This window comes from Notolepis coatsorum (genome assembly GCF_963971535.1).
Source record: "Notolepis coatsorum genome assembly, chromosome: 6".
Taxonomy (NCBI): Eukaryota; Metazoa; Chordata; class Actinopteri; order Aulopiformes; family Paralepididae; genus Notolepis; species Notolepis coatsorum.
In genome coordinates this window covers 39617121-39761299 of record NC_140170.1, presented here as the reverse complement: position 1 = coordinate 39761299, position 144179 = coordinate 39617121, and the positions used below count along the sequence as shown (strand labels likewise).

At 43.5% G+C, this 144179-nt stretch overlaps 1 protein-coding gene and 2 long non-coding RNA genes across 6 annotated transcripts; 1 reads left to right on the top strand and 2 right to left on the bottom strand.

The window, feature by feature from the left end:
• The first annotated feature begins 30198 nt into the window (after positions 1-30198).
• Positions 30199-30880, top strand: LOC311230924. The gene is made up of 3 exons (XR_014619838.1): positions 30199-30318; positions 30448-30596; positions 30742-30880. It is a non-coding gene; the product is annotated as an uncharacterized lncRNA (long non-coding RNA).
• LOC311230925 lies at positions 30593-31426 on the bottom strand. The gene is made up of 2 exons (XR_014619839.1): positions 31289-31426; positions 30593-31063 (listed from the first exon to the last, which is right to left on the bottom strand). It is a non-coding gene; the product is annotated as an uncharacterized lncRNA (long non-coding RNA).
• Positions 31427-46297: 14871 nt separating this feature from the next.
• sin3aa (SIN3 transcription regulator family member Aa) lies at positions 46298-135563 on the bottom strand. Of its 4 annotated transcripts, none has more exons than XM_084315453.1 (21): positions 135365-135563; positions 132938-133148; positions 129705-129908; positions 124037-124143; positions 121198-121498; positions 119919-120170; positions 117517-117669; positions 113247-113405; positions 112627-112716; positions 112373-112491; positions 111615-111828; positions 88396-88512; positions 84267-84505; positions 82570-82753; positions 79745-80336; positions 75358-75527; positions 71751-71924; positions 52273-52365; positions 51655-51749; positions 50598-50790; positions 46298-46591 (listed from the first exon to the last, which is right to left on the bottom strand). In XM_084315453.1, exons 2-21 carry the CDS (start codon positions 133115-133117, stop codon positions 46361-46363), a joined length of 3867 nt encoding a protein of 1288 aa, XP_084171579.1. In that variant the 5' UTR covers positions 133118-133148; positions 135365-135563; the 3' UTR covers positions 46298-46360. The 4 variants fall into 4 exon arrangements, with proteins under 4 accessions (XP_084171579.1, XP_084171580.1, XP_084171581.1 ...); XM_084315454.1 differs by having other exon boundaries at positions 121207-121498; XM_084315455.1 differs by having other exon boundaries at positions 129705-129890.
• Between the last annotated feature and the right edge of the window lie 8616 nt (positions 135564-144179).

Genomic DNA, 144179 nt, shown 5'->3' with positions numbered 1-144179 from the left:
TAATTTATCATCCATAATCACACCAAGAAAACAAAATTCATTAACTCTCTCTATGTCAACTCCATCTATTGTCAGTACTATATTTTCATCTAGTTTTCGATTGCCAAAAATCATAAATTTAGTTTTTTTCAGATTCAGTGATAGCTTATTTACATCAAACCATTTCTTTAGCTTTGTCATTTCATACACAATATATTCTGCTAGTTCCTTTAAATTATTTCCAGAGCAAAAAAAATTGGTATCATCAGCAAACAAGACAAACTGTAATAGTTTTGAAACATCACAAATATCATTAATATATAAAAGAAAGAGTTTGGGCCCCAAAACCGAACCTTGCGGTACCCCACATTCAATTTTCATGAGCTCAGATTTGACATCTGCCAACTGCACATATTGTTGCCTATTGTGGAGATAACTACTCAACCATTCTAGAACCACTCCTCTCACACCATATGTGCGTAATTTAGAAATTAGAATATTATGATCTAAGGTATCAAATGCCTTTTTTAAATCAATAAACACCCCTATTGTTAATTTCCTTTTATCTGTTGCTGTTGTTATTTCTTCAATAATATTCATTAAGGCAGTTGCTGTTGATCTGTTTTGCCTAAAGCCATACTGTATTCGAATAGTGGTCCTTGAGGCTGTAACACGCTGTGTCGTCAATGCAATGCTCGGCTCGTTTCTCCGGTGGTCTGGGACAATGCAACTTTGGAAAAACTCTTTTGCATCTCACTACAGTAACACGACACGTTCTAATAGCAGCACGTATATACACATAAAAATAAAACAGATACTACACGTGGATTTTATATACCCTCGGCCTCGGGCATATTAAACTTTACGTTCGCCCATGGATAGTGTCATATCAAAATCATAACTTCATGGCGCACATCGTATGACGTCATCGCTCCAAGCGGCATTCATGCGTTCCCATTCACCTCGGAAATAACGCTTTGCAATCCATGCAGTACTTTTCCGCGGGCTCTCAATAGCCTGGAATTCACCTAAAACCAGCGTTTTGTAACCGAATGAACGAGCCTGTGCATATGTGAAACGTAAACAAACAGAAACGATAAAACTACAATTCCCAACCGGAAGTCACTTTCCTAGCATGTTGCGAGAGTTGCACCCCAATGTTATTCCCTGTATAACGTTAACTAGTTTCCCAATGCTCGGCGCGATATCAGCCGGTTCTTAACTCAATAAAGCACCGCGGCGGGTTCTAATACTGTGCACATACAAACGAGACTTAAACAGACAAACAAACAATAATACATACAAGATAACGTGTTTGTATACCTGATCTGTATCGGATCGCTGTTCGTTTAATCGACCAGCACCTGCTGCGATAAGGCTTGATTACTCTCGGTTTAACTATACATCGTTATTAAGGCATAACGACCGACCCTGAACTTCGAAAATTAACAGCGCTATATTAGATTTGAATATACCGTTTAATCACACTCACGGCCCCTTCAACCCGCGACTAATGTCCCGTTTAATGTACATTCACAATCATACATCCCGTTGTCAGCTTCCCGCTATCTGTAGTGATCAATTGGTTCACCTAATCCGAATACATCGTTTTCAGGAATGGAAGAGGTTGTGGGCTTAGTTTGAGAACTATGAATATTATGACGTTACTCTGGTAAATCTAATTATGATTATATCAGCTCTCGGTCCTGCTTCCCCCCTTTTTGCAGAAGAATCACAGAACGTTTCTAACAGAGTAGCGTTTTCCAAGGATATCACGTCTAATAAGCCCACGTATCTTACTTTGTTGCCTATATTTCAGTCTGCATCAGCTAGACTAGGGATAGCAATCCAACAACCTTATGGTGTGCCCTAACTTTCGGTTGGCAACAGCTCAATCCGGGAATAGCACTACAACAACCCATCCTCTCAGAACCGCCTGAAAAGGACCCGGGTACACGCGTTTCCCCGGTAACGATTCACAATACAGATCAGATATATTAATACACGCTATTCTTACTCAGCCATGATCTCAATATTTGACAACATTCCGTAACATTCACCTGGCACAGAGAAAAGCGGGAAGGTTTTAATTCCTTGCCATACATTTTGGTCGACCATTCTATTATACTCACTTTTTTCTGTATAGATGAAACAATACAGCACGCCGGGAGGACGCAAAGAGTCCGTCACAAGTTCGTAGACGCCAATTGTGGGATATTGTGGATATCCTGAAGAATGTACTCAGTCAACCGAGATCAAGATAATAAGGTTTATTATCCAGACAGATAGAAATATACACATAGTATTTAGAGAGAGAGAATGGCTGAGGCTCTCGCCCCAGGTGATCAGCTGAAATGACCCAGGTAAAGAGACCAGGGCCCTCATTTATCAACGTGACTTGCGCACAGATATGTGCTTAACCTGTGCGTACGACCATTTCTAAGCAAAGTGTGGGATTCATCAATTTCAACTTGAACTTGACTTCGTGCTTATATTTACGCACAGCTCGGAGCATGCTTAGCTGACGCCCAGTGGTAGAATATCGTTACTACGGCATATGCGCTGCTCAGTTCATGCATTAGTTTCAACGCGGAAATAAACTTCTGTGCATTAGTTTCAACACTGGCGTGTTCTGTATGACCCGTAATTCATTATAGTTCATTGTAAAATAGCGACAGTAGTGTAATTATAACGGGCTCACACGCGAACAAGAGGTTGGCCTGCTTGTTTGGCACGGGGGGGCAGACGCAGAACACCAACCTCCAAACGCGATTAAATATTGTTTCAAATAAAAAGCGAATTATTTTGTGTGTCATGTTTCCAAATAAGATTGGTCACGAAATGCTTTCTACTTCAATTTGTTGGTTAGAATAGATGACCTCCGTTGAAACTTCACTGAGACTAACAGTCTATTTGTGAGCTCCCGCACAGCTGTGATAATAATAATAATAATAATAATAATAATAATAATAATAATAATAATAATAATAATAATAATAATAATAATAATAATAATGATAATAGCTTCATTTTATATAGCGCCTTTCAAGAGACCCAAGGTCGCTTTACATAGATAGGGGGGGGGGGAATAACAAAGTAACAAACATAGTGGACAGACACAACATATAAATATGATGATGGAATTCATTCAAGTCCTCTCCACCCTCGGGTCTTTGCCACCGGCACGGTCCATCGTGATATTGGAGATGGATCGAGCAATAGACTGTTACTGTAGCTGTCAAAGCTCCATCACAAATGCAGTTATGTGAATAGAAAGGGATTCCACTCAGTCAATGTTGCGATGCGCATTTGCCTGATACATGTTGTTGCTGCATGCCGGGAGGAAAGGCATGCTGCATGTTTTCAATTAATTAAATAAAACGGATACTTTTTGCAAGGGTTTACTGACTGTCATACAAATAATCAACCAACTACATACTGTAACTTTTCAGTGCACGTTCTTATTTACATTGTGACAACAGCCTTGTGAGTTCCCGCAGTGACCCGCACACAGACATGATGGAATTCAAGTTCAAGTTTGTATTGATGATCACATATAGGCAGGCTACACATGGCGTATCTGCTACATCATACATGGCAGTGAGATTCATTGTTCTTGTATATGCTCTCGTATTATTGTTTATATAGGCTACCCAATACTGACATCAAAACAGAAGATTGACGGAAAATCCGTCGCGATTTGGAATAGAATTGAGGAGAACTTTAATCCCTGGGTATTAATCAAACAAAACGGAAAAAGGCAGTCATATTCCAGCACGGTCTTTATTAGTGTTTGCGCTGCCCAGGCAGCAATGGTTAATAGATATCATATCCGACATCACCGTACGTGTACACGTCTGTCAGCCTGTCTCATAACACGCTTCCCTCGGTTTAGTCCATTCTTCCACATTTCATGGGGGTGTCCATTACCGTATATGGTTAATCGGGGCGGTTTTGGTATGCAAATACGTGAAAGTGTGCACGAGCCTCGGCGCAGGGCCAAGGTGATATTTATCATGACAGGTGTGCGTAGAACCTGCGTACACACGTGTGGTAAATCCCGTTTATTTTGTGCGTGCACTCATTCTAAATTCTGTGCTTACGTGTGGAAATAGAACATTTTCTACGTCACGTTGATGAATGAGGGCCCTGGAATGTTGTTGGGAGGAGCATTATATAGTTAAAAGGGGGGGAGGTGGTCCCATTTGATAGGTCAAATAGGGGGGGGATACAGGATTGGGGAGAGGGGGGGGACACAGGATTGGGGAGAAAGGGGAGGGGAATGTCTTTACATGAGGGAGTTGGGGAATCATTATATTATTCCACAGTTACTCACTTTTCTCTTCATAATGTGGGTGAGATTACTGTATAATATCAGGGGAGGGGGATGTCTTTACATGAGAGAGTTGGGGAATCATTATATTATTCCACAGTACCGGGGGCTGGTAGTACTCCAACTGTATTCACAGTGGGCCGTCTTTGGTACGCTGGTTGGCCAAGAGATGGATAGGTGAACACATACCCTGGTCGTCTCTCTCGGGTGGACTGTCTTAGGGGAATCGGGTGTTGAAGATGAGGGTCTGAAACTTCCTCCACTTGATGAACTATTAGCTCTTGGTCGTCGATGGGCTGAGACCAATCCACGTCCTGTTCACTCGTGCTGTGTAGTTCCAGTTCCTCCTCTATGATCGGTTCTCTGTCTGGTTCAAATTCAACATGGCTTCTTACTCACGGATGAATTTCTCTCCGTTCAGGCTCGTCATGTACCTTCCAGGCAACACTTCGGGGTGGTGGGATCCTCGTCGGTCTTTGGCGTTCTACAGGCCTTCGTAGCCAGTACTGATAGTTATTTCCCTCCTCTTCGGAGTCACTTGTCTCTGTGTACTGTTCTGTGATCTTTAGGGGTGAGGGGGGTCTCTTAGTTCTCTTTTGGGACTGGGGTACGTTCATGATCTGACTCGGGGCAGCCTCTACGGGTAAGTCGTTCACTTCTAAAAGTAGATTTTGGTGCAGGGTTCAGATGGGACGACCTCCTGCCTCTGGGCTTACTTTGTAGACAGGGTTGGTTCCAACCTGCTCTCTCACGATGTTCCCATATTATGGTCTCAGCTTACCTGGACCTCCTCTTTCATTGAGATTACGTACGAGGACTCTGTCCCCAGTCTGGAGAGTTACTCCTTTACTCTTCTTGTCATACTGTCCTTTTCCTTTCGTACTTGACTGTTGACTGTTTGTGCTTGTCAAGTCAAGTCAAGAGTTTTATTTGTCACGGCATACAAGCATACAGTGAAATGCGGGGCGTCTTGCCCGCAACGATTGTGCAATAATACAATAATAAGAATAGGATGAGAAAAAGTCATTTGTGCAATAATACAAGTAATAAGAATAAGACATAACAGGTATATGTACATAAAGTTTACAAAAAGCATGGTAAGACATGCTAAGGTCCTGCGATAGTGCAATACACTGTTAGCTACGGATGAGGCACTGAGTCTTATGTACACTACTATACAATGCTATACTATACCACCAGCTTGGCTGGCCGTCTGCACCAATACAATTGGCTGTATTGGAGGGTGGGAGAAGCTGGCGGGGTGGGTCCGGGTCGTTGTAAACAGCGACTCCTACAGTTCGGTCGGGGCGCCTGCTAAGCGCGGATAGGACTTGAGGGGGATAGTGTGGTCCTCCCACACGCTACGCCCTCTCGATGAGAATCCGCGCTGCCAGGTGAAAAGAAGCGGTGATTGGCTGGACGTGTGTCGGAGGAAGCACGTGGTAGCCTCCACTCTCCCAGATGATCTGACTGTGGGGGGTAAGTGCGCAGCGACCAGGAAGGGACTGGGAATTGGCATACGACTAACATTGGGATGGGAGAAAATCGGAGGAAAAATGGAGGGGGAAAAAGACCAACAAATAAAAAAATAAAAAACAATGCTATACTATACAATCTACAGTTATACTATGTGTCCTTATGCTAGCTTGCTATATCCATCTGTTTACTATACAAGAAGCACTCCCGTTCTTGTTTTTAAAGTGACCTTTCATTGTGTAAAGTGACCGTTGAGTGAGCATGTGCAGCATGTGTGTGTGTGTTCATGCTAAAGTGACTGCTAGTGTGTGAGCGTATACAGTGTGTGTGTTGTGTGTGCTCATGTGTGCTTGTGTGTGGAGAGTTCAGTGTTGAAGACTCTGATGGCCTGGGGGAAGAAGCTGAGCCGAAGTCTCTCTGTCCTAGTTGCTGGTGTGCGCAGGCGTTTGCCTGACCGCACCGCAGCAGCTTGAACAGGCTGTTGTTGGGTGGTGAGGGTCTTTCATTATTCTGCAGGCACTGGATTTGCACCTCTTGTTATATAAGACCTGCAGGGGTGGTAGTGCAATACCCGTAGTATGCTCAGCTGAGCGCACCACTCTCTGTAGGGCCTTCTTGTCCTGTGCCGTGCTGTTTCCATACCAGGCAGTGATGTTTCAAGTCAAGATGCTCTCTACAGCTCCGGAGTAGAAGGACTGGAGTATCTTCCCCGCTTGCTATTCGATCATATCCTCTTGGGGTTTCTTCTTCTTCATCTGTTATGAGACCAAAGAGGAGATCGACAGGGAGGGGTTTCTTCTGTTTAATGCACGGGCATCTTCTGGTTACGTACTCTTCTATCTCTCTTTTCATGAATGGCCAGTAGAATCGCTCCCTAGCTAGATTCAGGACCTTCTCTACGCTGGCATGTTGTCATGTAGATGAGTAAGAGCCCTTCATTTGTAGGTGGCAGGCAGAACCAGTTGTCTTCGATCGATGGTTCTCCTATAGAGTAGGCCATTTTCTATGTGTAACTTGTTCCACTCTCTCAAGAGCCTCCTTGTGTGTGTCAACTTTCTTCCTGATGTCATCTGTGGGGGGTGTGTCGTGTTCCTTTAAATCAATAACTCTTCCAATTGCAGGGTATGTTCTTTGTTCCTTCACCAGTTCATCATGGCTAATGGTCTGCAGGGGCTCCATTTGTGGTTCACCTGGTGAGGCTATGTTGAGGGTGGCTACCCAGGCAACGTCTTCCTGAAACTTAGGTCGCTTTAAACAATGTACTGCTCGGTGTCCTACTTCCCCACAGGCAAAGCAGTGGTTACATTCTTGCAGGTTCTGTTCTGTACATTTTGGGCAGATCGCTGTTCTTCGGTTTACTTGGAGGGGTGGTTGATCTAACGTGGGTTGAGGGAATTGGTTGGGAGGTGGCTGAGGGGGAGGACGGGACAGGAGGGGGGGTACTCGGGCTGGCGGTGGCTGTGGGTGTGACATCTGGGCGATCGCTACTTGCTGCTCGATGAAAGTGGCCATCATGTGTATCAGGGTCTCCACCTGGATACTGAGTTGCTGTATGGTCTGGAAGTTTCGGTGGTCGGCGGCGGTGCTCCTTTGCTGGTTGTCACTTTGACATTCTCTGGTGTCCACCTTAGCGTTGTGTGCTTGGGTTGTCTTTGGGCGGGGGAGTTGACCAAGTCTGCACTGGTGTTCGTTCTCGTCGCTTATTATCTTCATTACTTGGCTGAGAATTTCCTCATCAGTGACGTGGTTGTTTACGGTGAGGGGTCTCAATCTCTGTCGGAGATCAGCATGTTTCACTCCAAGGCCCTGATAGATAGTGTGGAGGAAGACCTCTTGGATGGTTCTGGGATCATAAGAAATGTCTGTGTTGGTCTGTCTTGACTGATAAAGGAGTTTCTGTTTCAATCCAATCATGCGATACAGAAACTGTTGGGGTGGTTCTTGTTCAAGCTGTCTGGCGCACATTAACTTTTTATTTTAATTATTTTGAACAAATGTTTTTTATTTTCCATTTTTTAACATGAAACTAGACAAACAATACAGTAACAGTAATAATCAATGATAAATCACAGGACAATGACAGAAATAATAATAATGACAATCCAGTAATTAAATCAAAATAAATGTAGATTAAAAGACATAAAAATAATAAATACAATAGATGTGCTCTTGCTCGCTCTTCCTCGCTCTTTCCTTCCCCTTCCACCCCCCCCCACCCCCCCCCCCCCTCAGGACCCCCACTTGGACTATACATCCACTATTTCATTTAACATCAGATAATTACAAGTTTATATGCTTCCCTTTATCTTCTCCACCACAGCTACCCAGACTGCTATGCTGGCTTCATTAAAAAAAAAAATTTTTTTTACATTTCTAGAACCTTTATTTACCCAGGCAACAAGTAAGAACCAATTCTGATTTTATTTATTTTCAAAAGTATGCATAATGTTGTGTTAATTCCACAACAAGAGATATGTAATGTTAATACATTTTTTGGGGGGGGGGGAACCCTGCATATATCGGTTGATATCGGTTGATATCGGTATCGGAAATTAAGAGTTGGACAATATCGGTATATCGGTATCGGTAAAAAAGCCAATATCGAGCATCCCTAGTAAGAACCCATACCTTCCGGCACATTTTATCCGGTTGAATCCAGCGTGACGCTATAAACTTTTTGGCAGCCGTAAGACCGGCCAAAATTAGTCTCTTTACATGTACAGAGGTCGATAACTGAGAAACATCATTCAACAACAATACAGAAGGCAGTGTAGGTATGGTCAGAGATAAAAATTCTGATAATTGAGTGGTTACTTTTTCCCAGAAAATCTTAACAGGAGGGCATTCCCAATACATATGCATATATGTACCAAGAGCACCGTTTGAACACAAGAAGCATCGAGAGTCTTGTCTGAGACCCATTAGGTGCAAACGTCTAGGAGTCAGGTAAGTCCTATGAACAAAATTGAGATTAATCTGTTGGTGATCTGGATTGCGTGATGATAGCCGAACGTTTGCCCAGACTGCATCCCAATCAAAATCTACTTCCAAGTTTGGGATATCCTTCCTCCAAACCGAGTCTAGGGGAAGGACCTCATATGAGGACGTAAGTAAGTGGCGATAAAAGTCAGAGACGAAGCCTCTTGATGTCTCCTTGTCATAAAAGAATTTGTGAAATCTGTGGTGCTCAAGTGTAATATTTAATGGGACTCCGTGAGCTCTCAAAGCTGCTCTTAATTGCAGATAGAAAAAATGTGTGGAACTGGTGAGGTTAAATTTGTTAAATACAGTATATCTTGATAACTGCAGAAACCATGGTCATCGAAGATATCCCCCAATGTGTGTATGCCTTTCTTTTCCCATCTAGGAAATCTGATAGGTTGTTGTGCAATAAGGAGTAAATTGTTATTAAATAGGGGAGAATAAATGACCATGCCATTTATGGTGGTTAGTACACTTTTTCTGTGTGTCATGCCATATCTGGATGTGTAATAAGAGGGCCATATCTCAAGTTGCATTGCTTAATTGATAAGTTGGTGTACACTATATCCTGCCGTCTATGTGGTGCCACTATGTTCTCCTCTAATGGTCCAATGCTTGAGAATCAAACCAGGTGATCAGTGGTCTTAAAGAGAACGCTTTAAAGTAATAGTTGAAGTCTGGAAAGGCTAAACCCCCGTCGGCTTTATTTCTCTGTGCAGTGGAGCTTTTTATTCGTGGATGTTTGTTGTTCCAAATAAATGTATATGCAGCAGAGTGTAATTTTTGCCAGTAACCAACAGGGGGGGGGGGGGGGGGGGGGGGTAACGGCAACATCGAGCTGAAGAAGTTAACTCTGGGTAAAACATTCATCTTAACTATTGATGCTCGGGCCTGTAATGAGTTTTTTTATTTTGACCACCTGCCGAAGTCATTTGTGATCCTATCTAGCAATCCGGAATCATTATACTTCACCGTTTGGCTTATAGTGGGGAATATTTCAACTCCAAGACATCTAAAGTGTTCTACCATGGGTATATTTGCTGGGAGGGTGGTAGCCTTCGCAGTCACATTAAGTGGAAGGAAGGCCGATTTTGGCCAGTTTATCTTAAATCCAGATAGATTGCCAAAATCATCTATTACTTTGAGAAGATGAGGTAGGGAGGTGGTAGGGTTTTGCATGAACAATATTACATCGTCTGCATATAAGCTAATGTGATGCTGTGTGCCCTTAATTGAGATCGGCGCTATGGACTGGGATTGTCTTATATACTGTGCTAAAGGTTCTAGGGATAGAGCAAATAGTCCGGGACTAAGAGGACAACCCTGTCTGGACGAGCGCGACACAGGGAAGTGTGGGGAGCAGAATTTACCTGTTAAAATCATGGCCAATGGATCTGTATATAGTACTTTGATCATATGAATGAACCCATCTCCTAACCCCATCCTTCTAAGTACTGCCCATAAATAAGACCATTCCAACCAAGGCCAGTCAAAGGCCTTCATCGCATCTAAGGATAATACAGCTGTAGGAGGCGCGGCATCCTTGCTGGAATCTATCACATGCAGTAACCGTCTGATATTATCCGTGATCAGGCGGCCTCTTATGAAGCCTGTCTGATCAGGGTGAACTAAAGATGTCATATGCTTTTGAAGTCAGATGGCTAGTACCTTAGCGTACAGCTTGAGATCGGTTCCGAGGAGGCTTAAGGGTCTATAACTACCGCATTCGGTGGGGTCTTTATCTTTCTTAAGTAGGACAGATATGAGTGCCATATTGACATCCCTGGAGAAGTTCCCCTCTTTGACTGAGTGTAGAATCATATCAAGTAATAGGGGTCCAATTATATCCCAACATGAGAGGTACAGTTCGGGTGGAATGCCGTCCCAGCCAGGGGCTTTACCACTTTGCAATTCAGATATAGCCTCCCTAAGTTCCTCTAGTGTAATAGGTGCATCTAACCGTTTATCGTCTTCATTTGAAAGTTGAGGTAAGTTAATTTGATCAAGGAATTTATCCAGTTTATTATGATCGAAGATCACTTCTGACTTGTACAGGTTTGAGTAAAACGTACGAAAAGTCTTGTTGATTTTTTTGGGGTCTGTAATAACAATTCCCTGTTGGTCCTTAATGGCGGGGATATCAGCTAATTGTTCACTGGATCGTATCTTCATAGCTAGTAGGTGACTAGGTTTAGAGCCATGAAAGTAATAATGTTGTCTTGTTCTGCGTATTTGAAATTCAGATTGTTGTCTTAAGATGGAGTTAATCTCCTTTTTCAACACTTTAATTTGAGTCTCCAGTAGTACACGAGTAGTTGCGTTGTAAAGAGGAGAACAACGAAGAGTGAAGCACTTCCAGTTCTACCAATTTGGATAGACGTTTCTTGCGGAGGTTGGAGGCAAAAATAGTAGTGTTATTCTTGATAAAACCCTTAACCAATATCCATAAAGTTCTGGGGTCTTGTACCGAACCCGCATTAAACTGCAGGAATTCACTGAGTTTATTTTTGAATTGCAGGTTGAATTAATTGTTTTTCAACAGTGTCGAGTTAAAGCGCCATCTTGGGGCTCTGGATGTCATTCTACTGAATGAGCCCTTTAGGAGTAAATAATTGTGGTCTGACAGTGCAATGCGTTACGAACCCCCAACCCGTCCCAGGGGTGAGTTTAATCAACAGACAGCACCGAGGAGCAGTACCTGGGGGCCCGGCCTCTGGTTCCCACCCAGCACGAACCCACGACCCCACGTACGGGGAGACTCGCCAAGGAGGCCTCTCCCCCTACGCACATCAGTGTCACAGCCATCCATGGCATCTTACATTGGGACACCCACATTCCCAGACTTTACGCGTGAAGACAGAGCGCAGTATACCGAACTGCGCATGTGTTTAGAGACCATTATGTCCGGAGTACAGGACGAGTCCTACAAATATGCCATCCTCCTTAAGCACCTCAAAGTACCCAGAGCGCACAACATAGCGCTGGCATACTCTAACTCAAAGACTCCCTACTCTGATGCCCTGGTGGCCCTCGACGCGCGTTACGGACGTACATGGGACTATGTCATTCAGGAAATACGGGAGATTGAACGTCTCCCCCAGCTAAAGACAATCGAGCCCTGGATGACCTATCCATTAAAGTACAATCCCTGGTAGGGATGCTCGGGTCACAAAGAGAGAAGGGGATGTACGAGTTGTACGCCAACTCCAACGTGGAGCAGATATTAGAGAAGCTCCCCCCATCGCGCCAAGAACGTTTTCGGCGGAAAAGAGATCACCGTGACCCCCACGGCCCAGAACAATCACTCCTAGACCTTGCTGACTTCCTAGCCAGAGAGGTCAGCAGCCTACGGATCGACACCTTCGCGTGGGGCGGCTCTAACACTAAAGATGGACCGAGAAGGTTTAAAGACAACAGCAGGCCTGTCACCGTGATGCACCAGGCCGAGTCGGTGCCGAGACAAAAGAGCCATAACCCCCCCCCCCCCCCCCCCGCTAATGGAAAATGGAAGATCGCATGCCAATATTGCGACAACGAACACTGGCTGTCACAATGCGACGCATTTAAGAAATTGACCGCCGAAGAAGTGAGTCAGTGGATTAAAGTGAACCGCCGCTGCGCGCGCAGCCACATGGCAGCTGAGTGCCGCCTCAAGAAAAGGTGCGGCAAGTGTGACGGCGCCCACCTAGAAGTCCTACACGAGAGCAACAAACGGAGACCCGCCCCACAAAGCAGCTCGAGAGCAGAAGTACTCTACATAGACCCTGCGAAGAGCGGGAGCTCCCGAGTGCTCCTCAAGGTGGTGCGAGTGCTCCTCAGCTACGGGGACAAGGTACTCGACACCTACGCCGTCCTCGACTCTCCTCCTCGCTTCCGCCGTGACCCAGTTGGGCCTGCGGGGTCCAGAGGAAACAATGACAATCCGTACCATTCGTCGAGACTTAAAGACAATAAAGGGTGAAAGCGTCTCGTTCACCATAGCAGCGATCGAGCAGCCCGAGAAGCGGTACAGCATCAACAAGGCGTTCACAAGCCAGGACATAGGTCTGTCACGCTATGACTACCCCATCCCCCAGCTGATGGAGAAGTACGCACACCTACGCCGACTGCCCATACCGCTCATCGACGGCGCCACACCGACCCTGCTCATAGGCTCCGACCACGCAGACCTCATCGTCCCAACGGACGCGGTCCACATCGGACCCAGAGGCTGCCCAGCCGCGGTTAAGACCCGACTGGGCTGGACGCTCCAAGGCCCTCTCTCCGGGCCTTCCAACCGACCAACGTCCACACGCTGCCTTTACACCAAGGTGAGCGACCAAGAAACTACCCTCTTGCAGCACGTTGAGAGACTATGGACATTAGACTCGCTGCCATTCAAGAACGAACGTAAACTGGTTAGCTCCAAGGAGGACAAGTACGCCATAGCTCTTCTCGAGCAGAAGACTAAGAGGGTCGAGGTCGACGGAGTGCTAAGATACGCAACTCCACTCTTGAGGCGGGAAGGGATGCCCACCCTGCACGCATCAAAGGAAGTGACACAACGCTATCTACAGAACACCGAGCGGCGTCTCGCCAAAGGCCCCCCTCAAGCAACGATATATCGCGCCGAGATCGAAAAGCTGATCACAAGGTCCACCACAACGGAAAGAACTGCATCGTATTCAACTGCAGTTATCAGATTGGACTACAGAACCTGAATAACTTGCTCCTGCCCGGCCCGACACTCGGCCCCTCCCTCCTCGGCGTACTGCTACGTTTCCGCCAGGACAAAGTGGCCATCAGCGGTGACATCAAGGGAATGTTCCTACAAGTGCGACTGATGGAGGAAGACAAGCCCCTGCTGCGGTTCCTGTGGAGAGAGAGGCTCGACGATGAACAACCCTCGATCTACCAATGGGAGGTACTCCCATTCGGCACCACCTGCAGCCCGTGCTGCGCCACGTTCGCGCTACAGAAGCACATGGCCGAAGACCCCGGAGCCGACGAGGAGGTCAGACACAGCGTGGAAAAGAGTTTCTACGTGGACAACTGCCTACAGAGTGTATCTACGCCAGAAGAAGCCGAGAGCATCCTACTGAAGCTACGAGCCTCACTGGCCAAAGGTGGATTCGACCTCAGGCAATGGGCCAGCAGTGACCCTCAAGTCCTCCGCAGCCTCCCCCCCGAGACAAAGGCAGCAAGCAGCGAGACCTGGATGGCGACCACCCCAGGTGAAGCGCAAGAAATGACATTGGGCCTCGTCTGGCGTTTCAAAACAGACTCGCTCCATTATAAACACACACCCCCGACCACGGATCAGGGAAGGTCCAAGACTCTACCGACCACTCGGCGGAGTGTGTACCGAACACTCGCCAGCCAATACGACCCAATGGGGTGTATCCTACCTTACACCACTCGGGCGAAGATGCTGGTAAGAGAGCTGTGGGACAAGGAGCAGGGCTGGGACGACCCCATACCCGAGCACCTGGCTTCTACCTGGAGAGAATGGGAAGGAGAACTCGACTCACTCCAAGAGGTGACTATCCAACAGAGTTACTTCCCCCCTACAGTGCGGCTGGAGACGTGTCAGATAGACCTGCACGTCTTCAGTGACGCCTCCGAAGTGGCGTACGGATCGGTGGCTTACCTGAGAGCCCGAGAAGAGGGAGGAGAAGTACACGTAGCCTTCGTCCTGGCCCGCTCCCCGCAAGCAGCAGTCGATCCCGCGACTAGAGCTCTGCGCAGCTCTGGTAGGCGCGCAACTCGCCACGATGATACAAAGTGAACTCACCATAACGGTGCGTGAGACCATCCTGTGGTCAGACTCTATGACTGTGCTCACCTGGATCCAGTCCGACTCCTGTCGGTACAAGGTTTTCGTCGGAGTCCGAGTCACCGAGATCCAAGACCTGGTAGGAGCAGCATGTTGGAGATACGTTGACACCAAGCAGAACCCAGCGGATGTCATCACACGGGGGATGTCCTTAGACGACCTCACACGTCCTAACCCTTACAGTGACGGTCCTGAGTTCCTCAAGCTCCCGGAGGAGAAGTGGCCTACCCCCACACCACGGGAGGCGAGTCAAGATGAGTCAGAGATCAAGAAGTCTATGTTCTGCGGGCTGACGCACGCCCCGGCTCCAACGGACCCGAACCTAGACGACTGCTTAACTCTTGAGAGTGCTCAGAAAAGGACATTCTTATGGCACCACCCTGAGACTCCCCCCACCACAGACCTCGACGCATCGAACTGCAAAGAAGCCGAACTTCTTCTGCTACGGAGAGCCCAAAGAGACTCATTCCCAGAAGAACTAGACTGCCTGACAGGGGGAAAGCCAGTCCCCTCAGACAGTCGACTCCTCACCTTGGCCCCAGAGCTCGACGCCCAGCACCTCATCAGGGTGGGTGGTCGATTGAGACGGGCCCCGGACGTGACTGACGATGCTAAGCATCCCATCGTCCTCAACAGCCGGCACAAGATAACCGAGCTGATCATCCAGAAGTACGACGAGGTGGTGCACCACGCGGGGGCCGAGAGAGTCTTCGCTGAGATCCGACGACGCTTCTGGATACTCCAAGGGAGAGAAGCTGTACGTCGCTTCCAACGGACTTGCTTAACCTGTCGCAAGTGGAGGGCACAGCCTAGTATCCCGATGATGTCCGACCTGCCTCCCTGCTGCCTCCGACTCGGCGAGCGGGCCTTCCACTCCACGGGCGTGGACTGCTTCGGCCCATTCAACGTCAAGAAAGGAAGAGGGACAGAGAAGAGGTGGGGCATTGTGTACAAGTGCATGACCACCCGAGCTGTTCATATTGAAATTCTCCAGACCATGAGTACGGACTCATTCCTCATGTCCTTCCGGAGATTCCAAGCCCGGAGAGGAACCCCATCAGTGTTGTTGTCCGACCAAGGGACAAACTTCAGAGGAGGAGACACAGAACTGAGAGAGAGCTTCCTGGCTATGGGTGAAGAACTCAAGACCCGCCTCGCTCCCGCTCAGATCACATTCCAGTTCAACCCCCCGAACGCCCCTCATTTCGGGGGAACCTGGGAGAGAGAGGTCCGTTCCATAAAGACTGCTATGTACACCGTACTTGGGGCCCAGACCGTGGTTGAGGAAGTCCTGATGACAGTCCTCACGGAGATCGAGGGCGTCTTGAACTCTAAGCCCCTCGGTTACGTCTCAAGTGACGTAGCAGACGTCGACCCTGTCACCCCAAACTACCTCTTGATGGGGCGGTTGGACCCTGCCCTTCCGCAGGCGGTGTACAGACAAGATGAGATGAACGGCCGGAGAATGTGGAGACACAGCCAAGTACTGGCCGACCAGTTTTGGACCCGCTTCCTCCTACACTATCTACCATCCCTTCAAGCCCGTCAGAAGTGGGTAAAGGACAGGGACAACCTGAAGGTGGATACAGTCGTCATGATAATAGACCAGTCACTACCCCGAGCTACGTGGCCGGCCGGCCGTGTGAGCAGAGTGATTACTGGTGCCGATGGGAAGGTCAGAGCGGCAGAAGTCATCGTCCAAGGGCGGACTTACACCCGACCTGTAGCTAAGTTGATAGAGCTGCCGGAGATCCCTGACTCCCCTGACGACGACCATGACCCACTGACTTTGTAGATTGTTCCAACTCCTCATAACAAAGTATGGAGAAGTTGACTGGACACTAATATTAATCTGTGCCCATTTATTTACTAATTAGGTGCGGACTAATTAGGAGGCGGCTGTTCTGAAGGGCCAGATTAACACTGAGAATCTACGTTTTATTATTTTATATAACTTGTATATTATTTATATATATAAGCTATATCCCTTTAAGCCTCCGTTTGAATCATAGCATTATTCGCTTTCCTCATTGGACAACACCCTTGGCACTGGCGGCGCCAACAGTCGCGCCCCCCAGACAAGTTCAAAGACGAGTCTGGACAAGTTGAGACATGCCCTTGGCCAGCGCATTGATTCCGGACAAGAGATTCGGTTGCGCCCTAGAAATCACTCTGAGTATATAATGTAGAAGGCGCAAGCAGCAGCAGTTCGTCTAGTAGCAGAGTGAAGCGTGAACCTAGTAACTAGTGTGAACCTTAGCAAGTGTGTGTGGACTTAACGTAATTAGTATCAGAACACGAGGTGAACCTAGCAGCAGAACTATTGGACATGTGAGCAGTGGAACCTACCCGCGGTGTATCGTTACGGATAACTAGTAGCTCCTTAGATACGACCTTGATATTGTAGAACCATTGTTGGTGGATTATAGTGAGTTGTGTAAACGTAGTACCGTGGAGAAGAGCATCGTTAATACCATTGTCGTTTGGATTTAACTACCCTGAAGATCTGCATCGGGCTAGCTTCGAGGATGAAGCTAGCTAGCTATCATCACTGCCGTCGGGCATTGGATTAAGAGCTATTACCTTGCTATCGAGCACTTGGATTACAAGGACCGGATCCGTATGAGACCCCCTTTCTTCAGTGACCAGCCGGAGTATCCGCCTATTCTTCAATCCTCTGGAGCTTACCACTCCGTGGGGGAAATCACCAGTCTCCAGCTATACCTTCGTTTGCCCCCTATATCGCCATCTCACGCCATGCAGCGTTCTGGTCTAGTATTATTAGCCTAGGAATTATTCATTCCCACTGACTTTGATACTCTGACATTCTAATATCATTCGCCATAAAAGAGCGACCAAATAATTCTCAGTTGTATATTTGACATTGATAATAAAATACTGTAAACGTTATCTCTTTGTCACCGTGCCGTCTATTGAGTGTCTGCCATATTTAACTGTACTGTCTGGCAAGTAATAATAATATGTAGTAGTGGTTTAATCTATCACAATCTTTAATACAGTCAGGGTTTTGTAACCCCTCAGTTACAGTCTTGCTGAGAAAAAGGAATACTCTCGCGCCGTTGGATTGAGCGATCGCCACAAATCATTTACTCCTGGACCAGGCCTGTAGTGCCGTAGAGGACTGTTTCTGGTCATAGGATGTGGTGAGACTAGATTTATCAATCGAGGGATCCCAGATGGCATTAAAATCTGCACCAATTATAAATGAATACTCAGGGAGATCTAACATCGCTAGTGAGTGAATCGTAGAAGTTAGCGTCATAAACATTAGGGGCATAAACCGCAACCAAACCAATTTTCCTGTTACAGTAATCTATCTTAGCAATAGTTACTCGACCATCTGCATCAGACCATACGTCCAACAATTTAATATTCAACTTCCGTTTCACTACTATAGCTACACCACAGGATTTAGTGCCAAAGGAGGAGTAGTTTATGTTTTGATATACTTTATCCGCCAGCTTTACATTGTCAGCCAATAAAAGATGCGTTTCACTTAAAAGAGCCACATCAACCTGTTGTCTTTTCATCCATGTAAACACGCTTTTGCGTTTATGATGTATATTAAGACCCCCTGTATTCCAAATCAAGATATTTAAATTAGCCATAGTCTAAACAGGTTGCTGTATTCCTGTGTGTAATTCGTCTGGAGTAGCATTTCATAATAGATATATATCCAACTGTTAACACTTTGAATGCCACCCACGAGTTTCTCGTGTTATTACCCCCCGGGTTGAATGCCCACTCACGAGAATATTCGTTTTATTCGTTTTTTTATTTATTAGTGATCTGAAATCATATTGCATCAAGCAAGCCTACCGTTGGAGATCCAGTCACCCCAGGCGCTCAGATGTGAAAAAAGCGCCCCCTATCGTTTCCCAGATGGTAAATCACCCTTTTGGATTGGACTCAATGAAAGTGAATGGGAGAAAGGATTTCTGACTCCACATTTTACATCTCACTCACGCAGCCGGCATCGACCAGCATCACTCCGGAGCCTGAAGAGCAGCAGGGATTATGTGTTCTACTGTATACACGGTTGATCAATACAATGATCGATTTTTTCAAATGGTGATCAGGAATTGGAATAATCCATTTGGATACCATCTGATCTCAGGTAAGGAATCTATGTTATCAGTTTTTTTTTTTTTTTTTTTAACTAAATTTTTTTTAGCATTTTTGGATTACAAGCATACAAACAACATCATCTTTGAATATTATTATCATCTCAGTCGGTCTTCCAGGTACATAATACATAGACATAATGTACAACACCGTTAAACAGACATAAACAATAAAGAAAAGATTTGAATACCCAAAAACAGAAATAAAAAATACCGACTTAAGCAAAAGTTCCACAGACATAAATAATAAATTGAAAAAACATAAAACAATTGTCCTACCCAAATGATAGAGATACCCATACCGGCTCAGTGGCCTCGTGGGTAGAGTGTCCGCCCTGAGTTCGGGAGGCTGGGAGTTCAAGCCCCGACCGAGTCATACCAAAGACTATTTAAAAAATGGTACCCATAGCCTCCCTGCTTGACACTCAGCATCAAGGGTTGGTTTGGGGGGAAGTCCTTGCGACATACTAGCGTCATGTCCAAGGGGTGTACTTGTACATCAAGCTGCCTCACGCTACGGAAACAGGAGATAGGCTCCTGCCCCATGTGCCGTTACGGCTCGAGAACCATTGGTTCTCAAAGGAAATGATAGAGATCGAAAATACTAACTAAAGCAAAAATGTGCGACATGGGTTCAGAGACCCTCCTTGAACCTCTTTCCTCCTTTACCCTTCTCCCTCTTGTGTTGCATTTGTTTCTTCCTCTGTGATGTCGTTTTCGTTCCCCTTATAGTCCTCCCACTTTCCCCATCTTTCCCCAAATTTCTCTTCCTGTAACCTCAGCATGTGTGTTATCCTCTCCATATCCTTTATCTCTTCCACTATTCCTACCCATTGTGCTATTGTCGGTGGGTCTTCCTTGTACCACAGTCTCGTTATTGCTTTTCTGGCCGCTATCAACATTATCTTTATTAAATATTTGTCCCCCCCTTGTATTCCCTCGTGTGGCAGGTCTCCTAAGTAAAGCACCAGTCCTGTTTGTGGTAATCCGTATCCTAATATTCTGATCATTGCCTCCCCTATCTCCTCCCAATACCCCTTCAGCTTCTGACATCCCCAGAATATGTGCGTGTGATTTGCCCCCTCCTTCCCACACATCCTCCAGCAAGCTCTTTGTGTTGGTGCATATTTTCCCTTCAGTTCTGGGGTTATAAAGAATCTGTTTATGTTTTTCCATCCAAACTCTTTCCATATCCTCGATCCTGTTGTTGAATGTTGCACCTCGCATATGTTCCCCCATTCCTTCCCTGTTATTTCTATCTCTAGCTCTCTCTCCCATTTCTCCCTTATGTAATCGGTCGTGTGTCCCTTGCTGTTCATTATAGCCCGGTATATTGCTGATATTACTCTTCCTTGCCCCCCTTCGTATGCCCATACTATCATCTTTATTATTCCATTCTGTTCTTCGTCTTTGGCCCCCCTTATTTCTTTGTTGTAGTAGTCTCTAACCTGTAGATATCTGAAGTGGTCCCTGTTTTCTAGTCCAAATTTCTCCTTAAATTTTTGTAGTGTCTGCATTTCCCCCTTCTCTATCATTTTGCATATCGCTGTTGCCCCCCCCCCCCCCCCCTCTCCCACCTTCTGAATCCATGGTCTAACCTCCCTGGTTTGAATCTCTTGTCATGTGCTACCCATCTCAGGACCCCTGACTGCTTCTCCAATTTGTGTGTTTTTACTACTCTGTTCCATATGGTCAAGGTGCATTTGGTGATTGGATCTAATAGTCCCTCTTTTTCTTTAAATAGTTCCCTATCTCCCACCAGAGCTTGTACCTTGTATCCCTCCCCTTCTTTTTCAATGTCTTTCCATCTTGCCTCATATCTGTCGTTACACCAGCACGTCACTGCTCTCAGTTGTGCTGCATAGTAATAATCTTGTAGGCTGGGTACTGCCATCCCTCCCTCTTCCTTTGGTAGTTGTAGTGTTTTATATCTGACCCGTGGTCTTCTCCCCGCCCATATGAACCTCGATATCAGTCTGTCCCACTCCCTGAATTCTGTGGTATTTGTATCGGTAGTGACTGGAATAGGTACAGTAACCTTGATAGTATGTTCATTTTAATGACCTCTATTCTTGAATTGAAGTCCAAGGGCATTACTGTCCATCTCTCTAAGTCTCTCTTGATGTTCTGATTTATCTGTGTATAGTTCGCCTCAAACAGTTTCTCCACCCCTCTCGTGCTGTTCACCCCTAAGTATTTAATCTTGTCCATGTCCCATCTTATCCCGTACTGTTCTCTAATTTCCGTTGTTGGGGTATAGTTCCATGCTAAGGTCTGTGTCTTTGTCACGTTTAGTTTGTATCCTGAGTAGTGGCCATATTCCTTCAGTAGATCCATCAGTGCCGGGAAGCTCTTGCCTGGTTGCCTCATGTATACTATCACGTCGTCCGCAAATAGGCCTAGTTTATATTCCGTTCCCTTTATCCTTACTCCCTTAATGTCCTCGGTCTGTCTGATCAGTTGTGCCAGTGGTTCTATGAAAACGGCGAAGAGCGTCGGTGAGAGACAACATCCCTGTCTGGTAGCCCTCTCTAATCTGATTCTATCCGTCAAGCTGCCATTCACCTTAACCCTCGCTGTCGGTTCTTGATATAGCGCCTTGATCATCTTCATCGCCCTCCCGTTCAGTCCGAACCTCATCAATGTTTTATATAAAAATGTCCAGCTCACACTGTCGAATGCTTTTTCTGCATCTAGGCTAATCAGTACCACGCTACCCCCTTGTTTTTGTATCTCCTCTACTATGTGTAATGTCTTTCTCACGTTGTCCTGTGTCTGTCTCCCTTTAATAAATCCAGTTTGATCTTCATCTATAATGTCTGGCATAAACGTCTCAAATCTCTTTGATATTATCGATGTATACATCTTGTAATCCACGTTGAGTATGGACACAGGTCTGAAACTACTACATAATTCCCTATCCTTCCCTTCCTTCGGTATCGTGGTGATTATGGCTTCTTTCCACGAGGGGGGCATTTTCCCCTCTTCCATCGTGTGTCTGAACGCCGCCCCTAACATGGGTGCTAATTCAGTTCTAAATGTCTTGTAGAATTCCGATGGGAATCCGTCGCTCCCCGGAGACTTGTTGTTTTTAGCTCTACTAATTGCCTCTTCCAGTTCTCGTTCCGTAATTATTTAATTTAATTCTTCATTCTGTTCTTTCCCTATCGATGGTAACTCTAGCTTCTCCAGATATGCTTCTATTTCCTCTTCTCCCGCTGCTTTTGGCTGTGTGTATAGTTTCTCATAGTATTCTCTAAATGTCCTCTCTATTTCAGCTGGGTCTCTCAATATTTCATTAGTCTTTGTATCCCTTATTGTGTGTATCGTGTTCAACTTCTGTTGCGTCCTAATTCTCCTAGCCAACAGTCTGGTCGCTTTTGGTCCCCCTTCATAGTTTGTTTCATGAACCTCGCTTTCTTTTCTATTTCCGTCAATAATTCCCTATTTATCCTGGCCTTTACTTCTTTGATTTCTCCGAGCGTTTCCTGTTCTTTTGATATCTGGTGTCTCCCCTCTAGCTTCTTCAGCTTCCCTATCAGATTGTGATATGTCTCCGTTCTGGCCTTCTTCAGCATTGCTGTCTTCTCCATCAATTTCCCCCTTATCACCACCTTCAGTGTGTCCCATAGAATGTTCGGATCTACCGCCCCGTTGTCATTTTCTTCCTTATATCTCCTCCTTGATCTGACTCACCACCCCTTTGTTATTTAATATTCCTACATTTAGTCTCCAAATCGTGTTCCTCCGTCTCCCTTCTAGATCTACTGTCAGATATATGGCACTGTGATCCGATATGTCCGCTACTCCTATTCTGCTCTCCCGTACGCTGTAACTGTCCCCCGTCGTCATCAAAAAGTAGTCTATTCTCGCATATGTCACGTGCGGGTGTGAGTAATGTGTGTATTCCCTGTCCATGGCGTGCATCCCCCTCCAAACATCTGTAATTCCCATTTCCGTCATCTGAATATTCATATATCTACTGATTGGTGCCCGTCCTTTTCTAGTACTCGTGGTGTCTAGGTCGTGATTCAGTACTACATTAAAATCTCCCGCGCATATCAATATCCCTTCTAGTTCCATCACTATCATATCAAAAATGGTCTCATATAAATCCCTCTCACTCTCTGGGGGTGCATAAACATTCACTAACGTAACCATTTGGCCCTCCATTTTCCCCTTCACCAGAACAAACCTTCCCTCCTTGTCTCTTACTTCCTTGATCAATTCAAATTTGACTGTGTTTTTGATTAACGTGATTACTCCTCTCCTCAGGTTCCGTTTAAAGGAACTATAGTATGCATTTTCATATCCAAATCTCTTCAGTTTCTCATGATCCTGTGCTACCAAATGTGTCTCCTGCAGAAAAATCACTTCCATCTCACTTTTTTTACATTTCAACATCACTTTGCCCCTCTTTATCGCATTATTCATTCCATTAACGTTTAACGACATAATTTTTATACCTTTAACCATTGTCATCTTTCTTCTTCTTTCGTCTGTCAGTCCCCCCCATGTCACATTCATTCCCCCCTCCGGTTGTAGCCTCCGCTCTCTTCACCGAATACATATAATGATTAACATAAATAAAAAACATAAACTTTACATAAAGTGCTCCCAAGGCGTTCGGGGGGTCCCTGTGTCCCCCCCTGTCCCCTGCTGGTGGGTGAGGAGTAATTGCTCTCCTAGTGAGAGGCCTCCTCCTGACGGCTTTTGAAACCTTTGCCCCCAACCGCTCGTCATATTTGTCCAGCATTCTTACTGTTTTTACTGCTGTCGTGCTCCTGGTCAAAAGCGCTCTGTCCTTCATTCTGATCAAAGACCCCCATTTCCTAGGTCCCCCTCAATGCGGCTCGTATGTTCCAATGTCCCTCTTTCCTCCCAAACCCGTGTGTGGTGTCTTCTGCGTACCCCTTCTTATTTTATTTTCCTCCTCTCTATTTTCTATGTGATGTCCATTTATCCCCTTAATCCCTTCCAACTGTGTTACTCTCAGCGTGTGTCTATGTACTTGTTTCAATATGTTCTGTGTTCCGTCTATCATACCTAATTATATTTCCATTTATTTCCTCCGTCGGCCTGTGTATTATGTGTCCATGTATACGTTATGTTCGTTCCTATATCCTGTCTCTACCTGGGAATGTGTGTTTATGTATATGTTATTTCAGTTTCTATATTTTGTCTCTATTTGGATAGTTTTTCAATCTCTTGTGCGTGTACTCATCCGTTCGTCTCCTCCCGCCTCCTCTCCCCTCCTTCTCCGTCTCTGGCCTCCTCGTCCGTCTCCGCCTTCGGTCTGTCACGTCTCACCTCGGCCTTCTCCTCTCTCCTCTTTCCTCTCCCGGGCCTCGATCTCCCACTCTGGTCCATCTGCGTGCCCCCTCCAATCTCTGCTGCAGGCTCCGCGTCTGGCCCTCCTGTCTCCTTCCCTCTCCGTCCTCCGCCATCTGCATCCCCCGTCGCCTCATCTCCTCCGCCGCCTCCCGCGCTGTCGCGTATGTCACCGTCCCTTCCTTCCAGTGAATCCTTAGCGAGGTCATGGGTGACTGGAATTTCATTCCGTTTTCTTTCAGAATTCTCTTCAGTCCCGCGTAGGACCTGCGTGTTATTGCCACCGCTGTCGAGTAATCTTGATCAAACGACAGTCTTTTCCCCTCGATTTCTATCTTTTTGGTCCACGCGGTTCTGAGTATCAACTCCTTAATCTCAAACCTCAGAAAGTTAATAATCACCGCCCTCGGAGGTCTGTCCGGTTTCGGTCTCGGAGCCAACGCCCTGTGGGCCCTCTGTATCTCCATTTTTTCCAGTCCCGTCTCCTTCAGTTGTTCCTTGATAAGCTCTTCCACATATTGGATCACCGATTCCCCTTCGACTCCTTCTTTCAATCCCCATATTCTGATGTTATTTCTCCGTGACCTCCCCTCCATGTCCGATATCTTTGTCTCCATCTGTTCTTGCTTTTGAATCGCACACGTTAACACCTCGTGTATCTCTGTGCTCCATTCCTCCATCTGCGCCGTTCTAGTCTGTACCTCTGTTACGTTACTGTCCTGTTCCGCCATCTTCTCATCCACCCTTTTGATTTCTGTATTCATTTCACCTCTGAAGTCCTCCTGTTCCTTCCTCAATTCCTCCCGTAACTTCCCAATATCATTTCTTATCGTGTCCGAGTTCAGTTTCATGTTCGCCTGCATCGTGTCCGAGTTCAATTTCATGGTCGCCAATATCCCGACCTGCATGAGCACAGCCCATCCTGGCATTTCCTTGTCTGTCTCAGCCGAGACTCCCCCTTTCTCCGCCTGCTCCTTCTCGGTCTCGCCTCGGGGGTTCTGCTCCATCGAACTCTCCTCTTCCTGTGAGTTCTCCATTTCTCTTTCCTTCATATTTGTTTTCTCCTCCTTCCTTCTCGTTTGCATCTTCATTTTTAATCACTTTTCGGGTCCTTATTTCTCAGTTTTTCGCTCTTTTGACCAGGAGCCTCACCGCATGCGTGCTACTCTTCCGCTCTCATACCGGAAGCCCTCTATGTTATCAGTCTTAGGATAATCAGACTCGTTTTCACGGATATATAAGCGATTCCCCTATATGTGATATGGCTGTTTTGACTGTAAAATCCATCAGGAAATAAGAGCAATCTGGCGTTTATTTGAAAACGATTCATAAATAGGGCGACAAATGACAACGTTCTAGAATATTCCAGTAAAAGGCGATTATCATAGAATGAGTTGTTTTTTCCGCGAAAACGAGTGATTTTCAAAATGCTATCAAACGGAAATGAAGCGATAAAAAAACAATCTGCTTTAACAATGTTGACTGGAAAATGAGTCTTTGATAAACGACGGGCAGATTAGACACATAGCCATAATTTAAAGGGGCTATGCGTTATAAATGTCATTTTTCAGTCTCTAGCATTGTATTATAGTAATAGGAGTTCGTATCAATGTGTTTTTGGGCCTAAATACTATATTGACGAATTCCTCAGCTACAGCCCATCCCCTATTTGCCTCTAGTAAATCAGGTCATGTTGATTTGACGAGCTGGGCAACGTCACAGGGCGCTGTTTATAGCGCAAGGTGATGTGATTGGCTGTGTGGTTTTACCTAATGCCCGCCTCCATTCTTGGTACCTGGAGCCGATACAACCTGGAAACAGAAATTGCCGTCACTCGCCTCAATTTCACGATGAGCAGCAAACCCCGCAGATGTAATGTTCCTGGTTGTAGAGCTACCGAGAAGTCTTTGCACAGTTTCCCCGTTGATGCCGAACTTCGCCAACAATGGAACAAGTTCCTTTTTGGTGACCCTCCAAGTTCCGTTGCAACGTCTAATACTCGGGTTTGTACTGCACATTTCTCCGCCGACGACGTCACCAATCAAGGTATTTTTGATGCTGGAGTGGTCTCCATGTTGGTGCTAACCAAAAGAGCTGTGCCTTCAATACGCGACCCGACACAAGAAATAGTAAGTAGATATGTCGTGTGAGATATGTTATCATAAATACCATCTAACGTTATAGTAACTGCTGCTCTTTATAAAGTAACGTTATAGAAAACTATTGAAGCAAGCTAGTCATAACTTCTAAATAAAAGAACACAACTAGTGAGAGGTAAACAAGGTAACGTTATATTTAGTGGCTTGTATTATATTGTAATTGATTTACGATTTGGTAACTCTTAGGCCACCACAAGTTCCAGCGGCAATGTACGCCTTTCTCCTGCTTCAAGGGACTTCAGTTGCCAGACAGACAACCCAAAGATTCGTTCTGTTGGTACACAGCTTTCTATGAAAACACTTCGTTCGCATGTCAAGAGTCAAGGTAGGTTTGTAACTCAGTGTGATGTAATGTAATAATGTGTAATAATGTGACCCAGAATTGTTTAGATTGGCCCCCTTCACCCACCGCTTTCACCCAAAGCTGTAAAGGAATGTGGATTGTTTGTATAGTGTCCCCCCCCCCCCCCACCTCCAATGTAAATTACCCAGTATGGTTGTCAATATACAGTATATATACAGTATATACAGTCAAATGTATATACTCCCTTTTCTTGACTCCTTCAGTATCACAAACAGTACTGTATTTGCAAATCAAATTTAGCTCTAGTGTGGTGACCCATGTTGGCGTTACACAGGTCACAATGCTAGCTCTAGTGGTGACCATGTTGTTGTTACACAGGTCACAATGCTAGCTCTAGTGTGGTGACCATGTTGGTGTTACACAGGTCACAATGCTAGCTCTAGTGTGGTGACCATGTTGCTGTTACACCAGGTCACAATGCTAGCTCTAGTGTGGTGACCATGTTGGTGTTACACCAGGTCACAATGCTAGCTCTAGTGTGGTGACCATGTTGGTGTTACACAGGTCACAATGCTAGCTCTAGTGTGGTGACCATGTTGCTGTTACACCAGGTCACAATGCTAGCTCTAGTGTGGTGACCATGTTGGTGTTACACCAGGTCACAATGCTAGCTCTAGTGTGGTGACCATGTTGCTGTTACACCAGGTCACAATGCTAGCTCTAGTGTGGTGACCATGTTGCTGTTACACCAGGTCACAATGCTAGCTCTAGTGTGGTGACCATGTTGGTGTTACACAGGTCACAATGCTAGCTCTAGTGTGGTGACCATGTTGGTGTTACACAGGTCACAATGCTAGCTCTAGTGTGGTGACCATGTTGCTGTTACACCAGGTCACAATGCTAGCTCTAGTGTGGTGACCATGTTGGTGTTACACAGGTCACAATGCTAGCTCTAGTGTGGTGACCATGTTGCTGTTACACCAGGTCACAATGCTAGCTCTAGTGTGGTGACCATGTTGGTGTTACACAGGTCACAATGCTAGCTCTAGTGTGGTGACCATGTTGCTGTTACACCAGGTCACAATGCTAGCTCTAGTGTGGTGACCATGTTGGTGTTACACCAGGTCACAATGCTAGCTCTAGTGGTGACCATGTTGTTGTTACACAGGTCACAATGCTAGCTCTAGTGTGGTGACCATGTTGGTGTTACACAGGTCACAATGCTAGCTCTAGTGTGGTGACCATGTTGCTGTTACACCAGGTCACAATGCTAGCTCTAGTGGTGACCATGTTGTTGTTACACAGGTCACAATGCTAGCTCTAGTGTGGTGACCATGTTGGTGTTACACAGGTCACAATGCTAGCTCTAGTGTGGTGACCATGTTGCTGTTACACCAGGTCACAATGCTAGCTCTAGTGTGGTGACCATGTTGCTGTTACGCCAGAGCAGGTCACAATGTGTGAGTGTGTGAGTGAGTGAGTGAGTGAGTGAGTGAGCAAAGTTATCAATAAATCCCTTGTTTGACTAAACTATGTTTTGTAAATAGGTGTTCAGGCGAAAGTCGTGTCGCTCTCGGTGGGGACACAAAATACTGGATACTGGTCTAATCAACAGGGACCATCCACGTCAACACCTGTGAAGGGGTTTAGACCCAGTAAAAGACCACGACTGGAGTCTGATGACGATGACGATGGAGTGACCGACAGCTCGATCGATGTTCCAGAGCCGCCGCAGGATTCCACTTTCAACATTGACTCTTTGATTAGCGAGCCCTCGATTCTAGCGTAAGTTAGTTGTTACAAACATCTCCATGGCCCGTAAAAATACAAAAGCTATATAGTTGTGCCGTGTTATTTATTTGTGTTTTTCTCGAGCAGGGAACCGTCAAAACCAATCTATGAGGTCCAGAAATACATCGTTTACGAAGACAGTCTACTGGAATTATTTCAACAGTGTCCGGTGTGCAATGCTCAATGTCATATCACCAAAACTACGCGAGGGACCTTCTTGGCTGTCTCCCAAGTTTGCCCCGGTTGTAAATACAGCCGTAAATGGGCGAGTCAGCCTCTCATCGGCATCACACCAGCTGGAAATATTCAGCTTTCTGCAGCAGTATTTTTCACTGGCTCATCTTTCACCCAAATGGAGAAGGTATTTGATTTGATTGATTTGATTGACAAGTCAGATATACATTATGTTTTTGTTTGTGATTCACACGTGCATATTAACAAAGCGTTATTCATTTATTCTTTTAGGTCCTAAATGCGTTACACGTCTCCACAATAAAGTACAGAGCGTTTCGGGAACACGCCAAGAAGTTCTTGGAACCTGCTGTTCTAAGTTTGTGGACCAAGGACCAAGACGTTACCCTCGCCAGATTAAGCGAGAAAGAAAGCGTGATAATCGGCGGTGACATGCGAGCCGATAGTCCAGGTTAGAAAAAGCTCCCCAATGACAAATTCCTACTTTATGAATACATTTTTAATATTGCACTACATTGATTGAAATTGTTATTATTATTTTCAACAGGCCACAGTGCTAAGTACGGAAGTTACTCTGTGATGGAACTCGCCACCAATCATGTCATAGACGTCCAACTAATTCAGGTAATTAACAAGTCTGAAGAGACACTGCACCCTTCATTGTGCTCAAACGAACACAAAGCTCTCGGTCTTGAATCTTGAATCGCTGTAGGTGTGAAGTGGTCTGGCTGGCTGTGTGTGTGAGCGGGGTGTGAAGTGGTCTGGCTGGCTGTGTGTGTGAGCGGGGGTTAGGAAATGTTAATTGTGGAATTTTGAAAAGGCTATTCCCTTCCTTGTTCCAGAGCAATGAGGTGGGAGGCAGCTACCATATGGAACTGGAGGGCTTGAGGAGAAGCCTCGCTCTTCTGGACGCCAAATCCGTGACCTTGGACTGTATTGTCACAGACCGTCACCCGCAGATCCAAAAGTACCTGAGAGATCACGACATCAAACACTTCTACGATGTGTGGCACGTGGCCAAAGGTATGTCGAAAGGCATCCCACATTCAATTCCACCCCTCCTACCAACCCCCCCCCCCCCCCCCCCCCCCCCCACCCACCCAACCAGTACTGTAATTGCAAATCTGGTATGTCAAAAAATGTAGATGTAGCAGTACTGTCTATCTGTATGTCATGTATGTCATACGACTGTTATGTAATGTTATGTTATGTTATGTAATTCAAGGTCTGTCTAAGAAGCTTGACAAAATTGCACAGGCGAAAGACTGCAAGGTCATAAAAAAGTGGCGCCTGCACATTTCAAACCACCTCTACTGGACAGCTGCCACGTCGAAGTCTGCCGATGAGAGGGTTGCTAGGTGGAAGTCATGTCTCAATCACATGATGAATGTACATGAACACGACGAAGAACCACTCTATCCGCGTTGTCTTCATGCTGACCGTGTATCAAGAGATAGTAGCAAGTGGGTTAAACCTGGTATGTCTGTCTGTCTTTCATCATGAATATATACTCAAAATATTTATTTATGTCCTCATTCTAGATTGGTGTGATTTTCAAATGTATACTTGCTTGAATAATTCTAATCTACTGTAATATACTCTAATGAAATATCTGAATGCAATTTCTTTTTTACTTTAGACTCAAAACCGGCCCACCAGCTCGAGAAGGTTTTGCTAAACACAAGGATCATCAAAGATGTCGCCAAATTGAGTCCACACCATCAAACGTCTTCATTGGAGTCCTATCACAGTGTGATTTTACGTTTTGCCCCAAAAAACGTGGTTTTTTCGTACATAGGAATGCTTTGCAGGTATTTTATATTGTGTACAAATGACTAATTATGGACTCCTGATTTGTCAAATAACTCATTATGTTGCATTAGATAACCTCAGATCAACTACAAATATATTGCTTGTGCTTATTGAAATTTTCCTTTCAGACTATACCTAGCTGCCATGCATTTCAATGAAAACTCAAATCGCCAGCAAGCCATAAACGCTTCTGGAGAGCCGGCGTACAAGATGAGTTTTCCAAAGGCCAAAAAAGGTGGACACACAATAAAACCAAGGAAAATCCCAGCGACATTCAGTAAGTAAAAATATCAACATTTATTATTGCACACACATGACCTATATAAATAGAAAAATATTTCCACTTACAGTGGAATACAATAAATTGAATAAATAATAACCTTTTTAACATGACAAAACAAATAACAATTTCTCATTTACAGACTATGTCAACCAGCTGATGGCGCTCCTGTTTGACTCCGTCGTTCGTGACCCCCAACAATATATCCAGGTGGTAGAGGCGATTGCCATCCCAGAACCTTTGTGCGCACAGTTCGACAGGCCTTCCATGGAAGAAGCGGTAGCCGGCTATGTGTCACGATTCAATCCTGTACCGGTCTGAAGCCAGTATAGACACCATCAACATCCGGAAATTCTGTGCGGATTCGAACCACGACACAGGATGGGATTACTACCCTCACTCTGCGGCCTAAGTAGCCGAAGCACCACGCGACAAAGCATCTGTACGCGATATATCTGAAACGGCTGAAGAAAATCAAGTATTATATTTATGCACAAATAAAATAAAAAAAAAAGCTGGGAAATAACCATTTGTCATGTCATGTCATTGGACAGTAGCAAGCATTGATTATATGTGATGTGCAATAAGGATTAGATTGTGTTTGCAAGAAAGATTAGTATAGTCTGAGAGATGCAAGATGGAGAAACACCTGTAAAAAAATATATAAATCTGTAATAAATATTATTTACTTATTGATTCCGCTTTCTGGTATCCGGCCAAAATCTGCCTTGTAGATATTAGTTGCCATTTGGATGGTATAGGGGTTGAAGCACACTGGATCCAATCCCGGATGATCAACCATGCACAGTAGTCCAGTTGGTTCCTGGTTAATTCGACGTCTGACCTATATATATAGAAAATTAAATCGTTAGCCATATGCATGGTTTTCAGTGCTACCAAGATGCAAGTTTGTGTTACTACTTTACCTGTGGAACTTCCATGCAGCATACATTCTCAGTCTCTGTTGGCATCCGTTCACAATTTCCGCACGTGCACCTAGTAGATTTGAGGGTGAATGAAATTATCAATCAATGGAGGCCAGAGAAAGACTTTCGTCTTGTTTACATCAGGGTCCCCCAATTTCAATCGTCAAGTACAGTTAGTGTCAGTCAGTACAATCAGTCACACTGTTCACAGAAGCAACAGTCAATCATCTTTATCTTTCAGTCACACTGTTCACAGAAGCAACAGTCAGTCATCTTTATCTTTCAGTCACACTGTTCACAGAAGCAACAGTCAATCATCTTTATCTTTCAGTCACACTGTTCACAGAAGCAACAGTCAATCATCTTTATCTTTCAGTCACACTGTTCACAGAAGCAACAGTCAGTCATCTTTATCTTTCAGTCACACTGTTCACAGAAGCAACAGTCAATCATCTTTATCTTTCAGTCACACTGTTCACAGAAGCAACAGTCAGTCATCTTTATCTTTCAGTCACACTGTTCACAGAAGCAACAGTCAATCATCTTTATCTTTCAGTCACACTGTTCACAGAAGCAACAGTCTCCGAGCAGAGACTCTCATCGGGACAGAGTGTGTGTTTTCGACGGGCCGCGCGCGACAGAAGTACACAACTATTATATAACAGTAAGTAACTAATAGTGCAATTAATCAACTTACCAATCGGAAACGATGTAACGTAAGCCTCGATCGCTGTTGTTTGGGGGTTAGTGTCAGTACAATCTAACGTTAGTGAGTGTGTGTTTTCGACGGGCCGCGCGCGACAGAAGTACACAACTATTATATAACAGTAAGTAACTAATAGTGCAATTAATCAACTTACCAATCGGAAACGATGTAACGTAAGCCTCGATCGCTGTTGTTTGGGGGTTAGTGTCAGTACAATCTAACGTTAGTGAGTGTGTGTTTTCGACGGGCCGCGCGCGACAGAAGTACACAACTATTATATAACAGTAAGTAACTAATAGTGCAATTAATCAACTTACCAATCGGAAACGATGTAATGTAAGCCTCGCTGTAGCAAATCGCCTTCTTCTTCTTCTTCGGGATCAAACTGTGGGTCGCTCTCTGGATCCCAAACATAATGTACAGCCATGTTGTATTAGTTAGTAAAATCGGTATATGTTTTTGCGTGTCGAAATAAAAACCTGAAACCTAAGACCTCAGACCTCTACCTGGATGGAATGACGGGGAGATGGGCGGAGCTATTTGGTGGGTGGCTGTCACTCAAAGTGTGGGTGGAGCCAAGCCAAATAATAGCCTGATTTCATGAGGCTGAAAAATGCTGGTTTTGAGTACAAGATTAGAAATATAAAACAATGATTATTTTTGGAATAAAAATTACACATGTGTTACATAGACTCACAGGAAGTGTGTAAAGTTGCCCAAATAGTGCTAGGAATAGCACTGCATGACACCTTTAAAACATAAAAGAAATAGAAAGAAAAGGCATTGGAATTATTGCAAAAGAAAAGAAGGAGGGGTTAAATACGTGTATGCAGTACGTCCACCAGGCCAGGGGAGGGCGATATTCCGCTGTGAAGGCTGTTGTTTCCTCCGACGGTGACCTATGCCGTGTGTGTGGTCAACAGAACGCATGTAAAAGTTACAGAATATTCCATTTCATTTAGTAAAAGTGCACATATCGTATCAGGAGAGGGCGCTGTGCAACAGCTCGTCTGACATTCTAGCATCTTCTGTACTGGTCCATTATGTCTGGCCGAAGCCTCCAATATGTCAACAACAGCAATAGCAAATGACGAAGCCGGCGGTGGAAATCACTATATGTCGAGTGAGTGGCCGGCAGAACATGCCAGAAACGTCAATGGATCTCGAAGTCCAATACAAACATGTACACACATGGAGAAAACATCAAAATAATAGATAAAAAAAAAACTTCACGAACCTCCGGATGACTTGCATAAAAATCATAGATCATTTAAACAGAGCTAACGTTAATCTACCCAGCCTTAGTGGACGTTCAATAGATATCAAAATAAAACCGACCAAACCCCCCTTATATCAGATGTAGCGAAACATTCAAATAAAGTATCTAGACGATATCCAGCGTCACATAGTTAACCTATTTATAAAAACAAAGTTATCAAAATGTATATGACGCCGTTTGGCGTTTAAGCCATAACGAACTGCTAACTGCACGAAAACAATATACTGTAGCCTATGACGTGGTGTCCTCTTGGCTCTTCAAGTAGGTTTTAGCTTCCTCAGGCGAGGAAACATGCTTCCTCACTCCGTCTTTGGTGACGATGATCAGCTTCGCAGGGTACTGGAGGGATGGTCTGAAACCTTGATTGTAGAGTAAGGGCATGACTGTCTTGTAACAGGAACACTGCTCCACAACTTCGGGGCAGTAATCTTCATAGAAGTAGACTGTGTGCCCTCCGTATGCCAGTTTACCACTTCTCTTCCGTGCCTCTCGAACAATTCTTTCTTTTATTCCAATTTGACGTAAGCTAGCAATAACCACTCTAGGCCTGGAGTTATTTACAGCTTTAGCACCAATTCTGTAACACTGATCCACTTCGGATGTCGTAGTGAGGATCTCTGGTCCCAGAATCTCAACCAGTACTTTTGCAAACAAGATATTGGGTTGATCGCAACTCACGGATTCATCCAGTCCTACTATGCGAACATTAGGTCGGCGGAGTCGGTATTCGAAGTCAGCTATCTTAGCCATTAGCTTATCGTTGATTCCTTCTATATCCACGCATCTAGCAGTGCAAGTACTCAAGCCGGTTTCCATTTCGTCTAGACGATCGGTCTGTACACCAACCGTTTCCCATAGTTTATCGATTTTGGATTCGATATTCTTTGCTAGAGGAAACCTGGCTGGTTAGGGAGCGTAAACCTTCCGTTATGGTGCTCTCTATTATCGTTATGGTGCATTCGAGCTTAAGATGGGAATGCGTGAGCTTGATCTGGGATTGCGTTAGCTCTTCGATTAGCTTAGTAATGTACTCCGTATCGGTTGAAGCGTCATCTCTCTTTGCCTTGCTTGCTTTCTTCGGTGCCATTGTGGTTCTTTCAGTCAATATAGTTAGTTGGAAACCTAAGGTGATATATACGTACAGGTTTAACCGAATTGGGGGTATAAAAAGAGGCTTTTAAAGGCAAAATATAAAAAAACGGGAGAAGCAGCTTTACAGAGTGGGACCTACATACTCGACCCGGAACCGGAAGCCTCAACTTTTTTTTTTTTTTTTTATCTACTTTTTCCCCCTTCCCCAATTTCGTATCGTCCAATACCCTCCCCTGTCTCGAACGCTGTTAGGCCATGCCTCCCACAAGCTGGCTGCAATGTGGACGAAGCCTTGCATCACGTGTCCCCTCCGGTACTCGAGGAGGCAGCCGTCGCATCTTTTCACCTGTACAGCGCAATCTCTCAGCGGCGAGGGTCTGCGTGGGAGGGACACGCCGCCCCCGTCGCTTCCTGATTCTACTGCGCAGGCGCACCAACCAACCTGTAAGAGTCGCTGTCCACAACGTCCGATCCCCACCAGCTTCCCACCCCCTAATACTGCCAATTGTATTAGTATGAACGGCCAGCCAAGCTGGTAGCAACGCCGAGAGCTGGGCTCGAACCCAGCATCTCCTGCGTTGATGGCGAGCGCCTTGCTGCGCCACCTAGCCGCCCACGCACATTAACTCTTGAAACATCTCGGTAGTTGCTTTCTCACCAAGGTGTGATCGGAGGAAGCCCTTAAGTTCAGGGATGTTCATTTCATCTTTGTTTATGAGCATCTCTTTAAAGGTACCTGGTTTAATGATCCTCAATACGCCACTGACTACTTCGGCTTCGGCGAAACCCTCTCTGCCTCCCTCGTCGATTTGTTTACTGAGGTTGTTGTAACTCATGTCGGCGCTCTGGTCTCCAATTAGGCCGCCATGCACCTTAAACTCTCGGCGCTGGAGGTAGAGAAGATCAGCTAAAGGAACCATTCTCTCTGGCATTATCGGTGGGTGTGATAGTGACTCACCTTGGTGGTCGTTCATTGTCTCTGGTGGCGCCACGGTAACTTCATACCGTCGTAGTCCCTCCCCCAACTCATCGTACACTCTCCTCAGTTCTTCTACTGAAGGTGGCGTGGGGTTGGCGGGCGAGGTGGTCTGAAAACGTGGGTGTCTTTGGGTTGGGCCTAGGGGTACGGTGTGGTGTCAAAGTGGATGAGCTGGGCATAACTTGGGTCACGTTATCATTAGATACATCATCAAGGTGTGTTTCAACAGTTACATAGGAATGCATTAGTTTACATATTACGTCATTTAACATCAATAATTGGCTCATACATTCGTCTTCGAGGTTTAGTAAGACTTCGGACTGGATGTAAGAAAGTCCATGCAGTTCTCTTCTTCACTTGGACTCAGTTTATCTACGTCTTCCTGGTCGACGTTAAGGTCCTGTGCCACCTTGGAGAGGTCGGCGTCCGATAGTTTATACAAGTTCTTCTTAATATTCCACAACAGTTCTCCTCGTGCAGTGGACATCGTGTGTGTGTGTGTGTAATCGATAGTGGTGTAATGCGGCTTGAAGATCGTCATGGCCCTCGGCACCAACAGCGATTCTCTCTGGTGACTGGCGTGCGTTGACCCCTCGGTTCAGCAGTGTGGCTCCGACGACGTGAAGCTCCTCCTTGGCCTCACTCGATGGACACCCCTTCAACTGGCACCTGGTTGTAGCTACGTCTCGTCTCCTTGGTCTCGTGACCCTGGTACGTCGGTCTTGCGGTTCTGGTATCACTGGACCTGTTCCTCTGACGATGGTGTAGAGGACAGATCCCGGACTCGAGCCCCCAAAGTTTGTTACCGGTCCCAATGGGCTACTGGGTACTGGAACAAATCATGTTCGCAGGCGGTCTCCATTCACTCCCTGAAAGCATAGAATATGATCAAGAGGAGTGAAGACACGTGCGGCTCAGTTTACTCCAGAAACTCCTCTGGTGTGAGAGGGCGGAAACCGTCACCTATGGGGGGGCCTGGTGCATCACCTGAACTACATGGTTCCGCTCTTAACTTCCTGTCTAATCAATTCTCCATCTCACAGTCAATGTGAACTTGATTAATTATATTAACGTATTGCTGGTAATATAAAGTTTAACATAATTCTTCTAATCATGTAAATTAGATAGGTACAACACAACACAAGAAGGAAAGGGACACTTTAAGAAAATAACTTGTTGTGATTGTTGTATAGTATAGTTAGTAACAGCAAGTATAGCATAGGGACATAGAACTGCACATTGTATAGGAATGTACATAGGATCGAGTGCCTTTAAGTGATTTATTAACATCATGTCTATTTGCCATGTCTATTCTAGTCTTCTCTTTTTATTATTATTACTATTACTATTGTTTTATTGCATAATCATAGCGGGCATGCCCTGGTATGTATATGATGAATAAAACTCTTAAGAAGATGGCATCTTAAGAAGATTTGCCACTACAATGAGAATGAACTCTGCCTTCATAGGGGAGGTTGAGGACTTGTTAAGCATGTATGCATGTGTGTGTCCTGACATGTGTGTGAGTCCTGTGTACCAATACTTTGTTTGTGTCAGTATAACACTGTGTCGTGCAGTTACACAATGTTTCTATGAACCCTGAAGTAGTTTCCATTAAGCTAAGGAATACAGTGACACTTGATGTACAAAGTAATTGTGGCCAATGAAAGATCCTACTAAACTACTGAACTAATTGTATCTTAACACATTGGGTGCCAACAACGAGAAATCTCGTTGTTGGCCGCCATGCGCTGAGTGCCAATGACGAGAAATCTCGTTATTTAATCGTTATTTCTTTTATTAGCGATATCCATTCATTTTTCATCCATCCAGCCTCACGTTATTATTGGGACTGGCTCTGAGCTCGAAAAGGGCAAATACCGCCCCATATCGTCTCCCGGATGGTATTGCACCCATTGGAATGGAGTCGATGGGAATGCATCAGAAAAAAAAAACTCCGGGCTCCACATTATACTTCTGAGGCATGTAACCTGAGACTATTGCATCCACTGAGGACACTGGAAGAAGCATCGATTATGTGTTTCGAGGTATAACGCTGGATCAATAAACGCGATCGATATTTGGAATGGCGATCAGGAATTGGATTAATCTTTTTGCAGAACATCTGATCTGAGGTAAGGACTTTATTTTACCAGTATTGGGTTAATCAGAGTTTTTTTTTCACAGCGTTCACAACGTGTCTCCTGTGTGTGTACAGTGTGTGCGTAACGTTAGCGCCAGGCACGGCATAGATAATAGATTTTTCAGCCCGCTTCTCTAGCGTGCATAAGTACACATATACTATCGATAATCTAGCGTTTATTTGAAAACGATTCATAAATAGGCCAAAAAATTACAACATGTTTTGTGTATTCCAGTAAAGAGCTATTTTCGCGAATTTTTCTGGAATCACTAGAAATCTTCAAAACTATACTCGTATTCAAAACGGTATAAAACGGAAATGTACTGATGAAAAAAACAATCCATTTCGTACATGTTGACTGCAAGCAAGTCATTGATAAGCAACGGGTGTATTAGACATAATTTAAGATATAGTTTATGCGTTCGCAAATGTGCTCGTCCTCGCATTCATTAACGTGGTGGCATCCAAGCGATAAATCGTGCACCCCCTGCTGGCAACCAATGTGTTAATACAATTTTGAGTCAGTATGATGCATGCTAGTATAGCATAGAAATAAAAATGTTCATGCATGAAGACATCCATTCTGCTTGGTGATTACATAATGCACCATATATTATTACATGTTCATCGTTAAAAAAAAAAAGTACATTCTTCACATTTTGTAATAACCACCATAATATGTAATAATGTATTACAAAATGCAGAGAAATGTATTACATATTGTGTTGAGGCTATTTATTACAAAATGCAGCAGATTATTACAAAGTACCGGTGTTATTGCATAATGAAGTGAAAATGTATTACAATAAAATTAGATGGTCAAAAGAATTCTGGATTGAGGCTTTAATAAACTTTTCAAGTCAAGTCAAGTCAAGAGTTTTAATTGTCACGGCATACAAGTATACAATGAAATGCGGGTGGTCTTGCCCGCAACGATGTGCAATACAGTGGTACAACATATAATAGAATCCAATAAAAAACAACATTGTGCAATAAACAGGTAACAGGTAACATGGAGTGACATCTCGGTATCTGTACATAGTATTTACAGAGCATATAGGACATGCTAGGTAGCTTTAGTAGTGCAATACACTGTTCCTGTTGTTATACTAATTTAAAGTGGCCTTTCCTCTTGGCCATAAGTGTGCGTGTGTGCCCGCTCGTGTTAAAGTGGCTGCTAGTGTGTGAGCGTGCACAGCGTGCGTGTCGTGTGTGTGCTCGTGTGTGCTTGTGTGTGGATAGTTCAGTGTTCTGTGGCACTCAATGTTCATTGTTCAAGGCTCTGATGGCCTGGGGGAAGAAGCTGAGCCTAAGCCTCTCCGTCCTAGTAGCTGGGGTTCGCAGGCGTCTGCCTGACCTCAGCAGCTGGAACAGGCTGTTATTGGGGTGGTGGGGGTCTATCATTATTCTGCAGGCTCTGGATTTGCACCTCTTGTTGTATAGAACCTGCAGGGGAGGTAGCGCAATACCCGTGGTACGCTCGGCTGAGCGCACCACTCTCTGTAGGGCCTTCTTGTCCTGTGCCGTGCTGTTTCCATACCAGGCAGTGATGTTTCCGGTCAAGATGCTCTCTACAGCTCCTGAGTAGAAGGACTGGAGTATCTTCCCCGATACTCTGAACTTCCTTAACTGTCTCAGGTGGTAGAGGCGCTGTTTCGCCTTCTTTACTACTGTGTCTATGTGTGTTGACCATGTCAGGTCCTCTGAGATGTGGACCCTGAGGTACTTAAAGCTGCTCACCCTGTCCACGGTAGCCCCGTTAATCATCAGTGGTGTGTGTGTCTCCTGCTGTCTTCTCCTATAATCCACGATCAGCTCCTTGGTTTTACCAATGTTCAGGAGCAGGCTGTTGTCCTGGCACCAGCGTTCCAGTACCTCAACCTCCTCCCGGTAGGCCTTCTCGTCGTTGTCCGAGATCAGCCCCACCACCACCGTGTCGTCTGCGAACTTCACTATGGAGTTGGAGCTGAACTTGGCCACACAATCGTGTGTGTAGAGTGAGTACAGCAGGGGGCTTAGAACACAGCCCTGGGGGGACCCGATGCTCAGGGTGATGGTGTTGGAGGTCTGACCCCCCACCCTGACCGCCTGGGGTCTTTCACTCAGAAAGTCCAGTACCCAGGCGCTCAGGGCGGAGCTCAGACCCAGCTCGATCAGCTTGTCCACCAGTCTGGTGGGGACTATGGTGTTGAACGCTGAGCTGTAGTCAATGAACAACAGTCTCACATAGCCCCCCTTCTGACGGTCAAGGTGGGAGAGAGTGCTGTGCAGTACCTGGGAGACCGCGTCGTCAGTGGACCTGTTTCTTGGACCTGTTTCTTGGTTTCAAGGAGCAGAAAGGAAATATATGCAACTGCTTTAGAAACAAAGAAACCTGTGGGTTTGTGTTGCATAGTAAAAAATAAAATTGGGCTAATTTTAATTATCGCCCAAGGCTATGGCCACGGAATAAATTCATGTGGAATCAGAGAGAGGGGGCGGACGGTCACCAGGGAACAAAAGAAAAACAATAGTTTTATTACCTAGAAGCCTTCCAGACCAAACACATTGTTGTATCCCGGTAAGTTAGTATATCCAATACATTTCGGTGGCTTTTTTGTTTCCTGGGAATCAGCCTGTAAAGAACCACAATATTTTTTTTTTGCATTTACTGGTGGCTTACTTATACCATTTGTTATATACATTTGTTTGCCCCTGAGAATCCTTGTCTTTATTTTCCTGAGCTTGTCTTTATTTTCTTGAGCATTTTTGTCTTTATTTTACTGAGCTTCTTTGTCTTTATTTTCCTGAGCATCTTTGTCTTTATTTTACTGAGCTTCTTTGTCTTTATTTTCCTGAGCATCTTTGTCTTTAATTTACTGAGCATGTCTTTATTTTCCTGAGCATCTTTGTCTTTATTTTCCTGAGCATCTTTGTCTTTATTTTACTGAGCATCTTTGTCTTTATTTTACTGAGCTTCTTTGTCTTTATTTTCCTGAGCATCTTTGTCTTTATTTTACTGAGCTTCTTTGTCTTTATTTTCCTGAGCATCCGTATTTATTTTCCTGAGCTTCTTTCTTTATTTTCCTGAGCTTCTTTGTCTTTATTTTCCTGAGCATCCGTCTTTATTTTACTGAGCTTCTTTCTTTATTTTCCTGAGCATCCGTCTTTATTTTCCTGAGCATGTCTTTATTTTCCTGAGCATTTGTCTTTATTTTCCTGAGCTTCTTTGTCTTTATTTTCCTGAGCATCCGTCTTTATTTTACTGAGCTTCTGTCTTTATTTTCCTGAGCATGTCTTTATTTTACTGAGCTTCTGTCTTTATTTTCCTGAGCTTGTCTTTATTTTACTGAGATTATTTGTCTTTATGTTCTGTTGTTTATATTGCTTCAGTGGGAATATGGAAAACAAACCGTGAATCTTTGAACATTATAAGTTACTATTCAAAGTTGGAGGTCGGAAGTTCCCAGTTGGGAGGTCAGTAGGAGTAGGGGTGTAACCATGCATCGATTAATCGAAATGCATCGATTCTAATGTGTTCGATTCGATGCATCGATTTGAATGTAAAAAAAAAATATATATATAGTTTGTATTGACCTATAGTCCATTCATGCTGAGTGAATGAGTTCCCCCAGCCACATTTGTGTATTCAAAATGTTTGGGGGAATTAACTGATAGAAAATTTATCGAAAATTAATCAAATCGAATCGTGGTCAAATGAAGAGATTTCATGGTGCATTGAATCGTTGCCTGAAGAATCGTAATCGAATCGTTGTGAGGTCGAATCGTTACACCCCTAGAGATCAGGATTATGTTGTCCAATTACATCCAATATCATACAGAGGGAGAAATCCCAGATATGTAAGGTATGTGGGAGAAACCATAGATATGAGAGTTATGGTTACATACAATCTGTAGGAACTTCCAAACTCACACTTTGATTGGAACTATTATAACTACTATTGTAGTTCCGTAGAAAATAGTTCCCAATGAAACATCGAGGCCTGTGGATTATCTTGAGTATCCGTGTCATGATTTCTGGAAAAACATTTCTGTTGAGTTATTAAAATGTTCCCTTGGTGCACCAAAACGATCTGGATAGATAGATAGCACTCTTGCTCTCCCTCGCCGTCAACTCAAAACAAAATTGTGATTGTGCCCTTGAAGTTAGGCATACGATCTGTTGGCACCTTTAAAAAGCAGTTGAAGACTTATTTATTCAAACTGGCCTGTTTTGTAATGTTGAGTGTTTGTCAATTATGTTTGTTTTTCCACTGTTTTGTGGTCTTATTTTTAACAATGAACTAAATTGGTACTGCTCTGTGACAGGTGCTATACTAAATAAACTTTACTTAGTTACTTATACTCTGGGTAAGAGGAAACCTGTTTTTATGTAAAATTTTTTTGGGTGAACTGCCCCTTAAAAGGGTTTGTGGGGTACTTATCCCTATGGGGAACTTGGTACTTATCCCTATGGGGAACTGTGTCTGTGGTTAGGGTAATGGTTCAATGGGGTTTAAACCCTAACCTAGTTAAATCTAACTTAACCCATATTATTAAAACCATATTCAGCTGCTTTACAGGTTTATGAACACCAAGTAAACATTTGTACGACCGGCAGTGTGAACGGAACCCTTCAACACTGTGTTTTCCAGTGAAGTGTTTGATGTTACTCTACACTTGTAAGGACCTCCTTATTCATACAATCTGGAGGAACAGGGTTGAGTTTTCACTGCAACTAATGAGTGCATAAGGGACAGTGAAAGGACTCCCCCTGCTGGCAAACCAGAGCATGACTCTGAATTCTCAGACATTTATTCATGAGCAGTATATATATATATATGGCGAAAACAGTTAACAATTTGACATTTATTGTGTTTGAGTTATTTACAGTTAACGAGTGTGATTTGTCCTCGGAGAGAACTTATTTCCATGTTGTACTCTTAAATTAAAACCAGTGAAATTATGTTTCATCAACAGTTTAAGTTGTTAAATGTAATTTTAGGAATAAAGAATTAAAATTAAAAGGAAGAAGCACAACCAAATAACATATTAACTGAAGACAGTAGCAAAAATAGTCCTTAAAAAGGGAAACCCATCCAAAAGAATAATTATTAAAAATGAAATGTTATTTCCATGACCCAGGAAAGTTCGATCAATATGTCTGTACAAGATGACTGAGGCTAACTGAAATCTACAATCTACAGTACATCCTCAGTGCACATGAAGCGGATTTGAGCTTCGGTCAGTGTGACCGAGTGAGTGTGTGCTTCCTGGGGTCAGGGTGACCTAAACTAACCTTTTAAACACACATAAACACATATCAGAGTGTGTATGCTGGACACAGGCACACGTACACACTCAACACCATTGACCTTGCAGAAGTTTGTGGCAAACTAGAACTAGTTTGAGGAACAGCATGGATTGTGCCGAGAGGACTGTCCTGATTGATTGAAAACTTTATTAACAGATTGCAGAATGGGTACAGTACAGTTCAATACATACAATTGTTAAGGGGATGCAGACCAGAGAAAGACTTTCGTCTTGTTTACATCAGGGTCCCCCATTTTCAATTCATCATAACATATGACATACACAACATACAGATAAGACAGTACTGCTACATCTATACATTTATGACATACCAGATTTGCAAATACAGTACTGTTTGTGATACAAAAAGAGTCTAGAAAAGAGAGTATATACATTTGACATAGAAACTGTACATTGGAGGTTGGGTAGGTGGGGTGGGGACTGTACATTGGAGGTGGTTGGGTGGGTGGGGTAGGAGGGGTGGGTAGGGGACACTGTACAACTGTACAAGCAAAACTGTACATTGGAATAGACAAAACCATACTTGGTTATTTACTGTACATTGGAGGGGGTTGGGTTAGGAGATTTACAGGGGCCAGTTTCGAATTGCAGTCTCCCGTAGGTGTTCTTTGAGAGTGGTTTTGAAAGTGGGTACTGATTCACATTCCTTTACAGCTTTGGGTAGGGCGTGCCACATTGATGTGGCATAATTGCTAAACGTGTTTAGTCCCTTGTTTGAGCCGAATCTGGGTTTAACATGATTTGTGGAGCTCCCTCTGGTGTTGTGATTGTGGTATTCACTGACCTTTGGGAAGTATTTTGACATGTACATGGGTACCTTGGTCATGTAGTGTATCTTGTAGACCAGGCCCATTGCAAGTTTCTGTACTCTGTCGTCTACTCTAAGCCATTCTAGGTTGTCAAAGTGGGCAGGGGTGAGGTGGGTTCTAGGAGTAAGGTCAAGCAGTAGCCTGACCAGTTTGTTTTGAGATGTTTGTAATTTAGTTTTTAGCGCCTTTGAGTAGCTTTGGTACCATGATGTGCAAGCATAGTTGTAGTACCCTTGAATGAGTGCTCCTGCCAGAGTCTTCAGGGTATTCTTGTTTACCAGAGAGGAGATCCGGTACAAGAATCGAGTTCGTTGGTTGACTTTTTTTATTACCTTGGATGCCATTTTGTCACAGGAAAGATTTGCCTCTAGGATGGAACCTAGGTATGTAATTTCATCTTTCCTTGTGACAATATTGTCACCCACTGTAACTGAGAAGCCGTCGGTCTTGCTGAGTTTGTTATTTGATCCAAAGAGAATGGACTCCGTTTTACCCAGGTGTAATGATAGTTTGTTATCAGCGAGCCAGGTGCAGATTCTGCCGAGTTCTGAGCTGAGGGTTTTTTCAACCTGTAACTTGTTCTTGTCAGAGACCAGCTGATCAACATGATCATTAGTGAAGTAGGAAATAGGGCCGGGGCTCCAAAGTAAAATGGTGCGTCACGATGAGCAGAATGGAGGACATGAGGACATGGAAACACAGAAAATAATTCAAAAGACTCACAGGGGGTTATGTAGGCTACAAATGTCATTTTTATTATTACTTTAAATAAGGTGTAAATAAAATGGACTAAAGACATGCTCGTGACATTTCTCTGTTATCAAAAATATGGCAGATGGGTAAAAGTGGAGACCTATCCAGGGGAGGCGAGTGAGAGCGTGAGTCACGACTGGACTGAGAACTGAGCTGGTGCTGTGCGTCCCACTCCGACCGTCTCTCGTCGGGACGGCGTTTTGGTGGATGTGCGTCTCCGTGATCATATCAACACATACCAGCCGAATATGTCACTTAAAAAAAAAATATTACGTTTTCTTTCATATATAAAAACTCAAAAAGGCCCTGGATACATTTCTACTTTTCAAATTAACATTTTCTTTCCTTTTTTTACTACAGAAATTAAAGACAGAAAAAAGGAGCACACAAAGGGTTGAAGAGAGAAATTTTTTTTTTGTTTTCTTTATAGTTTTTAGTTTTTGTTTTTTAGTTTTAGTTTTTAATAATCAACTCCCTTTGGTAAAAACTGTAATAAATGTTCTTTGCATTTGTCTTTTTTTGTCATATACATCCTAAACTTTAGCCATTCATCACTAAAGTCCACAGTAAGCTTGGAAAGTAATAACTAGCACAACAACACGGGTCTGTCATAAAAAGTCTCGATACTATGTACAGGTTATTTACAGTGTAAGCCGTATGTGTGTGTGTAGAAGCTGGGGTATTGGCGTTAAGGGCATTGCCAGCAACTTTGAATACCAGGGCGGTCAGGATATGGTTTTGTGTTTTATAGAACTATATATAATATATATACACAACACATACACCAGAATACATGTCATCCTCTTGACATTCACGAGATATACAAGTTTACAGTCTGATACGCAGCAGTGTTGTGAGGCTAACATATATATACTGTATATATATATTCTTTACATAAAACGCAACAGTGCTTCTCACTCTTAACCTCACAATACTGGTTTGCGACTCAGAGCACGGTTTTTCTAATAATGCTGCCTTAGTTGGTGGAAAGGAATTGTCTCTTTCCATCTAGTGAATAGGTATGGAATTGTGATTTTGGCCTCAAACGCAGGAATGTCTGCATCTCCGGATCTCTTCCTGAAACACCCCGGCCTCGGTTGAGCTCCTTCGCAAGCCTTCCGTCTGGGGAAACTCTTTATAAAAACGAGGCTGTTCCTCCTTCCTATTTAAGTGCACTTATCTGCCAAAACTAGTTTCCATGGACACTGTGGTATAACGCTATTAGAAATAACTAATTTTGTTCTTTATTTGTTCTTAACCAGGCTCTTATACCCATGGTTTCACTATGCCCCGTTGAATGACAAATTAAAACTGAGAGTAGAAAGCGAGAGACACGTTTCTCTCAGACTTAAGGCCTTTCTGTTCACGCATCTCAAACCCTTTACTAAAAGGCTAGGAGACGTCTGGATTGAGGTGTCGTTGGGACTAAGAGCTCAGCTCACCGACTGGGGGGATGAACGACCATTCCTAAATGTTGGCACCAAAAAGGCCCTGTGAAAGAAATGTGGGCCCAGCTAAAAACGCTGGTAAAAAAAAAAAGAATCTGTACCCCTGCCGCCCTGGGTCCAACGAACACGGCAGCTAGCTTAGTTGTGCTCCAATGTCAGCCTTAAAAAACATAGTGAGAAACCCATCCCATGTCCATATGTCCATATGTCCTAGCCCCCCCGCCCCCCCCCCCCCCCCGTAAAACTCCTGACCTATTTTGCCTTGAAACAACCCCTATCTCCAAAAAAAACAGTCCCTCTTGGCCTCTCTGGGCTACGGTGCTTTGCTGGACGGGCTGTATTTCACTCTGTACTTGTTGATCTTCACGAAGTGTAGGATCTCCGGGTCTCGGCTGGTGGTGCAGGGTAACAGGCCCTCGCGGCCCTCGCCCATCAGCCACTTGCGGTTCTCACTGGCCATGTCCCGGGTGACGTGCTCGTCCGCCCAGGTGTCCACCCACGCCTGGAAGCGGTTGTGCAGCCGTGTGCTCACCCTCTCGTGGGACTGAGGGGAGGGAGAGGGGGGCGGAAAGAAAACCTTGGTCACTCTCGACAGCTTCTAGTAGTTTGTCCTGGCGCCACCTGTGCTCTCAATGGGTGCGCTGAACAAGAATATCTATGATAACAATGACAAACACTGTAAAATGCACAGGGATTAGAGCAGCAGTTCTCAAACTACGTTTTATAAATGTATATCGATAATAGTGCTAATAAAAATGTCTAATAAATATGCATGATTAAGTTCAACAATGTGTGCTTTTATTTTGATATTCCTTAATTCCACATAGAAATTACGCGATACAAGTGTGGGGTCGCCAAAAGAATCCTAAATAAAATGGGGTTGTGTTATAAAAAAGTTTGAGAACCCCTGGATTAGAGCTGGTGTTGGTCATTGGACACCAGACTGTGGCTTGCCCTTCCTTCCTTGGCAAATAAAGAGTTTCCTTTCCTTCCTCTAAAATGATACATCAGCTGGGATCTCCGTTGTGGATAAATACTTAGTCTAGGACTTAATCCACGTCTCTAAAACCAGCCCATAATATCTGGACTATGGAACCAAATTATTCAAGTATGAAGACAACATTATGAGTATCATTCTTGAGCGTGGACGTTAAGTCATTGTTATAACTACATTACCTTCTAGGAATGGTGTTTGTTTATATAAAAACAATTATAATAATAATCACACTGGTATAATCAGAGCCGTAATAAAGAGGGTCCACCGGCCCCCTACCTCGTTTAGCCTGTAAACTGAGTCAAGCCTTACAGAAAACTAGGGCTGACCCCTATTAGTTGAATAGTCGACTAATCGATCGAAAGGAGCCGTAGTCGACTGCCAACCTCTTAGTCGAATGCATTTTTTTTTAATATATTATAATATACTTTTTTTTATCATTCTTTCCAAAAGAAAAGAGGCCTAGAAGCGTGGCTAACGCTAATGGCACGCATACCAGATGCTAACTGCCTAAGAAAACAGGCACAGAGGCACTGAAAGAGGATTTCACCCGTCTAATGGAACCATAAGGAATTATTGAGAAGAAACATAAGTTGGAAAACTAAGACCAGGATTTTGGAAACGTATGTTACAGTATGTCAGTCTTTTCATACGGAGCAGAAGCATGGACGCTGAATGAAGAGGCAAAGAGGATGATAGACTCTTTTGAAATGTGGACGCTGAGGAAGATGCTAAAGATAACATGGAAGGATAAGATCAAGAATGAGGAGGTACTGAGAAGAGCGGATATGCAAGGAGGACAGCTGCTGGAGAGGTTGAAAAAGAGAAAGATGGAGTTGTGCGGGCATGTTCTGAGAGGATCCAGCGGGGAGATGTTCAAGAAGGTGGTGATGGGGAAGGTGGATGGAAAGAGAGGAAGTGGAAGACCAAGAAGAGGCTGGGTAGACAATGTCTGTGATTGGAGCGGAGTGAGAGGCGGAGTCACGGAGTTGGAGAGAAGAAGTGGGGACAGAATGGGTTGGAGAGTGATAGGCAACCTTCGGAACGAAGAAGCCACCTAATGATGATGATGAATGAACACACTAGACTAGACAAATATCAAGATGTATCCATCAGTGGACCAATTGCATGCTTTTGCAGAGGAAAAGAAGCCTTCTGTCGACTCCTTCAGACATTAAGCACCCCCACAGCCCAAATGGAATGATAAAAAAAAAATTATAATAAATAATTATACTTTTTTTTGTTCATAGTCGACTAATAGTCGGCTAATTTCGGCCAATCAAAGTCGACTATCCAAATCCTTAGTTGGGGACAGCCCTACAGAAAACACATCTAACATCTAGGTTGAAGGCTGGAAGAATATGAATATCATGATATTGAGAAGCCTTTCTTTGATGTATATATATTACAATATCTGCCTGGGTATGAAAAATCACATAATAATCTATGTCTATCAATATATTGCCCAGCCCATATATTAACTCATTCAGCACCAGGGATTAGCCTGGTCCCATTCTAGCTATGCCACGCTTTAAAGAGAGGAGTGCATCACCTTGTTTGTATAGCTATATCTATATTCTATATTATAGCTATGGAGACAATACTATAGTCATTTGACAGTGACAGTGATAAGTATAGTTAGGAGTGATCCGGGACAACGCATGGCGCCCAATAACGAGTAAACTCATTGGGCCTCATTCAACAATACTCTCTTATTATTTTTCTTATATTCTTGCTTACCTGTCTGTTAAGAGAACAATAAATTAATTTGCATATAGACACGCCCACCATCTCCTTAGAAGGCGAATGAGGCAGGTGTAAAACAGCAGAGTTTCGCCATCTGATCCCTGTCTGATATATTCAACAGGAAGCGCTTTGCGATCTCAAAATGACACACACACACACACGTCTCACGACTTGCGACTCAGTGCATGTGTGTGTGTTCCTGTGGGTCGCTCATCGCATGTGTGTGTGTTAATCTGATGACAAATAAAGACTTATACTTGTACTTATACGTACTGTATAGTGCGAAATAAATCGTTACAGCAAAGTAGGCATACTGAACCTGCTTGCTTGTCAAGAACCAATCGCGGCGCGCAGTATACTGATTTATTACATGGCGTTTTAACATTCGCCGAAATGCTTGATTGTGATTGGTCAATATCGCTCGTCAGAGGTCCGTTATTACTCGATAACGGACCTCTGCCGAGCAATAATGACCGCTGTGTGCAGCTGGACCAATCAAGCCCACTGACACACACTGCTCAGCATATGCACAGCTGCACTCAGTCATCAGTGCAATCAGACCGCGGAGCGACAGAACAGAACTGCGTCTGCATTTGATCTCGTCTTGTCGATGGTGTAAAATGAATTAGGTATATTGTTAGTAAGTTAGCCATGTAATAAGCGGGATAATGTATAGCCTATACTCGGTCATTGTCGCAAAATAATTGACCTTCACTACGTTTAAAACACCTCGGCGAGGCGCCTCGGTGTTCTAAACTCTGTGTCGGTCAATTATTTTGCGACAATGACCTCGTAGCTATACATTATCCCTTACATATATAATGCCGCTGATCCATAATGCTCTCTCCTTTCAGAGAGAGATGACAAGTGACAGATCCGGTATTTCCAAAGGTATAGGTTCGGAAATACCAGATCTATCACCTGTCATCTCTCTCTAAAATGTCCGTGGCTAAAACTCCGAGTGCGCTCAGAACTTTAGGTGTGGAGCAGAGTTTTGATTGATTTTATTAACAGATTGCAGAATGGGTACAATACAGTACAGCTCAATACACACAATTGTTAAGGGGATGCAGACCAGAGAAAGACTTTCGTCTTGTTTACATCAGGGTCCCCCATTTTCAATTCATCATAAATGACATACAGATAGACAGTACTGCTACATCTATACAGAGAAGAGAGAGGAGAGGAGAGGTTGTAAATATGCGTTATATGCGTACGGCCTGGGCAGCCAGCATCTAACTGTTCTAACAGCAATATATAATCCATTTCAGAAGCAGAACGCACGCAATAAGTTATAATAATAATTATTGAAAAGTTCTGCATGGGTTTATAATGTCGTATTTGGGGGTACTGTATTTGGGGGCAATTGACCAATGGTTTGCTTTCAACCCATGAACTCCTTCCTCTCTCACCATTTTATATATATCTTTTTATTTTATCTACTAAAACTGTATTGTATTATATTGTTTGTTTTGTAAAGTGTCTTTGAGAATTAGGAAAAGCGCTATATACATCTTATGTATTATTATTATTATTATTATTATTATGAACTGTAGGCTTTTTTTGATGTTTCTCATCTGGGTAAGAATTTCTTATTTCGGTAAGAGTGCTCTCGACCACTCTTATAATTTGTTCTTGCCTGAGAAAAAAGCAACAATAAGAAAACTTTGCTGAATCCCAGGTAAGAACAAAGTAAGAGGAAATGCTAGTTAAGAACGAAATCTATTCTTATATCGCTTCATGCATGAGGCCCATTGTTGGCGGGGAATGAGTTAATCTGGGTTCAACAAGTGGGGGGGGGGGTGAATACCTGTTGAGCTCGCAGCAGGGCAGTACGACGGTACATGTAGTCTTCCGACTTGAAGACATAGACCATCTTGTAAGAGTTGAGCTTGAACATGCACTCCATTTTCTCCTTCTCCAGGGACTTCTTCCCACCCTCACAGGCCTCCTTGTCCAGCTGCTCACGACCTTTCTGATACTTCCGGATCCGTCGCAGGTTCCTGATGCAACAGGGAGAAGGGTTGAGTGACAGGGCAGGGGTTCTTACAAGGGAGAAGGGTTGAGTGACGGGGGCAGGGGTTCTTACAAGGGAGAAAGGTTGAGTGACTGGGCAGGGGTTCTTACAAGGGAGAAGGGTTGAGTGACGGGGCAGGGGTTCTTACAAGGGAGAAGGGTTGAGTGACGGGGCAGGGGTTCTTACAAGGGAGAAGAGTTGAGTGACTGGGCAGGGGTTCTTACAAGGGAGAAGGGTTGAGTGACGGGGGCAGGGGTTCTTACAAGGGAGAAGGGTTGAGTGACGGGGCAGGGGTTCTTACAAGGGAGAAGAGTTGAGTGACTGGGCAGGGGTTCTTACAAGGGAGAAGGGTTGAGTGACGGGGCAAGGGTTCTTACAAGGGAGAAGGGTTGAGTGACGGGGCAGGAGTTCTTACAAGGGAGAAGGGTTGAGTGACGGGGTAGGAGTTCTTACAAGGGAGAAGGGTTGAGTGACGGGGCAGGGGTTCTTACAAGGGAGAAGGGTTGAGTGACGGGGCAGGAGTTCTTACAAGGGAGAAGGGTTGAGTGACAAGAGCAGGGGTTCTTAGAAGGGCTAGACAGATATATATATTATATATGTTTAGTCCCGCCCCCATAACCGTTTTGAGTGACAGCGTAGCTAATGCTACTCTTCTTCTATGCTGGCTTGCCTGCACGCACCGTCTACCGGACTAATCAAGGCAAACATGGATCTATTTTAGTACATTTTGGTTGAAGAGCCAATGGGGTAGGTCTGTTTTAACTTGTTACAAGAATCTGGAGTTGTGCACACCCCTGTCGATAATCTAGATTCAACTTTATTTTGAAAAGTATTACTTGGGACAACCTACCTTGGGAGAAAGACAGGCTTTTGAGCGAGGTGCTCCCGCAGCTCCGGAGAGGTGGAGTCAGAGTTCAAGTAGCGTCCGACATAATCAGACCAACGCTGAAAATACAAACCAAATCTGTCCAAAACAGTCCAGTAGCCAAAACGAACTTGTTTACCGACATTACCAAAAAAGCTTCTGACAGATATACAGGGCATACAGACGCCCATCTACACCTTTGATCACACTGCCTACTTGCTCATATGCGTATATTCAGAGTTAATTATATTGGTTACACTGCTTATTTGAACTTTACTGTACTATAATTGTATTGCCTGTATTTATGTCTTCTACTATTAACATGCCCATACCTGTACCACCCCTGCCCCCCTCCTGCTATGATGCCTGAATTTCCCCAAGGGGATCAATAAAGGAATATCTTACAGTTATTAACGTATACAGAGTGAACAGGTGTTTTTCCTGATTAAAGATAAATGTACTGGAGGCCATTCTGTTCTGTACTTTGCAGTTTATTCAAACTTTGTCTGCATTCTCATTGCTGATAAAGGATGTTCTTTCCTTTCCATCAGTACAGGTGGTCCATAGTGGTGACAGGTGCACATGCTGTAGCACAGCTCTCACCTCAGCTTCCATGGGCTCGTCCGAGTTCTCCTCCTCTGTATCTAGGAGCTCCACCGTCAACTGGACATGACTTCTAGTCCTCAGAAACATCAGCTAGAGAGAGAGAGAGAGAGAGAGAGAGAGAGAGAGAGAGAGAGAGAGAGAGAGAGAGAGAGAGAGAGAGAGAGAGAGAGAGAGAGAACAGATAAATTAGTTCACAGTTTTGAGAGCCTGTACAGACCCAGAAGGAGCAACAACTCTTCACAGGAGTGGAATACCACTGCAATTGACTTTTCTGCCAATAATATTGAAAATGCACATTATTGTGTTGTGTGTGTTTGGTGACAAACTCGTGAGATGAGGAAAATACCATCCAATGATATAATCAAACTGCATTGGCTTAGAAACTTTAGATGACTAAAATATTTCTTTCCTCACTTTTCTTTTTTTAACTCTAAGAGTCACACAAGAGTGCAGGTGATAGTTCATTTTTCTTTTCAAACGGAAATACGAAAAAAGAAAAAAAACTGAAATACGAGGTGTTTTCCTATTTCCGTTTGAAACCAAAATCGAAAAAACTGGGAAAAACTGAAATACGAAGCTGTTTTTCGTATTTTGGTGTCAGAATCAAATGAAAAAAGGAGTAAATAATGGGCAGATTTTGGTCCGTGTACGTTTTGATAGTTCGTTTTTCGTTTTCGTTCGATGTGAAGAATGGAGAACAGTACATTTTTCAATGTAAAAGCCATGCACGATCTAACGTTAACGAATATGTATAACGTTATGAATAAATACATGCATACAGATCTATACCAGGGTAACGTTATGATACATACTTTTTTTGTTTTGTGCATTTCATTTAGACATGATCTTTTATGTGAAGTAATAGCCTAATATGGTCTGTCCCAAATAGTGTTGTCTAAACGCACGTTACCCAACAGATATCCTAGTTCAGTGGTGGGCAATAGGCGACTCGCAGGCTGAAATAGGTCCGCCAGCAATAATATCTGCCCGTCAGATTATTTTGAGAATATGATTTTTGTGATGAAGATTCGCTTTATTGTATCGCAATCGGGAGACTTAGGTAAAGTTAGAAAGATATTCACAGATTCGAATTTCCGCGGTCAATAATTCTTAAGCGAAATGTTTTTAAAACACAAAGGACACCTCTTTCCTATCGTAGTAAGGTAGACAATGAGCTACAACCTTATTTTCACCTAAACGAGCCGTCCTCGGAGCTGTACATTTAATAATATTGATCTCTATGTGCAGTCGGCTGTGAGGCAAGTGCGCAGCCAGGGACCGTCTAAAAAGTGCAACACCGGAAAGAGACACTACAAAAAGATTCAATAACTTCACTGTCATACAATATGGTCTGATATTAACATTCAGTATTCAATATTGTCTGTTTCAATATTAACATTCAGTATTCAAGTAGAACAGCTAGCTAGCTGTTGTGGACACTCACCGTTCCACAGCAATTTTGTATTATATATGTAATTGTTTTTATATGTGTAAATAAACAAACAAACAAACAAACCGTTCCACAGCAAAACAGTAGGCACGGCACCTTGGTTGAGAAATGCAGGTTTCAGTCTATGTGTTGTAGGATTATACAGTCTATCTATCCTGTCTCAAGATGCACAATGAGATCTTCTTCTTCTTCTTCTTCTTTAGAATTTCCGGCAGTGTAGACGTATCGTGGCGTATTACTGCCCTCTGCAGTTCTTTTGATGAGCTCTTCTTCTTTCTTCTTTTGAATTTCCCGCAGGCGTATTACTGCCCTCCTCAGTTCTTATACTACGCTAGTGGTATGGTTTCCATAGTTAGGCCTCTGGTAAATCAACTTTTGATTGTTTACCCTCTTCTTCTTCTCATCTTCAAAACACATTACTATCGACTCTATCTCCTTCTTCTCTGCTCCTCTTGCCTGTCCAATACTAATAAATACAATAACGCTATATCCTCTGATACAACTCTGACGCGTGCAGAAATGTCAGCACTGACTCTGTGATCAGCTGGTGGTTCTCATTATCCATGCCAAAGAAAGATTTAAGAGAGAAGGAAGAGACTCCCAACTCTACCAGACTTTTATAAAAGATTTCCCTCTCTTTCCTATACCTTTCACATTCTAGGAAAACATGCCCGACAGTCTCTCCACATTCACACCGCCCATCTGGATGTTTTCCCACAATGCACAAGGTACTGTTCAACCCACAGTGTCCCAGCCTCAATCTAGACATCTTCACCCTATCACTCCTAGACCCATATCCATCCACCTTGATTTTGACCCGAGGCTGCAGAGAGAAATAGTGCCTTCCCTTGGTCCCCTTTTCCCACTCAGCCTGCCACTCAGCCTCAACTCCTTTCTTTATCTTCTCTCTGAGTTCTACTCTTCCCATTGAAATGCCTATCTCTTCCTCCCTTCCCAGGCTCTGTTTGGCAAGGGAGTCAGCCATCTCATTTCCCGCAATCCCAGCGTGCCCCGGAACCCAACAAAACTCCACTGACCAGCCTGCCTTCGCAATCCTATATAAAACCAAGATTATTTCCTGAATGAGATCAGGGCGAGCTTTAGACCCACCTGCACTCAGAGCCATCAGTGCAGCAGCCGAGTCAGAGCATATAATCACCTGGCTTGGTCCCACTTCCTCCACCCACCACAATGCCCAGAGAATGGCAAGCAACTCTGTCACAAATACAGAGCTGCCATCAGATATTCTCTGTCCCTTACCGATCCCTAACCGAGGCACACACCACCCAAAGCCTGCCCTCCCACTTTCAGGATCCACGGAGCCATCAGTGAAAACCTCCAGAGACCCTGAGGCCAAAAGGAACCTCTCTATTTCTCCCACAATCTCGCCCTTATCATCCTCCATCAAGAACCTAAGTTCAATGACTCGATCAGGAACTAGCCAAAATGGCACTGACAGCTAACGAGTGTGCTCCGCAACCCCCCCCTGATGCAATCTCAACTTCCTGGCCCACTGATCAATACTGGACAAAAAAGGCTTATACTTATCCCCATCTCCTGAAAGTAAACACCTAGCTGGGAAGGACAGACTAGTCCCACTCAATTTTGCCCAGTACTGTAGCCCTAACTTTACTCTCCTCAGGTTTAAGGGCAACTCCCCCATTTCCACCAATAGTGCTGGAACTGGGGTAGTCTTAAAAGCTCCACAACAGATTCTCAGAGCCTTGCACTGAAGCACATCCAGCTTTCGTAAATTAGACTTGGCCGCAGAGCCGTACACAAAACAGCCATAGTCAATTGCTGACCTGATCATCGCCTGATATATCATGCACATGGTCTCTCTATCCGCTCCCCACCCACTCCCAGCCAAGCTTCTCAGCACATTCACTATTCTTTCACACTTTGCCAGGGTTTTCTCTATATGAACAGCCCAATTCATTCTTTCATCGAACCAAACTCCCAAAAATTTAAACACCTTCACTCTCTCTAAGGGAGACCCATACATAACCAGCCCACCCCTAGGCACCCTCCTTTTAAAACCAAAAATCATATAATTAGACTTAGAGGCGGATATTTTAAAACCCCACTTGTCTCCCCATTCCTCTACATCCCCCAGAGCTCTTTGTACCTGCTTTAAACAATACTCAACATTCTTCCCTCTTTTCCATATGGCCCCATCATCTGCAAATAAAGACAACCCAAACCCTCTTCCAATTCGTCCAAAAATGTCATTAATCATAACATCGAAGAGGACCGGACTAATCACGCTTCCTTGCGAGGTGCCATTTTCTATTTTTACAGTTTTTGAGGTTTGCCCCCCCACACGTACTTGGATCGTCCTGTCTAATAGAAAATCCTTTATCCAATTAAACAATCTCCCTCTAACTCCTAACTCATACAATTTCAAAAGCAACCCCTCTTTCCACAAAGAGTCATACGCCTTCTCAATATCCAAAAATACACTTATCACTACTTCCTTATTGTCAAAAGCCTGTCTAATGTCCTGATCTAGAACAGCTACTGATTCCATTGTAGACCTGCCATTCCTAAACCCATTCTGAAATCCAACAAAAATATCCTTACTTTCTAAAAAATAAACGAATCTATTAGTAATCATCCTTTCCATAATTTTACACAATACAGACGTCAAGGCTATGGGTCGATATGACCCTGGGTCAGACGCTACTTTACCCGGCTTCAAAATAGGAATGAAGACGGCATGCTTCCACTCCTTTGGCAAGCAGCCTTCTAACCACACATTATTAAACAAACCCAGTATTTCGACCTTTACAAATTCGTCCAAATTCTTAAATAATTCATAGGATAATCCATCTCTGTTGCACATGTTTGCACCAGCCTGGATAGCATCCCCTAACTCTTTAATTGTAAAGTACAAATTAATCGGATTTTTATTTTCTGAGCTCCAACTCAACTTCCACTCATTTTGCGACAACAGTTCAGTCCTCTTTCTCCCTCTCTCCTCCCCCAGACTCCCAGAGCTATGCACTGCTTGAAATGCCTCCACCAGCATGTCTGCCTTCTCTTTATTGGTAACTGCTTCTACCCCACCCTTCTGAATCACTGGAATCGAGATTTTTTTATAGTCCTGACATTCTGTGTACAACTGCCCACAACTTCCTCACAGTCTCAGGGCCTAGTGTTTCACAGAACGTCCTCCAACTACTCTTTTTAGCATCTTTAATAACTCTTCGTGCTACTCCCCTTAACACTTTAACTGCCAGAAGACGAGTTTAGGCGTCCTTCCCCGCCATGCTCAAGTTGCCGAAGACGCCGTAACTCGTCTTTGATATCAATATTTCAAAAATCTGTGATCGGATTCATATTTCCCATCCCTAGCGGTTCAAGAGCGCCATCTGGTGGCCGATCGGCGCAATCGCCTAACAGGAAGTTACTTGGACGATGTGCTGTTCACCCATATTACTTCCGGGCACTCTGTATAGGTTCCGGCACTCTAGCTCGTCACAATACATAGCGATCCGTTGCCAATAACTCGATAAACAACATGATTTGGACGTATATACTATTATACAAGCTGGAAATGGACCGGATATTTTTACATCCCATAATGGAAAACTGTCTACCCCACGCTGATCGCCCAACGGCCCGTGGAGACTGGGGTGAGTTTTAGCGTGTAATATTTCCGTGTTCGACACTAACTGCTATGATCAACATTTGACCCACATTAGATGAATGGTATAACGCTGCCCACGGAATTATAAACGCCCCCTCGCCCATCCGGTCAACATCAGAAGACGTGTAGTAACTTCCAGAACTCCGTCCAGTTGGATTTTTTTATATCGCGCCGATTGCTATCAAACTGTATTTGATCATCAATATAATGCATTTGGGGCTATAAATCACGTTCTGGAGAAAGCTGCAGAAAGAAATGAAAACATACTTATACTTTAGATAATATTTTAGTATGAATATGTGAATGAAAAAGTTTAACGTTCATACACCCTGAACAATACATATAGGACATTGAATGGGCCCTAATAATGGCAATTTAGCAATAGAATTTAAAAAGTTATAGCCCTGCAAAGAAGGGGAACTTGTCCATAGACAAATAGAGCTGGCAACCTATGGTATATCATGAATTTAGCCTTAGGCAATCAAAGTGTTAACCTCTTATATTCAACTGCCTGGCACAACGAGAATTGTTGAATATATATAGACCACAAATGTTCTAGAATGTTCTATTATGACATCATACTGTGACATCACAAATGTTCTAGAATGTTATATTATGACATCATCTGTGACATCACAAATGTTCTAGAATGTTTGATTATGACATCATACTGTGACATCACAAATGTTCTAGAATGTTCTATTATGACATGATACTGTGACATCACAAATGTTCTAGCAGGGTATCTGCAGGTTTAGCCCAGTCAGATTTAAGGCTTTTTAATACTTTTTAATGCCACTCAGAATGAAATTTAATGCCACTCAGAATGAAATTTAATACCAATTTCACAATAACAAAATGGCAAAAATCACGCAACGACACCAATTAGTTTAAGTTTAGGGCCACATTGGTCCAACGATGTTTATTAAAACATAAAGGAGTAACTGGATTGGATGAAACAAAGGGGTGACAAACATAAATATCTCTCCTGTCTCTCTCTCATGTCAGAAGTCACCTCGCTGGCAGACTGCCGTCCCTCTCTTTCTCCTGTCTCTCTGTCTCTCTCTCATGTCAGAAGTCACCTCGCTGGCAGACTGCCGTCCCTCTCTCTCTCCTGTCTCTCTCTGTCTCTCTCTCATGTCAGAAGTCACCTCGCTGGCAGACTGCCGTCCCTCTCTCTCTCCTGTCTCTCTCTGTCTCTCTCTCATGTCAGAAGTCACCTCGCTGGCAGACTGCCGTCCCTCTCTCTCTCCTGTCTCTCTCTGTCTCTCTCTCATGTCAGAAGTCACCTCGCTGGCAGACTGCCGTCCCTCTCTCTCTCCTGTCTCTCTCTCATGTCAGAAGTCACCTCACTGGCAGACTGCCGTCCCTCTCTCTCTCCTGTCTCTCTCTGTCCCTCTCTCTCTCCTGTCTCTCTCTCATGTCAGAAGTCACCTCGCTGGCAGACTGCCGTTCCTCTCTCTCTCTGTCTCTCTCTCATGTCAGAAGTCACCTCGCTGGCAGACTGCTGTCCCTTTCTATGTCTCTCTCTTCAGGGGTTTTGCTGCCACTTCCTCCATTAGAACACATTAGATTAGATTCAAATGTATTGTCATTAAAAAGCACTTAGTAGTTGTACAGTACAACGGGAAGAAGTTTGGCCTTCAACCAGAGTGCAACTGTAACAGTAAAGTGTAAAAGTAATATACAATGTACAGGTGATTAAACTGGGTATATAGCATATATTCATTAGTACTACTATTGAGTAATAGTGCTAATCAGATGTACTGAGCTGTATTAGAGTAGTATTAATTAATGTGTACAGTGATACAGGTATAAAGACACTAAGACACCCACCCACCCTCTCCTAATGTACAGTCTCCTCCCCATTCATTCAAGTCGTACTAGCCAGCAGCGTATCTTAGTTACGCTGCTAGCTAGTACGACTTGAATGAATGAAAACTTTAACAGATTGCAGAATGGGTACAATACAGTACGGCTCAATACACAATTGTTAAGGGGATGCAGACCAGAGAAAGACTTTTGTCTCGTTTACATCAGGGTCCCCCATTTTCAATTCATAGTGACATTTATGACATACACAACTACATGACATTTATGGCATAGGGACATACATGACATACAGGTATATAGTACTGTACTGTTACATTTGTGACATATACGATATGCAAATATACAGTACTGTTACCCATAGATCCTAACATATATATACATATGATGGGAGGAGACTGTACATTAGGAGGGGGTGGGTGGGAGGAAAAAATTACCTAGTGGGTGAAGCTCTCAACGAACATAAACACAAACGTGTCCTTGTTTACATCTGTGAATAGATTATTTTGGATGTAAGAGGCCAATGTGGAGCCAAATGTTATCCAGACTTCTGTTGGTGCAGATGTTATAGTCCTACCTGAGATGGCTTAGCTGATGTGGAGGCTGCAGGGGCCGAAAATAATGCGAAATAGTAGTTTGCAGGCGGGTTTTTGCAGAGGTATCGGTATGCTTAGCGCTCAGCATGTACGACTCGACTGCTTCTTTTTTTTTTGCAGCGAGCCTCGTAATGGTCTTTGACTGGGACCAACCATGGCGCAAACAGTGGATTGTCGAGCCAGTTCTCGTTAAATTGGCACTTTCCCATATTAACAAGTGCAAATGCTAAACTAAACTAAACATAACGTTAGTGTTAGTGCTTCCGCTTCGCCTTGCTAACGTTAGCTAGACTCCGTTGCTGAAATAGCTCCCGGCAAACACAAGGACCAGTGTTGGTTCCGCCCCATTCCGGTCTGCGTGATGCTACAACACTGTCAATAAAAAGTCCCGACTTTATCTCCCGTTAACCGTTTTTCCCCAGATTTCATAATAAATTAATTAAACATAAGATGACATGGCATTTTATCTTTCCTTTCTATGGCATTTTTAAGACCTGAAAGAAGACATTTTAAGACAAACTAAGGCCTTAATTATTGATAAACAAATTTAAGACTTTTTAAGGATCCGCGGACACCCTGTCTAGAATGTTCTATTATGACATCATACTGTGACACAAATGTTCTAGAATGTTCTATTATGACATCATACTGTGACATCACAACGGTACATGTGTGAGTTCCAAACCTTACTTTTTATTATTATTATATATCCTCAAACTAAATCCTCAATTTGAATAAAGTGATTCAAACTTAGTCAGGGTTTTTCGAACGGACGTTCGACCCTTCTTTTCTTAATAAAAAAAATAAATAAAATCTCATTTTTTTTTTATATATATATCCTCAAACTAAATCCTCAGTTTGAATAAAGTGATTAATCTGATTAAATGAGTCTTTTCTTTTATTATTTTGTTAGTGATGTAATAAAAAATAACACTTATATAAAAAAACGATAATATACGATTGCTAAACAGTATGTCTGATATTATCGGCCTACCGATATCGGAAAATATCGGTATCGGTTTTCAAATTATTATTATTTTTTACATTTATTTAACCTTTATTTACCCAGGCAAGCAAGTAAGAACAAATTATTATTTTATTTATTGTCAAATTATGCATAATGTTGTGTTAATTACACGACAAGAGATATGTAATGTTAATTACCTGAAATTATTCAGTTTTTTTGGGGGGGGGGGGGGGGGACCCTGCATATATCGGTATCGGTTGATATCGGTATCGGAAATTAAGAGTTGGACAATATCGGTATAGGTAAAAAAGCCAATATCGAGCATCCCTAAACACTCTGATTAACACTTTGAGCGCCACGCCGTGTTTTCCTTTTTACCCCCTTGAATGCCACGGTCCACTCCCAATGTTAACGTTAATATCGCCTAATCTATGTTTTCAATTATGGCTATGTGTCTAATCTGCCCGTCGCTTATCAAAGAATCATTTTCCAGTCAGTGTTGTCAAGGCAGATTGTTTTTTTATCGCTTCATTTCCGTTTGAGAGCATTTTGAAAAGCACCCGTTTTCAGGTGAAAAACAACATATTCTATGATAATCGCCTTTTACTGGAATATTCCAGAACGTTGATATTTGTCGGCCTATTTATGAATAGTTTTCAAATAAACGCTAGATGATCAATAGTATACGTGCACGCACGTTCGAGCCGGGCGCTGATAATAGCTGCTTTCATTTCCTCATGGATTTTACAGTGAAACAGCTAGAGCACATATCACAAAAAAGCTTATATCTCCTCGAAAACGAGTCTGATTATCCTAACACTGATAACATAGATTCCTTACCTGACATCAGATGGTATCCAAATGGTATATTCCAATTCCTGATCACCATTCGAAAAAATCGATAAGTATATTGATCCAACGTGTGTACAGTATAACCCATGCTCGCCGCGGCTCAGAGGATCCAGAATGAACTCAGGTAACTCCGGCTGCATCAGTGGACTGGAAAATGTGGACTGGAATATTTTTTTCCCCCCATCCATTTTCATTGAGTCCATTCCAAAAGGGTGATTTACCATCTGGGAGACGATAGGGGGGCGCTTTTTTCACATCTGATCACCGGCGGCCCCTGGGTAGGCTAGGGTAGGCTCACGTGATGCAATATGATTTCAGATTGCTAAAAAATAAAAATAAAAAAAATTCAGAGAAAAGCCGTGACGTGGCTTTCAACGTAACTATCGTAAACACGAGAGTAGCCGTGAGTGGCGCTCAAAGTGTTAACCAAAACACTTAAAAGAAAACTGGATGAATTATTATAATAATATGTGGTTGGCACTTTTTTATCGTTGCTATTGTAGATAACTGTGGCAATTCTAGAGTTAATACATGTAAAAAAAATTATTCATTGATAACCCAAAAAAAACATTATCTACTTGAGGAGAGAATGTGTATATCTGTGTTTTAACTTTGTGTACACACTTACCGCCCATAATGGGAGTAGGTATGCGTTACTCATAAATTGTTTCTGCTTGGGGAGAAGTCTTGGTTTTGGGGAGAGTAATACTTAGGGTTTCCAACCTGCTCTACTTCTAGAAACAAAACAGTGAACAAAATGTGTATTTTAGCAGCTTTAGGGGCTACAGGCGTGTAGTTCACCAGTTTGATAAGAATCTATTATTTGGGAAACAGAAAATACTCTGTTACACTTGTGAGTGTAATTTCATAGTTCTCCTAATCTATCCCAGACACCAAGGTCGGTCGTGAAGTCATGCTCGCTACAAGACTGTTAAAACACTACAGGCATTCATCATAATCAGGATTCATACGCAGGCTTGATAAAGTAGCTACACCACCAAGGCTGCAGTGTTCCTGCGAGGGGCCCCGTTTGCACCTCTTCAAAAGCATATCTCTTCCGTCTTCCAAATGACCATATAAAGCCCAACCCAATCAGAAATTATCCTCCCAAAACTAAAACGCACCAATGATACGTCTCTATTCGCTATGCTTATAACGTAACACACTATGCTTTTGTTTGCTTTTCGCTCTGGCAAACCGGTGTTCATGTACGCAAGCTGTCTAACGCCTGTCCCGTCTCCCTGTGAGTTGCTGTCCCGGTGTGTTGACCGGAGTGTCGGACGTCCCGTGATGAAGGCCGGGAGGATGCGACCCTCTCTGCGTGCCCTCCTGTCTCCCTGTCTCCGGCGGTCTCGTAGTGGTGACCGGAGTGCTGGACGTCCCGTGATGATGTCGGGGAGGTTGCGACCCTCTCTGCGCCGCCCCCTATCTCCCTGTCTCCGGCTGTCTCGGAGCGATGACCGGAGTGTTGAACGTCCCGTGATTAAGACAGGGAGGACGCGACCCTCTTCGCGCCGCCCCTGTGCCTCAAATAGATTCGCTATCAGCTCTATCTTTAATCTTTCAAAATGTTCAGTTGCTATCGCTATCAGCTCTATCTTTAATTTTTCAAAATGTTCAGTTGCACACTACACACATGAGTGCATGCTTACCAACTGTTAGTCTGCAACACTACTATCACCAACATCTAAGAAGGGAGATCCCCCCTTGAATGGCCCTTCTTTTTTTTTTTTTTTTTGTCTTTTTCCCCCTCCATTTTTCCTCCGATTTTCTCCCATCCCAATGTTAGTCGTATGCCAATTCCCAGTCCCTTCCTGGTCGCTGCGCACTTACCCCCCACAGTCAGAACATCTGCGAGAGTGGAGGCTACCACGTGCTTCCTCCGACACACGTCCAGCCAATCACCGCTTCTTTTCACCTGGCAGCGCGGATTCTCATCGAGAGGGCGTAGCGTGTGGGAGGACCACACTATCCCCCTCGAGTCCTATCCGCGCTTAGCAGGCGCCCCGACCGAACTGTAGGAGTCGCTGTTTACAACGACCCGGACCCACCCCGCCAGCTTCTCCCACCCTCTAATACAGCCAATTGTATTAGTGCAGAAGGCCAGCCAAGCTGGTGACAACCCCGGAGCTGTGAGCTGGATTCGAACAGGCGAATCCAGCTCACAGCTCCGGGGCTGGTGACGAACGCAATCTCCGCTCGGCCACCTAACCGCCCCCCTTGAATGGCCCTTCTAAGGTTTCTCTCCTCCACACTGCCTGTGGTGCATTTTTCCCTATTGTTAGGGTTTAGTGAGTTTTTCCTTACCTTCGCGTGGGGTATGTCTGGGAGTGCTTGCATTCTTTAATTTATTTTAAATTTGTTGGACCTTATGGTGTTCTTGTTTTGTTATGTTTCTTCTTGACTTGTTTAAAGAAGACGTGTCCGGGACATTAACGTGTTTTGTCGGACCTTACAAATAAATTGGATTTGATTTGATTATGTACCGTGATATACGCTCTGCCAAACTGAGAGTCCCTCCATGGATGTAAACCTTTTTCAAATAAACCAACCATTGTGAGTATTCAGAGCCTTATCTCCTTGCTTCATTTGATTACTTGATTCTTGTCTGACCATGTTACTGTTTGCTTTAATGCCGGGCGAGAACCTGTTGTGGTCTGACATTTACACGCGCTCATCAGGCCTATCTTGGGTCTATTCTGTATGCCTTAAGCATTCTATGACCAGTGGAAATCCACGACATTCTTTGGTGTCTGAAGTGGGACGCTGACCGTTTTCTGTCCGGTGCCGACAGTCTCTTACCGGGGTCGCACCCCCTCGCATCGCTCTGCTACAGCCACGCCAGGACAGTGAGAGAGTCTGAGGGTATTCGTCTGTCTGCACCGGCGGGACGGGCCAGCGTCCTCCCGGCATTTCATGCAAACGTCACTACACTCAGGGATAAGCAGGAGAGGAGCCGTCTGAATATTTCATTCTGTGTGTGTGTTTCAGATTCAGATTCAGACAACTTTATTGGTCCCGCGTGGGGCAATTCATATTTGCAGCTTACAAGCAACAAAGACAAACAAACAACAAAACATCTCAACGACAGCACGGCAAATAAAAAGAGAAACACTCCATGTGATACAATCCAGCAATAAAAGTAAAAGTAAAAACAGACAACCAAGTGCAAAAGGCTACTTAAAATGACTACTGTCTGTGTTTAAAAGTCTGATAGCCGAGGGGACAAAAGATTTGGAGTAGCGGTTGGTCCTACTTGGTGGGACGTCATAACGGCGGCCAGAAGGCAACAGTGAAAACCGCTGAGACAGAGCATGGAGAGGTTGATTTGTGATGCTCGTCCCCTTCTTGACCACCTGGTCCGTCCAGAGAGAACATAGGTCTCTCTGTTTTACTCCAATTATTTTGGAGCACACTTTCACAATATACTGTAGGCTGTTCCTATCTTTGATGGACAGGCCACTGAACCAGCAGATAAAAGAAAAAGTTAGGAGGCTTTCAATAAAAGAACTATAAAAAGTGCTCAGGATCTTCGCACTAACATTAAAAGAGTTCAGCTTTCTCAGTAGGTAGATCCTCTGCTGACCTTTTTTAACAATAGACTCTGTATTTAGGTTGAATTTCAGTTTACAATCAAACACAGTTCCCAGGTATTTGTACGATTCAACAGTCTGGACGTCCTCATCCTGAATTACACTAGCTACACTGGCTTGATGATCGGGGTTGTGTCTGAAGTCAATTATCATGTCCTTAGTCTTAGAGACATTGAGGTCCAAGTAATTCTCATCACACCAATTCACAAAGTCGTGAAGTACAGGTCCATGATCAGTTTCGGAGCGCTGCAGTAGAGATACCAGGACAGTGTCATCTGAGAACTTAACCAGATGCCTTTGGTCATGAAGCGATCTGCAGCTGTCCGTGTACATAATAAATAAAAGGGGAGACAAAACGCAACCTTGGGGGGAGCCAGTGTTGGAAATCGACATGTTGGACATCTGCCCATTGACAAAGACCTGCTGGACCCTCTCAGTGAGGAAATTTAAAATCAGCATGAGAAGCTGGTGTGGGAGACTAAAATGAGAGTCAAGCCTCTCAATTAAAATGTGAGGCTGCGTTTTATTAAAAGCAGAGGAGAAATCTGCAAATAAAAGTCTAGCATGAGCTCCAGGTGTTTCCAGGTGTTTATACACAATGTCCAAGATGAAGAGCATAGCATCCTCCACCCCTTTACCTGGCTGATATGCGAATTGAAGGGGATCTAATTTACCCTCAATAAAAGACATGATAGTGTTTTTTAAAAACTTCTCAAAAACCTTCATTGCTAATGAGGTAAGCGCCACTGGTCTAAAGTCCTTCAATTCTTTTGAATCTTTTGACTTAGGGATGGGTATGATGGTTGACGTCTTCCATAATGTGGGGATCTGACCTAGATCTACACACATCTGGAAGAGTCTAGAAAACAGTGTGTGTGTGTGTGTGTGTGTGTGTGTGTGTGTGTGTGTGTGTGTGTGTGTGTGTGTGTGTGTGTGTGTGTGTGTGTGTGTGTGTGTGTGTGTGACATCACATAGGGAAAGCCCCTATAGTCTTTCAGCTAGTTACTAACTTATTGTCTGTAAATATTGTCTTATTTATACAGAAAGAACTACCAGATGTGCCTTTATTCCCTCTGGACGACTGTGTCTATGGTGAGGGTTAGAGTTGTGTCTATGGTTATGGTTAGAGTTAGGGTTAGTTATGTCCATGCAGAGCCACCCGTATCGAGTACCGATCTGATCCACCGCTATTACTGAACAGTTTAGACTTGGGGTTTGGGGTCATTGGACAAAAGTGTTTGAGATATATGATACATTTATCTCCATTAGAGATAAATAATATGGTATCAGGTATCAGATTTTAGCATTGGGGAAATTATCTGATAGATAGCCTGATAATAGACCCATATCTGATGCTGTATTTTAGCCTGATAATATACTTATATCTGATGCTGTGTTTTAGCCTGATAATAGCCCCATATATACATTTCAGGTCTTGCTCGAAAAAGAGATTGTTGATCTCAAGTGACTACCTGGTAAAATAAAGGTTAAATACATCATTTGAACTATTTATCTTCTGGAAATGTATATAACGTGTTCCTTTTATCATATTTGTTTTGAATGCTTAACTAAATAGTTTTCCCCTCCTAGCAATTTGTGTTCATATTATTCTTGTTGATATTATTATTATCTAGAATGGATTCTACTCCTCCTTGTTGGGCTATGTGTTAAACTTGACTTTGTGTTGAAAAGGGGTCTGTGTATTTAGCCTTCAGTTACTGTTATGTCCAGGAGTCCAGTGCATGTGTGAGTCATGATTCTTGGTTCTACGACTCAGCCATTTACACCTTAAAGGAAAAGGACGCTTTGTATAAAGCACAGTAATAATACTAATGTCACATGACGGATGTCTTAAATCACTTTAGACGTGTTTATGAATGGGCAGTCTTAGTTGAGACTCCATTATGCATTATACATGTATTGATTTTCTATGGAGTCTCTTCTGCTGTTAACATCTTCCTGCTAGTGGGCCGCTGCTGTATGTTTGTTTACCTTGATGTTCTTTGGCATTGTGTGCTAAAAATTCTTATTAAGTGGTTTTGCTAATTTAACTATTACTTTGTGTATATGTACAATGTTCCATTAATGAACTGAGGGAGAATAGTGGTGCTGGACTTGAGGGGCTGGAAGCCAAGTTTGTTAAGCTGTCCTCCAATATCCTGATGTATCCACCTGTTGATTTAACAGTTCTTTATCCACCAGTGAGTTACCATCTATCTGGAAGTGAGTTGCTCCACTTCATAAAGCGTATTTTATATTGATTATGTATGTGATATATGACTGATTTACACTGAATGTTTCATATTTGTATATGTATATCTGTGAGGACCCTAGGAAGAATAGTCAACACGTTGATGCTGACTAATGGGGATCCTTGTAAACAAATGGTGTCTGAAAATACTGTGGTTCTCTAGAAGAACGCTGCAACAAGCAGCAATACTGTGGTTCTCTAGAAGAACGCTGCAACAAGCAGCAATACTCTCTAGAAGAACGCTGCAACAAGCAGCAATACTGTGGTTCTCTAGAACAGTGATTCCCAACCTGGGGTCCGCGGACCCCCTGGGGGTCCGCCAGGGGGCGCAGGGGGTCAGCCAGACCACAGATGATTTGAGTTTTTTTTTTTTTTTTTATATATATATATATTTTTTTCTTTTTCAGAGAAATATTTAATTAGCATATTTTTATCATCAGAAGCATGAATAGTCTCTCCACTACAATAAAAAATAAAGATAAATAAATAAACATCTAGACATGATTTTTGAACGTTAACAGTAGGCTACCGGGTAGCCGCTAAAACGCGAATCAGTTGACTGTATCACTTTCTGTAGCTAGCCTAGCACGCTAGTTAACTTTCTCGGCTCGTCTGCAGTCAGCCGCCAGAGGCGAAAATGTGTGACAAACGAAAAGGAGATGACGGCAGCTCATCTGCAAAAAAAGTTAGGACCTACAGCAATCGCGAAAATTACATCACGATGGGCTTCACTGAGGGACCAGACAAACGACCTGAGTGTGTGATTTGTGGAGAAAAGTTGGCAAACTCGAGCCTGAAGCCCAGCAAGCTGAAGAGACATCAGGTGTCTAAGCACCCAGAAACCGTTGGGAAGGATCCGGACTTTTTTCGGAGGAAAGAACAGTCTCTCAAGGCGAACAAGCCCGTTGATGTTAGAGTAGCGTGGAGCAGGGGTGGCAGTGATTTACAGAAGGCTACCGAAGCCTCCTTTGAGTGTTCGCTTTTAATTGCAAAAGCAAAGAAACTGCACAATATTGGCGAGCAGCTCATCAAACCAGCCTGCATCAAAATGGTTTAGAAACTGTGCGGCCCACAGGTGGCGAATAAACTAAAATCAGTACCACTCTCGAACAATGTAGTGAAAGACCGAATTGATAAGATGTCAAGTGATTGCGAGCAGCAGCTGTCAGAAAAGCTTAGAAAGGGTCCATTTGCCATACAACTTGATGAAACTACAACTGTCGCAGACGAGGCTGTGCTCATCGTTTATGTGCAATATATCGAAAATGAGGAACTGAAGCAGGACATTCTCATGTCAGTCAACCTTACTACCACCACTCGAGGTGAGGAGATTTTTACTGCAGTGGATTCTTACTTCATTCAACATAAATGCAAACCGTTCACCATTAGGGCCTGATTTGAGAGGATGAATACAGGATTTGAATATTGGCCAAAATTTTGAAATACATATGGTGCAAGATTAGATTTGTTGATTGAAGGCACAAGTCAAAGAAGCATAGTGGGTCTAATTATGATGCATATGCCTGTGTATAAGCAGTTTGTTATTAAAATGACAAAAAAAAGTATTAAAATGACAAAAATGGTCCAGGAAAATGGTCCAGGAATTTCATCAGAGATGTTTGGGGGTCCCTGGGGGGAAAAAGGTTGGGAACCCCTGCTCTAGAAGAACGCTGCAACAAGCAGCAATACTGTGGTTCTCTAGAAGAACGCTGCAACAAGCAGCAATACTGTGGTTCTCTAGAAGAACGCTGCAACAAGCAGCAATACTGTGGTTCTCTAGAAGAACGCTGCAACAACCCGAGAGTTGACTCTGCTACCAACACACCGGCGAACCAACCACCTCCCTATGTTTAGTTTAACAGGAGGCGGTTGTTCCCTTAACCCACCAAGAAAAACCTAGAAACAAAGTGTTTCAGTTTTCAAAGGGTTAACCCAGGCCAACAGGTCGACGGGAACAAGTCCGGACCTGGGCCTGGCGGACCGGGACCTACACAGGGATGCCTAGAGGGGTTGACAACAACCACCTCGACAGCCCCCTCCCATCCATGCCCAGCAGGGGGAGGGAGGAGTGAAACAATGGAGAAGGACCAGGCCCCCTAACACAGCGCAAGGTACAACACAGTATGGACCAAGCACGTCACTTATGGGCAAGTCGTAGTGGCATACATATGACACACACATCCACGACATCAATCCCCGCGAAGCCCGGACCGACCTGGCATTTTCCCCCCGGAAAGTAGCCGACCTGAGCTTGGAGATATTCTCATAACGAACACCAAGCTCACCTCCCTCGCACCGGGTGTTTTTCATCTTGAAAAGTGGGGCCAGCACGGCGACAGAGGGTATCAGTTTGTCCAGAGACCCGGGGAATTGAACCGCAGATTCGGAATCACGGTCCCAGGAAAACAAAGCTACGACTTCACTTGAGGAGGAGCTAATGTTATCGTGGGGCATCAGACTAGAACCCCCTCCACGCTGCTAAGGGGCAGCGAAAAGGATCCTAGCCGTCGCAAAAAACATCACCCACCCAGAGAGTCCGTCAGCCCTCACACGGCCGATCGCCTCCCAAGCAAAGTGTCCAGCTGCAGAGCCGGAGGCAATGCCGGCGGGGATTGCTCAGCGACGCGAGCCCCTAATGCGAAGCGCCGGTGGAGGTCAGAATGATCATCATCTTCTAGACACTCCGGTGGCGAAGCCATTTTCGCTGTATTTCCTCGAAAAATTGTGAGAGAGAAAACAAAGATATAATGTCAACGCAGCTCCTTTTCTCCAATAATGTAACTCCTTTCCAATAACTATTTCGGCACTAAACTAAAGTGGTGTATACAGGCACTTTACGGTGGTGAAAATAGGGAAGGAACTGTTGATGTGGCCACGACCCCGCTTATGTAGAGGAGCGGATGTGGGTGTGGCCAGGCGGATGGGTGTGTACATGTGGAGAAAAATTATTCATTGTTAGATTGGATAAAGGGATAGTTCCACTAGAGAGCAGAGCGTAAGCTATACGATAATATAACTGGCATAGTGTTAAATGTTTAACTATTTTACAAGTGTTAATTGGAGCTATATAAACCCTGAAAAAGAGTTCAGGGAGTTAATTCAACACTGGTCTTTTTGCTGTGGGCCGGTCCTTCAATGTGTCACTGCTGCAGTCATTCTAGTCTGTAGTGGCCAGCGTCCTCTTCTATGCTGGGGGGCCCACATCAACTCAAGGGACACCAACAAACTGAACAAGCTGAGCTCTGTGGTGGGAGTCGAGCTGGTCAGACTATAGGTTATGGCAGAGAGGGGGATGAGAAGGAAGCTGGCTGCTATCCTGGAGAATCCCTCCCCCACCCCCTCTACAAGCTAGTCAAGAGGATAACCAGTAGGATAACATTGATGTGTGCAGTGAGTTTGGTGACACTACACTCTATAAGAGTGAAGATATTTAATGTTTTTTCCTATACAAAATCCCCAGAATTATGAAAAAGCATTTTTTCCAAATCTAAGTGTTGTAGTATAACACTATAATATAATAGGATACCACTGATGATGTGTGCAGTGATTTTGGTGACACTATACACTGTATGACAGTGAAGTTATTGAATCTTTTTGTAGTGTCTCTTTTCGGTGTTGCACTTTTTAGATGGTCCCTGGCTGCGCACTTGCCTCAAGGCCGACTGCACATATAGACCAATATTATTATTATTATTAATTGTACAGCTCCGAGGCCGGCTCGCCTCGTTTAGGTGAAAATAAGGTTGTAGCTCATTGTCTACCTTACTACGATAGGAAAGAGGTGTCCTTTGTGTTTTAAAAACATTTCGCTTAAGAATTATTGACTGCCACTAATTCGAATCTGTGAATATCTTTCTAACTTTACCTAAGTCTCCCGATTCCGATACAATAAAGCGAGTCTTCATCACAAATCATATTATCAAAATAATCTGACGGGCAGATATTATTGCTGGCGGACCTATTTCTGCCTGCGAGCGGCCTATTGCCGACCACTGAACTAGGATATCTGTTGGGTAACGTGCGTTTAGACAACACTATTTGGGACAGATTTTGGTTTAAAACGGAAATAGGAAAACACCTCGTATTTCCGTTTTTTTTCCTTTTTTCGTATTTCCGTTTGAAACGAAAAACGTACACGGACCAGGGTGGGTTGGCGACAAAATACTTTCCCTGCAATTCTGACAATAGTTTTGTCAATTCTCTTGAGGAGGCATGAGATAACAAGACGGTCATTTTCTACTTCAAAGGGTCTTTCTGAAAGGGGACCGTGGTTGGCAGGTTTACCTTAAAAGAGTTATCGTCAGCCATGAGCTGCTCTGCTTTCCGCTGGTAGGCGGCCTCTGCCGAGCTCCTGGAAGACTGGGTGGGAAGGGCACCTCCGGTGGCGCTGTTGGCGCTCTCCGACAGGTAGAGGTCGGTTACATGCATGCAGATCTCGTCGCTCACAATGTGCTGCAGCTGTGGGGACAGAACAGACAGATGGATGTGAGTGGAGAAGACCCGGCTGAGGATGGCTTTTAGGAAATATACTGGACCAAGTACAGGGCTCCAGACTCGTTTTCTCCACTAGGAGCACTGGTGCTCCCTAGTGAAAATTCAGCACCAGCACAAAACTTACCATCGACATGCAACGCAACTACAGGTGCACCAACTTATATCAGTCGTTCCAATACCGCTACCTGAATTTGGATATCTGCCGATACTGGTTACGATACTAGTAGAGCTCTTTTATTTTAAAAATGTTATAATCAGAGAACAAACTAAACTTTTTGACTTACCAGCCATTTGGCTGGTAGATTTTAAAAACTACCAGCCATAACAAATCTTTTACCAGCCAAAAATTATAAATAGCTTTTTAGTATATCGCCATGTGTTATTATTACTATATAATACTCTCATATACTCTCAATTAATATCATAAACAACATAAGGAATATTAGCATAATTTTGAGTGGACTGAAGGAATGAGTCAGCGTTAATAGTTTTAAATGCAAATAATTTATTGAAACGTGGGGTCGGGACACACACACACTGTTTCAACTCACCACCCCGCATCATATTGTAGTCTGTCTTCAAACTTCCACTCCTCTCGAAACTTTTTTATATTTGAATATCAACATTATCTGTCCATCCTCAGTAATCCTCAGTTTACTATAATATACGCCTGTCCTGAGTCCTGACTAGTGACTTCATCGTCTTTCCAAACGCACGCACACACACAGGGAAGGGTAGAGTGCCCCCCCATTTCCCTTTCCTCAGTCCACACTGTGTCTGCTGTTCTCTATGGCTCTGCGCCTCTGCCTCTGATCAGGATTAGCTTGTTAGCTTACGCTAACGTTTTAGTGATTATAATGGTACATAAACGTTAATTTCGGGCGATGTGGGCATAAAGGAATGGCGACGGTGCAAAGCATGTAGATGCATTTGACGCGTTGTGAGAAGAAAAAAAACACCACAGACTTATTTCGGGTCGTGTAGGCGCACTGCTGTGTAGCGCTGCTCTGCTTTCACAAGCACGGACTGGGCGGACTTGCGGAGTTGCTACAGGGTTTTTCAAAATAAGAGTATCATATGAACCGAACGTTGCTAGCTGCCGGAGCGATAGATATTATGACTGGAGCTGCGCTTGGGGCGGAAATGAGACCCGCACAGGATTTTCAAAATAAGAGTATCGATATGAACTACACGCCAGGTGGCGGGCAGACCTCTCATTTTTACTCGCCAAACCTTAAATCTACACGCATTTGGCGCTTGGCGGGTGCTTATTTTGTTCCCTGGTTATAATAACAATGACTTGTGGATTTACTTTTTTATTTCTTATTTTTCGGGATCATCTCCCAAAAACCTGAACGTTATTGGCATAAATTTGAACGCAGTTAGTTTCTCTACCTTCCTGTGAACGTCTAGCAATCTAACGTCTAGCGTTGGAATCTGATGAAAAATGGCAGAGAAATCGACATTATAAACAAGTAACTCTACTGTACTTACAGTAGATTTCATTCACGGTTTTTGCTGCACACCTGGTGATACTAAATCCAGATTGAACTGTGCCATTGGAAAGGGGAGATTTGGCCCGATCCATATATGTGCGACTTGGCTATAATAAGGTAATTTATATGCCTGATATTCTATACTCTATTATCATATTTCAAATTGAATGTGTCCGGATGGCAGAATTCAGTACTGTATCCAGGGCTCCAGACTAACTTTTTTCACCACCGTCCCAAAACCGTCCCGAAATACAATTTTAACCGTCCCAAAGTGAATGTAACCGTCCCAAAAATCAAATGTAGTTTCTTTACTTTGGTTTTGTCGTCTATAGTTGTTATTGCCATAAGAAACACCATTCAGAGAAGGGGAGAATAAATAGATTTTGTCAAAAGGCTCCCATGGTGGAAAGATTTCACAAGAATAATTATAATAAATGTAAAAAAAAAAGTGTTTAACAAGGTGCTAGTATAGGGATATTTGGTCACAGTGCTGTTATAGTCAACCAATTGGAGCCATCTTGATTATTGATTATTCCTTCCATAGGAAAATATATTTAAATGTATTTGTATTTTATTTCGTTTTAGTTTTTTTTGTTATTACAAATGTGTGTTTATGGTTGAAAATGTTAGAGATAAATAAAGATCAAATCAAATCTAACTGAATAAGTTATCCCTCTTCTAACAAGAAAGAAAAACTTAGTTTAGCTTTAAACTATATAATGTCATTGCGTCCAGAGATTCCACCTTTGATAACTAAAGTAATGACACTTGACTAGTAATGAAACATGTCCCTTAGATCGCGCTGTCCTCCTGAGTCCTGGTCGATATTGATAACTGCTGCTAAATTCCAGCAGGCCCTCCTCACTGAATATGGATTCATTGTGTAGCTGCAGAGTGAAGTTTGCCTATAGCCTGTCGTCTATTTCTCCGCGTTCGTTTGGATAAATGTAACGTTATGCCAATTAAATCGCAATGGTAGTAACATTACGTGTTAGTATAGAATCGAATAGAAATCCTTTAATAATTAGTGGCAGTCTGCACGTTAGTCAGTAACGTTAGCTAGCAATAAGCAGCTATAACTAGAACGCGTTGATAACTGTATACAGTTCCAATAGACTAACATTACACTTCTGTGATTTAAATGTGTCCTCACCTTAGACTCAGGGGTAGTATTGCTGGATGCAGTTCCCTGTTGGTCATTTTGGGTCTGTGTTTATCCTCTTCAAATAGCGCAGCATGTTTGCGGTGCTCTCTTCACTGAGAGGATGCCACAGTATAGCGCGTTTTTTTTTTTTTTTTTTATAACATTCTGATCTTTCCGCGGTTCTTGTACAGTGGTCTCGTGCCGTGCGACTGTCAATTACCAGCTGTCATTCACTGTCTCAACCAGGGTTAAATACCAGTGGAGAAAGCCTAGGTAAGATAGATTTCCCTCACCTGTTAACACGTTTTTCTTTTTTGATGCGAGATTCATTTGGGGTGTGACGCTGCTGCAGCGCGACTGGTTGATGAGGTGGGTAGGAGCTTGATGCTGGATTAGCGTATGGCTGCATTGGGAGGCGGAGATAGTCATTGGATTTGGCAAATCACGCTACGTTTAGACTTCAGTGAACTTAGTCAGCACGAGACATTCACCATTTGACAGCAATATATGCGCGCACTGACAGTCGGCCAATTGACATTTCCTGTGAAGAAAATCCTCTCCGGGACGACGGGACATCGTTAGTCTCGAGCCCTGACTGTATCTACAAAACCTTCTGTTTAATCATCTTCCCTTTATTAATTTGCTTAGATTTTTTGTACATGTGATCTCAAGAAGGTGCTTTTCATGTCTGGTCAATTTTAGCATGGTGTTATTCACTGCCAAAAAGAGAAGAAAAAAACAGCGGCTCGATGCTGACCTGCCGGACGATGCCCTGGACCAGCTTGTCCATGGTGAAGGCGATGTAGGCGTGAATGGTGAACATCTCCCTCATGGAGTCCTCGTACTGAGAAGGCTCCATGTTGCCATCCAGCAGGTTCCTCACCATCTCCAGGAAGGCAGAGTAGTAGTCCTCCACCTCCATGTCCACTACAGAGAGCACAGAGCATTCTTTATCCATTCATAAAAATACTGCTAATTTCAAAAGGAAGTACAAACAACTTATTCTTGAGAAGTATGCCATGGATGGTTAACGATGTGTTTAGGATCAAATCGATTAGATCATTGCTGATTGTTGTTAATTATTACCTATTATCTTTCGTTTTTTTGGTTGATAACGAAGCTCAGCGATACATTTAAGACGATGCACTGGGTTAGGGCATTACAAGCTTGTAGCTTCAGCCCTAACCTTTTCGGCCAACTTGTCATTTGATTTGGGTGTTGTTGTTGTTTTTTTTACATGCGAAATGGCTCGAAATAAACTTCATTCATTCATTCATACTACACAGCTCTAATTATATTATATATTCAGTTCAATGAGAAAGTGTGTCCAAACCTTTGACTGGTACTATTTATATATATAATATTGTAATATATAATATGTATATATGTACACAGTCACACACTACACGACGGTACCTTTTTCCGGTACTTTCATTATAACAAATTTTATTTCTGTTGTAAAACTAAACTAAAGTCTAAACTTCTCAATTTAAACATTGTTATCACACCACACAAACTAAATGTATACATTTAGTATGTATTATTATTTTTAAAGTTTAAATATCAACATTATCTGGCCATCCTCTCACACACACACACACACACACACACACACACACACACACACACACACACACACACACACACACACACACACACACACACACACACACACACACACACACACACACACACACACACACACACACACACACACACACACACACACACACACACACACACACACACACACGGAGAATGGCTCATAGCATGCTTAATGATTTTAGCATATTTCAGATAATGAAATTAAATGTTTTATTAAATTAAATCATGAACTATCCAGTTAGTATTTATGAACGTAGAGAGAGCGAGAGAGGCTCAGCCACCACCGCCATGATGTATTAGGTTTGAGTCTATATTGGATGCCGTAGTTCACTTGAGTGATGTCACAGTCACTAGGAAGTCAACAACACACAATATATAACACCCAACCCCCCTTTCCTCACTAATGGAACTGATGTCGTGGAGTTAGCGCTAGTTATCTTAGCGGCTAATGTGGACATGGCAAGGATGCAAAGCATGTTAGACACATTGGACATTGCTTGCGCTGGTCTGTGTCTATTATGCAATGACAAGTGCGTGTCATTTAAGGTCCGCGCTGGTCTGTGTCTATAATGAAATGACAATTGCTCGTCATTGGAATTCGGATTATTTTCTAACTGGGCGGGTCTTATTCTTAGGTATCGAAATGTGGCACCGATTGATCTAACGTGAATCGATACTCGGTAGTACCAACTAGGCAGGGAACAAACTTAACTTTTTGACTTACCAGCCATTTGGCTGGTAGATTTTAAAAACTACCAGCCATCCAGATTTTTTACCAGCCAAAAATTATAAATAGCTTTTTAGTATATCGCCATGTGTTATTATTACTATATAATACTCTTGTATGCTATTTTCAATTAATATCATAAACAACATAAGGAATATTAGCATAATTTTGAGTGGACTGAAGGAATGAGTCAGCGTTAATAGTTTTAAATGCAAATAATTTATTGCGAATTTATTTACAATATGGAAGCAAAAGAATTAAAGAACATATTAAAACAACTTCAAACAAGATAAACAAATCCATACTTGCCACCTACAAGGCAACAAGGGATGTTAGCGGAGTCTGTAATGCATCCAGCCTTGTATGGAAAAATAATATAATAATAGATAATAATAATAATACCGTCCACCCCTAATATAATATAATAATAATCTGGTCAGCAGCCTCCACTGATGTAGCGTGATTCAAACCCCCTCAATGTGCAGTTTCTAGTTAATCAGTTAGTCAGTTACGCAGCCTCCACTGATGTACAGTGACTAGTGAATCTGGTAGTTGGTTTATGACGTTACGAGTTAATCAGTCAGCAGCCTCCACTGATGTTATGACGTTACAAACGCGAAATAACATTATACATTATGCTCCGCGAAATAAAGAGAGCTTATTATTAATCAGTCAGCAGCCTCCACTGATGTTATGACGTTACAAACGCGAAATCACATTATGCTCCGCGAAATAAAGAGAGCTTATTATTAATCAGTCAGCAGCCTCCACTGATGTTATGACGTTACAAACGCGAAATAACCAGGGTACAAAATATGCCTCCACATATTTGGTCAAATCAAATGCAAAATTAAATATCAGAGCACAATCAAAAACACGATTGCAGGTTTTTTTTGTAGGCTAAAGAACGGATGAAGACAGACCTTGTGTGTGTCTCATGTTACAAACTTGATCTCGTGAGCAGAGCGCATCTCATTTACATTTAAAGGTTCATTGTTTGTAAACATTAGAACGGACACGTGAGACGTGACACACACACAGTTTCACTTTCGTTTCAACTCACCACGCGCGCATCCAATAGGGTCCAGCTGCAGCCCCGGAGATTGTTCCAGATTGGGCAACTTTCGCCCGCTCCCACGACATTTCTCCCTCCAGCTGGAGGCTACTCCCCGCATCATATTAATGCCGACGCATGCAGTGGATTTTGTTGGCCGCCAGATGGCGCCCAGGCCTTAATTTATGACGGCCAAACATTAAATCTACAAGCCTGTGGCGCTGGGCGTGTGACTATTTTGTACCCTGCAACTAGGGATGTCCCGATCACGTTTTTTTGCTCCCGATCCGATCCCGATCATGTGAGTTTCAAGTTTCTTTAATAGTTGTCATACAGAAGTACAGAATACTTTTATACAAAATGATTCTTACTGTTACGCTCCAGAGACTGTGCTAGACAAGATAAGTATGAAATAAAATAGTATAGCATGTAAAATAGAAGTAAAAATAGAGGTCACAGTGTTCAGTATAGACATTAGGGATGGGTACCGAATTCGGTACTTTTGAGGTACCGAACCGAAACACGTCGGTACTACCGAGTATTGATTCAAGTGAGATACCGATTTTTTATATTTTTTTTACTTTTAACTTTTTTTTTTAACTTTTTTTCTTTTCATGTCAATGTTCACACGCACAATATATGCTTACCTAGGATTTAACTTGATTCAACAACAAAGCAGTCTGAGCAATGGCAAGCCGAAAACTGTCGAAATTGTAGTTATTTGAAGTTTGGATTATTTTTTTCACGACTGAGGTAGGTAAATAAAATAATTTGAGACTAAAGTACCGAAAAAAGGTACCGTTGGGTACCGGTATCGATTCACAGGTACCGGTACCGTTACAGTATCGGTTCAAATGTGAAAGGTACCCATCCCTAATAGACATATGTACAATGTTCGATGCAGAATAGAAGTAACTGAGTTACCATACAATATACAATATACTATGCAATGTACTAATATACAATACTATATAGTGCAAAGCAGAAATGGGATGAGGTACAATTTAGGTACAATTTACAGTAAGGTGTACGAGTTGTAGTGCAAATCCTTTACCAATAAATATAAAGTGTGTTTAGGTGATCTAAAGTGTGCTTTTGAGTATCTACCGATACCGATATTTCCCGATCCAATCTTTTTTTTTTATTCTTTTTTTTAATTCAACAAACATGACCATGTTCACGTCTTAAACTCATACTGAGGCCTTAGTTTTGGTTTTAAATTGCATATCATCATTAATTTATTTATTGTCACACAGAGCAGAAGAATTTTTCCCAAACAAACCAATAGTATCCAGCTGCAGAACGGCAGACCAGCCACACTCTCAGACCCAAACGCATTTCCTTTGATTTAATTATACATCAAATGATTTATGAAGTTAACTTTTCACCTGGATAACGTCAACATTCAGGGTGAATGTAATGTGAGAAATTGGGATAAAAATACAAATAAAATAAAAATTTAATTTGGGTCTGAGTGTGGCAAGTATGCCGTTCTGCAGCTGGATACCATTGGTTTGTTTTGGCAAAAAAATTAAAAATTTAATATTAACTGAACTGTCCTGGGGCTCAGGAATAACATAGTGTTGCTGAAATGGATGATATGCCCCCAAGTTTAGGGACTCCCTAAAAACTTGGTATCTCATCCCACCCCTACTTTAACCTCATCGGACCTTACGCACCAGTGCATGACGCGGTACGTGAGATACTATGCGTTTAGTGACGAATTTAGGATTTGGAAACGGTATATCAGTTACTCACTGGGCTCCTTCAGTCTGAGCTGGATGGCCGGGTTGTCGTTCTTGTCCCTCTTCAGACCTAGCACGTCCCTCTCCCAGTCCCTCTCTCTGATCTCCTCCTCGATCTGCCTCTCCGCCTGGCCGTAGAGGCGCAGCAGGCGGGAGCACAGGGTCTGGTGGAGGCGCAGCAAGATGTACCAGTTGTTGTTGACGTAGAAGAGGTTGTAGGCGTCGTCGCAGCCCCGCAGCCTCTGGGCCGCTGCTCCAAAGAGCAGCTTGGACTTGGTGGGACTGCCGCCCACCGGGACACCGTTGTGCTTTTTGGAGCCGGCCTCCTCCAGGTCCATCTCCTCCTCCTCCTCCTCTTCCTCCTCATCCTCCTCCTCCTCCACGTCGGAGAGCTCGCCCCGCTGGGCGAACAGCATGTCGGGGACGAAGTGGTAGATGATCTGTTTGATCTTGTACTTGTCCTCCTTCTGGATGCCCGTCTGCCGCTTGACGTGGTGGATGATGAGCGCCGCCGCGTCCTCCAGGATCTGGCTGTCGTCGTACGTCAGTGTCAGCTGTGGGCCGGTGGGCGGCGTGGCGTTCTCCTCCGATGCCTGCTCTTGACGCTGTGAGGGACAACCAGGGTGGGAAGTTAATACCAGCTTCCAGCCAAATGCTGCAAAATTTTGCCTGTGGCTGGTGAGTTCGTCGACTCTTAAACATTAAGAGTCGCTTACACATTATGATTTCCCCTCACGTTTGTCAACATTATTAAAGGTCCCATGCATTGCTATTCCTTGCACTATTTGGGCAACTTTACACAATTTGTATTTCTAATGAAGTACTCAAAAGCATAATTTTTCTAGTTCAGGATTTCAGGCTGTTCTTTGAGTGACAGTCACCCACAGTCTGCAGTCTGCACTGGCACAGAGAGAGAGAGAGATAGAGGTCAGGCTGTGTGTAAAATGCGTGTGTGTTATGAGCGTGTATGACAACTAATATAGAAACTTGAACTACTGTCATAATTCACTGCGTTCTAGCCTACATGGAAGGACTTGTATTTACTACATCTCCCGTGACTCTTAGCGGGGGATGACGTAGCTTAAGAAAGACGAGTGAAAGAGGAACTGAAGCGTTGTTAGCTAGCTTAACGCTAATGTTAGTTAAGGTTTTTAACCGCGACGGGCATATAGTAATGGCGAGGATATAAAGCATGTTAAAGACGCATTTATTGGATGCGTTGCGCGCAGAGTTTACATAGAAACAGCGCGACTCCGGAGTCCCAAGAGGAGTTATCACAGGCTGCAGAACGCAGGACTGAAGAGCTCACGTTGCGCATGTAATGACTGAAGCCGCGTTTTGATTACGTCATCACAACAACACGCGTTAGGTTACAGGTTGTTTCTGTTCTTTGACATTCTGTGATATATTTTCGGTGAAAAAACTCTTTCGGCCTAAAGCCGAAAGGCCATTTTTGGCCGAAAGTTTTCGGTGGCCGAATATTCGGTGCATCCCTACAAATCAGTACCTTATTCATGTAAGCAATACTGTCAAATCAGAACAGCTTAGTTGAGTGAGGGAAGATCTCGTGAACTCGAGACCAGACTGATGACGAGTCAATATGATAATTAACGACACAGACCACATTGATATAATCCCCCATTGCTAGGAAACAATGCTAAACACTGGAAAAGGCCATTTATAATGCATGGGACCTTTAAGCGTTTTCACTGACTTTCTGGGTTAACTATTTCTCCTGACTTTCCCGGTAAAACATTTCCCCTAACATTCCATGTTACCATTATTTCCCCTGACTTTGCAAGTTAACATTCCAGGTTAACTTGTCTTATATATATATTTTTTTGTTTGAAGAATGTTTGTTTTTAAACCAAAGAACGCTGCACGCTCCTCCACCAAGTGTGACGAGCCTGGTGGTGTTCAGACTCGTCACGGTTAAAAAAACAAACAAATTCAAATGTCCACAGTGCAATATCAATCAATAAGAATATTTATTGATTTACAGGGAGAATAATAGTACGATGGGCAAATAGAATGGTCATAATACAGTCCGATGATCAAAACACAAAAAAGGAATTGTTCAATACTCAGAGTAGTCGTCCAGTGCAGGGTCAGTACACAAGGGGGTTTCTCAGCCAGTCTAGGGTCCAGTACACAATGAACACCTTCTTGCCTTCACCTCTCACTACCTCTCACCTCGCAGAACTCTGTATACAACAATCTCTCTCACTACAATAACTCCAACCTCACCTCCACTCAACCCAACACTCTTAAACTTTTATTTATAGCATTTTCAGCTTTTTCTGGCCACGCAGGACCGATAGAGAGAGAGAGGGAGAACGGGAGGAGAGGTAGGAAGACATGCGGCAAATGGTCGCCGGGACTGAGAAACGAACCCGGGACGACCGATTCGCGACTCAGTGCGCTATGTGGTGTGCTACTGGAGCGCCCCAACCCAACACTCTCTATCCTAGTGTATTTGTAGTGTGTGTGTCTGGGGTGTGTGCGTGTGAGATGTGGGTGAACTAATGATGCACAGGTGTGTTCTATCAGTACTAATCAGCTACCTAATTGTTTCCACTCCTTCCGTGGCAGTAATATCTCCCGTCCTTCACATATCCATGAGAGGGGGGTTGATATCTGCCACAATATATATATATATTTGTGTTGTTTTTTTTTATTCAGTTTCTCACAGTGGTAGCAGTTGTCTTGCTGAATGCAGATAGAGCTGAATGAGTACTCCAGCGACAACTGTGCCATTTTCTAAAATTCATCAACCACACAAAAAAAGAAAAAAGAAAACAAGCTACAGGTTGAGAATCACAGGGAAGACAAACTCACTTCGTCATAGATGCTCTCGATTTCACTGAGCAAGGTCTTGGAGCGAAGCACTTTGGTGTCGTTCTGTTTGAAGTTGATGCCCTGGTGGTCAAGAGACTTGAGGTAATACTTCTCGTTCAGTTCTCTCCAGATCTTGTTGAAGCCCCTCTGAGCTTCCCGCCACTCCTCCTCCTTCGTCTTCAACCTGAGAAGAAGAAGAAAAGCCGCGATTAGGACACAGCTCGCCTTAAAGGTCCGTGTCTTATAAATGGCCTTTTCCAGTGTTTAGCATTGTTTCCTAGCAATGGGGGTTTATATCAATAGGGTCTGTGTCTCTAATTCTCATTTTGACTCATCAGTCTAGTCTCGAGTTCATGAGATCCTCCCTCACTCAACTAAGCCATTCTGATTTGACTGTTTTGTTTTGCTGACGTGAGTAAGGCACTGGTTGTAGTCACCGCCCACAATCAACAATTCGCTCAACGAGTTGTAATTCCTACTTCCTCAAACGGGTTGACGTGCGCGGGTGCCGACAGAGACAGCAGAGAACGAGCGAGCGAGAGAGATAGAGATAGAGAGATAGAGAGAGGGACACAAGCATTTACACACAACCTCTAGCCCCATGCGCGGGAGTGTGTGTAAATGTGTGTTCACGCAGGGATGGAGCTTCTCCACTCGCATATCACTGTCAAAATATCGTTGCGCACGCTCCCACGTGCGCGCCCGTATTCCGATCCGTGCAATAATATAAGGGGTATATATTGTCATTTGAAACAAGTTACCAATGCATTGTCCCGTGGGATTATGCCCCCCCCCGTGGCGAAATTAATTAGTATCCCCCTCCTCTATCTCTCTATATCTCTCTGGGTCTGCCAGTCGCAGACTGTGGGTGACTGTCACTCAACACGCTTATGGGCGGAGCCCAGCCCAAAACAGCTTGAAATCTTGAAGTGGAAAAATGCTGCTTTAGAGTACTTGATTAGAAATACAAAACAATGAATTGTTTTTGAAAAAAACTTTACAGATGTGTTCCATAGACTCACAGGAATTGTGTAAAGTTGCCCAAATAGTGAAAGGAATAGCAATGCATGTCCCCTTTAAGGCGGGATGGGATCGACGCTGTTTAAATTCAGCAAATTTAGTTAAAAGTTCATACAAAACAGACGGCTCAATACATTTCCCGGGGTTTACTTTACTGTTTGTTTATTGTTTTTGAAATTATACAATTTAATGGTTGTTTGTGTTTAAATGATTTCCCATACCTGTGATGTATGTATCATCTGTGTCCAATAGACCTATCTCAAACCCTGCCCTCTTTTCTTGATCCTCCAATCACAACTGTCGCTTACCTCGGACGCGACAGTTGTGATTGGAGGATCAAGAAAAGAGGACAGGGTTTGAGATAGGTCCATTGTCTTATCTGGATTGGTAATTTTTTGGTTTATTTAATTAACATTATTTTGGTCCCCGTTTACCCTGTTACCCTTCGAAAGGCCCTTTTGTCGTCTTGCCGTCATTGTAAATAAGAATTTCTTCTTAATTGACTGGCCTGGTTAAATAAAGGTTGAATAAATAAATAAATAACCCCAAACTGCTCAAATAAACACATTAATGATCTCTCATCTTCCCACTGTTCCACTGTGTATATTGCCAGCTTGCCAACACTAACAGAAACAGGCACAGTTCACAGTATTTCTCAGGGCCTCTCGACACCCTACCTCTTCAACACGATGGGGATGGAGGTGGCTGGGTTCTTCTTCAGGCCCTCGAGGATCTCGGGGGCCTTGTCTCCGTATATCCTCTGGATGGCTTTGCGGTGAACCACCTCCGAGGAGCCCCCCATGGCGTTGTCCAGGCGGAACTTGGCCTGCTCCTCGGCAGACATGCGTGACAGCTTCCTCTGTATCGTCTCCAGGGCTCGGATGGTGGCCAGGTTGGTCTCCAGCACCACGTCCAGCTACAGGGCAAATCAAGACAGAATATTATAATTTCTTTTGGCTGGTAGAACGCTGTCGGTTGTGCGTTCTACCAAGACCAAATCATTTGTTTTTTCTTTGTGTTACACAACCAACAAAGATTACAAACCTATTTTGTATTATTTCAAAACTACACCTCTACACAACACCACAAATAAAAATAAGTCTTGTGTTTTTCATTTAAAAAAGAATTCGAGGGCGGCTGGGTAGCGCAGTGGACTAAGCGCTCGCCTACCACCGCAGAGACTCTGGGATCTAATCCAGCTGTCAGCGGTACCTCCGGCTTGGTCAGTCGTCCCTACTAACACAATTGGCAGTGTTAGCGGGTGGGAAGCCGGTGGGGTATGTGTCCTGGTCGTTGTAAACAGCGATCGGTAACCCTCCCCAGACCGACAATAGGGGGCAAAAGCGCACAACGACCAGGAAGGGAATTGGCATAACGACTAAATTGGGATGGGAGAAAAATACGGAAGAAGGGGGGAGAAAAATACATTTACAAAAAAGGAAAAGAAAAAAGTTATTTTTTGTTTTTGTTTTTTTTATCCACTTTTTCTCCCATTTTCTATTTTTCTCCCATCCCAATTTCGTATCGTCCAATTCAACCCTCCCCTATCTCGAACACTGTTTCATGCCTCCCACAAGCCGGCTGTAATGTGGACGTGTAAGACATACATTGCACGAGTCCCCTCCGGTACTCGAGGTAGCAGCCGTCGCATCTTTTCACCTGCACAGCGCGATCTTTCAGCGTCAGGGGTCTGCGCTTTGGAGGGACGCCGCCCCCGTCGCTTCCTGATTCTACTGCGCAGGCGCACCAACCGACCTGTAGGAGCGCTCGTCCACAACGTCCGATCCCCACCCATCAGTTTCCCACCCCCTAATACTGCCAATTGTATTAGTACGAACGACCAGCCAAACTGAAAGCAATGTGGAGAGCTGGGCTCGAACCCAGCGTCTCCTGCATTAGTGGTGAGCGCCTTGCCCACTGCACCACCTAGCCGCCAAGAAAAAATAATTTGAACTAAGTTGAAATTGATAACCCGAGCCACTTTAGAACGCTTTTTAATCACACTCCAATGACCAATTAAAAATCAAACCCAATTGAGATGAATGAATGGATTCATTTGACACATCTTAAAATAGGTATCCAGTCATCAGCTCCACAAGGAGACTAAATACAAAACATATTACATTTAAGAGTTTTAAGACCACTTTGAATATAATTTAATGACCATTTCAAAGCCATACTGGCAAAAAGGTATGAAAGAAGTAATTACATACGGATTGTTGGGGGGGGGGGGGAACTAATGGGAACTAACTGGCTATTACTGTACTGCTTACTTTGCAGCCCGGACATTTCCCCAAAAGCACATTTAAATGAGATACAGAGACGTTATCGCAACATAGAAGTAACCTCATAATCCAATACATTTTAAGATCATTAAAAAAAAATGCATGCATTCACGATGAAACATAATACCTATGATATAGATTTGATTTGAGAATAATAGCGGGTCCAGGCAAGAAACGGCAACGGTTATAGTATAATACTCTTATAAGGCTATTCCTCAGCATTTCAGGAATTACCCCAGACCGATCTAAAAACATACTTATATTCACCACGGTATAACGTGCAAATGTATGCATGGAAAAATCTCTTATTTGCATATTGACCGGAAGAAAGTCAAATTACCATAGTATTGTATCCATAGCTATAATATAGAATATAGTTATAGCTCTACAACCAAAGTGACGGACTCCTATCTTTTAAAGCGTGGCAGTGAATAGATGGGGCCCGAAAACAGAGCGGCACTCAAAGTGTTAAAGGGGACATTTTTTTCAGTGTTTAGCATTGTTTTATAGTAATAGGGGTTAGTATCAATGGGTCTGTGTCTCTAATTACCATATTGGCGGATTCCTCTAATTCAGTTGAGACCATTTCCTCCTCCATTGAATTAGGTCATTCTGATTTTACTCGCAAGGTGACGTAACAAGGAGCTGGTGGAGCTGATTGTGATCTGATTGGCTCTGTGGTTGGAGGTTGACAGCGACAGCAGAGCGAGTGGAAATATCTTCACTTCCTCAAACAGAGCGAGGCAGACAACGAGCAGCGAGATAAATAATAATAATAATTCATTTATTTTGTATAGCGCTTTTCAAAGACCCAAAGTCGCTGGATAGAGAGAGAGAGAGAGAGGGGGAGAGAGAGAGAGAGAGAGAGAGGGGGAGAGAGAGAGATAGAGAGGGAGAGAGAGACAGGAGCTTCTGTCGGGGAAACAAACTGTGTGCGGGGAAGCAGTGCCACACCAGCGTTTCCGTTAGCCGGTAATTACCGGTATTTGACCGACAAAATCTGTTGAAGTCCGACATATTTTATCTCTCCGGTCTTAATGTCCGGTGAAAATAATTCCCTGAGTCTAAGCACAATTTGATTATTTGAATTGTATTAAAATAGGCTAAAATTAAATAGCCTATGCGATGAACGAAACGATCATTACATTTATTTCCTCGTTGCTTCTAATAATGACAACGACGTTGTCAGCGAGAGCTTAGTGCTGGGTGTGCGAACTTTTGTGAAGCTGCAGAGCCATAGCAACAGCAGCACAATGCAGTATTCCAGCAGTACTCCAATTCAGCCATTTTCAGCCAATGTTGGGTGGGGGGCGCTGCTGTGCGGTTCCCAGAAAAGAGCCAATAACAGCTGAATCAGCTGCTCTGCAGCGCCATACTCTTTGCAAATAAGTCGTTGCGAGGTGGAGAGAGTCGTCACGCAAACCACGATAATGTTGCCGTCTCTCTGCTTTCTCAGTTCTTCGCTTGATATAATTAATACAAATGTCCAATATAACGGAATTCGTTAGCTCATAAAAATGTGATTATAACAGACTGCTGTTTAGTGTCGGACCGACTGCCCACATACGCGGTCTATTTTATTTCAAGTCAGCAGCAGCACGGAGTATCGAGGGACTTATTTTATTTGGAATATATTAATGACTGTATACGCAAAAGTAGCCTAGTTTTAAGTAATACTATTATAAATCTACATGCCTTGAGGATGACATTCTTTATATAGCCTGCCTATCAATTGTTTTAAAGCTCAATAAACTATGACCGGAATTAATCTCATTTGTCGGTAGATTGAAATCTTGCAGGTCACGGAGACCGGCAACAATTTTTTCTAACGGAAACCCTGTGCCACACACTAATTTACACACACAACCTGGACCGTGCGGGGAAGCAGTGGCACACACTCATTTACACACACAACCTGGACCGCGCGGGGAAGCAGCAGTGGCACACACTCATTTACACACACAACCTGGACCGTGCGGGGAAGCAGCAGTGGCACACACTCATTTACACACACAACCTGGACCTCGTGGGGAAGCAGTGGAGAGATAACTTTATGCTCCGTGTCCCTCTCTCTCTCCCTCTCCCTCGCTATCTCTCTCTCTGTCTGCCAGTCGCAGACTGTGGGTGACTCTCACTCAAAGCACTTATGGGCGGAGCCCATCCAAAAATAGCCTGAAATCCTGAGGCTGAAAAATTATGCTTTTGAGTACTTGATCAAAAATATAAAAAAAAAATCTGATGTGTTCCATAGACTCTCAGGAATGGACCTATCTCAAACCCTGCCCTCTTTTCTTGATCCTCCAATCACAACTGTCCGAGGTAAGCGACAGTTGTGATTGGAGGATCAAGAAAAGAGGGCAGGGTTTGAGATAGGTCAGCAATGCATGTCCCCAGACTAAAAATCGGATGATAAAAATGTGATTTTTTATGTCATTATTCTTATCTAGAATATGGATGTGTTACTAACAGATGTATATTACCATATTTTTTCAAAGGCTTGTAATGGGGGTATGGGGCTCACCTCAAAGCGTTCATCCTCGCATCTGTAAATGTGCTCCTCGTATTGAGTCTTCTTGGAGCTGACAAAGGTGGAGTCCTCTGACCAGGAGGGGAAGGACACCCAGGTGTCGTTAAGGACCTGGACACAGCGGAGACACACATCAAATCACATCTTTCACTAACTCTCTCTCTCTCATTAACACATTTGTGGCCAACCACGTATATATACATGTTTCAGATCCAACGCTTGAGGGCCAACCACGTATATATACGTGTTATGGTTGTTTTGGCTTTTATTCCATTTTATCCTACTCAATGTCAGGGAGCGGCACTGCAGATTTACCCTACTCTTGGGATTCGGAAAAGTGCATTACCGGCCAGATCCTCATAGGGGCGCTGTCTCGATAATGCAGTGTTCCCTGTGGCAGAACGGATGAATTTTTTTTTCATCCTGCAGTGAATTTTCCTGTTAGCCTGAAGCTATGCCTGTAGCATGTAGCCTGGGCCCTATTCCCCGTACCTGGTTCAACTAAATCAATCAAAAGTCCCATTATCCAGATTCAATTAACCCGATGTTTGAATCCGGGCTTTCCCTGTTCCTCGAACGCTGATTCAGTCTCGTTCATTCGAACCAGACTTGATACTCAGGATAAGTGCGCGCGGCCACCTCGCCTGAAAATACAGCAGGTGTCGATCGCAGAAATCCTGATTTTCTAACGGCATTGATTGATTGATTGAAAACTTTATTAACAGATTGCAGAATGGGTACAATACAGTACGGCTCAATAGCCTCACCGACAAGTTAAATGCATAATCTATAGGCTAATGTTAAGTCCCTCATTACCCCAATCAATCAGATTATATTTCTTTAAATGTGGATGAATAATCAAATGAGATCTATTGCTAGCGAAAATAATTAGTTCAACTCTTTCAGAATAAGTAGATACAAACAAGCCCAAAGAGTATCTAATTGATACGAATTAATAGATACTATATATATAATATATAAATACCAGTGGCGAATTCTCAGGGCCTTCAAGGTATTCAGAGAAGGCCCTGTGAGCCTCAGAAGAAAGAAAATATGAATTTTAAAAATTACTTTTTTTATTTTAATTTTTTAATTTTTTTTAATCAAATGTATTAAAATAGTTTGTGTCGCTAATCTGTTAAAACCGCACTGTTTCACTCGCCATAGTTGTTTTCGACCCATTCACTGCGCATTAGAGCGTTTTTGTACAGGAGAAAATAACAGCCAATCGGAGATTTCTTTTCACAAGTCTCTGGGCAGACTTTCCTCCATCGGGTATTCTAGCTCGACCTGCCCAATAAACCTTAACATGAGCCCAGGTGTGGAGTGACAGTTTGATCAGCCAATCACATTTGGAGCTGTAGTCAATGGGCGTAGTCTTTTAGATGCCAAAGTATTCTAGAGTCTGGCTGCGTCGGCCAATCAGAGCGCAAAACGGCAAACGCGGAACTTGCTACCTTAGTTAACTATCAAGCAAGACAACACGAGACAAACTGAAACATGGCAGCAGCAAATGATACCGTCGATGTTGTTGCGGATTTATTAACAGTTCCCTTTTCAAGAAGAACATTCAATGAAAAGATGGACATTATCAAAAAAGGCCGCCCAACCCCAGAAGGACTGGAAATCAGCCAGGCATCAAAGGCTGGTTACGAGCGACATTTCCAGGCTAGTAATTGGGAACGGTACCCCTGGATGACTGGCTCGGTTTCACGGAAGAAGCTTTTCTGCTGGGAATGTTTGTTGTTTGGGACCGACAAGGGTGCGTGGAACTTTAGAGGCTTCGATAACCTTACCTGTTTAACAAAGTCTGCACAAAAGCATGAAGGCTCGGCAAGTCACCTTAAGGCAACAATTAGTCTGAAAACATTTGGAGACGCAAGGATTGATTTACAGCTGGATGAACAGAGACGGAGAGAAACAACGATGCACAACGAAAAGGTCAAAAAAAATCGGGATATTTTAAAACGGCTCATACACTGCGTGGTTTTCCTAGGGAAACAGGAGATGGCTTTCAGGGGCCATGATGAGAGTGGAACATCTTTGAACCGGGGGAATTACCTGGAGCTTTTGTCATTTTTAGCAGAATATGATCCAGCTTTGCACTACCATCTGACCACTTCCAAGGTATTTATTGGAACCTCAAGTCAAATACAGAACGATTTGATAAGTGCTGTTGCTGATGTGATGAATGACGAAATTAAAGAAGAAATAAGGAACGCGTCATGTGTAGCTCTAATGCTGGATGAAACGTCCGATGTGAGCAATGCTGCACAGCTGTCAATTGTTCTTCGTTATGTAACAGACGGTGGCGTAAAAGAGAGGTTCATTAAATATGTGGATGTGTCGGGGGGCAAAACAGCAGAAGAGGTTGCAACCCTGGCTCTTAATTTCTTGGAGGAATATGCATGCACAGATAAACTTGTAGCGCAGTGTTACGATGGTGCACCTGTTATGGCCTCGGGACTAAACGGTGTCCAAGCCAAAGTGAAGGAAAGGGTCCCCGATGCGCTTTTCATACACTGTTATGCACATGTCCTTAATTTAGTTTTATCTCAAGGTGTAAAAAAAATTCAAGAATGCAAAATCTTCCTCTCACACCTGTCTTCCATGGCCGCGTTCTTTACTAAATCGCCCAAACGTACGCAAGTGCTTGACCAGATGTGTCAAAGGCGACTGCCACGAGTTGCACCAACTAGGTGGAATTTCACATCAAGATTGGTTTGCACTGTATTTGAACAGAAAGATGCTCTTAAGGACGTGTTCCAGTACATAGTTGACCACCACGAGGAATTTGACGATACTGCTACAGGCGGTGCTGATGCTCATATATCATACTTGAGCACCTTTGAATTTAGCTTTTTAATTTCAACATTTTACGAAATGTTTTCCCATGCAGATGTTCTTTTTGACATTTTGCAGAGCAAGTCATTTGACATGCAGTTTTGTTTGGCTCGGGTGGACGAGTTTTGCATTCGCATTGAGGAGCAGAGGCCACGTTTTGAGCAACTCTATGACGAGACAGTGAACACCACCGGTGTGCCACCTGGGCGCAGAGCGTGCGGAGATCCACGTACATACTACAAGAAGGTGCATGATGGCATTATTGACAATATTCTAAATCAAATGACAACTCGTTTTAAAGATCACGAAAAGCTTTCATTCCTTTCCCTTCTGGATCCCACGCAGTTCACCATCTATAAGAAAACGTTCCCTGAAACTGCTTTCACAAGCCTGACTGACAGCTACGGGCCGCGTTTTGACTTGCCACGGCTGAAAACCGAACTTGGTGTCATGTATTCTATGGCAGATTTTCAGGGAAAGGACCCATCTGACCTTCTTCTATTTCTTCAACAAAAAAAACTCAGTGAAAGCATGAAGCAGCTATATAAACTGACGTGTTTAGTTGTAACTATCCCTGTCACCACCTCAACCGTGGAAAGGACATTTTCTGCCCTCAAGCGCATTAAAACATATGCGAGGAATACAACCGGACAAGCCCGACTCTCTGCATTATCCTCCATGTCAATTGAAAAAGAAATGCTCCTGGATCTGAAAAGGACTGATCAGCTGTATGACCGGGTCATTGAAAAGTTCACCCAAACGGACAGGAGGATGGATTTCGTCTTCAGGTGAACCACGTCAAAATGGTGAGTGAAACTAATTAATTTATATTGATTATATTGATCTGCCGCTGCGCATTTTATTTCCACACATATATGTCTGTCTTGAAATATTGGCTGGGCTGCTGTGCGTTTCATTTGGTAATTCTTGACTTGATCTTTCTTTGCATACCGTAACTTCCCTCTAAGCACAATTTGAATTGTATTAAAATAGTTACATTTGTTTCGTTGTTGAGTCACCATGCATGTCTAATAATGACAACTCGCTGGGAGGCGGAGATCGGCATTGGTTTTAGCGATCACGCAACGTTGAACCACACGATAATGTTGCCGTCTCTCTCTGCTTTCTCAATTCTTCGCTTGATATAATTAATACAAATGTCCAATATAACGGAATTCGTTAGCTCATACAAATGTGATTATAACAGACTGCTGTTTAGTGTCGGGCCGACTGCCCACAGAACTGTCTATTTTATTTCAAGTCAGCAGCAGCAGCACGGAGTATCGAGGGACTTATTTTATTTGGAATATAATATTAATAATATATAATATTATGAAGGCCCGGTTAACTCCGGTACGCTTCGCCACTGATAAATACATGGTTCCCAAAGTTTTCAAGGCGCGACCCCCGAAATAACGAGTTAGAGAGGCTTGGAGGGAGGCTATACAGTTTCGCTATTAATCAGGTTTTAATCTGTTTTGGACATCATCCATACATGCATTGAATTGATTAACCTTTGGTGTATACCAGTGACACCAGTCATGTTAATCACCTTCTTGTTCATCATCAGATAACACTAACAGTGCTTGAACAGATTCTCTCAAATTCATCAAAACGTCAAAGGCTTGCAATTGCTCATTCATTTTCTCAAGTCAAGTCACGTCGTCCACGTCATCAAATCAAACAGCGCATCTCCTCAAACATTTTAATCCCAGTTACAATATCACAATAACGTGTGAGTTATTACAACCAGAAACCATATACAATTCAACAATCCACATATTCCGATCCGTCGTAATTCACATCCACAATCCACGCATGAAGACGCTTCAATTTATGCTTGAATGAAACACAATCCGGGCGCTCCGTTAAGCAAATACATCAACAGCGGAGAATATGAAACTAATCAGAGCCAAACCCTGCAGGATTCACATTTGCAATGCTCCGTTATTAAAATAACCACAGTGTGTATCGCGACGCGCAAGCGCCGTATACGTATATGACGTGCATTATTTAGGACAAAGTAAATCTATAGGTTGAATATGATTTATTATCTGCATTTTATGTATATTATATATATATAAATATATAAAAACATAATTCAGAATGGTATAATGGGATCTAGACTGTGAGGAAGCGAGCTGCATTTCTTTGTGAGGGTGTGGCCATGGTTTATCCAGCTAACTGAACTATACCCTGCGCTGGAGCAGGTTCAAACTTTCTGATATGTTGCCATAGCGATTTAGACAATCCGACATCTGGGAACGGAAAGGTCTGGCTTAAGTCAAGCTATGCTGAAAATTTTCCGGCTAACTCAGGTACGAGGAACAGGGCCCAGGAATACTTTTTGGGCTGCTGAATTCAGTATGCAGTAAAGGAATATAGCATCAGCCAATGGACATATCGATCTACCAGATGGCGATCGATAACTGGGAAATCCTTTTTGGGATCCAACCGGCCCACGGTAAGAGCTTTTTCACGTAAATGTCATGCTGATCAGGCCTTGCTTTGATAGCCAACCAGCCGATCAGCGAATGAGGCTAATGCCGTTATTAGTAATCAATAATCAGAAACGACGTCCCCCGCCCCCCCTTTCATGCATTCATGGTGGACCATGATACTGATTAAATGCATTTAGATTTTTAGCTCTAGCTTGTGTATAGCCGAAACTCCATTCGATTTAACGTTATTAGCTTAGCGACCTGTATCTCGCCTTCCAGGAAATACCCTAGAACAGTGGTTCTCAAACTGTGGTACTCGTATCTCCTGACCATAGCCTCCACTCTCTCCACCCGCCTCCTACTTACCGGTGACCTCAACATCCATGTTGACCAACCAAACTCAAACCTCACTCCTGACTTCCTCTCCCTCCTTGACTGTTTTTCCCTCATCCAGCACATCAACTTTCCCACCCACAACAAAGGCCACACACTTGACCTTGTTTGCTCTGCCTCCCTACCCATATCCAATCCTCACCCCATCCCATTCTCACTCTCTGACCACTACTGCATCCTTTTCGCTGCTCCCCTTCCCCCACCCCACCACTCCAATAAACGCACAATCTCTTTCCATAACATAAAATCCATTGACCCTCTCACACTGTCTCAGTCCATATCCTCTGCCTTTCCCCCTGACTCCGCCCCCTCTAACCCCGACGACTATGCCATCCTCCTCAACTCTACTCTCTCTGACTCCCTTGACTCACTGGCACCCCTGAAAACCATCACTGTCTCATTCACCACCTCCTCCCCCTGGTACACTCCGGAACTCCGCTCCATGAAGCAGACCGGCCGCCAATTAGAACGCCTCTATAAAAAAACCCACCTCACCATCCACGCCGACCTCCACAAACAGCACGTCTCCTCCTACCGTGATGCACTCCAAGCTGCCAAATCTGCCCACTACTCCACCATCATCAACAGCAGCAACCGCAACCCCCGGACCCTCTTCTCCACTGTCAAGAAACTCCTACAACCCCCGGACAATAACTCACTCTCCTCCCCTGACCTCTGCAACTCGTTTCTCCTCTTCTTCAATAATAAAGTATCTCTAATCAACAGCTCACTGACTGCCCGCATCGCCAATTCCCCCACCCTCGCCCCCCCCCACCAACATTTTTCCCCCACCTGACTCCATCCCTCCCACCCCTTTTACTGCCTTCGCCCCAGTCGACTCCTCCTTCATCATGGACCTCATGACCACCTCCAAGACCACTACCTGCTCCCTTGACCCCCTACTCTCACTAAAGCCTGCCTCCCTGCTCTCATCCCCCACCTCACTGCCCTTTTCAACCAGTCACTATCCCTAGGCCACGTCCCCTCCCCCTATAAACTCGCCGCTGTCACCCCTGTCCTCAAAAAACCCACTCTTGACCCATCCAGCCTCTCCAACTACCGCCCCATATCCAATCTTCCTTTTTTCTCTAAAACACTGGAACGCATTGCTGCCTCCCAACTCCACTCCCATCTCCAGTCCAACACCCTCTATGAACCCCTTCAGTCTGGCGTCCGTCCCGCTCACAGCACCGAAACTGCACTGGTTAAGGTCATCAATGACCTCCTCATCTCCGCTGACTCCAGTGCCCTCAACATCCTGATCCTACTTGATCTCAGTGCAGCCTTTGACACAGTGTGTCACTCCATCCTCCTCCAAAGGCTGCACCAACTGGGTGTTGAGGGCACAGCACTTGGCTGGTTCTCCTCCTACCTCACAGACAGACACCAATTCATCTCCCTCTCCGGCCACACCTCCTCCCCCTCCCCAGTCACACAGGGGGTCCCCCAAGGCTCAGTCCTTGGCCCCCTGCTCTTCATCTGCTACATTCTCCCCCTTGGTCACATCATCCGTAAATACCACCTCAACTTCCACTGCTATGCTGACGACACCCTAATCTACATCAGTACACAATCCCCCCACAGCCCACCCCTCAGTCACATCGAATCCTGCATCACTGAACTCCAAACTTGGATGACTCACAACTTCCTCAAACTGAACAGTGACAAGACTGAACTTCTCATCATTGGCACCAAAACCACCCTCACCAGATCCGGACCCATCACACTCACCATCAATGACTCCACCATCACCCCCTCCCCCCTAGTCCGAAACCTTGGTGTCCTCCTTGACCCCACCCTCTCTTTTGACCCCCACGTCCGCTCCATTGTAAAAATATCCTACTTCCACCTCCGCAACATCGAAAAAATCCGTCACTGCCTCTCCCCCCCGCTGCTGAATCCCTCATTCACGCCTTCATCTCCTCCCGCCTGGACTACTGCAACTCCCTCCTCACTGGTATCACCTCCCGCTCCCTCCATAAACTGCAAATGGTCCAAAATTCAGCCGCCCGCCTCCTCACTAACACCCGGTCCTGCGAACACATCACTCCTGTCCTCCACTCCCTCCACTGGCTCCCGATCAAACACCTGTGACATACATGGGTACGTGGGTTGGTCATTACCATTATTACTGTATTTATGACACCATCTGAACTAGGGGTGGACGGTATAAACGGTATACGGTATAAACGGTATGAATTTGCTCTACGGTATGGATTTTGAGTATACCGTGTAACCGGTAGTGCAGCTCTAAAATAGCAATGACGTCATGTAACCACAGCGCGACTATTTCACTGGCATTTGCCCCTAAAAATAGATAGAATTAGTCATAGATAATAGATATGTGCGAACTGGAAAAAGTTATTTAGGAGGCTTCGCGCAGTGGGCGTGCCAGCCCCTACCGCACGCATGTAAACACGGGTCTAGTAGTCTAGTGGGACGGGACACGGGAGCTGTCGGCGTCTCCCTGAGCTAACGTTAGCTTAGCTACCGTTACAAAATGACCCAGTCAACTATTCACTTTTAGTTTAATACATGATGGGGCATTGTCTAACCGAACGGTATCTAGTCGGCCAGCTACCGATAGCTCCTGACATCAACAAACGCTCCACAAAGTCTAGTACTAGAGACGTGTATGCTACCTGTTAGCTCACGTTAACACAAGTTAGTTCACCGTTCAAAACGAAATGTCCCATTGAACTAAATAATTCACTGAGGCGTTGTATTAACGTTATATATGCAGTAGCTACAGATAGCTCATGATATCAATGTCTTATAACACTGATTCGATGCGTATTCGAGCTGAGGGCTTGCTAACGTTATAATACCAATACAATAGGGTCCAGGTGCAGCGCCGGAGAATCCTGGCCGTAGCTCTGCTCGAGGCTACTCGAGTATAGGTCCAGGTGCAGCTCCGGATAATTCTGGCCGTAGCTGGAGGCTACTAGAGTACACACAGACAGTGGAGCTTGTTGCGTGGTGGCGATGTCTCGCAGATAATACCAGTACAAGTCTAATTATATAATATATATATTTTATAAAAAAAAATATATATATATAAAATAAAAAAAAAAAAATTATCAAAAACGATGATACCGTGATATATACCGTTACCGTCTATGCTTCAAATTATACCGTGATATAAATTTTAGACCATACCGTCCACCCCTAATCTGAACATCAGGTTAGTATATGTAAATGTGCTGTTTTGTATGTGTGATGTTGTGTCATCTCCTAATCTTCTGTTCTGTTCCGCAGATGCCACTCATCTCCCTGATTGGATTGGTTGCACCTGATTGGTGCATCTTCAGGCAGGCAGTGGAGATGAGTGAATAACAGAGGGGGAAATGACACACGTCCGGGCGCCTCATTTGGATCACTGCCACGTTCCAGAGTGGAGTGAGGAGGTTGCCCTCTTGCCTAGCTGTAGCTGTGGAGCGATACTGTGTGGCTTGGTGCCATTTACCACTTGGTGTGGATTAATCCTGTACTAGTTGTGGTGTCCTATGACGGACACGTTAATATTTTGCTAAGTGTTTGTTTGTCTGTATGTATACCTTGTTTGTTCTCCCCTACCTTTTTCCCTGTGCACCATGGAGGAGGTTTAAAGCCCTACCTCCATTAAATATATAATTTACTATTTTGGAAAACGTCTTGTGTTGTGGCTTTCTTACCTACCTGGGACATTGCTTTAAACGCATTTACTGAGAGAGGCTGTTTTTTGCTCATGTGCAGCCGGCTCCAGTTATTATTCTGTGTGGTCCTTAGACCTTTGTACATGACACACTGCATAAACTTTAAAACACTACTCCTCACCTTCAAAGCCCTCCACAGCCTGGCCCCCCCTTACCTGACTGATCTCCTTCTTCCCTACCGCCCCACCCGTTCCCTCCGGTCCTCCTCCACTGCCTCCCTCACTGTCCCGACATCCAGGCTTAAAAACTTTGGAGATCGGGCCTTCTCTCGTACTGCACCCCGACTCTGGAACTCCCTCCCCCAGTCCATTAGAGACTCCCCTACACTCTCCACCTTCAAAGCTCGCCTCAAAACCCACCTGTTCTCCCTTGCCTTCAACCCCCCCCACCCTTAAACCCCCCCCCCCCCCCCTCCAACCTGATTGATGTCTGTCTCCAGTCTTTTTTGTGCTTTCATGCCGTCTCCCCTGTTCCCCCCATGGTCTCATGTTCCTTTTGTTTTTTTGTTGTTTCTTTGTTTTTGTTTCTTTGCTTTCGTTTCTTTGTTTGTACTCTTGCTCCCGACTACTGTCAGCGACTTCGGGTTACTGAGAAGCGCTATATAAATTAAATGAATTATTATTATTATTATTACTTGGTGGTACTGCTGGTGGTACTTGAAAACATTTCCAAAAAAGCTAAAAAAAGGCAAAAAAAAAAAAATTGCAGTCAGGCCACTGAACTTAGAAGCAGGCCAGGCCAGTGTTTCTGGTTGCGGCAGCGCGATAGTTAGATAATCTAAGTGGGGAACAACCAAGAGATCACTGTGACAGAGAGTAATGCAGTCTAAACAGTCATAAATCTTTAATTCAACTTCAGCCCTGATCATAACCATTTATTTTTAGATTTCTTGTAATGTCAGATAAAAAATGAAATACTCCCACTTTTCTGAAAAGAGTTGGTGTTAAATCTGACATTACAAAAAAATCCATCAAAATATGTGTTGCTGCTAATCATTGACACATGCCTAGCCTGTAATAATCCCCCCCAGAAAAATGTACTTTGCATTTGATATATTGTAAATATTTTACTTTTTGTGTGTTTTTTTTAACAATAATTTGTGATGCCATCGCACAAACTGGCATTTAAAGGGTAAACATTCAAAAATGTATTGAATATGTGTTTTCTTTTCTTTTTTACAATAATTTGTGATGCCCATCACAAACACTGGCATTTAAAGGGTAAAAATTCAAAAATTCCTGCACCAGAATGCAGGAAATTAAGTTTTTGTAACAAAATAATTGTGTGTGTTAGTGTTGTCACGATACTGGAATTTCGACTTCGATACGATACCTTGAAAAGTATCGATACTTTCAATACCAAAAAAAAATTATAATAATTTTTTTTTTATTATAATTTTTTTTTTTTTTTTTTACAAATTTTGCTTTTGTTGCTGGTTGATTCTCCTCAGCTTCTCTCTGGTACTATACGAGAAGATAAATACACTTTTAAAACCCTTTGTTTATCTTTAGATCAGAGAGAAAGAGAGAGTGGCTGCTGGAGATTTTAGGTCTACTGAGCGCACCTTTCTAGTTATGACCGGAAAACAAGGGTACACGAGAGAGAGAGAGAGAGAGAGAGAGAGAGAGAGAGAGAGAGAGAGAGAGAGATTTCTCCAGAGCTATGCTCGGAGCATTTATTAACGTTACATTTTCAACAACATTGCTGCTAATTGGACACTTCATGGAGGCGGGGTAACGTTGTGTCGGGTTCATGTGTGTACTGGTGTAGGATGGGCTCCGGCTCCGCTAGACCTAACGTTGGAAACGGGGTAGTTGTGTCGAGTTCATGCGTGTACTGGTGTAGTGGGCTCGGCTTGACGTTACTCCGTTTCCATGAAGTAATAGGTGGCCAGCTAGCTAGCATTAAGCTAACGGAGGAACGACAGCTAACGTTAGCTAATAATAGCGTTGTTTACAAACTGAAGACAGGGCTGCGCTGCCCGGCTGTGAGGGGAGGAGGCTGCAGCTTGTGTCTGTTGCTCTGAGCGAGGAGGAGGAGGAGGAGGCGGAAGGGCAAGGCTCTGGCAGCGCGTCTGTCTGTCAACAACTTGCGGGAGCAAGCCAGCTGGTACCGATACTGCAGAAAGTATCGGTACTTCGGGAAATGAGTATTGAAGCCGTTTTAAATATTCAGTATCGATATGTATCGATACTTCGATATTTTTGACAACACTAGTGTGTGTGTGTGTGTGTGTGTGTGTGTGTGTGTGTGTGTGTGTGTGTGTGAGAGTGTGAGTGTGAGAGAGAATGACGGACAATTGCTTGCTGTGTGAGAGAGAGAGAGAAAGATAGAGAGAGAATTAAGTACATTTGCTGAAATACAGTTGTTCTTAATTTTCTCACTTGCTATGTGAGAATGTTAGTTATTATGTTCTCAATGCCCCTTGCATTGTATGAGTTGTGTGGAAGCGTTTGCTAGTTCTAGTGCTATCCCTTTGTACATTGTGGCTGTGTCTGACAAAAGTTAACAATAAATAATGGTATTAGGAATACATTTGCCTCCTGCGTGAACTGTGCATAGCTAATAGACTGTATTTTAACACCGGTCATATGGTGGTACTTGGAGAGCCAGCTACGTTCTCAGGTGGTACTTGGTGTAAAAAGTTTGAGAACCACTGCCCTAGAACATTGCGGTATATAGTTCATATTCACGACGCTATAAAATGGGAACGTATTGATGAAATCTTTTTTTATTTAAGGCATATTGAAGGAACGGTTTATAGTGTCAATTGACAATGACAATGGACAGATAGCAATAATATAAAGTATAGATTTAGCTCTACAAACAGCCTCACGCACAATGAAAGGTTGTTATGATAAGCTGGCCTTATAGAGTGAGATTTAGAGCTGCTGCGGTATCGGTATTACCGCGGTATCGCTGTTACATCACGCCCACCGCAGAGTTGGGCTGAATACCGCATCACCGCTGTTTTTTATAATAATAATAAAGTACCCTGCTCTCGTTGGGCTTGCGGCTCTGCAGATATACCCTACTTCTCTGTCGAGGTTCCAAGCGACCCTATTGGGTACCAGAAAAGTCACATGAAACACTGCAGACCACTGATTGGTCAGAAGAGAGACGCGTCACACGTTGGAGCGTCCTGCAGTGTGTTACCACTAATCGGCAAGCGTGTATTAGGTTTTTACTTCCTGAATGTCAGCCATTGATCAGAGCTCACAACACGGCTAATACGTTAGCTCCCGCCGGAGACCGGAGTGGATTACCGTCGCTCCTCAGGGGGAACGAGGCATAATGATTTTACTGCAACGAAATGTTATAATAAAAGCCCTTCGTTCTATACACTTGTCTGATTGAAAACTTTATTAACAGACCGCAGAATGGGTACAACTCGGCACGCTCTGAGCAAAGAAAGGAACTGAGGGGGTGCTCCAGTAGCACACCATGTTACCGCGCTCGCGCGGGACTCCGTGCTGCGTCACGGATCTGGTTGACTCCGAGTTCGATTCCCGGACTCGCCGTCATTTGCCGAATGTCTCCCCCTGCTCTCTCTCCCGTTTCACCCTACAACTGTCGGTCATGCTTGACCAGAAAAGCGATAAACGCTAAAAAAAAAATAAAGTAAAAAAAAGAAAAAAAAGGGAACTGAGATATGAATTGAGTAACGCTTGCCTTGCTATGGTCCGGTAAATACGCTGATGTTATTGAACGTGTAACTATATAACGTTAATGCCACAAAACGAATGCCTTTGTAATAGGGCTGCACGATTAATAGTTTTTTTAATCGAAATCGCGATTTGGAATGATGCAATTATCAAATCGCCAAGCCTGCAATTAAAAAAAAAATAATAATTTTTTTTTTTTTACCAGGAAGTCCCATTGAGATACAAGATCTCCTTTGCAAGGTAGACCTGGCCAAGATGACAGCAATAACATTTGCAATACATCACACAGCAATAAAATGTGCGATACATCACACAAGAACATAATAAATGTGCATGTATACAATACATCACATGTAAACACAAAGCAGAATAGTCTACATGATAGTAAAAGTGTATAATACAGGGTAATACAGTAATTTTGCAGTTGGGACCCGACTACAGAAAGCAGCAACATTCTTCTTGTAAATTTTTTTTTAAATATGTTATAATCGCATCGCAAATCGCAATCGCAATATCTGTCAGAATAATCGCAATTAGATTATTTCCCAAAATCGTGCAGCCCTACTTTGTAATCATAAGTAGTAACGTAATAATAATAATAATAATAATAATAATAATAATAATAATAATAATAATAATAATAATAATAATAATAATAATAATAATAAGAATAATAAGAATAATAATAATAAGAATAATAAGAATAATAATAAGAAGAAGAAGAAAGGGTCTGGGGGGTAACCGGCGGGCGCGCCGCTACCACCCCTGCCCGCGACACAGAGTGAACAGCGCACGACCAGAGGGGAGACTTCGAATCCGTGTTTCACTTTTAATAACGAATGCGTGCTTGCCGAATCCCAAACAATATTCATGCTGCAAAGTCATCCTCTAAAGATAGACATTTAGACTAGAGGCAGGCTATATGCTATAAAGAGTAGACTACAAAAAAAATGCATTAACATTTTTAATTTTTTTGTGTGTGTGTGTGTGTGTGTGCGGTAATAACCGCAGTGGTAGGAAATATTTCGCAAATTTGTGCGGTAAGGAAAACATCAATACCGCGGCAGCTCTAGTGAGATTAGACGGATCCCAGTGGCCGCAAAAGTGTTAATGTACACGGACACCCACACCCATCCACTTTTCAAATTCGCAATAGCTGCAACCATTTAGCAATAGGCCGCTCTCATTGCCACACCCCTTTTAGCTCATAAAGTGACGGGTGCATTGAAAAGACGATTGCCCGTTTGCCATGTCAGTGGTCATGCCTGTGTCTATTTTGTGTCTACATCACTGCTGTGAAGCACTTTGGGCTGCAATTCTTGTATGAAAGGTGCGATACAAATAACGTTTATTATTATTATTATTATTATTATTATTATTATTATTATTATTATTATTATTATTATTATTATTATTATTATTATTATTATTATTATTATTATTATGTATGATTGGTGAGCAATTCAGTAACTGGATAGTCTTGCAAATGCTGAAATGTATTCATCTAACTGTCACTGAAAAGGTTGCCCTGGACAATTCAAAGTATCCAACTTTTTTTTCTTGTAAGCAGCACGCTTGTTTATATTGACATTTCCACCCATATAGACAAGAGTTTTCTGTTGTTGTTCTATATTCTACAAGCTGAATATGTTTCCTTCCTCATAACCAAAATCCATTTTCGCAGTTCTCTTTACTCTCGCAATGTTCATATTCCACCCATGTCAAGTTTAACTTTTGCTTTCGGCAAAGTCATTAACACATTGACCGCCAGCACCAAGGGACGTTGATACCCCATTCATCGCCAGGTGTTTATTCAATGGATATAGTTTTAGACTGTGACATTTGCGAGTGCTTAAAATATATCTTATATTATATCTATGGGTCTAATAACTAGGGCTGACCTTCAAAGCTTTTTTTGGCAATCGAAGCTTCGGGGTCGAGCTTCGATTTTAATTCGAAGCGTTGAAAAAAATATATATATATATTAATTATAATATATATATTTTTTTTTATCTTATGTTGTGGGACTTGTACAGCACTTTGGTAAACTTTGTTTTTTTAAATGTGCTCTATAAATAAAGTGGATTGGATTAATTAATTAAGTAGCCCCTTTCGACAAGGTTTCACTCGGCTGCGCTGCCTGGGTGCAGTGGGGCTGCTCTCACAGCCAACGACATGACATTACATAATTATGTTGCAACCTTCGTCTATCAAGCAATTATATTATATTTAATTTATAATTTATAATTATATCAGACAATGCACCTACAAAAGCAGATGATTACACTTAAATTAGCCAACTTGGTAACACATTAGTCATAGCAGCATAGGCATAGCCTTATTAATGTTTTGTGTGGCGTCGCCGTCGTGTACAACGATACTTACGTTTTTTAGGTGATTTGACAAAGTTGTTGTAGAGTTGTGATATGCCATTTTCTTCTGGCATATCAGGCACTCGGCTTTTTGGGCATTGTCTTTGCATATTTTAAAGTGTAACCACACGTCTGATTACTTCTTCGTCGACATGTCTGCTGCACATGTCCTTGTTGTTTTCAACACAGATAATCTCCACGTGCTTGTTGTAGAGAGGTGGAGTCGAGGCGCCGCTTACTTTCGTTTCATTGGAATGAAGGCGGGAAGGCGCCGCTTACTTTCGTTTCATTGGAATGGAGGCGCAAGATTTGAGGCAAAAAAAGCGGTTTACTGTAATCCAGTCATCACGTGGTAAACTGAAATCAACGCTAGATTATCATTAGTATGTCTCCTCGTCCATACATGAAATGACCGGCGTAACGAGGCGCTCGCCCCCCCCCCCCCCCCCCCCCCCCCACCGCAGCCAATGGTAAACAGCCATACACGGTCCACTGTGATCGCGGTAGAAATAAATGTCAGATCAACGATCAAATTTGTATATAATCTTCTTACCTTGTATCTGATGTAATGCAAAAGAGATAATCCAAATATCTCATCGCAATTCCAAATAATGCTCGTGGAGCAGGGCTGTACGCTAAGCTTTTTCACTAGGGGCAAAAGATATTTTTTTAGGGGCACATTTTTAAATAACAATTTTACCATTATTAAAAAAATATGTTCCTCCTGCCTCATTACTGTGGTCCTTTTATTTAACATTTAAGTGCGTTTGTTTTCAAGTTTGTATCTTTTATAATGAACCAACTGAGAAAGTGTGTAAATCACTAATAGAACAAAAACAACAAACTGTGTGTGTGTGTGTGTGTGTGTGCGCGCGCTTGTGTAGTGCTCCTTGAATGAGATCACCACAACACACACACACCATTGCATTAATCAGGAGGACAAGAAACTCTGCATACATTTGTTTCACAATGAAAAGTGATTTAGAAATCAAATGAATTATTATTATTGTAAATAACCCCATGAAAGGTTTATTATTTGTATGGGTAATTACCTGCTTCATATTTGTGATGTTACTGGTTTCAGTGTGTGCCTAAAGTGATCAATGTGTTGGGCCGTTTATAGAGATCTATGCCAATTAATGTTTATGTATATCCGGGACTTTTTTTAATAAGAATTGAGGGGTATTTGTATATGTGACCTTTATTTTGAAAACCGTGTTGCGACGCAACCTTATTTACATTTGCGCTTTTGACAGTGAAATGTTCAGTCCAACTTAGCTCGAAGGAAAGACTAATCAAAAAGGTTTAATTGACCCGTATGAGGCTCTTACGGTAGGACTTTGATTGTTTATAGAAGTGGAATGTCTTCTCCTGGAACCATCACCTTATCGCGGTGGAGAGGTTTGCGTGTCCTTAGGATCCTGAGAGCTATGTTGTCTGGAGCCTAGTGCTCCTGGTAGGGTCACCCATGGCAAACTGGTCTCAGGTGAGGGAACAGACGAAGAATGGTTCAACCACTGCCCGGTGGGCCTGAGAGGGCAAAGGGCTAAGGGAGCACTACCCTGACAAAAAAGCACCTCTGGGTAGGCCAATCCCCCGCTCAGAGGTTAACTTTTGATTACGAAAACACTGACTGATAACTTGAGCGCAAGGTTTCCCGGTGGTGGATCCGAAATGGAAAATATGACGTCTGCTAGCCAAAGCCTCTGGGAAGCTAGGAGATCGAATGTCCTCCCAACCAGGAAACCTAATTGGCGGAACTTTTTTCCCACATAAAGAAACTCACAAGACCACATGGGTGTCCCCTGATCAGAAAACATGCAACCAAATCGATCACATATGCATCAGGAAGCAGTTCAGACGATCTCTGCTCGATGTGCAAACAAAGAGAGGTGCAGATGTGGGATCAGACCACCACTTAGTCATAGCAAAGGTACAACTGAAGCTGAAAAGGGGGACCCCAGGAAACAGAATAACAAAGTATGACACCAAGAAACTGGAAGAAAAACTACACCAGAAGCACTTCCAGATCACACTGAAGAACAAGTTCCAGGCCCTGGCTGAAATGGGCAGGGGGGAAGAAGAAATCGACGAAAGCTGGGAGAAGATCAAAAACGTGTGGCAAACAACCTGTGAGGAAAGTCTGGGAAGAAGAAAGAAAGAAAACAAAATGTGGATCACCCAAAGAACATTGGACAGCATGGAGGAGAGAAAAAAGGCAAAGGACCACCTCAACAATGCCAGGACGAGAGCAGCCAAGGAGAAGCACACAAAGGAATACAACAGGATACATAAAGAAATAAAGAAAAAGGTCAGGGCGGACAAGAGATGCTACTATGAAGAGCTTGCTACACAAGCAGAAGAAGCAGCGGGACAGAGAAACATGAGAGAGGTATACAACATCACCAGGAAGCTCTCGGGGAGAAGGATGAAATCAGAGAAGCCCATAAAAGACAAGGCAGGAAACACACTATCCACAAAGGAAGAACAAACAAGGAGATGGGTAGAACATTTCACAGAGCTGCTCAACAGAGCACCAGCAAGCATCCCAGCAGATATACAAGCAGCAACAGACACACTCCCACTGAAAATGACCCCCCCAACAAAAGAAGAAACTAGGAAAGCAATATCACAATTGAGAGATGGGAAAGCAGCAGGACCAGACACCATTCCGAGTGAAGCATTCAAGACCGACATCATTACAAGCATCAAAGCACTCCATCCCCTCATGAGGAAAATTTGGCAAGAAGAAAGGATACCCAAAGATTGGAAAGAAGGCTACATAGTGAAGATACCAAAGAAAGGGGACCTTGCACTATGCAAGAACTACCGGGGGATCACGCTACTTTCAACTGCCAGCAAAGTCTTCAACCAGATAATTCTAGAAAGGATGAAGACTGCCGTTGACATGCTCCTCAGAGACCATCAAGCAGGATTCCGGAAAGAAAGGTCATGCATAGACCAGATCGCCACACTGAGGATCATCATCGAACAGTCCCTGGAATGGAACAGCTCCTTATACATCAACTTCATCGATTTCGAACAGGCCTTTGACAGTCTAGATAGGAACAGTCTGTGGCACCTGATGGAGCACTATGGAATCCCACCGAAGTACATCAACATCATCAGAGGATCATATGACGGGATGACAAGTAGGGTACTGCACAGAGGGGAGCCCTCAAACCCGTTCGAGATAAAGACCGGAGTGAGACAAGGCTGCCTGCTGTCACCCTTCTTGTTCCTGCTGGCCATTGATTGGACCATGAAGAAGACAACAGAAGGAGCCAGAAACGGCATCCAGTGGACACTGATGCACCAGCTTGAAGACCTCGATTTTGCAGATGACCTAGCTCTCTTATCACACAGTCACCAGCAAATGCAACAAAAGACCAACAAACTAAAGGAAACAGCCTCAACTCTAGGAATGAAGATCAATAGGGTAAAAACCAAGATTATGAAGATCAACACAAAGTGCCAGCAAAACATTGAACTAGAGGGAGAGGCCATCGAAGAAACTAACTCCTTTACTTACCTTGGGAGCATAGTAGATACAGCGGGTGGCACAGAAGAAGACATCAGAGTGCGAATCGGAAAAGCAAGAACGGCATACAACCTACTTGGTCGAGTATGGAGGTCTCGCGAAATAAAAACCAACACAAAGCTGAGGATCTTTAACTCCAATGTTAAATCAGTCCTCCTGTATGGCGCCGAGACCTGGAAGACAACTGTAGGGCTCAATCAGAAAGTACAGTCCTTCATAAATTCCTGCCTCCGCCGCATTCTAAGAGTGAGATGGCCAAATGTCATTACAAATCTGGACCTGTGGGAGCGCACAAAACAACTACCCCCGCCAGAAGAAACAAAGAAGAGAAAGTGGATGTGGATAGGCCATACCCTGAGAAAGGAAGACACAAACATCACCCGGCAAGCCCTACGATGGAACCCACCTGGAAAGAGGAAACGCGGCAGGCCTCGAAACACCTGGCGCCGTTCTTGGGAAGGGGAAATGAAAGAGGCTGGACTGGGATGGCACAACATCGTTCGGGAGGCCAAAAACCGCGCAACATGGAAAGAAATCGTCAGTGGCCTATGCTCCGCAGGGAGTGCAAAGGCTTAAGTCAGTAAGTCAAGAAGTGGAATGTAATACTATGCTAAACGAGAAATAAACAGTGATTTTACCAGCAGTAAAGTTGCAAGCCACTTTCATTTCATATACGGGGAACCGTGACAAATGACAATTATTAGTATTATCTTATTTGCATATTGTCTCATTATTAGATAGATAGATAGGTTGATATTTTATAAATTTAAGTAGACAGTATTTCACGTCCTAATAGTGGGCTACTACTACTCACCTAATGCATGGCTGAACCTGAACATTAGAAGTGTCCCCGTCCCCGTCAATCAATCATCACATCATCACGTTAATCATCATCATCTTATCATCTCTCCACATCGGACGTGGTTGTCATAAGATGGACTGATATCCACTCCGTTGTTCTTGCAGAGCAAAATTAGCGTCTTAAATGTATTGAAAGGAGGTGCTTCTTTGGCGATGCAATAGCCCATATTGAAAGGAAGAGAGGCCACATTCAGTTTCGTTTTGCTAGGAATTATGGGATTTGGTGTTAGATGTATAGACTCTACGCAGACAGGGACATGGTCTTTAATCGCACGATAGACTACATGTACCAAGTATATAGCGTGACCCAGATTCACTCCACACGCAAATCTTTTTTTTCACTCAGGCTATCGGTGATCGCAGTAAGTTCATTCATTGCCGACAGATTCTTTCATAGCACCACGACATTGTGTCGCACTGTACAGCCTTGGTTGTAGGCTAATGTTTTTTTTTAAATGTATCCAATTTGTATGGATTAATTTAGGAGTGAAATGCGAATGAAGGGTTGAAATCACAACTCGCAACGTTGCTCCCAAATAATATTTCCAACTCGCAATGGCCAAATTAAGGGGCAATTTGCGACCATCTCGTCGCAGTGTACAGCGCTGTGGAGGTCCGCACCACACTACCGACCGTTTCACAATGACGGGCGGGCGGAGTTACTGCTCGATGCCACCGTTGTATAGAACTGCTTCGCCCAAGTATTTAAACCCCGCCCGCCCAGCTCAGATCGCCTCCTAAAACACACCAACCAATTTTTTATGAGATGCAATAGCTCCGCCTGGCAGTAGAGGGCGGTGTTGACCGTCTGCCAGCTCAGACAGGCTCTGAAGAGGATACCAGAGGCTGCAGCTATGAATGACGGTTTTATATTTCATACGTTTACATTGTTTGTCTTGTTTTTAACTCCACTGACACTTTTGCCAAGATCATTGTTTTACTCCTGACTGTTCTGTTTTTATGCCCTGTAAGGTGACCTTGGGTGTTTTGAAAGGCGCCTCCAAATAAAATTTATATATTATTAATTATGAATAGATATAGCGAATAAATTAAATAACGATCCCAAAAACGAGTTAACTCGTTTCTGGCGCTCAACACATGGCGGGCAATAACGAGTTAACTCGTTTATGGCGCACATTGTGTTAACAAGCAGTTAGCTTGTAGGGTGGGGAGTGGGGACTGTAAAGGTCGGGACGAGAGTGGTTGGGGGCTCGGGATATTTCACTGTTCTTCATTCTATATTATTTGTATTGCTTTATTGATTAATTTAATTTGATTTAATTGTCTTGCTGTTATTGTAATTATTATTGTTGAAGTGTGTTATTGTTACTGTATTGTGTATTGTTTGTTCTATTTTGAGGAAGATCGTAGACCAGTGGTTCTCAAAGGGGGTCCCCAGCAAATGAGGAAGTTTCATTAACATTTTTTATTTTTATTTTTTTCCCTCCCATTTTCTATTTTTCTCCCATCCCAATTTCGTATTGTCCAATTCTACCCTCCCCTGTCTTAAACGCTGTTAGGCCATGCCTCCCACAGGCCGGCTGCAATGTGGACGAAGCCTTGCATCACGTGTCCCCTCCGGTACACAAGGAGGCAGCCGTCGCATCTTTTCACCTGCAAAGCGCGATCTCTCAGCGGCGAGGGTCTGCGTCGGAGGGACACGCCGCCCCTGTTGCTTCCTGATTCTGCTGCGCAGGCGCACCAACCAACCTGTAGGAGTCGCTGTCCACAACGTCCGATCCCCACCCACCAGCTTCCCACCCCTAACACTGCCAATTGTGTTAGTATGAACGACCAGCCAAGCTGGTAGCAATGCCGAGAGCTGGGCTCGAACCCAGCATCTCCTGCATTAGTGGCGAGCGCCTTGCCCTTAGCCACTTAGCCGCCCCATTTCACAAATTTTCGAATAACTAGAAGTTAAGCACAATGAGAGAATTTATAAGAATAACTATTGTGATCATAGGTTTCACTCTCTCCTCTGGCATCTCCCCACCTACAGTATATGGACAGTTATAGAAGTCTGGTCTGAATCATATCTAACAATGAATATAATCTCAGGTGGGGGTCCCTGGGACAAGATCTCATCAAGTGTTGGAGGGGGAAGGTGGCCTACTATGAATCAATTGTGGGGTCCTTCACATGAAAACGCTCGAGAACCACGATTTAATTTGGTTGGTCAATCTATTTGAAGCACAAGGACATATTTACACGCCAAAGTATGCTCCGGGCATACTTGTTTTTACCACAACCTGGCCCTGTGCGCATGCTGGAAGAACGCGTGGTATGAACATTTTTGGGGACCCCTATTCTCCGACTGTGCGCTATAGCGCTAATTTCATAAACGAGTGGTCAAAAACTCCATGGTTACCTTTAACCCATTCAGTGCCAACCACGAGATTAGTCGGGTTAACTCGCCATGCGTTGAGTGCCAAGACCCGAGAAAACTCGGGTTTTAATCGTTATTTATTTTATTAGCAATATCCATAAATGTTTCATCCATCCAGCCTGCCGTTATCATTGGGAATGGGTCTGAGCTTGAAAAGGGCAAATACCGCCACCTATCGTCTCCCGGATGGTATTGCACATCATTGGATTGGATTGGGTGGGACTGTGCATCAGAAAAAAACGCCGCTCCCGGGGTTTTCCTTCTCGGGCAAGCAGTATCTGTTACCACATTCACTGGGGAGGCTCGGAGCAGCTTTCGATTATGTGTTTTGGTGCTATAACATTGGATCAATAAACGCGATCAATATTTGGAATGGCGATCAGGAATTGGATTAATCTTTTTGCAGAACACCTGATGTGAGGTAAGGACTCTGTCTCTATGTTACCAGTCTTGGGTTAATCAGATGTTTTTTTCTCCGCCATCGCAGCGTGTGTGTGTGTGTGCGTAACGTTAGCCGTATCCACGGCATGGATAATCGATTTTTCAGCCTGCTTCTCTAGCGTGCATAAGTACACATATACTATCGATAATCTAGCGTTTATTTGAAAACTATTCATAAATCAGACGAAAAATGACAACGTGTTTTGTGTATTCCAGTAAAGGGCTATTATCGCGGAATTTCTCTGGAATTACTAGACATCTCCAAAACTATACTCATATTCAAAATGGTATAAAAAGGAAATGTACCAATGAAAAAACAATCCGTTTCGTACATGTTGACTGCAAGCAAGTCATTGATAAGCGAGGGGTGTTTTAGACCCATAGCCATAATTTAAGATATAGTTTAGGCGTTCGCAAATTTCCCCGTCCTCCCATTGACTTCCTTACTGGCAAGCTAGCCCTAATATGGTCAAAGGGGAGTGGCTCTGAATGAGTTCATGAACAAAATCATCTATTTGTCGACTAATGTCCCCCCCCCCCCCCCCCCCCCCTTTAAGGTAATAGTTTCTGTTACCTCTTTGCAGAGCGGGGTTCTCCCAGTGCATTTGGGCTGCTGGTAGCTCTTAGGCAGGGCTCTGTAGCTGGAGCCCAGTCTCTTACAGGAAGCATAGTCTATCTCCATGGCGATGCCCTCGGTGGCCCGCTCCTTGGGGTAGGACTCGATGTGGGAAGACATCTCTCGGTATCCCAGGAAGTTCTTAAACCAGCTGAACAGCTCTGGGAATTTTCTGTAAGGTGGAATTAAGCGAAATAAAACAATCAAACTGCCTTTTCTTCTATGTAAAAAAATGATGTCTGCATTGTGATGCAATGCAGAAATCCCAACTGCATCAATCATTAATATTGATAGTTATGTGAAAATAATGTGTTTTAGACAATTAATCTATAAACATAATTATGTGATTTGGTGCAGGTTTTTAAATCGCATATATAAAATTATTGCTGATCTGCTCAATTCCATTGTATGTATGTATGTATGTATGTATGTATGTATGTATGTATGTATGTATGTATGTATGTATGTATGTATGTATGTATGTATGTATGTATGTATGTATGTGTGTATGTATGTATGTATGTATGTATGTATATCAGTGTGGAATAGACTTGAACCGTGATCAAAGTGACCAAATCTATGCCTAAAGAATAAAGAATCGGAACTGAAACTAAATCAGTATTGTATTAAATCGTTACACTGCTAAATAAAACATTGCCAGTCAAGTGTTCAAAGGAAAAAGATGTGCATGAGGGTAGAACAAACTGAACCCTCACCCGAGTAAGGGCAACACCAGCTGCACCAGCTCGGCTCTGGAGATCACCTCCTGGTTGAAGATGACCAGACACCTCAAGAAGTTGTCGTAGGCATCGGCACTCCGCAAGGCCTTCCGCACCTATGGCAAGACAAATAGTTCAAATAAACAAGGACACACTGTCATAGATGCAAAGCTAACTGGCCTTACATAAAGTGTGTTGCCTGTGAGCTGCCACTAGGGGCAGAGTGGCTGACCCAACCCGCTCAAACTCACCTTCTCAAAGAACAGGGATTCTGTGCCGACCCCATGTTTACTTGCTTCCGCCAGCGAGGAATCTTTCAAATTCAGTAACTTGGGCTTCTTCTGCAGTGTCGAGTGGCAAAGAAGACAGAACAACAATACTTACAAAACATTGGAAACAGTCAGGGCTCTTGCACATTGTCAATTTCAAAATCTCTTACTTTCCCAGATATCAATTTAAATACATTTTAGTCAGATTTCTTCATGCATTAAAGCCAAGTAACAACAATGACACCTGGTTATAAACTGTCACAGTTTTGTGCTCCAATGCCAAATAACAACAATGACCCCTGGTTACAAACTGTCACGGTTTTTGCGCTCTAAAGCCAAATAACAACAATGACCCCTGGTTACAAGCTGTTATGGTTTTTGTGCTCTTCCGTACTTTAACGGTCACAATCATTTTCCATACTTGCTGGACACGTGTAGGAAGTTCTGATCAGAAACTGTTCCTAACTTGACAACAAACGTTCTAAATGGGCCCAGGTGCATTTCCTGATGCAATGTTTGTTAAACACAATAGCTGACGGGAAATTAATGTGCGTGCCCGAGCTGTTCCCCTAGCAACAGAACTCCACTGAAAATGTCAATACCTTGACCGGGGACGTGGTCCCGGTCCCTGGGTGCCTGCGGATCTGGCAGCCGTTCTGACTCGGCCGCTGCTTGTTGTTGTTGAGCTGCATTTTCTTAGTCGTGCCACCGTGGTCATTCCGTACCGACTCTGCCTTCTCTGCCGTGGTCTTGCTGAGTAGCTGTAAAGGATGGACAAAAACAACCACTTTCAGAAGTCCGTGCCTCTTCCAGACGCTAATTTCTTGACTGGACCGACTTTTTGTCATCGTTCAGTATGCTGATAGCAGAGGTGTTCTCAGTTCACTTTCAATTGCAAACTAACTACAATTTGTTTGCTAATAGTAGAGCATTGATTTTCAGTTATATTATCATACTGGTCATCGCGTCTCGCTCTTTGCCATTATGAGATAACTCTTATCTCCTAGCACCTACTGTGCTCATGAACAAACAATTTGCACTCACATGCACGTGACCAGGCCACGCCCCCGCGTCCTGCTATAAGACGCCGGACATGGTCACTCTACCTTCCCCTTTTTTTGTTTCCAACATGGACGTTGCATTGCACTCCGTGAACTAGTTGTTATGAAACGCAAGGAGAAATTACACAATGTTGGGTTTTCGCCGGAGGTTCACCAGCCCCTGGAATCTTCTCGGCACATCGGACCTGTCCTGGGGTTCCCTCATCTCGTGACAGCGGCTCGAGGGACGTCGCGCGGCGGCTAGCAGTCGCGCTACGTCACGCACAGGTAGGGTCTGCGCTGCCAGGCATTAATGCTAGCATTTGTGATACTGCTCGTTGTCCCGTGAGACAGCCGAGTTGTGTATTGGCGCGAGGGGCAGGATATTTGGGTAAACATGGTCGTCTGAATTGGATGTTTTCCCGGCTATCCTGGAGCGTGCAGCTAATGCTAAGATGCTGGGTCACTGTTCCTTTGTTCCCCGCCGTGGGCTGTCACCACTCTTCCCTCCTCTTAACCGGTTCATTGGTCAATCGTGTCTAATGTGGGGGGTTTTGCTGAGGCTTATTTACCCCTTTTACGGGTGGATGGGCTGACAACAGGGCGCAAGGCAGGTGTGCCGTGGCTTGAGGGCCAGGTAGCATCGACCCTTTGCCCTGGCATGGTTGAACGGTGTCCCACCCGGAAGCCGACGCCAGAGGGCGAGTCGGCCCGGCAGATGGCTGTATGGGCTGATGAAGTTTATACCGCCGCAGGATGGAATTTAGCGACGACCAGTGTCATTGCTCAGTTGACTGCTTTTCTGTCCACAATGGTGTCAGGTAGTGGGGCCTTAGGGCCAGCCGACGTCGAAAACATTGCGCGTGTTTTTGGGGTTATAGAGCTTTTAACTCAGTCGCAAGCTATAACCGCAGGGAGGACCAGGATGCTGTCAATTCTTATTCACAGGCATCTTTGGTTGGAGCAGTCTTCCTTTGAGGAGGAGAAAAGACTTCTTCTCCTTAGGGCTCCCCTCTCCGCAGAGGGACTCTTTGGTCTTTCCGCAGGAGCGCGGGCGGTATTTGACCTAGGCCCCACACCGCCTCGCACCACGCAGCCAGAGGTGAGGGCGCGGCCTCGCCAACGACTGGCGAGGCCCTGAACCAGCGGCCATGTTTCCCCCGCCTGAGGTACCCTGGACACAAAGAAAACAGGTGATCGCAAGGCCGACAGCCTTGGCGGCCGAGGGATCGGCTACATTAGATGAGCATGCCCTAAAAAACCGTCGCCGTCTAGCTGTGTCTAGCTCGCTCTCCGGTCACTCCCCCCCCCCCCCCCCCCCAACACCAGTGGGATACGGGCTCTGATTTGTTCCCTTTGGCTGCTTCAATGAGGCGCAAGCTGCCCCACGTTTCGCTTCTCATGGGGACAGGGGCTCACACCCAGTTGCTGGCTAGGCCTGGGTCTGTCCGTGAGAATGCTGTGCTGTCAAGCGGCTCCCACGCCACACGTTCTGCGTCTGTGTTTGGTGAGCCTGGTGTTGTGGGCTGCAGGCTGTCACACGTCACGGTCTTCACCGACGCCTCCCTCACGGGATGGGGGGGGGAAGTGTCGGACCAACGCAGTAGGGGGCAGCTGGACGTGCCATGCTACCCGGTCTGCACTGCATATCAATGTGTTGGAATTGAAGGCGGTCTTTCTGGTCCTCAAGTGGTTCGGCCACCTGGTGGCGGGCGAGCACGTGTTGGTCAGGACGGACAACACGACGACAGCGTTGTATATCAACAGACAGGGTGGAGTACGCTCCGTCTGTCTGCACCGGGCGGCGGTCGAGCTCTGGCTATGGGCATCTCTCAATCTGCGCAGCCTGAGGGCGCTCCACATCCCTGGCAAGGAGAATGTGGGCACGGATGTGATGTCGCGGGGCACATAGTCAGACAGGTCTGGGACTGGTTCGGGGAAGCCATGGTGGATTTGTTTGCGAGCAGACAGTCTCACCAGTGCCCCTTATGGTTCTCGGTCAGTCGGGGGGGACAATCCTCCCCTGGGGGTGGATGCCTTCTCGATGTATCCATGGGCGCCCGGGATTCTGTACGCGTTCCCCCCCATACACCTGATAGCTCAGCTGTTGGAGCGGATACGTCGGGAGCACAGGACCTTGATTCTGATCGCGCCGGACCGGGGCATGGCTGTATGGTTCCCGGTCCTGATCCAGCTCTTGGTAGCCCCGCCGTGGCCTGTTCCTTGGTCTCAGGCACACGGATCTCTGTGTCTGTTCCCTGTTCTGGGACAGCCACTGAAGGTTTGGCTGCTAAGGGGGTGAGTCTGGAGGGGATGGGTCTTGACCCTTCTGTGGTCGACACCATCCGAAACGCACGCTCCCTCCACTATCGCGGTTTACGCAAATAAGTGGCGTGCTTTTCAAGAGTGGTGTAAGGTGGGGGGCTGGGATCCGGTGTCCTGCCCCCTGGACGCTGTTCTTTCCTTCCTTCAGTCTATCTTGGGTATATAGCTATATCCTCTTGTCATGTTGGTTTTGAGGGCGGTACGTTGTTCAGCCACCCTCTTGTGAAACGTTTCCTGCTTGGCGCTCGGCGTCTCAAGCCGGTGGAACGTTCTCCGTCTCCAAGTTGGGACCTCCAACTGGTCCTGGGCCGGTTGTCGGAGGCCCCGTTTGAGCCTCTTGAGCAGGCGCCGTTGGAGCAGCGGTCTTTCAAGACTGCGTTCCTGCTGGCCATCACCTCCGCTAAGCGCGTGGGTGAGCTGTGTGCTCTCTCGGTGCGGCCTGAGTGCCTGAGTGCCTGTCTATTCAGGAAAATAGCGGTGCGACTCCGAGGCCTAATCCAGTCTTTGTGCCAAAGAATATCCGGAGCTCTTTTCTATGGAAGCAAATGAGTGCCAGAAGTATTTGAATTTTTTCAGACACCGAATTTATAGCATTGAAAATAAATACTTTGAAAATCATGGTATCTGCATTTTGCTCCGAATTTACCTATGCGAAATAAAAATGCAGTGTTTAAAATTCAATGTAAAAAATTCGAATGCATAATAAAATTCAATGTCAAAAATTCGATGCATAATTGCAGTGTATAAAATTCGATGTAAAAAATTCGATGCATAATTGCGGTGTATGGAATTCGATGTAAAAAACCATCATCCGGGTTACCCAGACAGGATAAGCAATCGAGCCTGGATGCAATCGAACTGACTTCTGGCATATCACTGCACGGCTTTGTCAGTCATGTGATCACAACAACCCGGGCTCCGGTAAAAGTAGTCATTTGTGCTGTTGCGCTTTCCTCCAGACGACAAAGAGAAGAGAAGATGACTGAAGTTGACTTGATACGGTAAGTTCTCAATGATAAACAATAACAGTTAACAGGTAGGCTAACGTCAGGCTAGGCTAACATTAGCTACTAGTTAGGTAACGTTATCTAGCGCTAAACGCTGGTTTTTTATTGATTGATTGATTGAACATTTGATTAACAGGATTGCAGAATGGGTACAATACAGTACGGCTCAATACACACAATTGTTAAGGGGATGCAGACCAGAGAAAGACTTTCATCTCGTTTACATCAGGGTCACCCATTTTCAATTCATCATAACATATATGAAAAACCCTGGCGAACGTTCGAACCCTAAAAACAGGGTTCGGGGACAGCCTTACCTCCATCATAAGCAAATAAACTGCAACTTTTGTTTCCATTTTTAACTCACTGAATTGAAAGTGAACTAACGCATACTACCCTGACACACAACAACTAACTTGAGGGATGATACTGTATTAAAAATAGATAAGACATATACTATTCCATAGGCTATTGGACAGAGTTATGGGAGGTCCGCTCACCACCGAGCTGTTTGCGTCAGGTAGGAACTGTCCGAACTCTGACAGCAGATCTTCTTGGTTCTTAAAGAGCCGGGCCACCTGCGCGTACACCTCCTGCTCGGTCAGGGCTGGCGTGTAGTTCCCTCCCGCTTCCTTGGCATTCCGCTGCTCCTTCTGTTGGGGACAGTACGAGAGGAGCTCACCACCGGTGGAAGCATCCAGACCAAGACCAGCAGGTTCAAGAACATTAAAAGGTGCTATAGAAAACATTTAGCCACTAGATGTCGCACTAGAGCACCAGCATGCCATTTGTATTCCACACGGGGAAATGGGACGCAGGGAGGGGATGCGTCTATTTTTTTACCAACGGTTCTGCGATCTGATTGGCCACTGCCGTTTCTGGTGCGATCTGATTGGCCACTGACGTTTCTGGTCATGTGACATGTGCGCCCAATCGCGTGACGCCTGTGTCTTTGCCCATTTCCGCCTCGAACGGCATGCAAACTACCTAACGCCTAGTTTATCACCGGTTAAGCTTAGGCGACTCTTTCGAAGTTGGTTAAGGTTAGAGTTTGGAATCAGGGCTGGTGTTCTATCGCCCTGCTCTAAGACAAACTCTAACCGTAACCAACTTTGAAAGAGTGCCTAAGCTTACCCGGTGAAAGAAACAGGCGTCACACGATTGGCCGCACATATCACACGACCAGAAACGTCAGTGGCCAATCAGATCGCAGAACGTGCACGCGGAACTGGAAATCCGTTGGTAAAAGTATTGACGCGGAAGGGATACATACTTGCAACAACATTCATTTTGGACCCACCATTATTTTTTTTTATTACTCTACATAAATTAGATATATATATACCATAAACTCATAATTTGAATATGTAGCTTGCACAGCAACACACTCCCAACTATACCATATTGTACCCTCCACGCTGCATTTTTTTGCCACAGTAGACTACACTGTATACTTTGGAACTGTATAATACAGTACTATTCATTAAGGCTGGGTATCACCATTGATTTCCCAAATTCAATATTGATTCGTTTAGGGATATTTCAGTTACAATACCAATTTTGCTTGAATATGAAAGATTCTCAAGATAATTAATGCTGTAATTGTACAAGGAACCCTCTAACCCTGTGTATTATTACATATATTAATGTTTACATTAAGCACATTGCGCTGTTGCACTTTAGTTGACCTCTGACTTGGGGAGAACGACAGAGTTAAGAGTAAGAGAAAGGTAGCCTGCAGTTTTATTGTTGTTAAGCCAAGAAATGTATGTTGTTTACAGCAGAATGGAACTGTATGCAAGTTAAAAGGAGTGAGTTTGTTTATCAACCGTGGACGCCTGTGGCCTAATGTTTAGCCCACAGGGTTAGCTATGTAACATTACTTAATGTGCCTGATGAAGATAACATTACTACCCGTGATGGAGGACAGCTTGTGTTTTCATCGGTGGTCAGACGTTGTGGATTATACTGTATATCATTTCACCACAGACTGTCAGTGTGGTGTGTCTCCTGTGTGCATGTTACATCGGTTACTGGATTGTGGATTTCAGACCTGCTATGGATTTACAGAAGGAAGGTGCTTTGGTACTGTGAGTAACTGCTAATTAAGCTAATGTTATTCAACTTCAACTCATCTTCCATTCATGTAAGAGCTCAAATGTATGTGTGCCAACTAAACTTGCAAGCTTGCATTTAACTAAACGATTTTTTTTTTCTTTCAAAAAGTCAGTCCACTCTTAATTTAGCTGGACATGTCAAGTTAAATTAACGAATTGGAACTGAACTGAAAACGTTTGTGTTTTAAAAATACAATATGGTCTTTATACCTGGGTGGGTACACTGACATTACATTTAGCTTTGTTGTCATAGTGAAGGTTATCATGCCAAAGCTTCAAAGCCCAAAAAGGTATTCTGGCAGGCGTTACAGCAGCCAAAAAGCTTATCGCTATGAGATGGAAGGAACCAGAGAATCTCATGGTAATTCACTGGTCCCTGAGACTGCTGGACGTTATTTATTTGGAGATATCAACTGCTCAAGTGGTTGGGGTGGGTCAAGCAGGTATTGATTTGTGGACCGCTGCGGCCGAGTTGGTCAAGAGCTCGATGTAGCGGCGGAGTGGGGGTGGGGTGTTGGTCCTGGGGGATCCGGCGGTCATGGGGGGGGATTGGGGGAGGAAGTGTGAAATGTCTAATGTCTAGTGTCTAATGTCTTTTGTGTTGGTTATAGTGTTTTTCTTTTCTATTCTATATTTTGTATTTGGTTCTTTGTATTTTGTACTCAAGTTTTAAGTCTGTGTTTATTATTTTGATTGTCTTGTCATTATTATTATTGATGTCAATGTCAACATACACCAGTACCAACATAAATGTGATATATTGCTAAGTCCCGATAGCTACTGACCTGGTAAGTGTGCAGGATCTCCAGGAAGGCTTTGTAGATGTCGGGCTGGCCCTGGAAGCGGTTCTTGATCTTGTTGACGTAGTTGATGGCGTGGTTGAACTCCACAGGCTGGTTGTTCTGCATGGGCGGGCCGGCAGGGGTGGTAGCGCTGAGCGGGGGATGGAGCTGGAGGGGCGGGGAGCGAGGAGAGGTGTGGGCTGGGATGGACGGAGTGCTCTGGCTGCTCGGCGTCAGGGCTGGCGACTGCAGCGGCTGCACGGTGAAGTTAGAAGGCAAACTAATTAAACATGACTTCCAAAATGCCCTTTTACGTAAAAAGCAACATCTCGCCTAAATATTAAAATTTTTCATTTCATTTTTTTATTTCAACCTTTATTTAAAATCGTAAGCTTCTGAAGTTTCCATCATTTACAGAAACGACGATTGTACGAGTGTAAGAATAAAAAACGTTTAAAATCATTTAAAAAGGATCAGCTAAAACAGTTACAGGTAGTCACACAATGGTCTGAAATCATACGTTTAAACATACCAAGGGAAGGGAGAACCTCCGATTTCAGGGAGTTGGAGGACATTCCATGAGTTAGAGGCATCAAAGGAAAAAGCTGACTTCCCTAGCTCAAAACAAACTTGAGTGACCCTAAGAGAACCATCCATTCGATCGAGTTGAATAGGTTCCAATATTCCAATCTAACAGTGAAGAGATATAAACAGGTTGTTTACCAATAAGGGCTTTAAAAATTAATAAATACCAGTGTTTGTTGCGCCTTTCTGTAAGAGAAGGCCAACCCACCCTATCATACAGGACACAATGGTGAGTATCATATCTGTCACCAGTAATAAACCTTAAGAGCTGAGTGATATGCAAAATCCAGAGGTTTAAGAGTTGATGCCGCAGAATTCCTATAAGTTACATCACCATAATCCAAAACTGATAAGAAGATTATTTTTCTACTAAATAGAGGGAAATTGGATCTGTTTTCTGTATCTGTACAGGAAATCAATTTTCTGTCGCAGTTTAGAGGCAAGATTGTCCACATGATGGAACTTTAATGTAAATGTATGTAAAAAGATATTTAGACTCAGTGACGCTCTCTATACAAGAGCCGCTGACAGTAGATATCCGCACATCATCAAAGTTAATATTTCTGGCTCTTGAAAACAACATAAACTTTGTCTTACTAGCATTAAGAACCAATTTAAGACTAGCAAGGGCATCCTGTAGACTCTACAGTGTAGAGCATAAAAGGAAAGTTGTTAAATAAAAACACACTGTACCCACCTTAGTTACCTTGGCAGGGGAGGGCTGCGTCAGGAGAGAAGAGGTGGTGGTGGTGGGGGTAGCGGTGGGCAGGGCCTGGGGTTGATACGGGGTGGGCGGCCCCGTGATGGGGATGTTCTGCACCGTGATGCCATATGGCGTGATGTGGTGGATCTGACCGGGCGTGGTCACGTTGACCAGGTCGTTGGTCGCCACCTCGATCTTGTAGCCCGGCGGCAGAAAGGTGTTGAACCCCATGATGAGGTCGGGGTGGCCTTTGAAGAGCTGAGACACCCTGCTTATGACCCCGGGGGTGTCGATGCTGCAACCAGAGAACACACAGAGGCGTAGGCTGAAATCTACCAATTAGGGCTGAGAACCTCTTGGTTGATTAATTCATTAATGAATCGGTCATTAGGGTCTCAAGTATTTTTTGCCCCATTGTATTGGAGTGATGAGACATCTCCAAAAATGTGGCAACTCACACCGAAACTATCTGGGTGAATTGATAGATAGAGGAAAATTTTGTTTTTGTGTGAACTTCCCTTTAATAACGTTATTGTCCATTTTGACAAAACTGACTGTATCAAAATAATTTCTAAAGGCTACAGCAACGTATTGATGCAGGGAAGGAGGCATTATTCTCTGTGGTCTTTAGGCCACTCTGGCCGCAGTCCACAGAAGTGTGCAAGGTCCTCTGTTCTAGTGTTAAGTAGCTGTCTAAAATGGTTATCAAAAAAGAAAATTATCAAATTAAGTAATCATCAGCCCTATGTATCACTGGGCACTCAAGCTAAGTACTAGGGCTGCAACTAATGACTATTTTGGTAGTCGACTAATCTAATCGAAAAACAATTATATAAAAATAAATAAATAAAAATAAATAAATAAAATTTTATTTTTTTAAATTTTTATTTGCACTACATATCTTTGTGAAAGTGGCTTCTCAGCTCTGGTCCAGCTGAAGACAGAGCAGAGGAACAGATTGGACATTGAGCATGACCTCAGAGTTGCTTTGAGACTCTTGTCAGGACCAAACAACATCCCCAGTTATCCCATTAGTTCCCCCAAACTTACTGTCGGTCTGTTACCCTTAGGAGTCTAACCTAAAGAGCTCCTCCTCCTGAGAATTTCCCCCTTTTTTTTTTGTTACATAATATAAAATTACAGATTCATACCTTCAAAATAAGCCATCAATTGTCAAATTTGAGACTATAGTTTTCAATCAATGTCCTATCAAACATTCTGGTAAAATCCTAACACCTTTTCAGTATAGGACTTGAAGTAGATCCAAGTTCATTCAGCTATCTGATGAGAGAACTACACTCCCAGAATTCAATGTGATCATTGTCACTAGAACCATTTCACACCTGGAGCAAAGGCCCAGTCATTCCTTTGTTATTCCAGTGAATGGACCCAGCAGGAGGCCTAGCCTGTGTGTGTGTGTGTTTCTGTGTGTGTGTGTGTCTGTGTCTGTATTTACAGTACTGTACCATATCAAAAAAAAATAAGCAAACTAGACTAGATGTAAATGTAATGTGTAAATGTGTAAATGTGTAAATGTGTGTGTGTGTCTGTCTGTCTGTGTATGTGTGTATGTGTGTGTGTGTGTCTGTGAAACATGTCTTGTACTCATTTACCTCACTAAATACAGCAATGTGTAACTGTAGATTTCAAGAGAGAGAGAGAGAGAGAGAGAGAGAGAGAGAGAGAGAGAGAGAGAGCGACATTTATAATAATTATATTATTAATTAGTTTTTTTACACACACACACTAATAACATGATCATGATCAGAGAGAGAGAGTGTGTGTGTGTGCAGGGGAGTAGCTGGGGGGGGGGGGGTTAGGATGATTCCAAGGGCCCAGCAAATGCCCCAATTTTTTTTATAGATTGGGGGCCCCACATTTTTTAATAGATTGGGGGGCCCACAAATTGTTTCTTTCATGGGGCCCAGAATCTCCAGCTACGCCCCTGTGAGCGCACCGTTCTACTCTAGAGAGCTGTCATGACCGTGATGCGCGCTTGAATGAACTGCGAGATAACTCATAACTCGTACACACACGCACTCTGTCTGCCATACAGTAGTTTATGTTGTTTTAGCGCGACGTGGGTATATACACGGGCGAGGATGAAAAGCATAAGACTACTTTTAAAACATAAATTAACGTTCTGTCGGGTCCCGTGTATTCTCGAGAGAGAATGATAATAATAATAATAATGCAGGACCTCTTCACTTCAGATTATATTATCAACGACAGACAGTGAGAAACACAACCCCCCCTCTTGCGCTGAAGAATATGCATATTAGATCACTCAGTGATTAACACCTATGCGCTGTTGGTGTGTGCGCGCGTCCATGGATGTGACGCGCGATGTAGTTTTTATCGCAAATGGAGATTATTACAAGCATACCATCTAGCAAGAATTAAACGTATTTACAAGTCGTATTAGGTTTAGCAAGTTGGGGGACTTATACCTTACATGTCAAAGCACTAGAAATGGCAATTTTTCTATTTTTATCGATTTCTGAAAAGATGTCCTTTTTGAGTATTTAAGAGGGATTCGAATTTCTTTTGTTGTCCGCCGACGGGTTCAAAGCTCCAGCGTGACTCCTAAGGGTAGCTAAGAAGTCTTCAGCTGGCTGGACCAGAGCTGAGAAGCCACTTTCACAAAGATAGGTAGTACAAAAAAGAAAAAAAATTGTAATGACTAATCGACGCAACAATTCCTCATCAACGATTTTTTTCCGTTGCAGCCCTACTAAGTACCCCTACTCGGTCAGCAAAAAATGGTACTTTCCCTTGGGTTATGTCTGTCTGATTGCCAGGTGATAGCAAGACAAAACCTGTGTGGCCTCACCTTTGAGACTTGAACTCCTTCATTATGTCCAGGAAGTCATTGTAGACTTGGGGCTGGTTACCAAACTGCAGCTTCACTTGATCCAAGTAAGACAAAGCATCTTCCACCTTAGAAAGAAGGATAGGGGGGGCAGGAGGGAGATCATCACCATGCAACTAAGACCAGCATTTGTCAGCTATTAGCCTATTTCAAAGTCAAATAAGTGAAAATACTAGGTCTTGTTAACTACAACTATCAATGATATCTGACTTATTCAGTCAATGTCAGAAAATATAATATGGGTTTTTATTCCTTCAAATTCCGACAGATTGTTTGCAAAGTTCCATGACATTCCCAAAACCTTTTGACTATTTATAATTGTTCCTATTTCATGACTTTTAACTCACTGGAGGCCAAACCCGAGATAGTCCGGGTTAACTCGCCATGCTCTGGGCGCCAAACCCGAGAAATCTTGGGTTTTAATCCATATTTCTTTTATTAGCGATATCCATTCATTTTTCATCCATCCAGCCTGACGTTATCATTGGGAATGGGTCTGAGCTTGCAAAGGGCAAATACCGCCGCCTATCGTCTCCCGGATGGTATTGCACATCATTGGATTAGATTGCCTGGGACTGTGCATCAAAAGAATAAGTCCGGTCCAGGTTTTACTTCTCGGGCATGCAGCTGGATACTATTGCATTGACTGGGGGGACTGGGAGCAGCGTGGATTATGTGTTTTTGGATATAACGTTGGATCAATAAACGCGATCAATATTTGGCATGGCGATCAGGAATTGGATTAATCTTTTTGCATGACATCAGATGTGAGGTAAGGCCTTTATGTTACGAATCTTGGGGTAATCAGATGTTCCTATCACCGCCATCGGAGCGCACGCGTGTGTGAGGTTCGCACCGACAAAAGTACGGAGAAGCGATTTTTCAGAGCCTGCTTCTCTTCGTGCATGAGGACACATATTATACTATCGATAATCTAGCGTTTATTTGAAAACGATTCATAAATCAAGCGACAAATGGCACGATTTCTAAGGAAATACATTTAAGCTCGATTTGCTGGAGTTTATTGAGATGAGACAGAACGCCCTAGAAATATAGCAAGCAACTCATTGACGATCACTGTGTTATTTAGATCTATTGCTATTATATTTGATATGTTTTAAGCACTAGCAAATAAGTCCTATTCTCCATTGGATAAAGCGTTGGCCCAGAAGGGCCATCAGCAGAGGGCGCTGTTGGCTCTGAATGAGTTAAAAGACTTTCCATGGTTGTGGGAATTTGGTATTCAGCAGTGGTAGCTCCACACTGCTGGAGAATCTCAAAATAATGTAGAGGGCATCTGCTGCAACAATGAGTAGTCAAGCTTGACGTTTAACAATTTGGATAAATCAGTTTTCTTCCACCACATTATGCAATAAACTACTGAAAATGGCTCGACAGCATCTCTACTCTGCAACAAGCACCCATTGATATACCAGGAATACCAAGTCGGCAGCTTATATTCTTTCGGGACATGTCAAAAACGTCTACGCTTTCGGTGTATGCTGAAGCTAAAGTACAGATAAGCTCTCCCTCTCCCAAAAAGGCACTTGTGTGACACGTTCTGCACAATAACATTCTGTATAGTCAAATGCATGCTTCCAAAAGGAGGTAACCATAAAAAATTATTGCGTGGAGAGGACCTTTAAGTTTACTTGTGTTTTCTTTTTCTTTTGAAAGCCATTATGAACCATTTTAGTGCTTCTGAATAAAATGATTCATCTTCTTTTGTATTTCCATCAGACAAGATACTTTGGAATAAGTAACCGCCACTAATGATGTGTTTCAAAGCATAAATGCAGAAATTCTTTTGACAATTTTTTTTTATTAATTAAGTCAGTCGATTAACACTTTCCGTGCCACGGGTCCGGTGCCCCGGAACCCAGTTGCGTGCCACCACCCACTTCAATGATAGAGCTCTCATATTTGCGAACGCATAAACTATATCTTAAATTATGGCTATGTGTATAATATGGCCGTCGCTTATCAATGACTTGTTTGCAGTCAACATTGTCGAAACGGATTTTTTTTTTTTTTTTTTTTTTTTTTTTTTTTTTAAATCGGTTCATTTCCGTTTGATACCATTTTGAAAAACGCTCGTTTGATGAAAGTTCCAGAAATTTTCTGAAGATTCTGTGATAATCGCCCTTTACTGGAATACACAAAAAACGTTGTCATTTTTCGGCCTATTTATGAATCGTTTTCAAATAAACGCTAGATTATCGATAGTATATGTGTACTTATGCACGCTATAGAAGCGGCTGAAAAACCGATTATCCATTTCCTGATCAGCACACACACACAGGCACACCAGGGTTTCCGTTGTCCGGTAATTACCGGTATTTGACCGGCAAAATCTATTGAAGTCCGACATATTTAATCTCTCCGGTCATAATGTCCGGTGAAAATAATTCCCTCTAAGCACAATTTGATTATTTGAATTGTATTAAAATAGGCTAAAATTAAATAGCCTATGCGATGAACGAAACAATCATTACATTTGTTTCATCGTTGCTTCACCAAGCAGGTCTAATAATGACAACGATGGTCAGCGGGAGCTTGCTGCTAGATTTGCGAGTGCATGCAGCTGCAGAGCCACAGAACCCACCAGCTGTGCCGGCACAGTGCAATACTCCAATTCAGCCATTGGCAATTCAGCTGTTGGGTGGGGGGCGCTGCTGAGCGGTCCCCAGATAGGGCCTGAAAACACCGCTCTCTGCGGCTCTGCAGCTGCATGCTCTCGCAAATAAGTCGTTGGGAGGTGGAGATTCATCACGCAAACCCACGATAATGTTGCCGTCTCTCTCTGCCAAATTTCTCAGTTCTTCGCTTGATATAATTAATACAAATGTCCAATATAACGGTTCGTTAGCTCATAAAAATGTGATTATAACAGACTGCTGTTTATTAATGTCGGGCCGACTGCCCACAGACACATATTTGATTTAAAGTCAGCAGCAGCACGGAGTCTCGGGACTTATTTTATTTGGAATATAATGACTGTATACGCAAAAGTAGCCTAGTTTTAAGTTAAAATATTATAAATCTACATCCCTTGAGGATGTCATTCTTTATATAGCCATTAGAGCTGCCGCGGTATTGATGTTTTCCTTACCGCACAAATTTGCGAAATATTTCCTACCGTGGACGGTATTACGGCACAAAAACAAAAAAAATTAAAAAGTTTGAAAGCATTTTTTATACTCTTTATAGCATATAGCCTGCCTCTAGTCTAATATGGCTACTGCATAGTACCTACTCGACTCTACCCGCTTTAGGTACCTGGTACTTCGTTCCTTTTCCACTGCAGGTACTACTCAGTTTGTCTCCGTGTGGGGACGCTTGTGTACACTGAAAGCTCCGTGAGCATAGCTATGTCCGAGGGCTTGCAGCAAGCCAGAGTTTAACACAGTTTCAATCAATCAATAACATTAACCAGACTCTCGTTTAGTCTATTCTGCTAAAGCTAACGTCACCTCTCATTGTGTCTATTCTACCAAGCAACCCGGGTTTAACGTTACCTCTCGTGTCTATCTGCTGACGTTAGCAACAACAATAACAAGCTTAACACATCAGCGATATTTTTGTGACACTAAACTCTCCGCTCTGTGGTAAATTGGGTTGATGTCGGTTTTGTTTCATCAATAAATGAGGCAGAATACACAGTGAATCCATCCTTTTTTGTTTATTGCACTTGGTCCTGTTGCAAACAAATCCTGAATGAATCCTTACTTAGCGAGCCAGTAAAGATGGCGGCTTTCTGCTTTTGTGCAGGACGCTCCAACGTGTGACGCGTTTCTCTTCTGACCAATCAGTGGTCTGCAGTGTTTCACGTGACTTTTCTGGTACCACTTCTACCCAATAGGGTCGCTTGGAACCTCGACAGAGGAGTAGGGTATATCTGCAGAGCCGCAAGCCCAACGAGAGCAGGGAACTTTATTATTATTATAAAAAACAGCTGTGATGCGGTATTCAGCTTAACTCTGCGGTGGGCGTGATGTAACAGCGATACCGCGGTAATGCGGTTATCGCGGCAGCTCTATATAACCTGCCTATCAATTGTTTTTAAGCTCAATAAACTCTGACCGGAATTTCTCTCATTTGACCGGCAACAATTTTTTCTAACGGAAACCCTGACGCACACACACATATAGGGCCCACGTTGATATATAGGTGAAAAAAGCTCTGATTATCCCAAGACTGGTCAAATAGATTCCTTACATCAGATCAGATTCTCCAAAAAGATTATTCCAATTCCTGATCGCCATTCCAAATATCGATCGCGTATATTGATCCAACGCTGGGTACCGTAAACACATTCTCCACTGTTCTGCGGCTCGGCAATGACTTCGATCATCTCGGGTTACTTGTCTGACAAGTAAAATGTGGAAGCAGGATTTTTTTTCCCTCCATGCTTTTCATTCAATACAATGGGGTGCAGTACCATCCGGAGACGATAGGGGGCGGTATTTTCCCAATGGAGCTCAGACTGGTAACATGAGGCTAGATTGATGAAATATGAATGGAAATCGCTAATAATAAGAAAAAAACTATCGATCTCTTGTCTCGTTGGCACTGAACGGTTGGCATGAACTAACGAGGAATCTCGTTGTTGGCACTCAAAGTGTTAATTGTGATACCCCTAGTATCAGATAATGAATATATATATATAAATTGGTCCTAAACACTTCTTGAATTTTTTTAAACATTTTAAATATATAACCACTTATATGCACATTGCGGAACTCGTCTGCCGGCTCTGAGTTGTGTTTTCGCCGATCAACTTGTACATTGTTGGAAAGTTTAATTTGCCGCCTTTCGATCGTCACCCCACTCAACCTATTGCGTGCTTCCAGTCTCGAGTTACAAGACGAAACATCTGACGAGAGTCATTTGACAAGTAACCACGTCCGGTTTTGTCGGTTCCTGAACGGACCAGTCACTGCTGATGGCGAAAATGATTGACCACCTTTGTAGCCAATGAAATTCTGGAGCCAATGCTATCCCATGCGGGGGCCGATCGCAACCGGAAAGGGGTAGAAGAAGCCAGGGAAGTCCTTTGTTTTGACTAGAGCCTCGGAATCAATGGGAGTGGACGACCATTTTGGATAAGCATGCCGAATTAACGCCAGTACAGACATTACCAAAACCTTTGTAAAACACTCATTTTCCGTGGGATTGTTATAAACTTTGGACCTGTACTAGATAAGACTTCAGGCTATGGAACCGTTATGTTTTCCAGCTCCTACCTCTCAGCTGGAACTTAAAAACAGGCATCTGGCAACAAGTCAACAGAAATGTGAGTACCGGTACACAAAACTTTTACTTCAGTGTGTTCAAACCTCTTTAACTCTACACTCAAGAGTGATTCTTCTTTGTTGTGGAAGAAAGATCAGAATGTTTCTTTTCAAAAGAGACCAGACTCATGTGTGTGCTATAAGTATAAAGTATAATAAATCGCAAATTACTTTGGGTATGCAATCGTCAGGCGTGTTTTTGGCATTTTTGCCCGATGTATATGTGGATAATATATATATTATGTTCCTAAACCATATTCATTTAGAAATACAACTGTTTCAGGATCCCCACAACATCAGCAGGAACCCTGCCTAAACCAAACTGGCCAGCTGACCTTGAGCCTCTGGAACTGCTGCTGTCCCTGGGCAGAGGCAGGGGGAGCTGGTGTGTGGCCGTGGCCCGGCATCACAGGGGGTCCGTGGGGCTGAACCGCAGGGCTGTGGTGGTGGGACCCACCATGGACGGCTGGGCTAGATGTGTGCCCGTGGCCACCCCCGCTATTCTGGGCCACTGTGGGCACCTGGGAGGGTAGAGGTTTCTGTGAGAAACATGGCAAATGATGAATACATTTAGAATGCCATTTGAGAGTGTGCAATGTAAAAGACAAAAAACATCTTATTGGGGCATATGAACTGACACAAAACTATAAGCAGCTTTACTGAGCCAAATGTCTTTCCCCTCTCTGACAGTGGGAGCCTAAAGTGACCGGCTATGAATCCCAAGTCTTGTGAGTTGAGTGTGCCGATTTTCTTTTGTACTTAAGGAACACGGCAACTTTTTGGGAAATTCGCTTATTTGCCATCTACCCTGGAGTTAGACAAGCAGATACATACCCGTTTCTTCTCTGTGCATGCATTAGGCTTAGGGAACAGCCACACCGTTAGCCTAGTGATTTCACGCATCACCTCAAAAGCCCTGTTGTAACTTCCGTCAATAAAACCAATCTGACTAGTAGCTAGCAACAAGACTAACCTGACTGCTGCTAATCATGGCCGACTTTGTAAGAGAGGAATCCTCAGAGGATGATCATTACTTCTGGACAAAGCAAGATTCAGAACCTTATATATTTTAAACCAGAATATACAGAAGAGGAACTACAGGTTTTGGAAGCTGACCGGGCAAGAAAGGAGGTTGAGGCAGAACAGCCTGGGGCAGAGGGGAGAGTCAGAACCAACATGGATTGGTGGTGTAATTAAATGTAGATCATGCCAACTAGAGCTGCCGCAGTATTGATGTTTTCCTTACCGCACGGATTTGCAAAATATTTCCTACCGCGCGGTTATTACCGCACGCACAAAAAAAAAAAAAAAAAGTTTGAATGCATTTTTTTTTTAGTAGTAGTCTACTTTTTATAGCATATAGCCTGCCTCTAGTCTAAATGTCGATCTTTAGAGGATGACTTTGCAGCATGAATATTGTTTGGGATTCGGCAAGCACGCATTAGTTATTGAAAGTGAAACACGGATTTGAAGTTTCCCTCTGGTCGTGCGCCGTTCACTCGGTGTCGCGGGCAGGGGTGGTTACCCCCCCGACCCTTTCTTATTATTATTACTATAAAGTTACTACTTTATAATAAAGGCATTCGTTTTGTGGCATTACCATTATATAGTTATACGTTCAATAACATCAGCGTATTTACCGGACCATCTCAGTTCCTTTCTTTGCTCAGAGCGTGCTGAGTTGTCCCATTCTGCGGTCTTTTAATAAAGTTTTCAATCAGACAAGTGTATAGAACGAAGGGCTTTTATTATAACATTCGTTGCAGACAGTAAAATCATTATGTCTCGTTTACTACTCCTGAGGAGCGATGGTAGTCCACTCCGGCGGGGAGCTAAAGCTAACGTTATTAGCCGTATTGTGATGAGCTCTGATCAATGGCTGACATTCAGGATGTAAAAAACTGCAGGACGCTCCCAACGTGTGACGCGTCTCTCTTCTGACCAATCAGTGGTCTGCAATGTTTCACGTGACTTTTCTGGTACCCAATAGGGTCGCTTGGAACCTCGATAGAGAAGTAGGGTATATCTGCAGAGCCGCAAGCCCAACGAGAGGAGGGTACTTCATTATTATTATTATAAAAAACAGCGGTGATGCGGTATTCAGCCTACTCTGCGGTGGCCGTGATGTAACAGCGATACCGCGGTAATGCGGTAATCGCGGCAGCTCTAATGCCAACCTATGCATACAGAAATTGAGCGTTTTTGCTGTACTGAATGGGACTCTGTGCTGCCATCAATGTTTGGAAGGCTTTATATATCGGACGAAGAGGACAGTGCACAAAGAGACTGTCTAACAACAAAGGAAGATTTCTCAGCGCTAACCAATTCTGTAGTTATTGAAACCTTTTTCCATGTTCCCAAAATAAATTAAATAAACAACGCCCCATGCCGAGTGGACCTAATGGACAGTTGTCTATCAAGTATGTGACTATTATAATCCTCATGATGCATGGGTCACATAGGCTATTGTAATACATTGCTAACTATACTGTTGGTCTATCCATGTATGGGTTTCACCTGGGTGTTCATTGCCTTGTGGCTAATAAAAGACCCTAGGTCCGGTTTCATATAAACAAAATTATGTATATACAGTGGGGAGAACAGGTATTTGATACACTGCCCATTTTGCAGGTTTTCCCACTTACGAGGTATGTAGAGCTCTGTAATTATCTCTGTTTTATCATAGGTACACTTCAACTGTGAGAGACGGAATCTAAAACAAAAATCCTGAAAATCACATTGTATGATTTTTAAGTACCAATTAATTTGCATTTTATTGCATAAAATAAGCATTTGATCACCTACCAGTAAGAATTACGGCTCTCACAGACCTGTTCGTTTTTCTTTAAGAAGCCCTCCTATTTGCCGCTCATTACCTATATTACCTGTATTAACGTGTTGGAATCTATGTTCAGAGCAAGTAGCCATAGCTTCAACCGGTCCAGATCTTTAATTGGAATTCGATGAAACAAAAAATTAAACACTGGCCTCAATGGTTTCTTAGCACAACTCTTTACAACACACAGAGGCATGATTGTAAAGTTGTGGTTTATCTAGATACTACTACCATCTGAAGATATCCACTTCACTCAATGAAAGTGTGTCTTGTTGCTAGCTACTAGTCAGATTGGTTTTATTGACGGCTATAACAGGGATTTTGAGGTGATGCGTGAAATCACTGCACCCAGGCAGCAGTGGTTCGGCAAAAAATAGTTCAGAGTATATATCTGCTTAGAAAACAAAAATGTCTAATTACATTATTATCATTTAAAAAAAAATGCATGTGGTAAATACACAGGTCACAACATGTTTACAGGAAAGTTTTTGGGGTTGTATTTGGAGTGTATTCCGTGACTGTTGGGAACTAGGCTATACTGGCACATCCCTACTTCCAGTGAATGACACAAAGCTAGGCTAACGGTGCGGCAGTTCCCTAAGCCTAATGCATGCACAGAGAAGAAAAGGGTATCTGCTTGTCTAACTCCAGGGTAGATGGCAAATAAGCTAATTTCCCAAAAAGTTGGTGTGTTCCTTTAAAGTGGAGCCATGCTGGGCTGGCAGTGTGTACCTGGTAACTCTGCGGGACAGCGTACTGGACGCCTGCTGTGGGCTGCATGATGTCAGCCACCGCCTCATACACGGCCGGCGCCGGGGCCAGGACCCGATGCTGGAAAACCTCTATGCTGCCGGGTAGGCGCCGCTGCTGCGATGCAAACACAGTTTCCTGTTCCTCCAGTCGTCGCTTCATTATGACCTCATAGTCGTAGAATCTGAGAGACCTGAGAACAGACAACACAGGCTTTTATCACACCCTCACCAATAACCATCAATAACGAGCTAATTAAACCAGCTTGCTGACAGCATTAAGACGGCGGCAGAGATATGGCTAAAGCTCAGTATCTTTCGTTTTTATTCAACTGTTAATTGATGGATATAAATTATGCCAGCTAATCATTTCTGCATAGGGACTGGCATATACAAATAAATGGTGGATGTGATCTTCTTTTATTTGGTGGCAGACAAACTGTAGACATCTGTAGTGTATAGCCATAAATTCCTGAGGTCATTTTTATGTACTGAAGATCCTCATGTTATAGGAACGGTCACTGCAGTATGTTTTACACATTTGTCAACACACCACCAACAAAATTACAGTGCAGAGCATTTAATTTTAAAGGAACAAAACATACTGTATAGGGATGTTCCGATACCGATAACAGTACTCTGTACCATGTTTGTTTAGAAAAACACAAAATTGAATGTTAAACATTTAATATATTTCTATTTCTATTTTACTTAAATTTCAGCAACAGCGTCTTGTTGTTTATTCAATTAAAGTCTGAAAGTGAAGAACATCTGATGAAAATAAAACGTGTTTTCAAGTCATTGTTAGACTGTAATGGTATTATTAAGTAATAATAATAATAATTCGTTTTATTTATTTATTTTATTTATATAGCGCTTCTCAATGACCCGAAGTCGCTGACTTACAGTACTCATATCGGTAAACGGTACCGGTAAGTACCCAAATGGAAGTACTTGTACTTGGTCTGGAATGGGTATCGGACAACCATAATCTAAGCAAACAGAAGTTTCAAGTTTATTTATTAGTTGTCATACAGAAGTACAGAATACTTTTATATAAAATGCTTCTTTCTGTTATGCTCCAGAGATTGTGCTAGATAAAAATAGATATAGTAGTAAGTATAAAATAGAAGTCAAGTACAAAAAAGTTTTCAATATAGAGACCACCGGTGGAATGATAAGGGGATGATCCTCAACTTCTACCAAGAAGAAGCATTACGTCACATTGGTTTACATGACATCATGTGCTACTGTGTACATGTTACGCCACATTTGTGTGGCTCAAGCAGCCAATGGAATCTCCACACACTCTTCTACGTCATCGGAGCAACAAACAGGTGGCTCCTCGCAGAACGTGGCTGGCGAGCTGCCAGCAGCACAGCAACCACTGAAGCACCGAATGAACGGTGTGTCGGCCGAGAAAAGGCTGTGTCTCGGAAGAGAACACGAGAAACACTTTATTAACTGTCAAAAGAATGCATTTGGCATGTAAGTAGCTAGTAGTAAAACACGCTCCACTGTTTGTGGTACGGTACAAAAAAAAGGAACTGATGACCAACACCCTCCTTTAGCTAACTTTGCTAACCTCTCCCGACCATTCTCAACCAAACCATATTCTTCCCATTTGTATAGTCCCAGCAAGAAAAGAGTAAAAAAAAAAAAGCCCCTTTATTTGACATGGTGGCACAGTAATAACATAGCAGCCTATTCAATTCACTATGAATGAATGAAAATGGGGGACCCTGATGTAAACAAGACAACAAAAGTCTTTCTCTGCTCTGCATCCCCTTAACAAGTGTGTGTATTGAACCCATTCTGCAATCTGTTAATAAATAAAGTGTTCATCCATCCCTCCCCCCTCCCTCCTCGTGGGCCCGGCGACACTGAAGCACCGGCCTAGAGTTGCTGCAGCACGACGCCTCCTCACAGCTGAGCCCGCCGCTGGAGCAGAGTGTTGAAGTCACGTTGTTTTTGAGCAGGTAAGCAGCATAACTTGCTATTGTTAGTTAGTTAGCCGACTGATATGTAGTTATTAAGTCGTGCATTCGTGCTCAAAACAATAAGCCCCCAAGAGAACAACGAGACGCAGTGCGAGCGGGTTAACTTGGCCACAACAACACAACAGTTGCTGTTAGCGCGTTAGCGCGCTGCTAGCTGCTAATGTAAACAACCCTCTCTCAGAGGCATGAAGCACATGCAGCTAACAGTTAGCCGTCTGCAAGATAATGTTCGCCGTATTACCGATAGACTTCTCAACATTGTGCATTAATATGTTTGATTCAATCAAGGCTGGTTTAAGAGGAACGAGTTAAATGTAAACTATAGAAACGGAAGATATGGTTTTATTATTCTCAGCGGAGCTAACACTGCTAGCCGAGTTAGCTCGTTGAATGAATTCAACTGAACTCACCTCTCTTCATTCAAGTTGGAAGTTCACACAGATGATTATTTGATTCCCTTCTTTAGCTATCAGTCGAATAGCCGGACGAGATAACGAAGCGATAAGTTTGTGTGGGAAGTAGTTTGTGTATTTTGGGGTTTTTGTTTTGTAAAGTAAAATAATCCCAAACTCCGAATTTGTAGTAAAAATGAAAAATCTCTCCCCGAGAAAACACTCCGTTCGGTTAGCTCGATTGGAGAGAGAGGGGGGGCGTGGTTTCCATACATGTTCCCGCCCCTCCTCGGATACTATTGGTCACTCCCCCCCAGAGGCACTGCGAGGGAGGGGGTCGCGTGGTTCTGATTTGTCAGTTTGAAGTGTCACTCAGGGGGATTTGTTGTGCCAGGTTACCGGCACGCCCCCCTTTTCACTTCTTGGAGCCAGGATTTGTTTATCTGGGTTCGAACTCTTTGGTGCGCACACACACGAAAACCATGCATTCGATTTATATTAAAAAGGTACTTCTTTGAATTGGACACACTTTTCACTATATACGCGGTGCAGGTCTTCTTATTAGATATGTCAATTCGGTTGACCTTTAATGAAACAACGCCAAAGTCAAAATGAACGGGAACTACACTAACAGCCTATATCCAATTAAAAAAATTAAAAAAAAAAAAACGGTCTGCCCAGTGCCTCACCACCTTTACACACACAAACACACTGCATTATTCATTTCACTATGAATTGAAAATGGGGGACCCTGATGTAAACAAGACAAACTTCTTTCTCTGGTCTGCATTCCCTTAACACATTGAGCCGTACTGTATTGTACCCATTCTGCAATCTGTTAAATAAAGTTTTCATTCATTCATTCACACAACACACAGAGAAACATTAGTACTCGTAATATAATGGCAATACTGGGCTATCAGTAGTAATCCACGTAAATTAAACACACATCGCACATACAACGCTTACTATTTTATTTATAGTACTCTCGCACACGCACTCCCCAGCCTTGCAGCAAGCCAGCAACATCTCATTTTTAAAATAGATTCTACTACTTCCTGAAGTTCCACAACACGTGACTGTGTGGGAGGGAGGAGTTAGTCCCCTCCTCTTGTTGTGCAGCACAGCCAGTCACCGCTCCGCATTCTGATCACAAAGCCCCAAAAGGTGGACCTTCCGAAATAAACCACCATCGCCCAACGAGAGGCGGGATTAGGGGATATCGCAGAGCCGCAAACCCAACGTCTGGGCGGGGCTTCGGGGCCTGCACTTGGTTTGAGGCGGGCTCCCAAACCAAGTACAGGCCCCGAAGCCCCGCCCAGACGTTGGGCTTGCGGCTCTGCAGATATCCCCTACTCCTTGCAGCCTGTAGTGTAACGTATCGTCACGCAGCAGGATTGTAGCTAATAATCCTGGATCCCCCCTCATACCGAATTATTCATCTTTTCTCTCTCAGCCTCATTTTTACACTTCAAACTGGATATGCCCGATATTCTACTATGAATTGAAAATGGGGGATCCTGATGTAAACACGACGAAAGTCTTTCTCTGGTCTGCATCCCCTTAACAATTGTGTGTATTTATTGAGCTGTACTGTATTGTACCCATTCTGCAATCTGTTCAATAAAGTTTTCAATCAATCAATCTACTACGACCGACGAAGGAAATGTTGTTGAATTGCAGCCACACAGACAGACTGTAGAACAACCACGATCACGACCATAGTTCCGCTTGGTTTTTGTTGCAATCCCATAATAACGTTACTCCGTTCAGTAAAGCAAGACGATCACGACATGATGCAGGGTTGTTGTAGCAATTAAAACATCGACATCGAATAATAACTGGACTTGGCCACAATAGAACTAAGGCCTATATTAGAGGCATCGTTTCTTCTTCTTCCCACAACACGAGCCGATGATTCGGTTGCCCTTCTTTATGAAACAATGCCAAAGAAGTCAAACGAACGGGAACTAACAGCCTATTCCAATTTCCCCCAAAAAAACAGTTTATTCGCATGTCTATATTATCCTGTGTTCGGATAGCCCGTGCTTTTAATGCAGGTCAAATTCTTTGTTTACTTGGACTATTCGTAACAATGTCTCTAACCTGTCTCTCACCACAACCCCCCCCCACCCTACCGATCCATTTGACAAATGTTTGGACTTGTAGATGACAGGTTCGCCCCCCCAAAATATGACACTATACTATATATATATAAAAGATACCCCTTTATCAACAGAAATAATGACGTCCTGCAGATTTAGCGATCAAGCTGTGCTAAATTTTGTTTGTTTTTGCAATCATTGCCCGTTTACTAGCAAACGACTACAATTCATGATCGAATACTAAATGCCGAACCTCTTATCGTAATGAACGATCGTTACGATAAAGGGTAGACACATACACGTAACAAATTGGTTTTGTTTGACCAGCTGTTACATACCCAGGGAAAAGACTCCTTACTCCGGATTCGTGTTTGTAACAAAATAGTTGGAGACGCCCCCTCCGTTTGTATTGGGTCCGTGTATGTTTTGAAAAAAGGAGAAAAAAAACGGAAATACGAGGTGTTTTCCTATTTCCGTTTGAAACCAAAATCGAAAAAACGGGGGAAAACTGAAATACGAAGATGTCAGAATCAAATGAAAAAGGAGTAAATAATGGGCCGATTTTGGTCCGTGTACGTTTTGATAGTTCGTTTTTCGTTTCAAAAGGAAAAACGAAAAAAACGGAAATACGAGGTGTTTCCTATTTCCGTTTGAAACCAAACTCGAAAAAACGGGGGCAAACTGAAATACGGACCTGTTTTTCGTATTTTGGTATCAGAATCAAATGAAAAAAACGAGTCAATAATGGGCCGTGTACGTTTTGATAGTTCGTTTTTCGTTTTTGATGTGAAGAATGGAGAACGGAACCACGTGACAAGTACATTTTTCAATGTAAAAGCCATGAATGAATGAATGAATGAAGACTTTATTTAACAGATTGCAGAATGGGTACAATACAGTACGGCTCAATACATACAATTGTTAAGGGGATGCAGACCTGAGAAAGACGTTTGTCTTGTTTCCATCAGGGTCCCCCATTTTCAATTCATATAGACATATATGACATACATGACATACAGATAGTCAGTACTGCTACATCTATACATTTATGACATACCAGATTTGCAAATACAGTACTGTTTGTGATACAGAAGGAGTCAAGAAAAGGGAGTATATACATTTGACGTAGAAACTGTACATTGGAGGAGGTTGGGTGGGGGGGGTTGGGTACATTGGGATATTGACAACCATACTGGGTAATTTACATTGGAGGTGGTTGGGGGGGGGGCCGGGGGGCACACTGTATAAACAAGTAACACTGTACATTGAGGGGGGGGGGGGGGGAGACACTGTACAAACAAACACAATTGTACATTGAACTATTGACAAAACCATACTAGGTAAATGACTGTACATTGGAGGGGGTTGGGTTAGGATATTTACAGGCACAATCTAACGTGAACGAATATGTATAACGTTATGAATAAATACATGCATACAGATCTATACCAGGGTAACGTTATGATACATATACATTTTTTGTTTTGTGCATTTCATTTAGACATTATATTTATTGTCCGTGTGATTGAAAACTTTATTAACAGATTGCAGAATGGGTACAATACAGTACAGCTCAGGGGATGCAGACCACAATAAGCCGTGACATGGTCGACAAATCATATTGATTTGCAGTAGGCAGGCTTTTTATTTGATCAACAGAAAAATAATCGTAACTATACATTATAATCTAGGTATTTTGGCGCATTAGTAGCCTCCGGTATTTCATCAGTGCAATACATATGCCTAATTTCTATGCGCAATTTGTACACATCCATCGTTACTTCTGTGTATTCTAACGTGCAGTAAAATATTACATGGACTTTGTTAACTGTGTAAATACACGTACACTACAGTAAAGTGTGGAAAAACATACAATCTAAAACTACTTACAGAAACTGACCAGCAGGTGTCGCACTGTCAATTATTATTATTATTATTATTATTATTATTATTATTATTATGCCACATAATTATGGCATCACTCACCCAAATGTGCTTTCTTTTTCCTCAGAAATTTCATAATGTAGGCTATGGTCTAAAGACTGAGTTTCATACAGATCTATACCAGGGTAACGTTATGATACATATACATTTTTTGTTTTGTGCATTTCATTTAGACATTATATTTATTGTCCGTGTGATTGAAAACTTTATTAACAGATTGCAGAATGGGTACAATACAGTACAGCTCAGGGGATGCAGACCACAATAAGCCGTGACATGGTCGACAAATCATATTGATTTGCAGTAGGCAGGCTTTTTATTTGATCAACAGAAAAATAATCGTAATATAATCTAGGTATTTTGGCGCATTAGTAGCCTCCGGTATTTCATCAGTGCAATACATATGCCTAATTTCTATGCGCAATTTGTACACGTCCATCGTGGAGGATTGCTCAGACATCTTGTTAAGCGTCATTATCGACAGTATAGAATGAATGAATGAATGAAAACGTTATGGGATGCAGACCAGAGAAAGACGTTTGTCTTGTTTACATCAGGGTCCCCCATTTTCAATTCATAGTGATAGCCTAACGTTGCAGTGTATCAATAACAGTTGGTTACTATTATTACTACTACTACTACTACCACCACTACTACTACTGGTCGGCAATAGGCCGCTCGCAGGCCGAGATAGGTCCGCCAGCAATAATATCTGCCCGTCAGATTATTTTGATAATATGATTTGTGATGAAGACTCGCTTTATTGTATCGGAATCGGGAGACTTAGGTAAAGTGACCTCATCCTAACCTCCGACAAGTCCATGATCTCCAATAAAGGGGTTATAGCATGCGGGTTAAGTGATCATTATATGATATTCTGTACCCGCAAAAAGCTAAAGCAAAAGGCTGGCTGTCACAAAACAGTCACATCTAGAGACCTCAAAACCTACTCTAGCGAGGCCTTTGACCTTGAACTGAAGAGCCTGGACTGGTCAGATGAACTCAATGGTACACTGGTTGAAGAAACCTGGCTTGGCTTCAAAACCAAATTCTCAACAATACTAAACAACATGGCCCCCCTAAGAACCACCAGGGTAAAAAATCGCGCTGAGCCGTGGATGCACACTGAAATACTGACCGCTATGAAAGCCAGAGACAAAAAATGCTCTGAATTTCGTAAAAGTCAGTCAAAGCTTACCAAAAGCACGAGCAGTGAACTCCAAGCCCACGTGACTGAACTCAAACTAGAAAGAAACAGACTAAGAAATGACGTAAACTCCATGATAAAAACTGCAAAAAAGAATTTCATCAATGACAAAACTGAGGAAAACAAAAATAAACCATGTGAACTTTGGAAATTACTCAATAATCAACTAGGCTGCAGTAAAAAACTTAAAACCAGGTTCTCAAACATAAACATAAAGACGGACAACACGCTCATCACAGACAAACTGGATGTAGCCAATTACTTAAGCACTTTCTTCACAAACATAGCCACAACACTGGTAAACAAACTACCCTCCCACTCAGGGCAGTATGGGGTAGAACACATAGTAGCATACTACAAGAACCTAGGCGTCCACAAAGACGATTTCAAACTGAAAATGGTAACTACAGATGAGGTACTCAATAAACTGAACGCCCTCCAACCGAACAAGGCCACTGGCCATGACAACATCCCCTCCAAATTCCTCAGAGACTCAGCAGCCGCCATCACCCCAGTCATCACACACATAATAAACCTCTCCATAAAACAGGGACACGTCCCCAAGGACTTCAAAATAGCGAGAGTAACACCCCTGCACAAAAAGGGCAGCAAATTAGACCCAGGCAACTACCGCCCTGTTTCTATCCTTACATCCATATCGAAAGTCATGGAAAAAATAGTATACGAACAGGTCGAAAAGTACCTTGTGGATAAAAATCTAATCTACGAATTCCAATCTGGCTTCAGAACATCCCACTCCACTGACACATGCCTTCTCTATTTGAACGACCACATCAAGCAAGAGGTGGACGCGGGCAAATACTGCGGCATGGTCATGCTAGACCTACAAAAGGCCTTCGACACTGTCAATCACACCATTCTGACTGACAAGCTAAAAGCAATTGGTTTTGATAGTTTATCAGTGAGCTGGATACAATCCTACCTGGAGGGGAGAGAACAGATGGTGGAGGTAAACGGTACCCTATCCCCCCCCCTCACAGTGAACTGTGGTGTTCCACAAGGAAGCATACTAGGACCACTACTGTTCCTAATTTATGCAAATGACATGTCGTCAGCTTGTGACTGCAACTTGTTCCTGTTTGCGGACGACTCAGCCCTGCTGGTCTCTGACAAGAACAAGTTACAGGTTGAAAAAACCCTCAGCTCGGAACTAGGCAAAATTTGCATATGGCTCGCCGACAACAAACTATCATTACACATGGGCAAAACAGAGTCCATTCTCTTCGGTTCAAATAACAAACTCAGCAAGACCGACGGCTTCTCAGTTACAGTGGGTGACAATATTGTCACAAGGAAAGATGAAATTACCTACCTGGGTTCCATCCTAGAGGCTAATCTTTCCTGTGACAAAATGGCATCCAATGTAATAAAAAAAGTCAATCAACAAACTCGATTCTTGTACCGGATCTCCTCCCTGGTAAACAAGAATACCCATCTCAAAACAAACTAGTCAGACTACTGCTTGACCTGACTCCTAGAACCCACCTCACCCCTGCACACTTTGCTAACCTAGGATGGCTTAGAGTAGACGACAGAGCACAGCAACTTGCAATGGGCCTGGTCTACAAGATACACTACACGACCAAGGTACCCATGTACATGTCAAAATACTTCCCAAAGGTCAGTGAATACCACGATCACAACACCAGAGGGAGCTCCACAAATCATGTAAAACCCAGATTCGGCTCAAACAAGGGACTAAACACGTTTCGCAATTATGCCACAACAATGTGGAACGCCCTACCCAAAGCTGTAAAGGAATGTGAATCACTACCCACCTTCAAAAACACTCTCAAAGAACACCTACGGGAGACTGCAATTCAAAACTGGCCCCTACAAATGTCCTAACCCAGTTGTACAATAAAGACCAAGCATGGCTTTGTCAGTATTCCAATGTACAGCCCCACCCAACCCGACCCACCTACCCAACCTCCTCCAATGTACAGTTTCTATGTCAAATGTATGTCAGTATTCCAATGTACAGTGTCCCCCCCCCCCTACCCACCCCCCCCCCACCTCCAATGTACAGCCCCACCCCACCTACCCCAATGCACAGTTTCTATGTCAAATGTATATACACTCTTTTTCTGGATGTCATAAATGTATAGATGTAGCAGTACTGTCTATCTGTATGTCGTGTGTGTCATATGATGAATTGAAAATGGGGGACCCTGATGGAAACAAGACGAAAGTCTTTCTCAGGTCTGCATCCTCTTAACAATTGTATGTATTGAGCTGTACTGTACTGTACCCATTCTGCAATCTGTTAATAAACTTTTCAATCAATCAATCAAGTTAGAAAGATATTCACAGATTCGAATTTCCGCGGTCAATAATTCTTAAGCGAAATTTTTTAAAACACAAAGGACACCTCTTTCCTATCGTAGTAAGGTAGACAATGAGCTACAACCTTATTTTCACCTAAACGAGCCGTCCTCGGAGCTGTACAATTAATAATATTGATCTCTATGTGCAGTCGGCTGTGAGGCAAGTAAGCAGCCAGGGACCGTCTAAAAAGTGCAACACCTGAAAGAGACACTACAAAAAGATTCAATAACTTCACTGTCATACAACATGGCCTGATATTAACATTCATGTAACTGCAGCTATGGTTAACAGTTGGTTAATATAGTTATTTTCGTTTACAATTTTATATGCTTATTTTTGCTCATTCTGCATCTTGAGACAGGATAGATACTGTCTATCCTACAACACATGGACTGAAACCTGCATTTCTCAACCAAAGTCCCTTGCCTACCGTTTTGCTGTGGAAAGGTGAGTGTCCACAACAGCTAGCTAGCTGTTCTACTTGAATACTGAATGTTAATATTGAATCAGACAATATTGAATACTGAATGTTAATATCAGACTATATTGTATGACAGTGAAGTTATTGAATCTTTTTGTAGTCTCTTTTCGGTGTTGCACTTTTTAGAAGGTCCCTGGCTGCGCACATGCCGACTGCACATAGAGATCAATATTATTAATTGTACAGCTCCGAGGCCGGCTCGTTTAGGTGAAAATAAGGTTGTAGCTCATTGTCTACCTTACTACGATAGGAAAGAGGTGTCCTTTGTGTTTATTTCGCTTAAAAAACGAAGGTTCGAACGTCCGTTCAAAGAACCCTGACGAAGTTTGGAATCTCAAAAACAGGCTTCGGGGACAGCCTTACCAAACATATTATTTATATTATTCAAATGGAACTCAAACATGTTTGTGATGTCACAGTATGATGTTGCTTCTTCTTCTTTCTTTTTTGAATTTCCGGCAGTGTAGAAGCATCATGGCGTATTACTGCCCTCCGCAATTCTTTTGATGGGCTCTTCTTCTTCTTCTTTTCCCGCAGTCTACTGGAACCCGTCATCCCCTACCTTGTCCATTGGAGTGCAGCTAATGCTGCTACTTCCTGTCTGAGCCCCCCTCCGCGGGACCCTCCTTGCCCCCTGCGATCTTCTAGAATGTTCTATTATGACATCATCTGTGACTCACAAATGTTCTAGAATGTTTGATTATGACATCATACTGTGACAGTGGCGTCCTTTCACTAAAAGGCAAG

Bases quoted from the DNA above. Each gene is read 5' to 3' on its own strand.
- sin3aa (XM_084315453.1), bottom strand. From the start codon at position 133,117: ATGAAGCGACGACTGGAGGAACAGGAAACTGTGTTTGCATCGCAGCAG. The intron at 124,144-129,704 runs GTCAGCTGGCCA...CTTCTTTCTAAG, and splicing joins AGCAGTTCCAGAGGCTCAAG to GTGGAAGATGCTTTGTCTTA. The intron at 88,513-111,614 runs GTAACAGAAACT...CGCTGTGTCCAG, and splicing joins GAACCCCGCTCTGCAAAGAG to GTCCTTAACGACACCTGGGT.